The sequence below is a fragment of the Balaenoptera musculus genome, chromosome 1 (assembly GCF_009873245.2).
Source record: "Balaenoptera musculus isolate JJ_BM4_2016_0621 chromosome 1, mBalMus1.pri.v3, whole genome shotgun sequence".
Lineage (NCBI taxonomy): Eukaryota > Metazoa > Chordata > Mammalia > Artiodactyla > Balaenopteridae > Balaenoptera > Balaenoptera musculus.
In genome coordinates this window covers 167914883-168038719 of record NC_045785.1, presented here as the reverse complement: position 1 = coordinate 168038719, position 123837 = coordinate 167914883, and the positions used below count along the sequence as shown (strand labels likewise).

General features: G+C 42.8%; 1 protein-coding gene and 1 non-coding gene across 3 annotated transcripts; one reads left to right on the top strand and one right to left on the bottom strand.

Annotated features, from left to right (window-relative positions):
* Positions 1-3528: 3528 nt before the first annotated feature.
* TGFB2 (transforming growth factor beta 2) lies at positions 3529-85129 on the top strand. 2 transcript variants are annotated; one of them, XM_036874321.1, is made up of 8 exons: positions 3529-5334; positions 19793-19876; positions 55461-55624; positions 77682-77814; positions 77938-78048; positions 79572-79749; positions 81126-81279; positions 84362-84899. In XM_036874321.1, exons 1-8 carry the CDS (start codon positions 4989-4991, stop codon positions 84518-84520), a joined length of 1329 nt encoding a protein of 442 aa, XP_036730216.1. In that variant the 5' UTR covers positions 3529-4988; the 3' UTR covers positions 84521-84899. The 2 variants fall into 2 exon arrangements, with proteins under 2 accessions (XP_036730216.1, XP_036730225.1); XM_036874330.1 differs by lacking the exon at positions 19793-19876 and having other exon boundaries at positions 3533-5334; positions 84362-85129.
* On the bottom strand, positions 35672-35780 carry LOC118887004. The gene has a single exon (XR_005017851.1). It is a non-coding gene; the product is annotated as a U6 spliceosomal RNA (small nuclear RNA).
* Positions 85130-123837: the final 38708 nt, after the last annotated feature.

Here is a 123837-nt window from a genome sequence, read left to right as displayed (position 1 = left end):
TCATTTCATTATTCTGAGAGCAGAAACTTGCATAAAAATGCGTACAGAACATGAGACAAAAAGTGCTATGGACCAAACATTGTTTTTGAATTGTGGTGTCAAAGATAAAATTACAAGTAAGAACTTAAAAGGCTTTTGTTATATTTTCACATTAAAGGGTTACTTTGCGTTTATCAAGTGTAACTATTGAGAGTAAAATGTAATCAATTACAGTAGCTCTGTATATTTCTTTTCCCCACCTCCTGGTTTTTGAGGCTTGAAACCATTGTGGAAAGCTTTCAAAATTGTTACAAATGAAGTTTTTCTTTCACCAGACTTAGGAAGGACCTATTACATTATAAACTCTTGTCTGTGATCCTTAGGGGTAAAACTCTGGGACAGGGATGAGTAGTTGTTTTGGTATCAAGGATTTGTTCAGGCTCTTGTAGGACTTGCACATTAGTTAAGTGAATATACCCATTAATGAGCAGAGAAAGGCTAGCCATGGAAACAGCTGTACCCTCTCCCACTGATCTGGAAAACAAAGAATTCCATTTTAGGGTGTTAAACTGGAATTTGGACTTAACTGGATTCTGATAATCATTTAGAGTTCTATTCACCAAAAGTGTATTTTCTTGTCCTTTCTTCCTACAATTAGTAGGGGAAAAATACCATAATGTTTAAAATAACAATGAGCATGAACTTATAGAAACTTCTAGGAGGCATAACCATGAAACAAATTCTAATTAGCATCTTCCCTGGCTTTTTCATTCTGTTTATATTGGAGAAAGAGCTGACAGAAATGAAGAAGTGAGAGTATACAAGAATGGTCGCTAACATTTAATGGGCATATATTAAGTGCCAGGTTGTGTTAGAAACTCTCTTGGTACCTTGTGTCATTTAATCCTCACAATAATCTTAACTTGTTGGTACTATGCGTTATCCCCATTTCATAGATGAAGAAACTAACACAAGTGTCTGAGTAACTTAGCCAGGATCACAAAACCAGAAAGCGATGGATATTTGAACCCAAGAAAACTTGAGTCTGGAACCTGCTCCTTTTACCACTGTGCTCACCTGCCTCCTCGAGGTAATCAGGATGGTCTGTGTGGGTGAAATCCCCTTTTACCATATGGCTTTGGTAAACCAGGGGGACAGCTCCTGAAGTCTTACCTGTTGCATCTTCAAAGGATTGCTCACCTGAGAGGTAGAAAGGGGCGCCTCCTCTCCTGCTACACTCAAGTCACTCTCCTCAGCCACACCAGAAGAGTTTACCATCCCCTCCCCTGTCCTTGCTTCCTGGGCTTTGGGGAAATTAAAAGTAGCCTCTTCTGAACAGGCCAGGAGTCTGAGGGGTTGTAAAGTAAGCAGTACGTGTTCATCAAACTAAATACCATGGGCAAAAGTGTGTGTGTTTATGTTGGGAAGGGGGTTGTCAGAAGGATTTATGGCTTAGATTGCTTTCCTAGCAGTGATGGAGATGGACTTTTGCTGCTTTATCCACACTCTAATCTGAACCCACTTAACCTCAGGTACGTTTGTGTTTATATCTAGAAGGTAGTCTCCCTAATGTGAGGGGAGGCTGAGCCTGTGTCCTTGGCGGGAGCACGGTACCTAAGGTAACCAGCCACCTTCCAAAGCCGCATCTTCACTCAGTAGCTCCTGCTCTATGTCCTATAATTGCCCCACGTGTAGCAACAGTCACTTCTCCCCTTTGTGTATAGCTAGATTAGTGCAGTTCTCAAACTCAACTCAAAAGGTATGACAACTTGGTGAAACTACTAGCTCCATAGCAGCACCTCTTGAGTATATTTTGCTTTGGCTATTGGAGTTGTAGCTGGTTGTCTTAACTGCTTTCAAGTTGCTTCAATTTGAAATTGACCTCCAGGAAAGGAACGTGCTAATGCTGATTTACACATAATTTTCAGAATTATTCAGAAGTTGGTTGGAACAATTCCTTTATTCCAGAGTTTTCTGATGTGTTTTCATAGGAAAAAATCCCATGTTCAAGGGAGTTCAGGATATGCTGGGTTAAAAGAGTTAAACAGTTTTATTTTCTGTAAGATTCTCAGAGCCTTTAACATGATGGAAACTGTGAATCTGTAAGAAGGCAAGAGAGTACCCGGTATCTCTCAAACTTAACTTCACCACACAATCCCTGTTTGTCAGACATATTCTGGTACCAGTGCTTCTTAGAAATACGTAGTGGATAAGAACATAGACAGTACATTCTGATTTTAAAAACCAGCTCTGCCTCTTACTATGGTCTTGAACAAGGTACTTAACCTCTCTGTACCGCAGTCTCCTCATCTGCAAAATAGAGATGATAATAATAATAATACCTACTTTAGAATGTTGTGAAGATTAAATGACCATATATATATATACATCTGTCGATCTGCCTCACATTACTAAGTGTAATATGTGTTAGCTACTGTTATTGTAACTATCCACCCCTCTATTTACTAATGATATAAGGCCCCATACACATGGAAGGTGTAAATTCCAAAAGTTAGAGAAAGTTCCTTGTGACCTTTCTATAATAAAAGGAACATCTGAACTAGGGAATGATATAGTGGCTTTGAGTTTGGGGGAAAACTCAACAGAGTTTCCAGTTTAAATCATCTGTCCAGTCGGTATGGCTACCGTCATGATGAAATGAAAATGTTGACTTTGAGTAACTAAAGGTAAAAGAAAAGAAAAAGGGAAAAGTGAACAGGGGCAAGAATTATTTCTGTATTTATCTAATTTGGACTAGGTTGAAATAGAAAATGTCAAGTTATGAGTAGTGTGTAACAGCGACATCAAACACTTAAAATCCCAGCTTCCTGGATATATCCTGTGGAAGGAATGAAGTTGATTGCTAAAGTCTAGCTGGGGAAGAAGGTGAAGAGAAAGTCATGTCAAGAAGTGGCTTAGGCAGCAAATTAAGATAGCCATTCATTCAAACAGTAAAATAAATATAATTCATTCTCCAGGTGCAAAAGAGAGAGCTCTGTTTTCAGCCGTTCACAGTCAAATGCAGAACTAGGCTGTAAACAACAAACCATAATAAAATAAGCTTTAGGATAGAGGTACCAGCACGGTGCTCTGGAATCTCAGAAAATGATTCCACTAAAAAGCTAGGAGGTGGAGCTTGGATGACCTATCTCAGGGCTGGCCTGGCCCAGAGTCAACTGTTTGATGCTCATTTGCATAAGAGAGAGAGAGAGAGAGAGAGAGAGAGTGTGTGTGTGTGTGTGTGTGTGTGTGTGTGTACAATACAGGAGGGAAGACTTCCATTCTAGAGCAAGTGATCCCATCTGGGAGGCTGTGAGCGAGCCACACGAAGTAAAAATGGGAGGCTTGATCGCATGTCCTTCACCAGACGGGTCCAAAATGACTATATAAAGTAAATACCATAAATCACTGTTGTCAGGGCGCACACTCCACCTCCTCCCTCCCTTCCCCACAGCCGTCCTCATTTCCACACCCCCTCAACGGTTCAGGGAGAGCTCGTGGTCTAAGTAAACGAGAGGACTTCTGACTGTAATCCTAGCACGTCACTTTGTTGAAGGCAAACACGTGGTTCAGAGAGAACTTATAAATCTCTCCTCCCAGGCAGGATCGTGATGTTATCTGCTGGCAGCAGAAGGTACGCTCCGAGGGGAGCTCCAGAAGCTCCCGACCAGAGAGAGAGAGAGGGAGGGAGAGAAAGGCAGGCAGAGGCAGCCGGAGAGATAGAGAGAGACCGGGAGAGAGGCAGAGAGAGAGACACACAGGGAAGAGCGAGAGCGCAAGGGGAGGAGGCCTGGCGAGAGGGATGGAGAACCTAGGATAACGGTCTAGGGAGCCATTCGGGGGCAAACCGAGGGGCTGCCTGGCCGCAGAAAGGAGAAAGGAGAGGATCTACTGCAGGCTGCCAAGTGCCTACTACCCTCAGCGAGAAAGCCCAAGTGGGAGAGAAACCAGGAGTGGGTGGGCAAGGGTGGGAGTCCAAGGGAACCCCTTCGCAACCCCCTAGGAATAAAACTCCCCTGTCGGCGCGTCCCGGGGCTGCCGCTGCGGTCCGCTGGGGGCGAAAGCCACGGCGGCGGCCGCCGCTCGTCTGTTGCCGGGTTGGCGTTTGGAGCGAGAGGAGAAGGAGGAGCGGAAGGAGGGAGCTGGAGGCCGGACGCGTTCGCCAGCGGCGGCGGCGGCGGCAACGTGGAGTGACCGGGCGGGTCGGCGCGCCGGCCGGGGTGTCGGCCCCCGCGCGCAGCTCCGGGAGCAGGATCCTCGCCGCCTCCCTCCGCGGCCTCCGCGGCCCCCGCCGGACCCGGCCGAGCCCCGGGCGCAGCGCGAAGCGCTCCCGCCTCCCCGCCGCGGGCCGGGCTCGCTCCCAGCGCGCGCACACGGGCGCGCGCGCGCACACTCACACACACACTCACACACGTGTGCGCCCCTCCGCTCCGGAGCTGCTGCTGCTCCTGCTCTCAGCGCCGTAGTGGAAGGCAGGGCCGCGCCGCTCCTTCTTTAAATATATAAATTGGAGCCGGCCGGCCTCGGCCGCCCCCCCTGACAGCGCTGCCCGCGCCCCTCCCGCCGGCGCGCCCTCTGCCAGCCCCGGGACCTTTTCATCTCTTCCCTTTTGGCCGGAGGAGCCGAGTTCGGATCCGCCACTCCGCACCCGAAACTGACACACTGAACTCCGTTTCCTCCTCCTCAATTTATTTCTGCCTAATAGCCACTCGTCTCTTTTTTTTCCCCCCCATCTCGTCGCTCCAAGAAAACTTCTGCTGACTCCCCCAAGTGAAGCTTCCCCCTTGCCCGTCGTGTATTAATATTTCCACTTGGGGAACGACTTGCCTTTTCTTTTTAAAGGAATTCAAGCAAGATAGCTTTTTCTCTCGGACATTGACTCCCGATTGTTTGCAAAAGTTTCGCATTAAAAAAAAAAAAATCTACCTGATCTGTACTTTGAGAGTTGTTGGTTTCTTTTTATTTTTCTTACTTTTTTTAAAAAATTTTTTTCCACCTTAAAAAAAAAAATGCACTACTGTGTGCTGAGCGCTTTTCTGCTTCTGCATCTGGTCACGGTCGCGCTCAGCCTGTCTACCTGCAGCACGCTCGACATGGACCAGTTCATGCGCAAGAGGATCGAGGCGATCCGCGGACAGATCCTGAGCAAGCTGAAACTCACCAGCCCCCCAGAAGACTACCCCGAACCCGAGGAGGTCCCCCCGGAGGTGATTTCCATCTACAACAGCACAAGGGACTTGCTCCAGGAGAAGGCGAGCCGGAGGGCGGCCGCCTGCGAGCGCGAGCGGAGCGACGAGGAGTACTACGCCAAGGAGGTTTACAAAATAGACATGCCGCCCTTCTTCCCCTCGGAAAGTAAGTACCGCTCCCCGCTTCCACTCCCCGGGGCTTAGCGCTGCCCGAGGCTTCCAGAACCGCAGCCACTCCAGGGATCGCCCTGCCCTCTCCGGGTCCCAGCTCGCTCCTTCCCCTGCTCCTGTCCTCCGTCCCACCCACCTCCTTGCCAGTTGTGTGCTTGAGGACGTTAGGCTTTAAAACGTGGACTTGCGACTTTTAATTTTCTCCATTTCTCCCTTCCCCCAACGCCCCCGTCTTTTATAAGGCGTTTTTCTCTTTTTTTCTCTTCCCTGGAATTCTCGACTCGGCCACCGGCTAGGAGTCAGCCCTCCTCTGTCAAACTTGGAGGCGCTCCCTGGGGCCGCGTTAAACCGGGAAACCTTGGTGGGTTTGTTTTCTTTGCTCCGATTGGCCTGAAGCCCGCCGAACTGGTGCGCGAGGGGTTAAAAAAAAAAAAAAAAAGTGGCTCAAAACTAGCCTCTCCGGAAGGCGCCCCTTTCCGTGCCGACCTATCAGCTGATTCCCCAAGCCTTCCCTATTGTCTCTAACTCCCCGAAAAATGTCAGCATCGCCAAGACGAAACCCGATCTGGAGACCCCTCCAAAAACCTACCTCCAACCCCTCAATTCTTGAATCTACTGCCTCGGCGAGGTGTTTACATTCCCCCCAAGGCGAGATCTTGTAACCACGTCCCCTTTTGATTTCACCTGGAATGGTAGAAAGGACAGCTTCGTTGCTGACTACGTTTAAAAGGGTTTTTCCTTCACGTTATTTTTTTCAGAATTCACTCAAACCTGCCTTCTTAAAATCGCCGGTGTAGCAGATCCTTTTTCTTATGCGTTTATCGTTTATCTTTCTCACTCTTGAGCCCGGTGTTCCCTGCCCTTTCATAGGCTTCCTGCAGTCACTTCGTTGCATTCCTAAATCTCAGCGTAGAAGACAGCCGATTTTTTTTTTTTTTTTAAACTGGCTTCTCTGAGGGCAGTGTCCTCAAAACCAGCTGGCATACAGTAGCAACGGGAGTGAATGATTTATTGTTAAGAGTTCTTTGAGGGGAAGGGAAGAGGGCAGTTAGCTTAGAATGATTTCCAAGTTCTTTAAAAAAAAAGAAAAGAAGAAGAAGCATATACTGATGCCTGAGAGGGTTAAATACCAGGAAGAAGAAAAAGAAAAAAAAAGAGCTCCAACATTTGCCTATTCCAAATCCCAAGTCGTACACTTTTCATTGGTTGCCCATCTCTCTCCTCCCCTTTCCATGCCCTATATACTCCCTGGCTGCCTTCACAACGTCTCTGTGTCTTGCCTACAGAGATAATATGGCCATCTTGGTAATTTTATCCTAGAGGTTCTAATTGCAGGGTGGTGCTTTTCTTTTTGAATATTTATATTTAGTTTGACAAGTCGTAGTTCCGGGACTTGCCATGCCTTGTATTTGATGGTCTCAGATTGTCAGCTGAAGTATCCAACCCCAGGCTTCCTGGCGACCTCTGTTCTGCTGCAGCATCATCTCTTCTTGTTGAAGAGCAGAGCTGAAGCAGGAGATCCTGGCAAGCGGGATGATTTTATTATTGTAATTACATCACCATCCACAACAGTGGTGATAAATACACTCCACCCTGGTGATTCCCCCCCGGGGAGTGAAGGAAAGCTTTCTACCTGGGGTGGAGCCAAGGAGATAATTAGGAAAGAAAGTTCATTGTAATTAGTCCAAAATCATTGAGACCCAACAGGGAGTTGAGTCAGTTTGCTTTCTCTAGCACGTGCAACCGTTCTCCTGGAATTTGGGCAGGCGGGGCAGTTATGTTATGTAGAACCAGAACAAGCCAAGCCTTCAATGTTTACCTGCAACAGCTCTCATGAATTGCTGGCACTTTCATAACAGAGAGGAGGAGGTCTGATCCCTTCATGAGATAGATGTGGAGAGAGCAAATTACCCAAGAGGGTGTTCATTCTTTGTCCTTTCAAGCACTCTTCAGTCTAAAGAACTGAGGTGATCCCACGCAAGATTATCATCATCACCAAATCGGAAAAAATTCTCAAATTATTAGGGTTTCAGAGGTTGGCATCTCAGGTGGGTGTGTGGATTCCCTTCTGCTTCCTCTCCCAGCTACCAAAGAAATGAAAGCCTCCGATCAGTGCAGGGTAAAATATAAACTATCAGGCTTCCTACAAAGAGTACAGGCTTCTTAAAGCCTTAAAGGAAGTTTAGGAGCAGAAAGCCTTATTAATAGCAGATTTGATACTACTGTGCTAGGACTGTGGATAATTTTATAGAAAGTAGGTTAACTGATTTTCCAGTACTTTCTAGTTATACTGGAATATAGTGAACCCTTCCAAAAAAAAGGAAGAAAAGAAAAAAAAAAATCACTCCACCATATTTTTAAAGGGCAAACTGAAAGGACAGCATTGGCTTATATACCAGTTTTCCCTCTTTAGGACCTTTCCGCCTAACTTTTAACTCGATCCTCCCTGAAGTGATGGTGGGGAGGAAGTGTGCCTGTCATTTCTTGAAGGGAATCCGCAGCGGGTCATAAGCCCCAGAGATGAAGGCATGGGAAAGATCACTGGTTCATTTTTTACCACCAACTTATTAGCTTTCAGGGAGTGACTTCAGCTCAAATATTACAAATATGTTCTAATCATACTCAACGAGCTATATATCATTACAGATTGTTGGTAGCCCTTTGCAGGACATTTTATTCAGTTCAGACGAAATGTTTTTAGCAATGCGGAGTTTTAAAAGTAAAAATATAAGAGATATTGTATATGCCTTCAGGCATATTTTGTCTTAAATATTATCCTTGGCCCAGCATACTATATAAATACAGTAAATATGAATAGAACTGGCCAGGTGCCAATCTCCTAGGATGAATTTTAGTCAAGAAGGTATTTATGGGATATAAATAATACTGTGTCAACATTTGAAGAAGGGATCTGATTAGTTTTGAATTTATTCGTATTGATCTTTTCACATGCTGTTAGTTTAAGGCTCAAAGTGGAGTTATGCTAAGGTTTACCCATACTTTACCCAGTGGGAATTAGTGGACTTCTCGTCCTTTTGACAATCCACTTGAACTTCAAGCACATCTATTCAAAAGACACTGTACAGGGCTTTAGAAATTTAGAAAGAGTGATTCCACATAACAGAGTAAGAATCCAAATGATTAACAATTAAAATATGTAGACCCTTCGACAGTCAAAAAAAAAAAAAAAAAGGAAGAGACAAAAAGGTTTATTTTCTTTCTTTCTCCTCTCTTTTCCATGTAACAGATCAGGCACGTGTTGTGGTTCTAACTGTGGTGATTTTGTCCCTTCCCCCGCCCACACCCTCAGGGAACATTTGGCAATGTCTGGAGACTTTCTGGGTTGTCATGACTGGGAGTGGAAGGGCCAGGGATGTTGCTCAGCATTCTAGAATGCACAGGAAAGGTCCCTTTTCCACCGCCACCCCCATACATCAAAGAATTATCCAGCTCCAAATGTCGGTAATCCCCACGTGGAGAAAGCCGGTAACCCTGGGATTTATTTGCAATTGCTGAATTCTGCTAGTAGTACCATTTCCAAAGTAATAATCTGAAAGTAAAACATCTTTATCATCAAAAGGACATTAACATGGAATAGAAAGATAATCAGAAAGTTTTCTTAAGCAAGTGGGACTATGAATTTGACTCTTTGGTATGGTGTATACTTTATTATTATGATCTTAAAGGGCCTAAATTAGAGGCATCAAAAGTTCCCATTCATTTAGCCTAAGTAAGGGTGTCGCTCCACCCATCTGTAACTTCAGTCAGCAGCAATGTGATGTTAGTCAGGACAGAGAAAAAAGAAGTGAGGGATTATCGTGGATTTTCCTTGCAAGGAAAATAAGCAGCTCATGTTAAGGAAGAGTGGAATCTCCAAGCTCGGCAATGGAAGAAAGTAAATAATCATGTTGGTTTATTCTATCATATTGAATTAGATAAACTAAAATATACAGCCTGAGACATTACGGTGAGGTTTCCTTTGTAATTGTTTCACATAAATGCTAAACATTTAATACCAAGCAATCTCTTTTTCTATTTCCCCTGTAATTTTCCAAGTGAAATTGAGGAAGATAGAAAGAATATCAATCGCACTATGGTTTGGGGGGCATGCAACTTAACATTCTATTCATGGATATATCTTTCTGTGTACACATTGCTGGACTATCAGCCAAATTGCCCGATGAAGGAAAATATTAGCAGTTGCTGGAACATAGTACTATTTTTGCTTGATGTTCAGGGATTTTTTTTTTTCTGTTTCTTAAATTGAACTATAGTTGATTTACAATATTGTGTTAGTTTCAGGTACACAGCAAAGTGATAGGGATTTTATTTTTCAGATTCTCTGTGGATGTGTGAGAAAGAGAGACACAGAGAGAGAGAGAGAGAGAGAGAGACAGAGAGAGAGAGAGAGAGACAGACAGAGAGGGGTTCTCTGTGGATGTGTGAGAAAAAGGGACAGAGAGAGAGACAGATTTGAACCCCTTCCCTAGACTTCCCCAATGATTGAGTTATTAATACACAGCAGACCCAACTTTAATTCCCCCACTTGTATTGCATCATTGCTTGTACTAACTCTAGTGCCTAATTGTGGTCTCATTTAACTTTAGGCTACGTTCTCTTCCAGGATTTTCTCTCTTTTCTTTCTTTTACTTTTCAAAGTCTAGGAAAACTCCTCAAAGAGATATACTGGTTATAACTGAAGCAGTTGGGCCGTCTTTGTTGCCAAGGGAGGCCGGTCTCCTCTCCTGAGGAGTCCCCACTGGATGGAGGCTGGGCTTTGTGAAGCTGGAGGGGTAGATGGGGACCAGCTGACCTGGCAGAGGCTCCGGGAGCCTTCTGTGTCTCCACAGCGACCCCTGGGGTCTACTCAAGGAGCTGCACTTTTTTGAACGATGCCTTCTCCCTGGTGAAGAGATGCTGATGTAACCCAGTCACAGCATCTTTCATATAAAAAGATATGGAAGAATGACAGATCCTGTTTCCTAGAGGAAACTGAGATGTGAGAAAAGGGCTAATGACTCACTGTTGATCCCATATCAAATCTGGGTTAGAACAAAGGAGGTCACGACTCCTAGGCCTTTGCCCAGAGATTACAACACACTTCAAGCTGCATCTTTAGAAGGGTAGGGAAAATAGAGTGGAAGAGCCTGGCCCTGGGAGAGACATACAAGCTGACCACCGAGGTGGGATTCTGGGGGGACTCCTCCCTCCCCGCCGCCACCCCCAGCCCTTTACAGATTCAGTATTAAGGTGAGCCAGGAGCAAAGAGCCTGCAGGGAAGAGCTCTGGAAACAGCCCTGTCAGCTCTCTTGATGTAGCATTTCCGGTCCTGAGGGATCCTGGAGAGAGGATGTGGATTTGCCAGATGTGCTCGCTCTCCTTAGGCAGCCCGACTGCGACTGCCGAAGGGTGGATCCACTTTGCAGATTCTGAACAGCTTGATGAAATGTGCCTCTGGCCGAGATAAACAAACGTTTCCATTGTCATTTTGAAACCATATGGTGTGCTTTGGGTTTTTAATAGTCTTTAAACAAAGATACTTTTTAACCTAGGAATTCAGTGTTCTCCAGGTAGTTTCAATTTAATCACATGCTAGGGATTCTCTGATGGGTTTGTTTAGACTGAAAAGCTTGTTTCCATCCTGTGTTTGGGAGAAATTCGCCTCATGCTGCAGTCACAAGTGGGTTTTGGTGGTTGTCACTGGCTTTGTCTCTTTTCTAGCCTCCGATAGGTTAGAACTACACTGCACTGTGACCACCACCTTGCTTCCGGATTGGCTTGGTGGCCTTGACTCTGCATCAGCCCTCCCCGTTGACCTCTTCCCCACAGGCTCTAAATTGCCTCCTTGTCCTTCTCTCTTCTGGAATATCTGTGTGTAGGGTGGAGAACTTCATTCAACCATGGCTCCGTTTCTTCACTTGTAAAGATGAGGAAGATGCTGGCTTCCTAGGGTTGCAAAGGACTGACCATGACCTGTGTAAAGAAGTCCTGAGCTCTGCTTCTGGCACTTAGTAGACCTTCTTCTCATGCCAGCTATTAACCATTGATTCTCAGACACCATTGATTTTAAGGTGCACTGTTATTTTATGTGCCACAAAGAAAGAAATATCACTGACCATTGACTATAATGTGCCATTGATTATGAGATATTAAAAGGAGATATTTTAGAGATATTCCAGTATAATTAAAAGGGATGCTCTGGGGACCACTCCCACCAGCCCGGGATGTCTCGGGACCAACATCTCATTCATTTCCTAGTAAGTTCCACTCAGTGGATCTGTTTCCCTGGCTCACTCGGATTGGTCCTTAGGTGACCTTTGCCACCTAAGGGGCTGGGAACAGAGACTGGCAGGGCTGGTAATCCAGCATGCCCAGCACTATCTAATCCTCATATAGGGAGGCCTTGAGAATTTAGGCCTTGTAGGTAAGATCTCAGATGTCTTAGATAATATCCAAGACCTTTCAGGGTCAGGCCCCTCCTCCTTGCTCAGCAGCCCCCCAACTAAATCCCCCCAAGAAAACTACACTCCAGCCAGATCACCCTCTTCGCCTTTACCCAAATGGGCCCTTTATTTTCTGTGCCTCCAGCCCTTTGTTTATGTCATTTCTTCCACTTAGAGATCCATCTTTTAACACCTTTAAATGTCCTTCGAGGTTTAGTTAGTACCATCTCCTTATGAAACCTTCGTTGATGTTCTTTGTCTTATTTAAGTGGCTCTTCCTCTGCACTCTCACAAGACTGACATTCATCTCTATCTCAGCCTCTTTTCTTTTGCTGTAGGTAAAATCGTGCTGTGTCCTGACCTGTCTTCTTCATCGGTTTGTAAACTGCCTCAGAACAGGAACCCACTCTGACTTATCTCTGTTCTTACAGCACATTGTTGTTGCTCAGTCAATGCTTAATAAAGGAATGAGCGTTTCCCTTTAGAGAATAAGATTGAGTTACCAGAAGAAGGATCAAGAGTTCAAAGCATTAGGACCAGGAGATACGGAGAGACAGAAATCTACTCACCTCCGTTACTGGGGACAATGTTCTTGATGGATCTTGTCCCTGTGCTGAAGGCAACACAGGCTTCTCAGAACCATTCATTTCCTGTTTCCAGTTTTGCAGATAAAAATGAAAATGATGGAGATAATGATGATGATGAAAGCAAGCTAACCCTCATTGGGTACATACTACGTGCCAAGCATAGTTTTAAATATTTTACATGCGTGCACTTATTTCACACTCAAAAGTGACCCTATACGGTCCAGACTGGTATTTTCCCTGTGACATATGAGGACATGGCTATAACTATTTCTATCAGCGATGTCTTCCTGGAAGTCAGACTTTTAGGTACCACAAGTGATAGAGGCCCCAAATAGAGACCAGGAAATGGAGAGCATGACTTTTCCTGCCCTCTTGCAAAATGGTACAGTCCCTCCATGAAAGGGTGGTGACTCTCCTCACCTGGCAGGAATTACATTCATAGAAGCTCTGCATTCTTTCCCTCCAGAAGGAAATCTACTTCTGAAGCCTTTCCTACCACCCTGGGTCTCTCTTCTTGCCTCCAACACAGTCTTCCACTTTTATCTCTGCACTTGGTTGATACAAAAATTGTGATTTCTCAAGTCTCCTGGTCTTGATCTTGAACTGCAACCATTTTCTTCACAAAATGTTTATAAATTTGATTGATAGGTGATTCGTCTTGTCTCTCGCAGAAAATTAATTTATTGAGGAAGGCAGGACGGTGTTGTACAGTGAGCACAGACTTGAGAGCCAGACAGCCCCAAGAAGTAAAAGAAAGAGAATAAATAAAAGGGAATGGCACCAGAGGAATCTCAGAGGCTGAAAGGGAGGAGGGAGCATCAAAGACAAGAAGTCCTGCCCCAGGCCAATGGCAGTTGTTAAAATGTGGTCTTGTTTGGATTAGCAACTTGGCTGTCTCAGTGCAAGTTATTAAATCTGCCCCGTTGACATTTAAGTTGCTTCCTGCTGAATTCAGATCTTAGCTCTGCCATCACTGGCTTGGTGACCAGGCGGAAGCCCCTGCACTTAAGCTGATCTCAGTTCGTTCACTTGTAACGATGAAGAAGATGATATCTGCCCCCTAGGGTTGTAGAGGATGGATGGTGACATGCAAAGAAAGGCCAAGCGCAGCTGCTTCTGGCACTTAATAGGCTTGCTTTACGCGGCAGCTATCATTCACTGAATCTCAAACGCTGCTGATTTTACAGTGCACCATTATTTTATATGCCACTTAAAAAGAAATATCACTGCCAATTAATTGTAACGTGCCATTGATCCTAAGAGGGCATCGGGATTTTAGAGGCATGAAAATATGAAAACTATGCAAAATCAGTGAAGTCACATAAATGTTTGTGGATTGGGAGAATAGCGGTCCCCGTGCATGTAGCAGAGTGCTGCCTAGAAGCGCATCGAAAATAAAATTAAGTGGGAGCATGATATCTGCCCTCAGAAAACGTTTCTATTTAGTAAACTTTAAGAGCCTCCGACTGGTAATCGCCACCTCTGGCACCAGAAGCAGGCGGTCCGCATCACGGATTCCTCCCGGCTGGAGTGTCTTGCTGTGTATGTTCAGTGCGTTAATATCCGGTTTTGATTTGTTTTTGTTTTGTTTTGACATCTCAAGATGTTACCAGTTGTTTCAAAGGGACTTTACATTTCTAGGGAAAAAATGTTGAAAATTATTTTAACGGCTCTCTCTGAGTACACGTATGAGTCACATAGCACTCACCTCTTTATCTTTCTGGGCCTTAGAGGCTGAAATCCAACAAAGGACGGGGGGGGGGGGAGGGTATTGCTCAGAAAAGGCGAACATGCAGAAGGGACTTGTGGGCAACGTGCCTCTGGGCTGACGCGGCCCCTCCTCCCAGGCCCCCTGTCTCACCCGCTCCCCTGGGGAGAGGCTCTGTGGAGAAGGAAACCAGGACGTTTGGACCTCCCTGCATCTCCATGACCTGGCACCAGCCACAGCAGTTTCTTCGCTGTCAGGCGACTCATTTAAAAACAGACTTCTAGCAGCAAAGTGCCATTGGGGGGTAGAAGTCTCCCAGAGGAGGATGGGCGGGAGGAAGGGGAGAGGGTGGTGAGAAGTCACCACAAAGGGTTTGAGGAGGAAATGAACACTTAGGAGGTGATGTCAGAGAGGAGAGGCCGTCCTCGGCCCAGGGTAGCTGCTAGCAGAGCAAAATGCTCTCCGCGTGGGGTAGCATTCTGGCTTTCCCGGGGCTACCGAGTAAAACCATTTCGTTGGTATGAGAAGACGTTGCCGTCCAAGAGGAATCTAGTTTACTGGATTTAGCGTCTTGTTAGAAGGAGGGAAAGCCTGCTGGTGCCCAGAAAGCTCTTCCGTGTGGACCAGCCCCCATCCCTTCATTCTCAAAAATGAGCCCTTGGATTTGGTTGTGCCTGATAAGTCAAAAATGTGGGGCTTAGATGTTCCTTTAATCACAACAACTTGAGGAACTTAAAGCAAATGGAAAATGCTTTCTGGATGTTACAAAGCCCAGACCTTCTGAAAATAGTTCAAATGCATTTCCAACCTCCCCAGGCAGCTGTTTGCTCTCACACTGGCGTGTTGCACACATCTCTGTCCACAGAGAGACTGCCACTCTCCCTTCGGGCCTTCCTCGCGGCCTCCGTGTCAGCAATTAGGAAGCAGGACGTTCCTGAGGGAGAGACGTGGTGTTTCTGAAAGGAGAGTCATGGGGCAGCTGTTGGAGAGTAAGGCTGCTTTTTTGGAGATGTTTGTTTCAGGAAGTGCTGTAGCATCTTTTCAGTCTCAAGGAAGAAAAAGAAAAATGTTGTGACTTTGACCTTGGCGCTCCGTCCCTTTGGCTTTTGCTATCTAACCCACACCACACTGACAAATACCACATCTGTCTTGACAAGCTAGTTCACAAATAACTGCTCATTCATAACTTTAGGCTGTTGTAAGAATCCTTATTTTTTACTTCAGCTTGTGAACGAGAATGCACAGTTCGGTTTTGAGAAAGACATTGAAACGATCAGAAGTCCACTGGTCTTTGCAGATCTCAGGGGAAGCACTATCTAAAAGAGAAGACCATATTTTTTAACGCATTTTAAGAGCGCTACAATATATTACTGCCCATAAATGGGAATTTTCTGGGAAAGGTAATTTTTAAGTTTTGGAGTCACTTCAGTATTGGGAATTCAGCACTTCTTAGATCAGATTCATCAGGGATTATTCTCTCTAGACCACACGTAGCAGTCACTTTGTCATTCCTTCCACTGGGGGGTTTTATTCTTATAGGGTCATTTATTTCCCTATCCATTGACTTAATCTCATTTTCACTCTGCTTTGACAACTTAATGACCATGCCATTGAAGTTGTTTCTTCTTGCTTTATAATAAACTCCTATAACTCAGCTGCTGGTTGAGACAGGCCAAAAAGGGGGCTGGCAAAGGGGGGCAGGGAAGGTGGATGACTTATTCTGATTCGACTTTAGAAGGAGAAAGAAAGAGGAAAATCACAGACTGAGGACATTTCTTTGTAGAAGATGGGTGATTTGGTAAAGGAACTGCCTACTTGGAGGTCTGTCAGGGTTTTCTGTTGGGGAAGTGTTTCTACATCCAAGTTCACACCTTAGCATCTGGGGCTCTGGAAGTTAAGGAGAGAGAAACAGAGGTAAGAGCTTTTACCCGGAAGTAGCCGGGCAGAACCAAAGGAGAATTAATTATGGCTGTCACCTCAGGTCCTAAGGCAGCAGTTCTCACCCTTACACAGTCATTTTGATCTGAATAGTAACTTAGTCATTCATTTTTACCTCCCTGGAGTATCAAGCCTTAGGTTGTTAAGTGTGTTAGTAGAGTTCACTGGTCACATCTGTGAACCCACTCCTAAGCGGCCGTTGTTTCACCTACTCAACTTTTGCTTTTCTCCTCCATGGAATTAGGTGGCAGGTGCTGGTTTGTCTTGTAGAGAGAAATATTTCAGAAGAATTCCACTGTCAGAAAACATCACCATCAATAATGAAACTCTGTGTATAAGGTCATGTCTAATTTCATTCATTCTTTGGCAATTGTACCAGGATTCTAGAAAGAGGGTCTTGAGCCAAGCTGACCCCGAGTCATTAAACACTGGGGCTCAGCGGTTTGCACTTTCTCAGTAACATTTACTGGGGATTCTCTAAGTGGAGTAGAAACTCACTGTCGTCTACTGCTGGGAGGAAATGACAGTACCCACTTCCAGAATTGCTGTTATCGGAGAGATGTTTGCTTGGAGGATGTTTGGGTGGAGGGCTGGGGAGGGATTGAGGGGGAGGGCTAATTTGATGTGGAGTTTACTGCAGCATTTTTAACGACATTTAATTCTGCTTAAGATATCATTGCGTTAAGAATGGCTTTCTCTCTGACTGAGAGACGCTTTCACGCTACATAAAACCGTTACTCAGAACAGACAGCTCTTAGGAGAGAAAGGTTTCTCTGTGATCCATCTGGTTGGGTTGTGTTGAGGTCAAACGAGCTTTTTGTAAAAGGCCTTTCTAACCTCTAAGTCACAAAAGCCTACACCAGTGCTTCTTGAATTTTACCAAGCAAAAGAATTACCTGGAGTGCTATGTGCAGATTCCCAAACCTTTGCCTGCTACCCTCCATCCAGATTATTATTCAGTAGTTTTTGTTTGTTTGTTTTGTTTTGCTTGGCCGCGCTGCGCTGCTTGCGGGACCTTAGTTCCCCGACCAGGGATTGAACCCGGGCCCTCGGCGGTGAGAGCGCGGAGTCCTAACCACTGGACCGCCAGGGAATTCCCAAGATTATTATCCCGTAGTTTTGAGGGGAGCTCCAGATAACTGCCTCTTGACAAGAAGGCCAGGTGATTCCCAAGCAGGTAGTTCAGAAACTCACTCTGGAAACACTGTGTATTTGGGTTTTGTTGCTTTATTTCTTAGCTGTGTCATCACAGGCAAAAATGAGTCCCAACACTTTTATAATTAGCTTCATTGTTTCTTAGTTATTTTGTAAATGCCCCATGCAAAATTTTAATTCCAGGACTGTTTTTCTCTTTTGACTTACGTGAGCCATACGAGTACCCCATTATTCATGACTGAGTGCCCAGGTAATTCTCAACATTTTAATTTCTCTAGGACTATTCATGTCTCAGATTTTTCATAGGGTTTCATCTTTTAAAAAGCATTTCACATGGACGCCAAACCTTACTGATCTGAAAAAGTTTATGCATACCACAGTGCCACTTCAAACACATAGATGTTGAAAGTTGATTTTTACGAAAACTAACAGTTACTTTCTTTGGCCGAAATCATCCCTATTCGCATCATTTATCTCTCCACACAGTTCACGGGCTTAACTTCAGAGGCACTGGATCAGCACCAGAGCAGCCTGTGCTTTGGCCCTGCTTAAAAACCAACCAACCAAACAAACAAACAAACAGAAAAAGGAAGGGGAGGAAAGAAAGCATTTTAATGCTGTAGCTTGATGGCGGAGAGAGAGTAAACCAAAGGTGCATACTTGAGGACTTCAAGTTGGAAACGACAAATGATGACAGTTAGCTTGCCTTGTTTCCCCACAGACTTCGTTTGACCCCAGTGACCTGGGGCGATTTCAGGGCTCTGGATTCCGGTAATAGAAGCATCCCTCTTTGGCACCACAACACCCACTGGCCTGAAGAAGGTGCTGTTTCCCAGGAAAAGGAGTGAAATCCCCCCAAGAAATGCACAGGGCCCTAGTCTGAAGAGAAAGCATTGCTAACCAAGCGATGCTTTTTGCGTACCTTGCCTGTCTCTGGTTCCGTTCCTTGAGATTTTTATTGAAGATAACTTTCAGCATCTCTTTTTAGAGGTCAGATCTGAATGAGAAGACGTTGTGTGCCTTGCTGATCTTGTGACAAACAGTTTATACCCAGTCTGTAGCTTCCTGTCTTTGCTGACGGGTGATGGGAGGGAACTTTCTCTCTGTGAGGCTGTGGAGAGGGCTCTAAAAATAAACAACATGGTTGCTTATTGGTGAGAACATGTGTGAGCAGATGTCAGCTGGTAACAGCATATGGTGGCAACATGATAGCAGCGTGTTACCAAGACCTGGGTGTTGGGCCTTCGTCTTCCAGGCCATTCAGGCCATGCAGGTCCCACATCTCAATTAAAGAGGGTTTTGACTGGAAGGTGGAATCCACACAAGTGTGAATATAGGTCCCTGGGATCTTGTTAGTGGGCTGAATGTTGGAGATGGTAAGCTACAGGGCATGGAAAAAGTCTTCCTTATCTGTTTTAAAATTGAGAGATAAAAGTACAAATCTGGCAAAAAAAAAAAAGGGAGTGAGGTGCGTATGGGGTGGGAGGGAATCCGCAAGACCTTTTTGTCTTTTGTCCAAAGAAGTTTTCAAGTCAGGTATAAATAGTGGCCGTGCTACTTCTAGAAGACGTGCCCTAGGTGAATGGAAGGTGCATGGATTTTAAGTATATTCATGCAGACCTAGAAGGCCGTCAGGAGTTTATCAAATGAGTTAGATAACTAATATTATTACATCCCTTGAGCACCTTTTATTTCTCAGTTTCTTTTAAATATCTCACTTCAGTCTTTCAAAAACCCTCAGGGATAGCATGATGTCAGTTTCATTTTATAGCAGCAGAGGCTTGGGTACATCAAGGCGCTTGTCCAGAGAGTCCCAGGAAACTAATGACAGAGCAGGGTGTCCGTCTACATCTTCTCATGCAAAAATCTGATATTTATTATTGCCTCTATCACAGATAGGATAGCCTTTGAACACTCAGCAGTGTTTTTAGTTGGAGGTATTTTTTGGTGTATTTTCGTTTGCAAGAATATGGTGGGCAATATACAAGATCTAGTTGCTACCTTTACTTTAAAAAAAGCAAAGTTCAGAATTTCAGGATGTCAAAACTATCACGGAAGATATTTTAATACATTCCAAGGAGCCGTAGATTTTTAAACTGCAGCTAAGCAGCCCCAAAGCAATATACACTTGAATTTTTGATCACTGGAGAAGGAGTTTTCATGTGCAGGTTAGAAATGATGACAGGTGGTTTTAAGAAAACTGAAATCGAGGCCAACCAAACAAAAATCAGAGTTTTACTCTTAATAGGGAGTCTGTCTTTTGTCAAAGAGGTCAAGGCCTTTCTTATTCATCTTTAATATAAGTCAAGGTATATATTTTTACCATTTCAGTATATAAATTGTACATTGCTATTCTAACACTAGAATGTGTTAAAGGGAACGCTGGATTCAGGAGCCTGACTGCTGGTTAAGGGATGCCAAAAGATCTGGGGCGAGAATCCACAATCCCCCAGAGATCCCTCCTGCCTAGTCCCCTGGCCCTGAGTAGGGGGGACCTTCTATTTCTGGGGGAATGATAAGTACGTTCATTGAGTCCCTCTTCTGCGTTGAATCTTTGTATAGCTCTGTACAAGGCTTCTCCTCAGTAAAATAGCTAATGACTGTACTTTTTAAAACTCCTAGCTGTCTGCCCAGTTGTTACAACACCCTCTGGCTCAGTGGGCAGCTTGTGCTCCAGACAGCCCCAGGTGCTCTGTGGGTACCTTGGTGAGTACACTCGTCTGCTTTATATACCTCATTTGCCGTAGTGATAGCTGGCCCATCTGTAGTGTTTGCCTCCTGGGGGGAGCTTGTCAGAGGCAAAATAGAATTCCGAAGTGCAGCCTTGTAGCTGGACAGTCACACAGGTGCCCCCCAGTTTTATAGTCAGAGTTTCTATGAGAAAGACTCATGAATGCTTTGAAGTGATATGATGACTTGATTGCAGTATGGGGAAGAATGGATTGTGGGTCTATGAGATGTGTGTGATCCAGGGATTACCGAGTGATTGGACAGATTGATCTCTTGACCCCCTGGGTGGATACTCTCTGGAGGGTTGAATGGTATGGCCAGAATGTCAAGGGTCCTTTTTTGGTGTCTTATTTGAATCTATGTTCTTGTTTCTGGCACATAGCAGTGGCTCAATGAATGTTTCTGGTACTGAACTGAAAGGGAAGAAGGAGATTTTCTCTCCTTTGAAGTTCTAGAGGGAGGCCTGTGGGAAACATATGCTGATCATTGTGACCTTTATGTTGCCATTAATGGGTTGCATGAGAGAATGCGGTGGTCATGGTCAAGGCTTCAGTTGACTGAACCTGGGAGCTTGCCACTTCGCCCTGACTCTCAGAACAAGTGCAGACTCCCCGGAGCTAGGGCCACGTGTTAGATTGGGGGCCACCGAAGCCGGAGGTCTCACCCCTTTCTGATTTGGAACATTAATAAATTCAGCCAGCTTTGATTGAGTGCCATCTTTTATTATATGCTGGGCCATGAGACCACAGCAAAGAATAGGTCTTAGATGATCCTGACACTCAAGAACTCTGGCCCAGGTTGTACCCTGATCCATTCAGGAAGGGAGGAAATGGACTCGCCACCCTGGCATTGGTTCCCGCTGCACTTTTGAGGCCCTGACGAAGCGTGGATTATGTTGATTCTAAATGCAGGTGGAGGTCCCAAATAAGGACAAGAGAAATGTTTTTATTACCCCAGTAGATGTCTGACTCACTGGGTTATCCTACTGTGGACTTTACCATTGCCTAACCTTGCTTCTTAGGAATCAAGGAATCAAGAAATGAAATCGTTTATTTACAGTGGCCTAAGCTGGGCTTTCCTAAGAAAAAAAAAAGAAAGAAAAACAAAACTGATTCTATTGAGAATATACATTTATTTTAGTACAGAAGGCCTCAGAGTGGCTAGAAGCTAGCATGTGAATAAAGAGTGAATGGCTTGATCCATGCTTTTAAAGTTCCCTTTTTTGAGGCAGATTATATTTGGTTTTCCGTCCCTAAATGTGTATTTTTTTATTTCACTGTCTAAACCAAGGAGTTAATTGTCTGATTTTTTTTTTTTTTTTTTTTTGGTCTCACCAACATTTTGGAAAAGACAAGGGAAAGGGATGAGAGAAGGAAAACATTTGTTGACTACCCACTACGTCCCTGGTATTTAAGGCACGTCATCCTGGGTGGGCAGGAGGTGGGGAGGGCGAGTGTGACATCCCCATTTTTCCCCACAGGAAACTGTGGCTTGGAGAGGTGAATACCTTGTCCTTGGTCATTGAGCTAGCAAAAGGGGCAGAGCCAAAATCTGAATTCAGGTCCGGCCCTGGTGCCCTCCACCACACAGACCCCAAACTTTTTTTATTTTATTTTTAATTTTTTTGCCCTTCCTTTTGCTTTCCCTTTGGAATCCCATCCCATTCATTTCATAATTCTCTTACCTACCACTTTGGATTCATTTCCTTTTCATGTTTTCTTCCCATAGGACACAAGTGGAGAGGCCTACCCTAGCTTTTGGCCTTAGACACGCCTTCTCCCTCGGGGTTATTTTCGGTCATTTAATCGCTGCAAGCTTCCCTCTTTCTTTGGTGAAAAAACACTGGAAACCCACCCTGCCCCTCCTGAGTCTGGGAAAATCAGGAGTGTCTCGGAGGGTGTGGCCAGGATGGGGGAGAGAGACGCACAGATTCCCTACGGTGGGAGCCTCTCCCTCCCCACCCAGCTTCCCTCCTGGGAGGAAACCCTGTGGACCCTTCCAGACCTTCCATTCAAGACTGCTGAGCGGTGGGGCTCTGCATTTTTTTTTTTTTTTGTCTCTGTTCTTAGAAATAGTAATTGAGTAAAAATGTAAGTGAGCGGATGCCAAGGGGCAGGCGTCCAGGGTCAGGGTGAATTTCTCCATGCTGACTGTGATTCTGAACACTCGTTAAGTGGAGCCTGGCTCGTGCCAAGGGCTCGAGGGCCGTCCCTGTCACCTTGTGTGAACCGCCTCTCCATTCCAAGGAGATGTTGGGAGTGGCCGCAGGGAGTGCCGGGCCCGTGGCGCCTCTGGCTTTCCTCCCTCCGTCTCTAACCTGGGTGTAGTTATCGCTATGTGTCCTGACACCCATGCTTGGACTGGCCGCGCTGCTGCTTCATCAGCTTTACATCAAATCCCCTGGAGGAAGAAACAGTCCCTGCTCCTCACAGCCCATGTGGCCGCTGCGTAAGTTTTCTCCCTTTAAGTTCACTCTCCCCAAAAAGGTAGGTTAGGATGAGGTGAGCCTGCCTGAAGGTTTTTCTCCTGCGATAGAAGAATCCAGAAGATAAGCAGTCGAGACGGTCTCTCTGTGAAGAAATGGGTTAGAAGTCATGAAGGGAAATTCAGCTTCGTTCTTCAAGTATTTACTGAGCGCAATGCTTTTTGTCAGCTTGGTTCAGATTTAAAGATGGGCTTCTCAAAGTGTGGCCTGCGTGTGTATGTCCCGAAGGGCCATCAAAAGCAGATTCCCTGACCTATCTCAGGCCTGCGGAGTCAGAATCACTGGGGTGGGTGGAGCTGAAGAGTCTGTACCTTTAAGAGGCAGCACAGGTGAGCCCGGCCTCACTGAGGTGAGGATGCTCTCATTCTGCTGGTCTGTTTACTCGAAGTCCTTCAGCTTGAAGGATGCAGATCCAGTGGGGCCTCTGTTTGATCAGCTGGTCCTGCAAGTGTGAGACCCTGAATCCACAGCGTGGCTGAGTTTTCACCCTGTCCTCTCCATGTCCCCAAATGCATGCAGATATCAAGGGGGATCTGTGGCTAATTACACTTCTCACACACAACCCCTGCTCACCATTCACCACAGAGGAGGCCCTGAATGTGCAAGCAAGTGATCACACGGCGGGTGGACGCCTAGTTGGGATGTTATGTACGGGCGTGAACGCCTCCATTCAAGTGTGGATTGGGAAGGGGAGTTTCAAAACTAATGTATAATGTGTAAGTGATGCATAATTTATAATGTCTTAGTCAATGTATAATGTTTAATTCGCTGAGGTAGTGTTTGGTCAAAGCACTGCTGACCTCTTCGTGGCCTGAATCCTGTTCTGAGACATTCCATGGGGTAAGGATCTCACCAACAATGGAATGTAAACTCTACTCTCTCAGCCAAACTCAGCCACAAGTAACTGCAGTTTTCTCTTTCCAAATAGTGGTTTGTTTTTTTTTTTTCAACCAGAGGTATTCGAGCAGGTGAAAATCTGACCCATATATTAAAAAGAAAAAGTTAATGATAAATTACTTGGTATTTTCTTTGTGCAACCCTAGACCTCCTGTTATTTTGATGTTGTTTTGGAACCATCCAGTATTTTGATTCCAGCCATACAGTGTGGATATTATGTAGTGTTTTTGACCATCCAACTAAAGAAGCAGCCAGTTCTTCTACATGGTCTGTATCACTAAACCAAAAAAAAAATTATTATTCTTTTTTTTATAAACATGCCCAGAAAGTGTCCTTGTGCCCCAAGTGATTTCTCTGTTATTTCTACCAGTTTGAGAAGTAGGTTGTTTGCTGTGTGGTGAAGGGTAAATGTAACAGTCAGCTAACACCAGAGGAAGAGGCACTAACTACAGTGGTTACTTTATAGCCACCCTAGGATTATACTGGTCACGCTTAATAACCACTAGAAAACATGAAGTTTAAAATATTAATATTATAAGAACTCTTATCACTTTGCAGACTTAAACAATGGGAAAAAAGCATTTTTCTATTGAAGTAGGAAAAGAATGACTGGTCATATTCATTCTACTTCCCAGCAAGCCTTCCATTAAAAGGTCTCTACATGCACTACAAATATAGATCGAGTTTTAAGATAAACGGCAAATGCATGCAGAGATCGTGGGAAGACAGAGGTAAAGATAAGGCATTCTTACGATACTGCCTTTCACTCCACAGTGTTCATTGTCCGCTATGTAATAGGCCTCCATCTAGGCACTATTGATGTCATCAGTGAATAAAACAGCAGAAAACTTTGCCCTGGGAGAGCTTCACATTTTGGAGAAAGAAGATAGACAATTAGTTCAAAAGACAAGATAAGAATGGTAGAATTTGATCAATGCGATAGGGGAGAAAAGCAGCGTTGGAGGAATGGGGAGGTGAGTTACGATTTGAAGTAGGCTGGGCGTGGAAGGGCTCATTGAGAGGGTGACATGGAAGCAGAGACTGGAAGGAGGGCGTAGGACAGCCTGAGACAATGTGGAGAAGAGCATTTCTGGCAGAGGGAGCAGTGGGTACCGTTCCTTCCACACTCAAGGATGATCAAAAGTATCCTAGGAGATGAGATTAGAGAGTTAATGATGGGTCAGGTAGGGCCTTGGAGGCCACTGTAAAGCCTGGGGCTTTTCCTCTGCATAAAATGGGGAGAAGGGTGGTTCTAGCCCAGGGGTTCCTGTGGTTAAATTGAGAATAGTGCAATTGAGAATAGGTGACCAAGGAGGAGTACGAAGCCCAGTGAGGTGGACTTGGCAATGCATGGGAAAGGCACTTCACAGCTGCATTTCTGTTGGGGAAAGACAAAGATTTCACCCATGTTAAAAACTGTCTATGTTGTGGTGAAGCTGCACCAAGAACTTCAACCAGATCTCCCTTGTGCTGAGTTCTTTCTTTAGCAGATAATGTGATAGGCAGGCTACAAGTGGTTTCTGTATGTAGAATATGGTTTTTGGTTGTTTTTTTTTTTAATTTTTTATTGTTTTAAATGAATACTCTTGAGTTATTGGCAACCCACCCCCTTCCTTTCGGGAAAGAAGCTATCTTTACCCCCTTCTGTGTATGAAAATAGCCTCTTGGGTCTCCCATCTTGTGCTGACAAGTGTAGAATGGCAGCTGTTGGAGGCTGTACTTGCTGTACTGCCTAGTCACGGCCACCCTTGATTCAGTGACCGGGGACACAAGGCACTAAACTCATAGGTGACCGTGGTTGGCCTCGGAGAATGACAAACTATCTCTCCCTGTGGGAAGTGAAAAGTTGGGCTTGGAAGGGTCTTTGGACCTGTCCAGCTGTGCCTGATGCCTTTGCCTAAACTTTGAAATGAGGTCATAAGCCAGGGAATTTGTAAGACTATGTCCCTTATCAGTCAAAAAGCATTTCTCTTGGATGAGACTTTGAATTCTAATTTTTAAGTCTTCAACAGCAAGACTTTACACTGGGATGTCAGTTTGACTCCTTCATCCATCTGTATAAGACATGTCTACCGAGTCTATAGTGCATGCAGGTGCTGGGTGAAGTCGCCGTTGGATGGAGGAATAGAGCATAGCCCCCGACTTCAGGAGAACTACAACTTACTGAGGAGCTCAGGCAGGCCAACCAACCAAACCAAACCGAGAAGCTAACACCATGTGATTGATTATTAGTGAGGGTCTGAGAGGGCAGAAGAATTGCTGAACTTGCTTGAGAGAGGTCAAGGAAGCCTTCTTGGGGAAGGTGGTATTTGCTGCTTGAAAAGTTGGCCTTTGGGATGATCGTTTGGCAGTCATCCAGTAGCCCTAGGAAGCTGCTTCAGTTTTCTGGAAGGAGAAGATTTGCCCTTTCATGTCGTTTTATTCCTCTGTGAGCTCGCATGACTACCATCTTGATGAATCATGAGACAGCAGAAGAACTTAGTGTAGTCTTTGAGAAATTGGATGTATTCCTACAGGAGACCCGCTGTGAAATACTGAGGCTGGAGAATAGGGCAAGATCATTATATCAAGTATTTGTTATTCAAAATTGTTACATTCAGGAGACACAATGGACCCATGGTGTATAAAATCCATTACACCACGATGTGCTGTTGTGTAATGGGACTCTGGAATATAACATTATTTTACAAGCTGAAAGTCACTAGAGCTTTTCTTCTTCATCTCAAATGCATATCACAACGATTGATCCCTCACTCATATGCTGGGGATTTGTGGGTTGGCTGTAGGTCTGCTCTATGACATCTTCATTGCAGGCCACAGGCTGAGGGAGCAGCATCTAACCCGGGCATGCTGACCTCCTGGCTGGACCTCAGGAGATGTGACAGTTATCCCCACCCCATTCAATTGGCCAAGCCTGATTTCAGTAGGACAGGAAGAGACACAAGAAAGGGTCCATGTGGCCGTGGGCCCAGGGGAGAGGGACAGACCACATTTGGACCAAAATGGTACGGTCTACCACAGTGTAGGTGGAGGAGTTGGGGAAAGACAAAGATTTCACCCATGTTAAAAACTGTCTATGTTGTGGGTATAGCTTGGCTGGAGCCACACTATTGCTTTATCTGTTGAATTATGAGGAGCTTTATAATGGGTATTTACTGAATAATTAGTAGGTTGGCTTTATAAGACAGACATCAATGTCCTTCTCCTCCATTTTTATGTATGACTTGTTCCTCCAACCGAGACAAGTTTATTTGGTGTCAGAGGCACAGTTGGTAGTACTAGGTTTAGGAAGCAAGTCCTGATGTGTTATGTGAAATTTATGTATGTCAGGGAAGCTCAGGCTTACCTCCAAAGCATGTACTCCGATCCCTTAGCCTTAGGGTCTCAGGTTGCCACTGTGGTCCTCACATGCCCAGCAATATCTGGTAAATGTTCTTCACAGTAAGGATCCAGGCTAAGTTTCCATGAGACTATAAGTTTGAAGATGCTTAACTGTTTACTAGAGGAACCGTGACTTTCCCGTTTCTTATCTCTCTTGTGTGAGTTCCACGCCAATTGATTTAAACATCGTGTACCATGTGGTTGTCTAGAATTCTGTCTAACCTGAACCTTGGTCTCCTGACAGTGACCTATCGGGTCGATGCCTTAGATTCAGGCTCCTTCTTGCTGTGTCCAGTGAGAAAACCAGAGAATGACCCCGCCTGGCTTGAGGCATCTTCTGTACCACTCTCAACCCAGGGGCAGGCATCGATACCCTCTGAGCGCCCCCTGAGCATGCTGGGTAACTCCGTGCTTTCAAGTTCATCGTCATCTCCGCAGCCTATTCTTAGTAGCAGCAGATGCTGAGCTTTTCCATCCTGCTCTTGGGGTCAGCGGTGGGAAAGAGCAGAAAAAAAGGAAAGCATTGTTTTGCCCCTGGCTGGACATCTGTATTTCTGAATTGCCCTGTTGTGTGGATGATGCAACCACTGGAGCTGTTTTGCTGAATGTGAACTTTGTCCACCGACTGGACTTTAAAATTGGTTTTGGATCCTTGTGAAATCCAAACGGTCAGACCACATTTTTCTAATCTTCAGTTGGATTGTATCTTTGCTCTGAAGCGGAGCTGATTCGTCTGTGTTCACAGGCACGGCAGGGGTTGCTTCTCTGTTTTCCTGGTCTGCGTTGCTTGTTTTCTCAAGGCTGCTACTTACCTCGTCCATTGTGTGTAGGCAGGAGAGCGGGAGGGCAGCTCCCTGCGGGAACTGCGGCCACTGTGGCTTCAGGGATGGTTTACTCAAGTGTTATTGTTAGGGAGAGAGCAGACTGGTTTTCAGAAACTAAACAGGGGAAGCACCAAGACCAGCTCACCCACAGGTATGCTGGGACCATGGCAAAGACTTGAACTTGGGCTTCAGAAATCAAAGCACTCAGATCCTTTATTGGAAGCGTTGACCTTCAGGGCTGTGGTCTCTACTTGGGTGTTCTAGTGCTGGGATTCTCAACCTCACTGGGCATGAGAATCACCTGGGAGATATTTAACATACATTCAGGCTGAGGTCCACCTCCAGAAATTTGGAGTCAGTTGGTCTGGGGTGGGATCTGGCATCTTTAGTTTTAAAAAGCTTCCCAGGGCATTCTAATGTGCAGCCAGGTCTGAGAACCTCTGTTTTGGGGGTTTACATAACTTTCACTACTATGATTTTCTGTCTAGCTATCCATGTTCTAATATGAGCGAACTTCTGCATGAAGGAAAGGCATATACCTGCTTGGGGGTATTGATAGATAAAAAGGGTGGATTCTGGCTTTAGTAATAATAAGATGAATAATAATGATACCGATAGCCATTAGTTATTGAATACTTATGTTCGGCAATGCACTAATCTTTCTCTATTAGCCCTATAGGATAAACACTACTGTTATTCTCAGTTTTACAGATAAGGAAACTGAGACTTACAGACATCATGTAATTTCCCCACAGTCACACAGCTAATAAGTGGCAGAGCCAGAACTTGAACTTGGTCTGTCTGGTTCCAAAGCTCCAACTAATCGCTCCCCTAAGACGATAAACTTAAGTATATACACAAGAATATTTGGGGCGAGGGGATGAGGTGTCAGAAAAGGAGAATTCACTGAGTGAGAATAATATGTATCTGTATTTTAAAGAGATCATTCTTTTCTGAAAAAGGAAAAAAGATATGTTTGGATGCTTTTTTTTTTTTCTTTTAAATCCAGTATTTCTCTCCTAAAAACCTATGGAAATTCAAAGCAGGCAGCAGAACCCAAGGGCTTGAACACAGGTGTTGGAATTAGGCAGTGGCTTCCGAGTTTAGCTCATCTTTATTCTCTGGGTTCCCTGTTTCAAGAACGGAAATGGTTGCTTCTTATATGAACGTGTATGAAATATGGTGCATCCTTATGTGATTCTCTGGTCCACACTGGATAATCACTGGACAGTGCAGTGTAAAATCCTGGTGTTTTTCTTTTTTTTTCTCCCTAGATAGGAACAACTGTTTTCTGGGGGTTTTTTTGGTTTTTTTTTTTGGCTAGTAAATCTGAGTTCTTGCTCAGACTACTGCATTAATCCTTTAATGCCTATTAAAAGATCAGAATGGTTCCAGGCCAAGGCCCTAGAAATTCCATCTCCAGTTCCAGGCCTTCGTATGTATCCGCATACATATGAAGGAATGTTGCAGATCAAGGCAGCCAATAAATATTTGTTAAATGTGGGAGTGAGTGAATTTTGCAAATATGGACCATAAGAGAAATAGCACCTTGCATATTGCTAAGGACTTCTTGGGAAATGAGCGATGCCTTAGTCCACTGGTCTGCTCCCAGTTTCTCCATGGGGCCACTTGGTCTGTTAGCCAGCTCCTAATTCCTACCTGGGGGAAGTTTTTGTACTCTAAGCAAAGCAATATCAATAGGATTAGAAACATCTTATTATCACCAACCTCTGTTTATATCTCTCAGCCTGCATGAAGGGATACTGACTTCTTTACTGTCAGTAGCATTTTTCATGTTATAAGTTAGGAAAAATTCAGAGTCCTCGGGGGCACAGAAAGAACAGGAGTGAAGCTACTTGCCAGCCCATATGAAAGCCAAGACTATATTTGATGCATTCTTGTTGTGGATGGTCCCGCGGGGATACCTGGATCAACCCTTGCTCCCTCTGTGAGTTCGAACTGCTGTCCCTGGAGTTATAGTGGGACAGTTGGGCCTGTGTTCTTGGGTCCTCAGCCGGACAGCACAAGTATTTTTAGGGTTCTTCTTGTTTCAATCCAATTTCTGCTTGAAACTTTAACACATGCAGGCTGCACTGAAACAACTTTTAAACTACTCTCTGGGTAGTGTAGGAGGGCTTGGATTAGTACTACAGCCTTTAAGCACTTTTTTTTTTTTTTTTTGCTAAATATCCAACAGGCTGAACAGAGGAAATTTAAGTCTAACCCTGGGGGGACCCCTGTTTAGTCATCTGTCTAGACAGACGAGTTCATATAATGGGCCTCTCTGTTTCTTTTGCTTTGTTATAACAGACGGTGGTCCCTTCCTTTCAACTTTGTGAGGATGTCAACCTTTGGTTTTTTGATCCCAGCCTACCACTGATAAGCCAAGAAAGTGACTCATACATGAGCCAAAGATGACTCTTGAGGGTGACACTTAGTCTGTGATATAATAGAAAGAAAATACAGGTTTTGCATAAAGGAGAATCCTGGGTAAAATGCTGACTGTGAAATATTGGGCAAGCCAGTTACCCTCTCTGAACCTCATTTTTCTTTTCTCTAAAATGAGAATTGATTTTTAAAAATACGCTTGTTAATGGTACTTTAAAAAAAAAAAGAAATTAACACATAAAAATGCCTTGCATGTGGTAGGGAATGAATATATTTTTTATTCATTCATTCATTCATTCACTTATTTCAAGGTGATCAGTGAAGACTCCTTCTTGCTTTTGTATTCTGAGAACTATAGGAAAACCAGAAATTCCAACCCATGTTTTTAATATTGAGTTATACATTGAGAAGAGCAAGTGATATATTTTTTTAAAGCCTAAGAAAAAATTTAAAGTGGTACCAATTTCTGTCAGAGGAAAATAATACTGAAGATATCAGTTAAACATTGGTAAAAGGAAATAAGGCAGAATGATATTCTTTGTCTTATCAGGAGGGCTCAAAACTTTCAGAACCTGCCTAAAAGAACTCTGTGTGTTAGTAACTATTTCTACAACTAAGTGGTACATCTCTCTCCATTGTTATTTCACTTTAATCCCTTCCTGGATTGTCCCTGAAAACAATGATGTGGAAAATACTGTTTTATTCAATTTAATTCAGTAAATATTCACTGAGCATGTACTGCCTCAAGGGCTTGCTGCCTGAATCACACGGGTGGATAAAAATGAGGAGAGTAGGGGTGGATCCCCCCAGAAGAGGCAGCACAGACAGCCGAGAGGAAGGCCCTGGGATCACGTAACGTAGGTGTAAGTGGAGGCGCCCTATTTCTAGTTATGTAACATTGGACAGGGCACACGCCCTCTTTAAGCCTCGGTTTTTTAGCTTCCACCAAAATGGGACAATCATGGTGCCTATGTGACAGATGGCATGCCCCTCAAAACTTGTAGTGTTACTTTTGTCATTCTTCTTTTTATTGTTATCCTTATATTATCCCTGCCCTCAAACAGCTTATAGCCTATTTGTGAAGACAAATTGATATACCCACTGCCCTACACAAAGCAGAACCATTAAAAAGTTGCTGAATGATATTTACAAGCCAAGGCCAATGGAAACACAAAGACAAGGTGACTGGGTAACGAAGCCAACTTTTTAAAACATCGATCCCTATCGTACATAGAATGATATGTGTACCTGAGCAGTGAATAGCCAGAGCCTCGGTATGAAAAGGGAAATAGGACAGTCAGCATCTCCTTCAGCTGTTAAAGGACAGAAGCAAGGGATGTCTGTGTTGACAGCAAAGCTTTTCACATTTCAGAGTACAGTTCTTGACGTTTTCATACATTGAAATTCCATTAGAGCCCAGTGCTTTACGTGGCTTCGGATACGGTATGTCTGAGTCATGTCTCTTTCAATACAACTGCAATCAATAAAAAAGCCCAGTAAAATGTGGTTAACCACAAGGACATCCCTGCCGACCAACCCCACCCCCAATCAGCACTGTGATTCTTTCAGTCTACTGCTCACTCCCCCGCCCCCCATAGACTCTGTATTGAGAGAGGCTTACGCCTGTTCAAGTACAAAGAACAGAAAGGCCCACTCTTGTGCCGCTTGCCTGCCCCTCGTGTTGTCTAGCTTGCCCCACTCCTGACCCCCGGGGAGCCCCGTCCTGTCCTGTGCCTTGGGTGACTGTGGCCAGAGAGGAACTCTGCCCAGGGTCATGGGTACACAGAATAGATGTCTCCAGAGGATGTGGCCTGAGGTCCCAGAAGGCCTTACTGAGTAAGAAATCTTGTCCTTTCTCTTACTGATACAACTGGCCTCCTCCTGTATCCTCTGTAAAGTGAATCTTGAGGCCCACCCTGGCCATCACCTCCTTCGTTTTAATTCCTTCTGTATCTTGTAGTGTTTTTTCCTTCTTGCTGTTACACACAAGGGGCCTGAGGCAGCAGCAGGGGTTGTGAATGCAGAGGGGAGGGGAGGAAAGGAGGGTGGGAGCCAGACAGGTGCGCAAAGGACAGAGACAGCTGTCGCCGGCTTGCTGTTTGGACTTGGCCGTTCGTTACCTGCTGGAGCAGTGCATTCCCAGGCCGGCGAAGCAAGAAGGGTGTCTGCCAGCAGACTTGAGCTGTCATCCCGGAAGTCCTTGACCTTCCATCACCCACAGGGGAAATCGGGCCTCCCGATCACCTTTAATTGTCAAAGCAAACCAAGAGAATGTGCTCCGTTTTCTTTACTCTTAGGAAAATGGTGCCCCTTTCTTTGTTCCCGCTCAAAGTCTGCTTTGATATTTTTTCTCGAAGTTGCCATTTGGGTGGAGGTTTTATTTAAAAGTTCTGAGGTTAGATATTTGGAGAGTGAGATGAAGCCAGTTGAAAACGGTGTCCTTTCTGTGTGCTTAACCGAGGGAAGTTCAGTCCTGACCTCTGAATCAGTGAAGGCCAAAGTTTAAGTCACTGGCTGTGATATAATCTAATTTTACCACTTTCCACTACTTGCTTCTAGTTAATAGAGAGAAAGGTGGACCTAAATATGTCTAACTACACTTATTTTACTTACTGGGGGAACCAGTTACCCTTTGCTAAGGACCTGTATCTAGTTTCTTTTATTCACACTTGGTGTTTGGTCCATAACAACAATGACAACAGCGACAAGAATAATATTTATAATAAAAACATTTATTACTTACACTGATGTAGTGCTTCCTCTACCCCAGGTACCCTCCTAAGCATTTAGGGATATTGACTCATTTGATCCTGGCAATAATGGATAGGCATTATTATTTTTTTCCATTTCCCATAGGAGGAAACCAAGGCACAGAGATAGATTAAATCACTCCCAAGATCAATAGCTAATAGGTGGAAGAGCCAAGGCACCCCACCTCCCATATTTGCCACTGTCATCATGACTCGCTCCCATGAATTGAAGTTTGAGCGATCACGTGACACAGAAGCAGCAACGTGGTGTAATGGTTAAGGGCATAACTCCAGAATGAAAACTGCTTAGGCCTGTTTGTTTGGGGAAAGGCAGTGCACTCTGAAAGTAGAGTCCACCTGGCGTAAAATATAGAAACCATTTACGTATGAGAAACCTATGCAGTACGTATACACACAGTGTTCCTTAGGGTCTAAACTGAAAAGAGCAGTCAACACGCCAGGTTCCCTTCAGGTGACTTTCTTAAACGAACCCCTTTGATGAGCAAACAGTACACACGTTTAGAGAGTTGGAGGATTTTTAATATCTTTATTTGAATTGCACAAAGCAGCCAAATGTAGCTTGGCCCTGGGCTGCAGCCTATATGTGTCTGGCTGCCAAAAAGCAACTGTGCTCCGCCTGGGATGCCGAGCATTCCAGACCTGTTACCTTGTACGTGTAATATTTACCAGATTTTCGCTTCATCTGGAGATGGAGAGCAGAGCTGCCCTGAGTAGGGGAGTCTGCGGCTGCTGGGAAGGGAGGTCCGTGTGCAGAGGCATCCCTGAATGACCAGGGAGCTGGGCAGATGAACAGAGGTCTGCCTTTTGCTGGCAACTGGGACTCTAGGAAAAAATAACAGAAGCTACGCCGTTGGGGTACCCATCAAACTCACAGCACTGAGTGCTTTTGCTTTCACAGTCCTAGTTTATCCTCACATCTCTAGGCGATAGATGCTGTCTCGTCCCCCATTTTAGAGACGGGCAAAGTGCGGTTTCGAGAATTAACTGGATTGCCACATAGCTAGCTCTGTTCCAAGGTCTATCTTTACTTTTACTTTAGTAAAGCTGGTTTAGAGCAAAGGATGATGGTGGCCACGTGGGGCTGAATCGTTCCCTGTAGCCTCTCTTGATTCTCATTTCCTCTGACCTTCCCAACCTCCCTGCCAGGAAGGTGTTCCTCACATTTTACAGATGAGGAAACTGAGGCCTAGAAAGGTTAAGAGATGTGCCCAGGGCCAGCTTTTACGTGGCAAAGCCAAATCAGAATCTGGGTCTGCTGAGTCCCAAACCTTAAATCTCCTCGTGTTACAGCACGATGTCTTCTTCATCAGGCGCCAGTGCCAAGATTACAAACAAAACCCCATCCTGAAACTCTGGACAAGGACAGCTCTCTGTGGGGTTCCTAAATTTTGAGAAGGGCCTGGAGGCCAAGTTCCAGACAGTCTGAACTGAACCCTGCGTGTCAATAAGCAGAGCTAGTAAATAACATATTGTTATTGTGTGTGTGTGTCCATGCACACACAGTGGGGCAGTCGTAGGCTGGAGCAGGTGAGAATTATTTTCAAGTCGAAGAGATCAGTGGTTGCCAGATCAGCACGTGTGTAATGAACCATGCTTCACTTTCATCATCACTTCATCCGACGAGTAAATAGTGACAGGATCCCCAAGGTCAGGAAAAGGAGATGGTGAAAACTGCCTCTAGTTCTTTCTGCCCTTCCCGGATGGGGGCTGCCACCGGGACCCTCGACACAGCTGTAATTTTGTTCTTTTTCTTTTTTTGGTGGAGCATTCGTGTGAAAATGAAGCCAGAGCATTGGAAGCAGCCCCCTGGCCGCACCCGAAGGGCTCAGGGCTGTCTTCCAAATGAGGCTGGAGATAGAAACGGAAGAGCCAGCTTGCCGGGGGCACCTTGCAAGAGCCCTTATTCGCTACTACTCCCTTTGCTTTGGGGGATGATGCTTTGGTTGAATCTCACCCCAAAAGCAGTATTTTTAGCCGAAGGTGGAAAATTATAAAAGCAAAGGTGTGAAATGAAGCTCTTTGGTGAGTGTTCTCAGTGGAAGAACAGTCAGCCCAGCATAGAGAAAGTTGCTCCAAGATCCGCGTCCAGACTCGGGGCCGGGCCCCTGATTCACCGAGGCGCTGGCTCTCCTGAAACCGATGAAGGGACTAGTTTTAAGGCCTTGGTTTCACTTCTACATTGAAGTAGGTAGGCAGGTTCTTTTCTCTGCGGAAGTTCAGAGTTTTTCTCTGCTGGCTTCACAGTTCCACTGTGTCCTGTGTTGGACATTTGGTCACAGGAACTGAATCCAAAGGATGATTTTCCATCATTTCAATTTCTTATTTGGGGGGGAGTATGAATACAACAGACCTTGGTTATGCTACTATTTTGTTGAGTGGGTTTTGTTCCATGAGTGGATTTGGTCTATACATTCCCTTTTCTGATTTGGTTTTGGTATCAAGGTTATACTGCCTGTGTAAGTGAGTTGGGGTATCTCCCCATTTCCTTCTCTGGGATAGTTTGCATAGATTGGAATGATATGTTTCCTAAAAGTCTAGTGAGATTCCTTTGTACAACTGCCTGGGACTAGTATTTTTTTTTTTTTAAACATCTTTATTGGAGTATAATTGCTTTACAATGGTGTGTTAGTTTCTGCTTTATAACAAAGTGAATCAGTTATACATATGTTCGCATATCTCTTCCCTCTTGCCTCTAGTATTTCTTTGTAGGACCTTACATAATGATATTATTTTTTAAATATTTATATGCATTTTCATCCTTCTAATTTCTTTTTTTCCCCCCCATTCCTTTTTTTTTTTAATTGAAGTATAGTTGATATACAACGTTGTGTTAGTCTCTGGTGTACAGCAAAGTGATTCAGTTATACATATATATTCGTTTTCATATTCTTTTCCATTATGGTTTATTATAGGATACTGAATTTAGTTCCCTGTGCTATACAGTAGGACCTTGTTGTTTATCCATATCATGTATAATAGTTTGCGTCTACTAATCCCAAACTCCTAATCCAACCCTCTCCCACCCAAAAATACGGACCGCTTCACGAATTTGTGTGTCATCCTTGCACAGGGACCATGCTAGTCTTCTCTGTATCATATTCCAATTTTAGTATATGTGCTGCCGAAGCAAGCACTCCCCATTCTTTTTTTTTTTTTTTTAATTTTATTTATTTATTTATTTATTTATTTATTTATGGCTGTGTTGGGTCTTCATTTCTGTGCGAGGGCTTTCTCTAGTTGCGGCAAGTGGGGGCCACTCTTCATCGCGGTGCGTGGGCCTCTCACTATCGTGGCCTCTCTTGTTGCGGAGCACAGGCTCCAGACGCGCAGGCTCAGTAATCGTGGCTCACAGGCCCAGTTGCTCCGCGGCATGTGGGATCTTCCCAGACCAGGGCTCGAACCCGTGTCCCCTGCATTGGCAGGCAGATTCTCAACCACTGCGCCACCAGGGAAGCCCCCCATTCTTAATGGAAGTACTGTTTATATACAGCAAAATGCACAGATCTTAAGTGTGCAACTTGATGAGTTTTGACAAAAATACACCTTCGACACAATCTTGAAGCAGAAGAGAGTGGAGTAACTTGCCTGCAGTGAAACAGCCAGTGTTTAGGCAAAGGAGTCAGGATTAAGAAAAGGAGGATGAAAGTTCCCAACTCCTGCTCCCAATATAATGCTAAGATCATCTTCAAATACCATCTCTAGTTTCCTCAGGAGCACAGGTCTTTAACGGGCTTTCCTTTCCAAGCTCTGGTGGTATATGGAGCTATGATGTGCTCTTTCTCTCTTGATCCCTCATCTCAGTTTTTGCAAATAAATATTTATGGGGGCGAGGAGGTTGTCATATGACACAAGCCTACTGTAAATTGTTTTTAGAGTCTTCTTGGAAATAACTGGGGTTTTTTTTTGTTTTTTTTTTAACATCTTTATTGGAATATAATTGCTTTACAGTGGTGTGTTAGTTTCTGCTTTATAACAAAGTGAATCAGTTATACATACACATGTGTTCCCATATCTCTTCCCTCTTGCATCTCCCTCCCTCCCACCATCCCTATCCCACCCCTCTAGGTCATCACAAGGCACCGAGCTGATCTCTTTGTGCTATGCGGCTGCTTCCCACTAGCTAGCTATTTTATGTTTGGTAGTGTATATATGTCCATGCCACTCTGTCACTTCATCCCAGCTTACCCTTTCCCCTCCCCTAACTGGGTTTTTTAATCAAACACTACATGGTTAGGAAAAGTTTCAAGGAGAAATAAAATGCAAAAGGAAAGGCAATTCCCAGTCAGGAGGAAAGAAAACTATGTGATAGAGCCTTAAACTTGGGGATTCTGCCCTGGGATATTACAGGAGAGCTGTGGAGCTGGATTTATGATCTAAACAGAGGGTTTAACGGGAAGCCTAGCAGCACAAATGCACCCACATTTAGACAGGATATCGAACTGCTGTTTTGTGGCTGTATAATCCTCCTAGGATTTGTAAGTGATCTTTTAGGAAAGTTGAAACTGCAAGGCGGGAAAGCATGTGCCTTTTTAAAAAAGCGTATCATCTATTGTAAATATGAATCTACATTAAGAAAAACACAAGAACATTTTGAAATGTAGTAACAGGATTGCTCTTTTGCCCTTCAGAGGTCCCTTTTCTGTTTGATGGGAAAGCAAGTGACATGGGGGTGGGGAGGGAGTCACAGGCTTTCAGTGTCACACATGCTCCTATTGGCTTTAGAGGAGGTAGGAATTCTTACTAAGAAGTGGCAGCCCTTGCATAAACGGTTTATCCCTTTAACCATGATGTGGGGTAGTTTTTTACCAAAGAATTTTAACACAGCTACCTGTCAGAGGATTCGCCAGATTTGGTGATATGTCCTATGAGTCAGGTTTCAAGGTTTCAAGGAGTTAGAAGTTGCAACAAGATTAACCACAAACTTCTGAAGAACTTTCCATGAAACACATTTTCAAGTAAGAAATGTTGCCTTTGGATTTCCCAACCTAAAAAGGTAGAGCGTAAACACACACTGACCAAAAAGTACCACATTCTGGAGCCTCCCAAAAATTGTGAAATGACACAAGAATGTCTTTCCTCCACCCTTTCCTTCATTTTGGCCTCACAGTTTGTCATGCATGGCGATTTTGTGGTCGGGTGACCGTTCTGTAGAGATGAGATATAGGGAAAGTTTATTTAAGGTTTATTTAAATAATAGAAAGTAATTCACAGGGTTTTTTCCCCCCCTCCTCCTCTAGAACATCTTGATTCATTTTTAAAAAATGAAAAAAAACAAAAAGGAATTACGTAGCATACGTGTTTTGAATGCATTGGGTATGTGTCTTATTTTTAGTGACAGTGTATTGTCATTTATTATTTTATAGGGTTAGAAGTTATCATCTTTTTCACGTAGATAATTTAAATTGCTATGTATGTTGGACTAGAGTCAGGACAACTTGACATGGAAAAGGCATTAGCAGGTGTGTGGTCTATTTGCCAAGCTGAGAACAGCAAGTATGTTAAATACTCTACTCTGTGTTATAAACATGATTGTGTATAAATGGGTTTATCTTACGTTATGAAGTGAAGTACTAAAAGTAGTCCATTGTATTGATAAGTCACTTTCACTCTGGCGCCACCACTTACTGGCTATGTGACCTTAGATAAATTATGTAATCCTCCTAAGCCTCAGTCTCCTCGTCTGCAGAATGGGAATGAAAAGAGTGTCTACCTTGTCGAGTCTTTGTGAGGCTTAAATGAGATAATGCAGGTAGGACTCTGAGTTGCTGCTGTTATTATTGGCATATCACATATTGAGAGGCATACTTCCCAGGCAGTGGATTTACCATGCATTTGCTTCACCTCATTCTTCCTTAAGCTCGGGGCTGTGGACAGTCCTTCACGTGCCTAGGGTCTGGCCACAAAGGGACAGAAGGCAAAATTCAGATCTGTTGGTTGAAACTCAGCTTGGAGGATGACCTGCAGGGGGTTCAGGGAAGCCAGGGAAACAGATGAGGGTTGGCTACAGGTGCTTCGGAGGCTGCCCATGTGCATGTCGAGGTCCCGGGCAGGTGTGGCTCGTAGGACTGATGACACCGTGATCTCACAGCCCCCCGAGAGTGGCTCAGATTCTGTGCACTGTAACCTGAGTGGACCCTTCCCAAGTCTGAGGCGATGTGATGAGTGGGAAGAACACCTGTTGGGAGTCAGGGTTTGGGTTTGATCATCCACTTACCAGTGTTTTCTTATTTTTTTAATTTTATTTATTTATTTTTTTATTTATGGCTGTGCTGGGTTTTCGTTTCTGTGCGAGGGCTTTCTCTAGTTGCGGCAAGTGGGGGCCACTCTTCATCGCGGTGCACGGGCTTCTCATTATCGCGGCCTCTCCCATTGCGGAGCACAGGCTCCAGACGCGCAGGCTCAGTAATTGTGGCTCACGGGCCCAGTTGCTCCGCGGCATGTGGGATCTTCCCAGACCAGGGCTCGAACCCCCATCCCCTGCATTGGCAGGCAGATTCTCAACCACTGCGCCACCAGGGAAGCCCTTACCAGTGTTTTCTGATCACTAACTCTGAGCCTCAGTGTCCTTATCTGCAAAGTCGGAGATCAACCTCAAAAGTTGTCTCCGGGGGATTAGATGCGCTTGTGTCAGCAAATGCCTGTTGTCTTTGAGGGATCTCTGGGGAAGCGTGGCTAGTACATTCTTCTTCAGTGACAGTGTCAGAATGGCTGTCATCAAAAAGACAGCAAATGACAAGTGTCGACGAGGATGTGGAGAAAAGGGAACCCTTGTGCACTGGTGGTGGGAATGTAAATTGGTGCAGTCAGTATAGAAAACAGTATGGAGATTCCTCAAAAAATTAAAAATAAAACTACTGTATAATCCAGCAACTTCACTTCTGGGTATTTAGCTGAAGAAAACAAAGACATTAATTTGAAAAAATATATGCACCCCTATGTTTATTGCAGCATTATTCACCATAGCCAAGAGAAGGAGGCAACCTAGTTGTTTATTGACAGACGAACAGAAAAAGATGATGTGGTATATATGCAATGGAATGTTACTCAGCCACCAAAAGAATGAAATCCTGCCATTTGTGACGACATGGATGGACCTAGAGCGTATTATGCTCAGTGAAATAAGTCAGACAGACAAAGACAAATACCATATGATTTCACTAAAAAACAAAACAAATGAGCAAACAACAAAACAGAAGCTGACTCATAGATTCAGAGAACAAACAGGTGGTTGCCAGGGGGGAGAAGGGTGGGGAGATGAGTGAAATAGGTGAGGAAGACCAAGAGGTACAGACTACCAGTTATAAAATAAATAAGTCATGGGATATAATTTACAGCATAGGGAATATTGTCAATTATATTACAACTTTGTGTGGTGACAGGTGGTAATGAGACTTACCATGGTGATTATTTTGCAATGTATAAAAATGTTGAATCACTATGTTGTACACCTGCAACTAATATAAAATTGTAGGTCAATTATACTTCAATTTTAAAAGATATTAAAAAAGAATAAATGTAAATACAGTCATGCCACCTTGCACTTATGAATCACTTTGCATTTAACAAAGCCCGTTCACATACATCATCATATTTGAGCCTGACCAGAGCCCTGTAAAGTGGTCACCAGCTCCCAAGGCACAGAGAGGTTCAAGACAACACAGCTTCAGAGGTAAACGGGAATTCTTACCAAGAAGTGATAGTCCTGTGTGTAAACCCTTCATCCCTTTAACCGTGAGATTTGGGAGTTTTTTACAGAAGGGTTCTAGCACAACCACATGTCAAGACGAAGACCAGTCTCCTCGCTTAGCTGCAACAGACAATGTTGGATCAAGAGCTAGAAAATCACACACAAAACGCATGCTTGACTTACAACGAGCCGAGGAGAAGGAGCAGACACATAGACCTCATATCTCGCCTTCAAAACCTCAATGAGGCTTTTCGGAAGCTCAGCCTCTGAACCCTCAGTGCTATCTGGTTCCTTCCCCATCTTTCCTCTCTGAGGAAAGTTGAAGATTCAAAGGGCTAGAACCAGACTTGTCTAATAAGCCTCAGCACAGTGTCACACGTTGTCAGGGTGTTCACATTTCAAAGGTCATCTGGTTCTGTTATCTCTCCTTGAATCTTGTCCTAAGATTCTGGCTGTTGCCAGGGAAGTTCCTGACTCCTTTTGTGTATGGTTCTGACACTTAGAAGGCTCATCATTTACTGAGCTTTGGCTGTTCTTCTGGAACTTTCCACCCGCTGGATGGAAAGTTCCCTGTGCTCTACAGTAGGTCCTTGTTGATTATCTATTTTATATACAGTTAGTGTGCATATGTTAATCCCGAACTCCTAATTTACCCCTCTCTGACCACCTTTCCCCTTTGATAACCATAAGTTTGTGTTCGAAGTCTGTGAGTCTGTTTCTGTTTTGTAAATAATTTCATTTGTATCATTTTTTTTAGATTCCACATATAAGGGATATCATACGATGTTTGTCTCTGTCTGGTTTACTTCACTTAGTATGATAATCTCTAGGTCTATTCATGTTGCTGCAAATAGCATTCTCTTAAAGGCAGAGAAAATTTCTGCCACCCACAGGGTTTCAGCTACCGCTGCTGTTTGGACATATGTGACCTTTTCTTTGTTCCTGGTTAGGAGAGTCTTCCTGGCATGGGGCTCTGAGAGTAGGGTGCAGCCTTTTGTCTTTTACGCTCCGTGGTCTGTTAATAATATAAGCTTACATTTCTTGAGCACTCACTGTGTTCATATTCATTGCCTTAGTTAACCCTTGTAGCGATTCTTAGAGGCAAGAGGTGGTATTATCACACATTAAAGGTAAATGAATCTGAGTCCTTGCTCTCATGCTGTCATCTGTCAGGTAAACATCTAAAGAGAGAGCTATCATACACAATAGGCTAAGTGTTGTCCGGCCCAAAGAAGGGAGAGATGGCTTCTGCCCTGGAAGAGCTGGAAATTCTTCTGATAAGAGGGGAAACTGGGCTGGACCTTCAAGAATGAGTAGAATTTGCCAAATGTAAAGAAGCAGTTTCTAGGTGAAGGATTCACGTGGCATGGGCGTGGTGGTATGTCAGCACTTGGCATGTTTGGAGATTGGAAGTCATATGGTGCATTTAGGGCTTCGGGGAGAGTCCACTGTGGCGGGTGTCGGGGGGAGGGGACACGGCAGCAGAGATGGTGACGGGCCCATGAAGCTAGAAATGTAGGTTGGGGTCACAGGGGGCAAAGCAAGATACGTCTTGATGTTGTCTCTTTATTTGAAAATTGTCAAGACTTTTCACAGGTTAGAGTTTACGAGAGAGAGAAAAGGATGGCTGAGAATAAAAGTGAGCTTGCTTTGTACCACGGTGTCTGTGTTGCTAGAAAGGGCAGGCCAAGCTTTTTAATCTTGAATCCCCGTAACCTCAAGAGTAGCCAGTGACTCTCCCAGCCTTAGAGTCTAGTCCAAGCCCAACATCCTCCTAGACACGAGGAAACTGAGTCCTGGAGAGGTTGCTGCTGCCCCATAGTGAGATGTACCAAGAGATCATACCGCCCTGCCCTCTTCAGGCTCACATCTGAAAAGCCCCTCCCATATTGCACATTTTATTTTATTTTTTATTTTTTGCCTTTTAATCTTCTACATTTTTTTGATTAGAGTATAGTTGCTTTACAATGCTGTATTACTTTGTGCTGTATAGCAAAGTGAATCAGTTATACAGATACAAATACCTACTCCTTTTGCAAATCAAAACTACAGTGAGGTATCGCCTCACGCTGGTCAGAATGGCCATCATCAAAAAATCTACAAACAATAAATGCTGGAGAGCGTGTGGAGAAAAGGGAACCCTCCTACACTGTTGGTGGGAATGTAAGTTGGTGCAGCCACTGTGGAGAACATTATGGAGGTTCCTTAAAAAACTAAAAATAGAATTACCATATGACCCAGCAATCCCACTCCTGGGCGTATATCCGGAGATAACCATAATTCAAAAGGATGCATGCACCCCGATGTTCATTGCAGCACTATTTACAATAGCCAGGTCATGGAAGCAACCTAAATGCCCCTCAACAGAGGAATGGATAAAGAAGATGTGGTACATATATACAATGGAATATTACTCAGCCATAAAAAGGAACGAAATTGAGTCATTTGCAGAGATGTAGATGGACCTAAAGCTTGTCATACAGAGTGAAGTAAGTCAGAAAGAGAAAGACCAACATTGTATAGTATCACTTATACGTGGAATCTAGAAAAGTGGTACAGATGAACTTATTTGCAAAGCAGAAATAGATCCATATGGTACATTTTAAATCCCTCCACAGTCCAAATGGCCACCATCCAAGACCTGTTGCCACTTGCACTTTTCACTTCCCTTCATTCACACTAGACTTGTGAGAAAAGCTGGTTTGATTGAAGGCTGGGGAAAAAGGACTGACTCTGTGCTGTGTCTCTATATATTAGACTCGTAAAATGCTTTTAGGATTCTGGGATCCTTCTCTGGGATATTTTATGTTGCTGAACGTGCTGCGAAGTTCGTGTGTCTGTACGTGCACCACCAACCCCCGTCATTCTCCCCATCGGTGTTACCCTTCATGGAAACAAAGCAGCCCCGGAGGCCCACCAAGAGCAAGGCCATGTGTCTGTCCTCTGCAAGATTAGAAGCTGTAGTGGAGGATCCCAGGCACCCACAGAGCCATGGACATGAGCTTAGACTTGTGTATGATTATAGTAGAGCTATGGAGGACACATATTTGCCTCTGAGAGCCCCTCAGCTTCCTTCTTACGATGAACAAGGAGTAATTAATGTATAATCAGTTGGTTTCAAAAAAAAGGAAGCAAAGTGGTCATCTGGCATTTGTAAAAGTCCATCTGTGTTTGGGCTGCACTGATTGCCTGTTCAAGGCAGAATGACTTCTGTGAAGCCATCTTGAGGGAGGAGAGGTCACAGCTGATCCCCTACATCCAGAGGGAAAATTTTAAAAGTGCAGTAAACTTCTGGGCAATTGTGGACTCGCTTTATACACCAAAAAGTGATTTTGTCATTGAGGCTGATGGTCAAAAAACATCTCTGAGTCTTTCTTCTTCTTCTTCTTTTTTTTTTTAATTGCTTTTGTAATTTTTATTTTTGGCTGAGCCACGCGGCTTAGGGGATCTTAGTTCCCCAACCAGGGATCGAACCCATGCCCCCTGCAGTGGAAACCTGGAGTCCTAACCCCTTGACTGCCAGGGAAGTCCCTCTGAGTCTTTCTTATGCCCACTGCTGTGGCTGCCTGTGGTCCAGTCTCCCCCTTACCCACCGTGGAAGAAAGAGATGGCCTGAAGACATCTTAATCTCCCGCTGAAACATGGGGGAATCTGCTCCCTCCTTCTCTCTTGAATCTCTCTTGGCGTCATTCCCAAAGTACCAGTTCCAGGGAAGGTCACTGAATGTCGTGATCCCCAAGGTAGCTGCCTGAACATAAATCACTTCTCCATCTTGGTTCCTTCTAAGCGCCGCCCTTCTGAGGCTGCTGGGCATTTAGAGGAAGATGCTTCTGCCCTTGGCACTAGAATAGCTATTCACAATAACAATGAAAAGCGCTCTCACCAGAGCATCAGAGCCAGTGGAAAAGACAGAGTGTTTATTTTAGCGTTGCTGTATCTCTTCAAGTCAGAATACTACAAAGGTCTCAGAATTGGTCTTCCCAGGCTTCACTTGAGAATGCACAGTCTAAGAGATTGTGCTGCTTGCCCTGTCAGCTGCTTTATATCTTACAGGAAGGGCAGGTCCCGAGCCTGGTGTCAGAGGTTAGCACTAAGAAGTCCCCAGACTCATTTAAATAAAACCATTTGGCTTCTGAACTATGGTTTCCTCAACAGTAGAATGGAGATAACACTACCTACGAGTTACCAGGCTCAGATGAAGTAATGTATGTGAAAGTACATTGTGAGGCATTAAAATCCTAGGAAGATGTCAGGGCTTGTGATTTACACTGGTCCTCATCATATGATTTAGCTGTTTGAGAAAAGAATTAATCTTCTTTTCCTTTGTGATAGTTATCGAGCACTTACTATGTACTAGGAGGCCTTGGAGAGAGAGAAGATGAATGATTCAGCTCCTGTACTTGTGAAACTTACAAAGGCTTCTCTCTCCAGTATAGAGCCAGTGTTCCCAGGGTCGCTCCTACAAGTGTCGGTCCAATGGGTGGCCTGGTCAGGAGGGTCTAAAAAGGAGCTCTCTGATGGGTGAAATAGACGTGCGCAGATCTCTTCCTGGCTCTCAGGGATCTCCAGTCCGGTGCTATAGCCAGGCAGCCACAGGGCTTGCTCCCTGCTAAGGAGAATTCTTGGGGTGTCTAAGAGCCCTTGAAAGGAATTGAGAGGAGTTACCGAGTTTCCCTTGTCAAACCTCCTCTGGCAGCAGCTGTCCTCAGGACCGTGTCTCATGGGTGCTCTGTTGTACAGTGTTCTTCATTGGTAACCTTCCTTCCCTTGCACACACAAAAGCTCAATTAATTTATTCAGATGAGATTATGGAACTGACTATTTTCCCACTTTTCTGACATGGGGAAATCTTTCTGATGTGTTGTCTAGGCTTTAAAAATAGTCTAATGAAACAAATGTAATATGACAAGAAATGGAATATGGTGTGTCAAGGACATAACAGATGCACCCCAACCTGGTGAAAGTTATTCCCCTGATTTTAGGGCATACCTGCAGTATTCCCCGAGTACATGCAGGTAAACCCCACACTGGTGTTGTAGAAAGGTTCCATCTCTCTACCTTAGTTTGCTGCTTTTTTTATTCTGGTTATGCATGTGTGTATATATCACTATGGTGCCCTGGGAGTTCTATTTGCTTTCACCCTAACATATTTAAGAAGTACTGGCTTATTCAAAGAGCTCTTCTTTAAAGGGGACTTAGTAAATGCTTTTTAAGAAGCGTAGGAGAGCCATTGGCTTGTAACTAAATAAAGGCATTTGTCCTGTGCCATCTACACAACCGCCAGTGAGAAAAGAGAGTGGGGAAAGCTTCAGAAAGCACCTGAGTTTTGACCCCTGCCACTAAGGCTCCTGAAGCCTTCAAAAGATAGTAGAGAGAGAGAGAGCTGTAAGACAGAGCTGAAGCTTCCCCAAAGAGGAGAAACTCTTTTTTTTTTTTTCCTTAAGAATACTCCTTCCATTTTCAAAAATGACAGTGCCTTCTTCCTTTGCTGGGGTGTAAAGTAACTTGGGACCAGTTGGACTCACTCTTTGGATGTCCTGGCTGCTACTATTTAGTCAGTTTTCTCTCCCAGTGGCCCTAAGAGCAGAGGAAAATTTGTACATGTTATACACCAAAGTCATGAGATTGAAACTAAAGGGTAGGGCTTGCTCTCAGATAATTAAATAAAAATAAGATACACTCAAACATTTCAAAGTACTTAGCCCGTGGTCTAGTTTTGCTGTGGAGATTGTTACTTTAAAGACTGTTTTTTCTCCTCTCGCAAGTGGTGTCCCGACCTTGAACAGAAAGCAGCTTAGCACCCAAATGAACATGAATTCTTAAAACAAGCATAACACCTGTGGCTCCATTCCAGAACTCGGTCATGCCACAGTTCATCTAGATTCCTATAATTCCTGTATGTTCCCATATCTTAATTGCCCATAGCTGTGTTGCCAGTACAAACAGGATGGAGGAAGAGACCACACCCTTAATGAACACATCTACTAACCCTAAGAAAGCACCATCTTTTGAAACTCTAGTATTCTTTTTAAGGTACTGAGTGACCATCTACTGAAATGCTAATAAAGATATCTGATAACTAAACATTCCTTTCAAGCAATTCTTACTCCCTACCATCTTTCTAGCTGAGGTTCAGGACTGGCATTCAACATAAAGAACATTTCTGATTTTAAGACTCTGTCCTCTGCAATGTTATTTAACAAATGAATGCTCAGGTTCACCAAATCAGACATCAAATCCATCTCAGCATATTTGAAATGAGGAGTCAAATCAAATAAGTACATATTGGATAGGGGTATATTGTAAAATTTGCACACAAAAAAGCCTCAGGGTATAAAACATAAGATAATGACATCTGTAAAACAGGTTGTGTGGAAAAGACCGAAGACTTCTCATTTATTATGCATTCAAAACATAGAAAATATGATACGAGTACAAAGGTAAAAAGAGAGAGAGAATGTGTGTGGTGGGGGCAGTCAGGAGGGAGAGAGAGAATGAGAATGAATGAGAATCATTCACAGTTGGAATGTATTAATAAAAGTATAAGTTCCACAATGAGGAAGGTGATAGTTCTACTCTATTCTGCCTTGAGAATTATGTTCAGATTTAAGGGTCTGATTTTAAAATTGGAGCAAAGAGGATACCATCCATGAAGGTAAAAGGCTCTCACGAAAAATAAGAAAAGGAAATAGGAATGTTTGTTTGCTTAGAAAAGAAAAGAGATGGGGGCAGGGAGACGTGAGATTTGGCTTCACAATTTCTGAGTAGGGTCAAGTGGAAAGGGGGTAAATCATCTTGTGTGGCAGAACCAGACCCAGTGGGCAGACCTTGTAGGTAAGCAGATCTCAGCCCAAGATGGGGAAGAACTCTGTACAGTCGGAGCTGTCAGAGACTGCAGTAGGTCATCTGCCTAAGTTTGAGTTCTCCGTCACTCAAGGAGTTCTGGGAGAGACTGTCTTGTCTTGTCTTGTAGAGAAAACTGCAGTAAGAGGAATTCGATACCAGTAACACTGAGAGAGCACATAATAGGTGCCAGGCAAACCCTTTATGTGTTCTCATTTCTAAGTGCAATGAAGAGTTTCAGAGAGAATGAAGATTAGCTGTATTTGCTTTCCTTTTCAAACTAGATAATCCAGACCATCTCTTCCTCTTCACATTTACTCACTCCCAAGTCATAAATTTAATACATTAGCAATAATAGCCTGTCCCACTTGGTGAAGTTGGTAAATAGCTTGCAATCCTAGCAGGGTGTGCCCTGTTGCTTATTAGTTTAGCTTCAGGGCAGAGCAGGAAAGCAGCACAGTGCCTCAAAGTAATTAGGTGATTGCCTGACAAAGAAGTTAGGCCACAAGCAAGAAGCTTACAGACAACACAGAGACAAGCTCCCGGTACAAGACACGCAATCACCATTATGTGCATCACTGCTGTAAGTTTAGAAAGCTTTTCAGGCTAACAAGGAGCCACTACACCCATTAAGCATGTCAAACAGTCCACACCAATCATCATGGAGCTGCAGGGAACATGCAGTAGTTTCTGGAAAGGGGAATGTTGAAATTTGTCTGTTCTGGGCTAAGAAGGCTCTCTGCAGCAGTGAGCAAGAATTTCCGAGAGGGTACATTTTCATCTTTATTTTGGCAATGTTTGGTGTAAGTCTGGCAAGATTTTACTCGTTTCTCAATCTGTAGAAAGAGATTAAAAATAAAGGGTGCTTCTCATCCATTAAGAGATTAAGGGCGAGATCCTACATTTCCAAGTTTAACTTGTTGTTAGCGGAATCAATGCATATTGCCTTCTTTCTGTTGACCTTGTTGGGAGCCTTTGCTGGGTTCTAGAATAGCTGTGTGGATAACTATGTCATGAGGTCATTGGCCTCTTTAAAGGCCATTAGTGGACCAAAATCATGGCGATTTTGCCCCTGCCCCCTTTTTTTTAACATGTAAAAAAAATTTATTTATTTAATTTATTTATTTTTGGCTGTGTTGGATCTTTGTTGCTGCGTGCGGGCTTTCTCTAGTTGTGGCGAGCAGGGGCTACTCTTCCTTGTGGTGCACGGGCTTCTCATTGTTGTGGCTTCTCTTGTTGTGGAGCACGGGCTCTACGTGCACAGCTTCAGTAGTTGTGGCTCATGGGCTCAGTAGCTGTGGCTCGAAGGCTCAGTAGTTGTGGCTCGTGGGCTGTAGAGCGTAGGCTCAGCAGTTGTGGTGCACGGGCTTAGTTGCTCTGCGGGATGTGGGATCTTCCCAGGCCAGGGCTCAAACCCGTGTCCCCTGCATTGGCAGGAGGATTCTTAACCACTGTGCCACCAGGGAAGTTCCCCCCCAACACCCCCCCCCCAGCTTTTTTTTAGAGAAAAAGAAGCACAGATTGAAGAGAAGTAAGAAAAGAGAGAAAGAAAATGGAACAAAGGAAGGAGAGAAAATAAGGAGAGAGAGAGGAAAAAAATAAATAAACCAAGAGAGTTGTATGTGCTTTAAAGAATGAGACAATGGCAGAGAAGCGTGGCTTCAATCACCTACTCCAACCAAGAGGACAGCCTCCCACTGCGATGTCATTCCAAAGGAATATGTCCCATTCGTGGTCCACCTGCCCGCAAAAGTGGGTCCGGGTGCCCTCTCCATACACAGTCCTGAGCACGATGAGAAACGTAGGAGAATCAAAACAAAATAGGTGTCTCCACATAAGTGGGGTTTTTATGAAGGTGATGGCAACTTTGGAGTAGACACTAGAAACACCGTGTCTGTCATAGTTGAAGAAAACCAACCACTGTGGGCCAGCATCACTGTGAATTTACTTTTTCTTTTTTGGTTTTGTGTAAGAAGGGGCCAAAACGGTCCTGCTGACAGTGTGCACAGTCTCAAATAGCAGCTAGATGAAGGCCAAGTCGCATAAGCTGATGCTGACACAGTGACTCCCAACCGCCAGCAGCATATTAGGTCTGTCCCCTGCTCGGAGACACCCACTTTCCATCACAGATGCTCCAGTGCTGGGTTACATTTAATAGGAGGGATGGCCGAGGAAGAACATCAGAAACCACTGGTGATGGGCTCGCTGTTTATTCCTCAGTCACTTTGTGTTAAATTGCTGTGACTTGAATGTCAGCAGTGTTTGGGATGGGGTAGTGAAATCCAATCTATCTCCCGTGTGCCAAGACAAATTTGAGGAAACCCCCAAACACAATTGTCTTGGTTTCTTGTTGGCTGTGTCCGCGCACATACAAATAGCAGCTCATTTCTTGCCCTCCAATCATGTGGCGGGTTGCCTGTCTTGCTGCTCTCTGGGGAATGTCTAATGAACCCCAAACTACTTCCCTCAAAGCTGGGGATGTCAGGAATGAGGGGCCACTACACCCGTTAAGCACTGTCAAAAGTCCACGCCAATTACTGCAGAGCTGTAGGGAAAGTGCAGTCATTTCTGGAAAGGGGAATGAAGAGTTTGTTCTGTTTGTTTGAGGAGCTTGGGGATGAGAGCCAGTGAATGCTACTGAGGATAGAGGCACCAGGCACATCTTGGGCGGGCGTCCAAAAGGTCCTGGGCAGTCCTAGTATTAGCAAAGTGCCTCTTGGGGGGAACTTCCGCCTGAACAAGCCCCGGATCTCCAAACCAGAGCCATTCTTTTAAGGAGTATCAGTGAAAATACTGGGCCTTGCATTAAAGTTTCTGGAGCTTTACTGCAAGGTCAAACAGATCTCTAGTTATGCAGGAGCTACTTCTTTGTGCCCGTTTTTGCAACAGTGCTCCAGTGAGGGTGTTGGTCTTTCTGCCTGGGGTGGGATTCATGTCTTCGACTCAGGGGACTCTTTTGCACGGAAGGCAGGATATTGTGGTGAAAAGCCAGAGCTTTTGATTGACAGGCCAGCTTCACCTTGCCCTTAGCCAGGAGTTATTTCACTCTCCTTGCTCTTGATTTCTGAATCTGTGAAATGGGGATTAAAAACACCTTCTTAGCAGACATGAAGCATATAAAACTATTAGAAAATGGAAGGGGATTGTGAAGTAAATTCTGAGGCTGCAGTGAGACCAGGCCATTCTTTTTAGGGTGGGGATGGTGGGATAGACATATTTTATTCATCCCTAACCAGTTCATAACACTGAAGGGAAGGGAAGCCTGGGCCAAGTTCATTATGGCTAGACATTGTCTAGGGCAGATGTTATCAAATCTGGATGTAAAACAGAATCACCTGGGATTCACACAGTAGGTCTGGGATAGAGGCAGGTAATAAGCATATTCATAAGCCCCCATGTGACTCTAAAGCAGGTGGTGAGGGACAGTCATCTAGTGTAAAATTTAGGGGAGAAAAAATACTTTTTGGAGGCTCCATCCATGGAGAATATCAAAATGAGAATGATGAAATGGCAGAGCTGCAAGTGAGCTGGGTGGTCATCTAGCTCAACCTGCTACCAGATTCAGGACAGATGGTCGAAGCCTTGCCTCCCTGAAGGCTGAGCTCTGGACATCCTTGGGGTATTTCTTTCAGGCTCCAAATCTACACTTTCTGTCAGAGCTCCTCACGTATTGGTGATGCTGTAAGACCTTTCTTTGGTTTTTGTTCAGAGTCATTTATAAACTGTCCCAGGACACTTAGCTGCTTCTGCCCCTTCTCTTCTAATTAAGTTAGGTGGTAAGAGAGTGTTCTCTCTCGGTGGGACATTCAAGGAAGGCCCAAGAACCATTTAGCATCTTTGTTGCAGGACGGAAAGGGGGATAGGAAGGGAAGTTCTTGAGGGGAAATTTGTGCGAGACCCAGTGCTTGAATGTTCTGTCTGCTCGCTTGTGTGAACTGACAACCTGAGTCAATACATATGAGCTAGGAAATTATTTACTTCCTTATATAGATGAAGAAACAGGCTCAGAAAAGCCCACTGATGTCCCTGTTGCCCCATAGCTAGGACTTTTTGATTTGGGGTTAAAATTCAAATGGCCTTAAAGGTCCCACTGCATTCGGATCCTATAACTGTATGTGACTGTGGAAGGACTAGCTACTTTCTCCCACTGGGCTGCCTCTGAATATGCTGCCAGCCTCAGCTGAAACAGCCACCCCCATGCCCTGCCCGGAGATGTTCAGGTGTGGGTGCCTGATGCCGGCTCTCCTGGGGTCGAGGGGCTGGGGGCTGACCGCCAATCCTGGGGAGGCCTGGAGGTGACGGGAGCATGGCCCAGCACATGAGTGAGGCCCCACGCCCCAGCACGTGCTCTGTTGTCCCATCAGACTTCATGTACGAAGCCTAAATTCAAAGGTGAAATGATTAAGGGTCTCGAGATGGTGACCACAGAGCATCAAACTCCAGTGTGAGGCTTTTCTGAGCTTGGGACCCAGTGCCACCACCCTGGTCACATGTCCATGAAGCCATCCCTGGGCCATGGGGAACCAAAGAACTCTAAGTGAAGATTCCTGACCGCAGGGTGCTAACACAAGGAGAAGATGATTTACAAATGAGCTAATCAATAATTTGGAACAGACGACAAGTCATCCTAGAATGCTTATAAAAGTAGCTTGTGATCCTATGCCATCACAGGTTTAAGCATCCTGTACATGATTACTCTGTAAATCAGTAGCTAGATTTCCTCCTTTTCTTTTTTTCCTCTGTCTGTCCCCCCAAGTGGGATTTAACAGGGATGTGTGGCCAGGGTTGAGGGGAGGGGAATACCACTCACTGGATGGCATTCTGGAATCTCCCATGTGCAAGCTTTTCCACGAGAGGAAGGCACAGGGGACAGAGGGCGGCAGGGGAGGGGAGGAGCAGGGCAAGCCTGGTGGTCTGAAATCCACAGGGCTAGAGGAAGGTGCATCTGATCGGACCGAAAAAAGTGGGTCAGACATCGAGGGGAGAGCGCCAACTAGCGTGAGCCTGGGCAAGTTGGCAAAGGTCAAACACAAGTCCCCGACTACCTGGCAGTGGGGTAGGAAGTGGATCGCAATTCCAGAGGCCTTTAGAGAGATGTCCCATTCCAAAGGGGGAAATGAGTTCTTGGAGAAGGTGGAGAAAAAAAGCTACATCCCTCCAAGGCTAGATGGGTGCATTAGGGCTGCCCAAGCCGTTAACTACCTACCCAGCCACCCCGAGCCCAGGAAACGAGCCTCAGCATCCAGGCTGGGTGTAGAGGGGCCACGTTGAGCTCTTTGCACCAGGCGTCCAGAAACCTTTATGAGGTAAGGGCAGGGTCACAGGCTAGGCCCCAGCACTTTGCTGTGATTTTTTATTTTTTTCCCCCAAATGTAAGGATATTTGGCAAGTCGCTCAAGTTCCTCAGCCAGGCAGGGGACTGGTGACCCGTAGCAGAGGGCAGCCAGGGACAGCTGGGGCTGACCCTTAGAAGTGGTAGTCAGTTCTTTAGTTACCAGTCTTTATCCAATGAGCTCCCACTCTCGGGTGCTGGAGCAGGGGTGTGGGAAAAGCTGCTGTGTCCTGCTGGCCTGGTCCCTTCACTGTGGTCACAAGACCAAAGCGGACGCGCTGGTGGGGAATGTTCAGCTGCCATTTCACCTCCTGTGTTAACTGCTTCGACTTATAAAGCAAGAATCAAAACTGTGGATTTGTATTATCAGGCAGTTGAAACAGCCAAAATGGTTATAATGGCCAGAGGGGAGGAGGGCTGTTTGCCAGGGTATAGGGAGCAGAGCAGAACAACGTACTTAACTATCAAGCGATTCCTGTAAATATTTGCAAACACCCCTTCAAAGCTCGAAAGCCTAGGACAGGATCATTGGATGATTTGCTTAGAAGAAGGAGAAACAAAATTGACCTCCTGGTCCAAAGCGGCCATAAAAAGAAAGTGTGTTTATGGGCAGAGGACCAGAACGGGGAAAAAATTGTTCAAAGTTTAATAAACACAAAAGAGAATAAAAATAAATCTCAAGAGCACTTATTTACAAACTTGATGGAAGGATAAGGTTGGGGTTGGCGGGTGTGAATGATGGGTGTCTGTGGAAGTAACACAGGCCTGAAGGGGGTTCCAATAAGAGGGAGAAAACCAATGAGATGTTTACTCTTGCTAATGACAGGAAATGCACTGAAGCAGCTTTGCACTTTCAGGATGCTCTTTCAAAGCATGTTTGAAGCTTCTGCTGTCTAATGGGGGGGCCATGCGAACTTGAATGCAGCCACTAGGCCTGTGGAAGGTTCTGGCCAAACTAGAGAGTGTGTGAAGCCAGGAGGCCTGGCCCCAGCCCTCCCCAGGCCTCTCTACCTGGGCCCCCAGACTGTTTTCAACTGAGCTGATCAGGATGGGACAAGCCTGTCCAATCACCTGGGCTGGGCACATTCCAGCGGAGAGAAAGGTCAGTTTGTTCCTGCAGCTACCTTTGCAAATTGCTAAGCTAGGGGGCTCCCCAAACCCTTCTGGCTGGGTGAATGTTTGTCTGCCTGAAACTGTCCACCAAGTATTTCACGGTAGTGATGCAGCGGGCCATCCCCGTGTCCGCATGAATACCTTCTTTTCTCTGAAACGTGGGTGCTTTAGATTTGGGGGGTTTTGTTTGCTTGCTTGTTTGTTTTTGTTTCTGAGGCTTCTGAGCTACAAAGCCTCAATTCACACAGTCCTTTGTGAAGCAGTCGTGGAGCAGATCATGGTTTGAAATTCACCACTTCCCCATGAGCTGCTTTCCAGCAGGCACAGGACATGGGAAAGGGATGGGGAAAAGCCTCTACGAGGGAAAAAAGTTCAGAGCTCTTAAGATGAGGAAATGTTGGTGTGTTCCTAGCATTTTTTTTTTTTTTCCAGTGTAATTGTCAGGGCATGGATTTCCCAGGAAATCACAAAAGGTATTTATTTCTATTTTAAGATCACCAGGATGGTTCATTTATTTAATAAGAAGCTAGTATTGCCAATAGCCAGATGCCTGAGTCTTTCAAGACTCCTGTTGATGACCAACTTCGTAAACAGTGGATATTTGGTGAACTCCATGTGTGCAGAACCCTGTCCTAGGTAGATGGGGAAAAAGAAAGACCTGGAAAATATGGTTAGTCCTCAAGATTCTTAAAATTTCATGGGGAAAACAAAATAAGCAAACATAATAATGAAGTAATAAAAACATTTGTAAGAAGCCATAAAAAAATGAATGGTTATGTTGCAATGAAGTGACACAATTGAGGAGGGGGTAGAAAATCATGGAGCCACCAGAGTTGGATGGAACATTCCAGAATAATGAAAGTAAGTTTGCAGGAGATTTTGGAAGAGTATTGTAGAAATATACCTATTCTACCTATACTGTAGGAACGTACCTGTAACAGGTGGCCTGCCCAGTGTAGGTGCTTAATAAATCGGTGTTGTATATGAAGTATGGGGATAGAATTTGGACTTGCTTTGGTTTGGGGGTAACCTCAAGTTGCATATTCAAAGGCAATGACAGGTTACTACAACATAACAGCAAAATTCTAGCAGCCCATGAACTTGAAATTGCTGTGGGCTTTCTGCATCTCTGTATTTTTCATGGCTCAGAACAGAAGGCATTTGGGTTGATTTTTTTTTCTCTTCATTAGCTAGGATTCCCTCCCACCAATGGACATTTATGCCGAATAAAGAATTTTAAGACTGGACTGGTATAGCCAGTATCTGTGTATTTTTATTCAAATGTCCTCACCCTAACTTGTCTAGAGGGTGTATTTGGTCCTATGTGTGTGAAAGACCAAATTATCAAAGCCAAAAAAGATGCAGTCCATGAAGCTGGAGAGAACAGAGTGTTTGAGTGCCAAAATTTCAAGGAAAAAAAATACATGGGCAAACTGCTTGCCATTAGGAGCTCTTTTCCTGGCACAACTGATGAAAGTGTACGCAAGCCCGACGGCTCTCTCCAGGCATCCACTGTCATGAACTTGTTCCAATTTATAACCATCTAGGGTTTTCCACCACTCTGTCAGCTTTCAAAGGAGAGGGTTAACTTTATAGCCTCAAATGGAGTTGGAAGTGGTTTGTTAATCCCTATTAATCGGTTGCTCCTGTAACCAAATGCAGATGTTTATATTTTTTTTTTCTGGTTCAATTGTTAATGATATTAAATTGGCCATTGGAAACAAAATCATTCTGTAGATATTTCCCGTATGGTTTCTTAGACTATCTCATGCTGCATGGTCTTTTGTGAGAGAACAATGGATTTTTATCATTTTGAATGATTGCCCTAACTTTTTACAGATGCCATCCCGCCCACTTTCTACAGACCCTACTTCAGAATTGTCCGATTTGACGTCTCCGCCATGGAGAAGAATGCTTCCAATTTGGTGAAGGCAGAGTTCAGAGTCTTTCGTTTACAGAACCCGAAAGCCAGAGTGCCTGAACAACGGATCGAACTGTATCAGGTAACTTTTGTTTGGGTTGTTTGAATGGACAATCAGTTTGAAGTCTTAGGATAAAGGACTTCCTACAGACTGAGATTTTCTGAACTGAGACACGCCGTTTTCTACACTCATCATCATGACATAGACCCTCATTTATTATTTCTCTCACAGTGACAGTTCATTCCTCACTTGCTCAGGAAGGCAGAACATTTAGAGTGAAGGGGGGAAGCTCTGGGCATGAATGGCTAGAGTGCCCACCCTTGGGAGGTCTCAAGTCCAGAAGTCCACCCCCTACTCTGTAAAGTCAGATGATGTAGGACCAGTCCCATCCCAAGGAGGGAAGTCAGCTACCTTTCTTTTCTCATTCGGTGGCCATCCCTTTCTCCTTTTCTTCCCTCGTCACTTCCTTCCTGTTGTCTCTCTCTCCATCTTTTTCACTCTCTTTTCTTCCTCTCTTTGCTACCTCCTGTCTCTTCACTAACCTCATCCTGCCTCCTTTTCCTCTCTGATTCTACCCGCACTTTCTAGTCCATCCCACACCAGATGCACATCCTCTGTTCACCACTGTCCACCATGATTTCAGGCAGCCCTGACATCTCATCTCCCTAAGTATAGTTGCTAGGCAGCTGCATCAAAAGATGATGATGATGGTGATGATTATGATGATGATGATGATGGTGATGGTGATGATATGATGATGATGATAATGATGATGATGATGATGATATGATGATGATGATGATGGTGGTGATGATGATGATGATGATGATGATGGTGATGATATGATGATGATGATGGTGATGATATGATGATGATGATGATGGTGGTGGTGATGATGATGATGATGATGGTGGTGGTGGTGATGATGATGATGATGTGATGATGATGGTGATGATATGATGATGATGATATGGTGATGATGATGATATGGTGATGATGATGATGATGTGGTGATGGTGATGATGATGATGGTGATGGTGATGATGATGATATGATGATATGATGATGTTGATGATGTGATGATATGATGATGATGATGGTGATTATGATGATGATGATGATGGTGATGATGATGATGATGTTGCTGGTGATGATGATGATGATGATGCTGGTGATGATGATGATATGATGATGATGATGGTGATGGTGATAATGATGATGATGATGATGATGATGGTGATGATACCAAGTTACTGAGATGTGAGAGATGTTCTTAACAGCTTATTACTCGCGTGGGTTATTGGGCAGTAGCATCAGCATTACCTAGGAGCTGGGAGAAATGCAGAATCTCAGGCCCCAGCCCAGACTTACCAAATCAGAATGCACAGAATGTAGATCAGAATCTAGATTTTTATCAAGATCTTTAGGGGATCTGATACCCATGAAAGCACTGCTCTGAAAGCCCTGAGTTGGGCAAGGGAGGTAGATCAGGTCATAGTGAATATGTCATAGTGTCATATGAACAGTGTCTGTAGAGGGCAGAGTTGGAAAGATTTCACCAGGGACTTGACATTTGGGTGGGGCCTCAAGAAGCATCTGTTAAAACAGGACGAGGGATGGTCATTCTTGACAGAAGGAGCCACTTGTACCAAAACAGGGTCTCCTTTGAAGGGGCCTGTTGAGGGTACCAAAGAGATGGTACTCAGTGCCAGGAGGTGAGGAGAGACTAGGGCGGAGTGTTGCCCTCCCGGGAAGATATGTAGAGGGAGACTGAATAAGAACAGACCCAAGAACCCCAATGTTAAGGAGGAGGCATGTGAGACAATATGACTAAAAAGCGTGCTTACTTGAGGGAATGAAAGGAATTGACATCTGCATGTGGAGACCTCTAATTGTCCTGGATTGTAAACATTTGGAAATTTTGGTAATCTGGATAAGACTTTTCTTTGCATTTATTGGGAAAATGGAAAAATTCCCACACAAATAAGCATTGTACATGGAATCTCAGAGAATGAGTTTGAAGTTGTTAAAACAGTTTTCAAGTACCAGTTTACATGTGTGTTCATGAAAAGTAGTTCTTGCTTAGATCCTCAGGGACCTCTCCGTGGAGACCTTAAAATCTTAATGCGCATTCTAAGAGTATCAGACAGGGTCAGCTTTCTGTGTACCAGCCCCTCTGCTAAGCCCTTTATAAGTATTGCCTCCATTTGTATACACAGCTCTCCTGTGAAGTTTGCATGATGAGGTATCTTTTTTTTCCATTTATTGACATATAACAGATGTATAACACTGTATTAGTTCAAGGTGTACAACCTTGAATAAGGTTTTGATATATGTATATATTGCAAAATGATCACCACAACAAGTTTAGTTAACATGTACCACTTCACATAGTCACATTTTTTTCCCTTTGTGTAAGAACTTTTAAGATTTACTCTCTTATTTCAAATATTTAATACACTATTACAAACTATCGTCACCATATTGTACATTACATCCCCAGAACTTATTCATCTTACAAGTGGAAGTTCGTACCTTTAGACCACCTTCACTCATTTCAAATATTCTTTCTACTACTGGATTCTTTCTCCTTTTTACAGAGAAAGATGCTGAGTCACAGAGAAATTAAGTCACTTGGCCAGGGTCACACAGCTAGGAGGAGGCGGGGCTGGGATACAGGTCCAGCTCTGATTCTCAAGCACTCACTCCTCACCACATTTGCTGTTTGTAGCAAATCCTTCCCTACCTCTTTGCCTCAATATCAGCCAGAATAGAAGAAAAATAAGAGAAACTAGGCTGGCCAGAGGGTGGAGTGGTATTAGGAGGGAAAGCAAAGACTGAGTTCTCTGAAAAAGCAGCTTGATCAAAGGTAGCCAGAGATATTGCAAGGTGATTTGAAAAACAAAAACAAAAACATGATTCCCTGTCCTCTTTTTTCTTCTTTTTCAATTAAGTCTCTCGTACATGCCTCTCTGTGCAGATAGATTGTTCTCTCTGGCCCTGTTTCAATTACACGACTTCAGTTAATTGAAGGCAAGGTCTGTTAGGTTTTGTTGCCTGTAACGTAAGCTGCTAAATCACCGTTATTCTTTGGCTCCTGACCTTGCTCCGAGGAGTGGCCTCTGATAGCGGGTTACTGATGGTTTGTCTTCCTCCTAGAGGCCATCTCATCTCTGGGAGGGGATCTGTCCCTGGAGGCTGGTAATTTAGAGGACCTCAGTGAGTCCTCAGTGGATGTGTACCTTCCCAGAGGTTATTGCAGCACTGGCCACCCCATGACACAAGCAGCAGGCTCTGCTCCAATTAAAGCCCCCCAGTTGGAAAAGATACAGCCCCAAACAGAAGCTCATCGTCTGGAGAACGTGACCTCAGGCTTTTTCAGTGACACTGAACACGGGATCCAGGAAGGAGGTAGTTTTAGAGGAAAATAAGGAAGAATAACATCTCCTTATCTATCTGGAGCTCAGCTATGCGGCAATCTAACCTCCTGAAACACAGCCAAAGTCCAGGTAGTAAGTCAGAGAGGTCCCTGAGCACCCTCACAGAAGACACAGCACACACACACACAGCTGACTCACCGGAAAGGCAGCCTTTGGTCCTCTCTGGGACCACAAGAAATTCGAAGCACTGGATTAGAAGGAGTGCTGGGGGAAGACACTCTGACAGGAGGAGATGACCCTTTAGACTTGAGATGTTTGCCTGTGCACCCCAGTGATGCCAGCCCAGAAGATCAAGTCATAGAATGCAGTGCCTGTATGGACAATTTTCCTAAATCTTATCCTGTTTGTAGTTAACCCAATCTTTATCTCTGTGGCACCCTATCTGGATTCTGACATCTGCTTGTGGCCTTTTTATTTGGAGTCCCATTTTTGGCTTGTTCTTCTCCAACTTGCCACTTGCCTTCCATGCATTTGGAAGTCTTTGTGGCCTTCAGTGATAAACTCCCTCTTCAAGTCCCAGGACAGAAATTGATGCTTATAATAATGGCTTTCAATTATGCAGGTGAGGCTAAATTATATTCAGGTAACTGAACACGTGCCATAAAGTACTAGAGAGTTTTCTATGCAAAATTGCTGAAATGTTATTTTGAAAAATAAAATACTCAGTGCTTAAATGGGCAGCTCTGTAGCTATGTGGAGAGCTCAACTATTCAGAAGAACAAAGCCTCTGAAGTTTCTAGATTCCCTTTGACTACTGTATTACTGGACACATGGTTGACAATCTACTTCCTAGAGGAAGAGAGATAGGATGACTAGGCATAGGTTTTCAGGGTGTTTAGATGATTGTATGGATGATTTATTAGGATTCCTCAGGACATCGATTTTAAGCAGGGGGAGTGTGTGTGTGTGTGTGTGTGCGTGCGCACACGCGCGAGCTCACATGTGGGTGCAGGAGGTGCTTCCGTACCTCTAAATGCCCTGGGGGAGCTTCTACAAGGCCTGTCCACAGTCCCTTTCCTGGAGATTCTGATTCTCCCTGGAGAGGAAAAGATTTGCCTCTGGACAGACGTGGTTTCGAAAAGCTCTCCTCATGATTCAGATATGATCATTCTCCATTCTCCATTGGGAATCACAGATTTAAGGCATATCCCAAGTTTTGGGGGTCATTCTGTCCCATAAAATGTATATGGGTCCTCTTTCTAGAGTCCGAATCCCAGGCTAGAAAGACCTAAGATAGCATTTCCGGGAGTGAGTTCAGAGTTAGTTTTGTCCGGGGCTGTGCATCTGTTGATTTCTCCCTGCCTGGGAGAGTCAGGATACCCGAGCTTCTGTGGAAATCATGTTTAGTTTGGCAAGGCGACTCTCACTCTTCTCCCCTCTACAGAATAGTCTGTCAGAGCTGTGATGAATGGTGGTAATATAAAACCACACTGTCCTCCTGCTACCTCTGACTTCTGTTATGTTAACAGGCTCTAAAGAGCGTATACTGGTGTGATCCTAGTATGACTTCAGATGTACACCAGTATCGGAGGGAATACAAAAGGGATAAAGCCTTCTGATATGAAGGGAAAGAGGGCAAAAAAGAGGAAAACTGAACATTTTTCCAAATAGGAGTGACCCTTACCATATTTTTAAAGATTTACGACAAAGGCAGCCTTTATTGAAATATGCTCCGATAAAGCTCCAGTGCTCTGGGAATGCTTTTGAACCTACTAATATTTAGTAGAGCTCTCAGCCCATTTGGAGAATGGAATACATCTTTCTCTGATTAAGTTGTGCTTGTATTTATGATTAAAATCATGCCCAGAGTTATGAGAGGGAAAAAAAATAGGAGAGGGGAATCTTCTTCAATTGAATATCACCAACAAGGGCAAGGGTATCTGCCATCTTGGAGGGGGCTAAGTCCCCAATTTCACAAGCAAAGAAATGAAGCACCAAGAAATTAATAACTTATGTAAGGGTGCCCATGACCTCGTGGCCACATGAGACCACCAAAAAATACTTATGTTTAGGGGTGCTGACCTCAGAGGGCCTTGGAAATCCCAGCTGTGTCTAGCTTCCTCTCACCAACTTACGCCCTTTTCACACTTATTTCCCATTTCTTTTTTTTTTTAATTGAAGTATAGTTGATTTACAATGTTGTGTTAGTTTCTGGTGTACAGCAAAGTGATTCAGTTTTATATATATATGTACTTTTTATATATATATATACTTTATATATATATATATATATATATATATATATATATACTTTTTCAGACTCTTTTCCCTTATAGCTTATTACAAAATATCAAGTATAGTTCCCTGTGCTATACAGTAGGTCCTTGTTGGTTATCTATTTTATATATAGTAGTGTGTATGTGTTAATCCCAAACTCCTGATTTATTCCTCCCCCCCTCCCTTTCCCCTTTGGTAACCAAAAATTTGTTTTCTCTGTCTGTGGATCTCTTTACTGTTCATTTAAAACTTTACCACCTCTAGGATAATAAGATTTGTACCTTTGTAATGTTTCGATGATCTAGTCACTGTATAACAAACTGCCCCCAAATTTCATCGTCTCAAATATCAATTATTTTACCGATTTTTGAGGGTCAGAAGCTTGGGCAAGACTTGGCTGGGCTGTTCTGCTCCATGTGACTTTGACTGGGGTCACTTGATGGTATTCAGGTAGCAGCTGGTCTGGTCTGGAGGATCTGTGATGAGTTTGCTCGTAAGCTTGGAGCTTGGATGGGATGACTGAGCGCCTCCTCCTCTCTAAATGGTTTCAGGATGTATCCACGCAGTCTTCCCAGAAGAGTAGTCAGGCTTTTTACATGAGGCTCAAGGGGCCAAGTGTCCAAGGCGGAAGCTGCCAGTCTGCTTAAAAACAAGGCCCAGAACTAGCAGAGCATCGTTTTCACCTTATTCTATTGATCAAATGACCTACAGCCCAGCCCAGATTCAAAGGGAAAGGAAATAGACCCCAACTCTTGATGGGAGGAGTGTCAAAGAAGTTGCAGCCATCTTTAATCTGCCACACTAACCCACTGTATGGAGTCGTAGTGAGAAACTCCAAGTGAGCTCCTCCTCGCGTTGGCACCAGAACTGGTGCCAGCCATCTACAGATAAATCAGACTCAGACTCTGCCTGCCAGTTGCTCAGGGTCTGGTGGAGGAACAGACGTGTAAATGGTGTCTCAACAGTACCGTCTTTCCACTAATAGCGGTATACCCGAGGGACTCCTAGAACAAAATTTGGAGAATCCAGAGGAATGCCTCAGAACTCATTCCTTCCAGAAAGGGAGCTGTGAGAATTTGGGGGCAGCCTGCCATCTGGTTTGGACTCCTTGGGTGGACAGGCAGATAATTCCAATACACCACGTGCCTGACTCAAGAGATTTCTTTGAGCCCAACAATATTTATAGCAGGAATATCTGAATGCATCAGATTGAGATAGGAGCAGGTTTGGTTAATTACTATGCACAGCATTTTCTTTTATTCACTCGTTCACTAGTCACCCTTAATGAGACAGCATGGTGTAGTGTTCACTGCTATGGGAGTTGTGATCCAAGTTTTTTTTTTTTAATAATTCCAATTCACTTGCTGTTTATTGTAAGGGTGAAATAAAACAGTGTATATAACTGTCGAATGGAGAGTTGGCAGTCAACCTAGGTTAGTTCCCTTCCTTCCTCATCATCTCTTAGATTTTGACTTCTAAGTCTTTGATTCCTCCAAGAGGAAGAGCTCTCTACAGAATTACCTGCCAAAGGCAGTTGCCAGTTTATCATTAGATTAATTTATTAGCTTGAGACCACTGAAAAAACCATGCAAAAGAACTCCCTGGGAGGCCATGCAATATACTGGGTTCATACATCATACATCATACATCATACATCAGGAGAAAAATGTCACCTTCTCACATGGGGCTGGTGTGAGGCCACAAATGTTGGTGTCAGATCTTGGTAGAATACAGTCTGCTGGTAGTTCCCTATTAATCAGTAGAGGATAAAGGTGCTGGGATGAAACAAGCTCGGTGGATTTCCAAGGCACCTTAGATTTCCCGACCATGGCCTTAAGAGGGGCAATGGTGGTGTTAATTTTTGTAGAGGTAGGATGTGTCCAGCTTCAGTTGAAGTCACCTTTGCCTTAACAAAGGAACTCCCCCCTCTACAGAATACTCTGTCAGACCTGTGATGAACAAAAGTAAAATAAAATTTGTCCTCCTGCTTTTTCTGACCTCTTTCTTTAATCCTTGGGATTGATTGATTGATTGATTGATGTATTTATTTATTTTGGCTGTGCTGTGCATCATGCGGGATCTTAGTTCCCCGACCAGGGATCAAACCCGTGCCCCTGCCGTGCAAGTGCGGAGTCCTAACCACTGGACCACCAGGGAATTCCCAATCCTTGGATTTTAATGCCTAGTTGGATTTGCATTTGTACAGTAATGGGTTTGTCAAATGTGATGAAATCTCATCTTTAGAGATCCCTTGCAAGGCTATACAAAACAGCGGCTAAATCCTAAGTCATTTGTATCCATTTATCTTTGGCTTCAAGCTGTATAGTCCATATGAAATGACTTTTCAGATTTGAGGGTGAAAGAGTGAATTGATGTTTACGGAGCAAAATAAGTAAACAAAGATTTTAGTGGGGCGGAGCAAATCCCCAGCTACTTTTAATGGACATTGCATCTCATCTCCGCGAAAGATTTTAAACGATGCACATCCCTAAGGCTTTACAGTGATAATTCAAGGTAGATGGCCTTGGCCTGCTTTTTATTTATTATTTATTTATTTATTTATTTATTTATTTTTGGCTGCACTGGGTCTCTGTTGCTGTGCGCGGCTTTCTCTAGTTGCGGCGAGCGGGGGCTACTCTTTGTTGAGGTACGTGGGCTTCTCATTGCGGTGGCTTCTCTTGTTGCGGAGCACGGGCTCTAGGCGCATGGGATTCAGTAGTTGTGGCACGCGGGCTCAGTAGTTGTTGCTCACGGGCTCTAGAGCGCAGGCTCAGTAGTTGCGGCGCACGGGCTTAATTGCTCCGCGGCATGTGGGATCTTCCCGGACCAGGGCTCGAACCTGTGTCCTCTGCATTGGCAGGCGGATTCTTAAACACTACACCACCAGGGAAGCCCTGGCCTGCTTTTTAAGGGACTCTAAAGCTGCAAAATGAAGGGTGAGGTTCCTGTCATTGCAAGGACCACAGCACTAGTGGGGTTAATGAAAATTAACCTTTTCCTAATCCCAAACAGATGCGCATACACGTGCGTATATGTGCCATTGTACACGTGCATGCGTGCACACACACACAGAGTTCAGCTTTCATTTCTCATATTGCCCAAGGGTGTGTAAAATATAAAGAGGTCAGCCAAGAAACCTGACTGTCTGTTAAATTTGACTTGCAAGAAGTGCTACTGAAAAAAAAAATTTATACTGTGCTCCTGTTGTCCAGAATTTTACAACGTACAATCCCCTTAATACTGATCCTAACTCTGGCGCCACGTTGGAGACACACGAGGTATAGTAACCCACTTTAAAAAAAGCCGTGAGGTATAATAAACACTTTGTTTGTACAAGGCTATTAATATCTCAGGTTTTTGCAAACTGATCGAATGACATGCTCGCCTTGTAAGGAAATTGGATGGTTATCATTTGCATTAGGTTATGACGTTACCCGAAGCCTACGAACCCTGTGAGCAGACAGGACCCCAGCAATGGTGTGAACAGTAGTCCTTCCCCACTGTATTCAAAGAAATAGTAATAATCGTGCAACGGTAACTAATAATTCTCTGTTCTTTTGCGTAGTGTGGCTCAGTAGCCGTGTTGAGAATTATCGCTAACCCATGCTGTACTTACTGTCTGCTGGGCACTATTTTAAGTGCGTTATAAAGATTGATTCATTTAATCCTTATAATAACCTTATGAGGTGATTACTATTATTATCTTCATTTTACAAATGAGGAAACTGAGGCACGGAGAGTTTGAGAAACTTGCCCAGGCCACACAACTTGGAAGAGGCAGAGCCAGGATTCTAACGCAGGCAGTCTGGCCCCAAAGGCCATGCTGTTGACTGCTTTGCCCTACTGGTGAGAGGAGCCCAGGCTTTGGAGTTGGGCTAGTGTGAGTTCCAGGTGTGGCTTTCCCCCTTGGGGAGTCTGAGGAAGTCACATCACCGAGATGATTTCTGTATCAGTAAAATGTGGATAAAAGCACCTACTTGGCAAGCATTTTGTAAGGCATGGAGAGAATGCATGGAAACTCCTAGCACAAAATTAGTCGACTCAATGGTTACTATTATTATTATTATTGTTTCCAAAGCATTGACTTTGAACTCTTATCAGAAACAATCTCTTAAATTTACGATCTGCTCCAAATCTCTTAGTAATGAAAACTCACCTTAGCCCCTAGTGCTGTGGGTCCTGGGTTTGCAGTGGCTGCCCCAGAAGTTAGCTTCAGGACTTCCTTAGATAATATTTTCAACTCACTCTGTGTGTGGTGGTCTCATTCAATTGCTGGTGAGTAGCTCTGGGGAGGAAACAAGAGGAACATTGCAGCCAGTCAGCCCTGGGTTCACCTTTCACCTTTTTTATTTAGTAGCTTTCTGGTCTTACAAGTCACTCATCTCTCTGAGCCTCAGATTTTCTTCATCCACTGGAGGTTGACAGTTCTTGTCTAATGAGTTGCTGTGAGGAGAACACAGCTGTAAAGTGTCTGGCACGTTGGCTGCGTCAGGAGTGGATTATTTTCACCAGGGTTTTGCTGGTCATCTAGAACATGGTTTATACTTCCCCTAGAGTGGGTTTGTGGTTGTAAAACTACTCCGTGATGATGTCAGTCGCCTCTGGTTGGATGATGCCATTCATCTCTGATTGGATGAGGTGTCATCTGAGAGCAGGATTATGGAAAGAGCTATGGTGTTAGCATTCTGGGTGTTTGCTTTATAAAAACTCCAAGGGCAGCTGTGATGAGTTGGGGGCTGTGATGTGCCTTGCTTTTCTTTTTGAAGAAACCATTACAGAGTGACTGACCCCAGTGGGGATGTCTTTTTACCTCATCCCCGGCCACATAACTACCTCTCCCTGCCTCACCACCACACGATTAGGCTTGATACCTGCTTCCTGGATTGATTTCAATAGTTTTATTTCCATCTCGTAAATGTCTGTCGACTTTTCTATAACTCCACCAGGGCAAAAGTTGTTCCAAGGGAGGATATGTGTTTATTTCCTGATAGCAACAGTAATCAGAATATTTTGGGGGAACTTTGGGTTCTAGAACTGTGTTCACAGCCTACAAATACATAATTGAGAATTCCTCCAACGGGGACAAATCTGGATTTTTTTGAAAGGTACTATTGGTTTTTTAAAACTGCCAAAGTTCTAAATAAGAGGAACATAAAAAGTAATTAAGTTGATTTTCCTATTTAATGGCAGTTTTTAAAAGATGGAGCCGAAATCCAACCACTTCTCACATCTCTGCTGCTACTACCCTGGTCCCAGGGGTTCTTGTCTCGTGCTTGGGCTTTTGCAGTGGCCTCTTCTCGCTTTTTGCACCCTGGCCACCTTCGAGGCTGTTTGCAACACAGCAGTGAGGGCGATCTCTGCCGAGAGGTTGGTCCAATCCAAATCCCCTGGTCAGAGCCCCGTCGTGGCTTCTTACCTCACTCCGCGTAGGAGCTGAAGGCCTTCTTGTGCCTTCTGAGGCTTTCCCTGGCCTATTGCTCACTCGCCTCCCCAGCCGTGACTTCCCCCGCTCAGGGGGCTCCCCCATCCTGGCCTCTTTGCTGTTCCTCACCCTGGGCTCACGCCTCCTAAAGCCTGCGGCTGCTATTCCCTCTGCCTGCGGTGCTCTTCGCCATTCTCCAGAAGCCTCCCTCTCTTCATCCCTTCAGATCTTTCCTCGAATGTCACCTGCTCAGAGACCTTCCTAGCCAACCTGACATCCGACATCTCAGGGTCCCTCTTCCCAACGGTTCCCGTCCCTGTTCTCCACGTTTCTCCTCCATACTCTTGTCACATGCTATACTTGATCTTCTCCATCTTCATCTTGTTTATGGTCTTGTCTCCACCTCTAGAGATAATCTCCCAGAACAGCACCTGGTGCATAGATGATGTTCAATAAATGTCTTTGAATACATTGAAGAAACATTTCAAAATAAGATTTAAGTACAAGGATTATATATATGTATAACTGCATCACTTTGTTGTACACCTGCAACTAACACAACATTATAAATCAACTATACTCCAATAAAAATGTTTTAAAAAAGAGTTAAGTACAAGGAACATTGTGGAAAGAAGCGTGTACCATCATCAGGGGACTCTTGAGAAACATCAATTATTTGGATTTGGAAATTCTGCTAGATTTGTTTTAAAGATACCTCTGTAGCTATTAATGAAGAAAGAAATGTTGATAGCTACCCATTTTCTGTTACTTATTCAGAGCTACTTCTGGTTAAGTGAATAATAACCATGTAGGAAAAATACATATATATATAATACAGTAATGAAACTGATACTCTTGGATAACCCGTAAACACGGTAGAAAAACCATGCTCTTTATTTTTTTAGATTCATTACTTTAGAATCACACCCTCTAAATTAAAGGGCTCAGCTGAAGGTAAGCAGGGACTTGAATTACAGTACAGGTCATATGGGTTGTTGGGAGCCAGGAAGAAGGAAAAGGGGGGTGGAAGTGTGTTCCCGAAGTATGTGTGTGTCTGTGTTTAGTCAGAGCAGAATTGGAAGGGGATATCAAATGAGAAAATCAGAAGATATGGCAGCTCGAAGTTTTGTTGGGGACACTCATTCCCCCCGTGGTAGGAAACAACTGGGTAATTATTAACATCCTTAGGACTGAGCTGTGTGGTTTGGTCCCAAGGACTGACTTGACCTGTGGTCATGACTTCATTTCTCATCAGATTCCATCATTGACTGTTGTATGGCACATGCCTCTTTCCTTGCCTGTGCGGATGTGACTTGTGTCTGACTGAATCGTCTTCTCTGCTGTGTGATTTATATCTCATGCTCTTGTGAATGAGGTCGAGCTGCAGCATCACAGAGACTTCCGTTTACACAAAGGACTCCTTCATCCCTCAGACCCGTAGAGATGCATTTGCTTGTTTATGCACATGTGCAGTCAGCACAGAGGCCCGTGTGTGGAGAATGAAAAAGGTGAAGGAAAAAATAGGGAATTATGAGGTGTTTTCATCACAGAGGAGAGGCTTTCCTGTGTGTATGTGTGTATGTATGTGTGTGTATATGTGTTTGTGTGTGTGTATGTGTGTAAGTGTGTGCATGTAGCTTGGTGGTGTCATTTCCATAAAGGTCATTAAAGACCTCTGTATGCCATACTTTTACTGCACGTGGATCTGTGTAATACAGAAACATACCAATGTGCCTTACGTTGTACTGTAATGAGAAAGAGTTAATATCGGGACATAATAATGTAGATATCTCAGCTCCAAAGAGACTGTATTTTTAACGTGAGTCTTTCTTTTGAAGCTGATGTGTATTCCATAGGTGTGTGCTCTGCAGGCTCTTGTGAAGCTCTTGTGAAGTATGCATTCCTTACGACCTCTTAGAGGGATGCAGTCACAAAGGAGCCACGGTAATTACAGGACGTGGTGATGGGAGAAGTAGGATAAGAGCTGGGTCTGTTAGGCCACTTTCCGAAGGATAATCATGCAGTGTGTCAGTTTGTTAGACATGCCCAAGGTGACCCAGCGCTGTTCAAGGAGGCTGCAATTAAACAGGGACAAAGGGCTATGTTTATGCCTCAGTGGAAGAGAAGCTGTTTACCCAGTTCTGATTCTAAGACCCCACTTTCTAGTACTTGGAAATTCTACTTTCTTGCTTTTTCTCGTCATTTTCATTGCCAAAACAAAATATGTTAAGTAGAAAGGGTAAAATATGTCTAAAATTGTTTACGTTGTCAGGTGATTCTTTGTCATCATAGATAGATAGATAGATACAGATATGGATATACAGATATAGATGTCTGTCTGTCTGTTTATCTATGAAGTCTCTGTGAGGTGTATGCCCATGTGTATGTGTAAAATTCTGAGAAGTAGTTTCTATCACTATAAATGACTGATTGTTCAGGGGCTTGTATGTCACTTGATCATATATGTCTTTCTAATGAAGTCTGTTAGTCAATAAGAATTTACCAAGGATGGACTGTGTAAACTACGGTGGAAAAAACTCTGTGGAAGAACAAGAAAGGAGTGTTTTTTGCTTTGAAGAACTTCCCCGTCAGATCAAGCATCAGAACATACACAACCCACAGAAATGCGTGAACACCTACTGTTATAGGTTGAATTGTGTCCCTTCAAAAAAGATATGTGGATGTCCTGACCTTCAGCATCCCATAACGTGACCTTATTTGGAAACAGGCTCGTTGCAGATGTAATTAGTTAAATTAACATGAGGTTACACCATGGAGTAAGGTAGGCCTCTAATCCTATATGGTCAGTGTCCTAAGAAGACAGGCATGTGCACATGCAAAGATGCTCAACACCCCTAATTATTAGAGAAATGCAAATCAGAACTACAGTGAGGTATCACCTCACAGCAGTCAGAATGGCCATCATTAAGAAGTCTACAAATAACAAATGCTGGAGAGGGTGTAGAGAAAAGGGAACCCTCCTACACTGTTGGTGGGAATGTAAATTGGTACAGCCACTATGGAGAATAGTATGGAGGTTCCTTAAAAAACTAAAAATAGAGCTACCATATGATCCTGCAATCCCACTCCTGGGCATATATATGGAGAAAACTCTAATTGGAAAAGATACATGCACCTCAGTGTTCATAGCGGCACTATTTACAATAGCCAAGACACGGAAGCAACCTAAGTTAACACTGACAGATGAATGGATAAAGAAGATGTGGTACATATACACAATGGAATACTACTCAGCCATAAAAAAGAATGAAATAATGCCATTTGCAGCAACATGGATGGACCTAGAGATTATCATACTAAGGAAGTGATGGTTTATGTTTGCCTGACTTCAAAGCCTATGAGCCTTTTCCCTACACTAATGATTTCCAAAGGCACTTGGCAAGCGCCATGGGTTCTTCAAAGAAACCTGAGGAACCACAGAGGGTATGGAATGAATCGGCAAAGATGGGCAGGATTCTGGCTTAAACTGGGCCTCACACCTTACATACACTAGTGAAGTTCTACTTTGTTCTGCTGTATACAACACAAGACAGGGTGTTGATTAAAGAAAACAAGGCCAACCAGAAAAGAAGTAACTAGGATACAGCACCAGGTTATGGCTTTGGCTCTATACAGTTTAATACTGTTATCGTCAAGCTGATGAAGACATTGCATGCACAGTGGCTGGTACTATGACGAGGATAGTTTAGATGTTGAAGAGCAAACAAGGTTCAGAGAGATTCTAAAATGCTAAAAACCCAGCTCAGATAAGAAGTTCAAAGTTAATGGAGATATATGTGGAATTTCCATTTAGGTTCAAAAATGAATTGCGTCAATATAGACTAGAACAGTAGTTCTCCGAGTGGCCCTTGGACCAGCAGCTTGTGCATCACCTAGGAACATGTTAGAAATGCAAATTCTTGGGCCCCAGCCTCACCCTTATTAAATCAGAAACTCTATAGATGTTTCAGTAAGCCCTCCAGATGTGTCTAATGCAGGCTAAAGTTGGAGAACCACTGGTTAGAAAAACCAACCTTCTTTCTCTCTTTGCCTTCCTTCATTTCTTTGTCTTTATTCCATGTCCTTCCCAAGAAAGGACTTGGGGTGGAAAATCTGATTTAATGATTTGTGTAAGAACAAAGGTTTTATTTTACAAAAAGTTTGGAATCAATGGTGTGATGTGGCTCCTGCCAAAAATAAATAGTTTGCATTAAAAATAGTGACCAGGGGCTTCCCTGGTGGCGCAGTGGTTGAGAATCTGCCTGCCAATGCAGGGGACACGGGTTCGAGCCCTGGTCTGGGAAGATCCCACATGCCGCGGAGCAACTAGGCCCGTGAGCCACAACTACTGAGCCTGCGCGTCTGGAGCCTGTGCTCCGCAATAAGAGAGGCCGCGACAGTGAGAGGCCCGCGCACCGCGATGAAGAGTGGTCCCCGCTTGCCGCAACTAGAGAAAGCCCTCGCACAGAAACGAAGACCCAACACAGCCAAAAATAAATTAATTAATTAATTAAAAAAAAAAAAAAAAAAAAAAAAAAAGTGACCAGAACAAGGGAAGCATGAGGCTCCCCACTCCCCATTTGGCATATTCTGTGTATTTGCCATATTCCGCTAGACTGTACCTGGAATTTGTTGAGGAACTGATTTTAAGAGGGACATTGAAAAGGGGCTTGACAAGGGTGGAAAGCACCACAAACCTTGTCTTGAAGGAAGAAGTTGGGGGAAGCCATCTCCTGTGATGGGGGGCTGACATAGAGAAGAAAGAGAATTTTTCATCTTGTTCCAGAGAGCAAAATACGTACAATGTTCAAAAGCCCCCTCAACTGGTATGAACAGGGCAAGATGTTTCCAGGCTTTTCCTACAGGGCTTTGGTAACCCAGGTAAGTCCTTCAGGCTTCTTCTCCTCCTGTTGTAGTATTCAGATAATAAGGGCTAGGATGTCTACCTCACAAGGTTTTGTGAAGACTGAAAAATGTGAAAATGTTTCACATTTTTGAAAAGCTAACATCATTGTATGAAGATGAGGCAATGGTACTATTATTAACTAAGACGAGTTGATGGAAAGTTTAAATCCAAGATAAAGAAAAATTTCAACCTACCAGTTGGCCCAAAGTGGGATGATCTTTCTCAACAAGTAGCAAGTTCACTGTCGTGAGAGGTCTTCAGATAAAGCCAGAGATGTTAGAGGATGAATTGTTTTGGGTTGGAGAGACGGCCCCTAAGGGCCTCTCTGACACCAGTGTTTCATGACACGGACATTAGTGCGTGAGATGAGGCAGATCTAAGAGAATGGTGCTCAGAGCCAGCGGAGTGAACGTTTAATTCAGCATTTCCTCATCACTCCGTGCACACCACTGCAAACATTTTAAACACTGAAATATATTTAAACATTAAGTACATTAAAAACATTTAAAAGGAACAAGATGGGCCCACACTTGTTAACCTGGTGTCAGTTTTTCTCTCCAGCCCTATTGTTAAATTTCTCTTTCCATTAGAAGTCTGGTTGAATGGGCCCCTGGGTCCTTCTGTAGATCTGTTGATGTCTGAACATGGAAAGTAAAATCGAATCCCCAATGCTTTCTTATACCTTTTTGCGATGTCTCATAGGAATGGAAGAGGTGTCTTTCACGAGGTCTGAGCCAAATCCTGAGTTGATTTATAGCATTATTCCTTTAAGACTAAGCTCTCCTCTGGCTATAATTTTGCATCTAGAGTTCTGTTTCTTTTTTTTTTTTCTTCCTTTTGGCCCTAAGCTATTGGGTGACATCAGTGACTTTTGCCTCTCTCCACTCCTTGACTGGCTGGTTTCCAGTGGCAGAGAGATGAATGGATCCTTTTGTGTAGGGAGTTTTGTAATTCAGGGAAGAACTGAGAGCTTTGCCAAAGGCGATATGTGGGTATTTTACACATATTACAGATAATGTGTATATATCAATAACGTAATGAAGGTACCATTCAAGCATGGCTGTGGGTGGTAGCTAAGCAAGAGACAGCTAAATCTCATTTTTAATATATTAGAAGCTCTCTTCTGATTCAATCAGGAACAGTTGTTGTTCTGTTATTTAAAGACAAAAAAGTCAGTTAAAGCAGGGAATTATAAAAACATGAGTTGGGGGGGCAAACTTTATATTTTAATTTAAAACATATGTATGTGTATATATGTGTACAACACACACACACAAACACAATTTAAATGCTGAGTTTTTTATAAAATACCGAGGACTTTTCATTGACTGTGGCTCTGCCTATTGCCAATCCATGTCTTATTTTTTGCCTAAACCACATCCATAGTACATCATCAATACTTTCTAGTTTTTAGTTTCTTTGAAGAAGAGAGAGACGTTTCAGGACAATTGCTAAGCAAGCCGAGTGCAGGATCCTTCTAGATTTTTAACATATTATTTCCTTCTTTGATAGTTGTCTCTCCCACATCTAAAATTAGAAAAGAAAATATATTGTGGTAAAATATACATAACATAAAATTTACCTTAACCATTTTTTAAAGTATACTATTCAGAGGCATCAAGTAAATTTACAGTGTTGTACAACCATCACTGCTATCCATTTCCAGAAATTTTTCATTATCCTAAACGGAAACTCTGTGCCCATAAAAAAAATAACTCCCCATTCCCACTACCCCCAGCCCCTGGGAACCTCTAATTCTACTTTATACCTTCATGAATTTGCCTATTCTAGTTATCTCATATAAGTGAAATCGTACAATATTTGTCCTTTTGTGTCTGGCTTATTTTACCTGGCATAAAGTTTTCAAGATTCATCCATGCTGTAATATGTCAGCATTTCATTACTTTTCATGGCTGCATAATATTCTATTGTATGTATATACTCCATTTCGTTTATCCATATATCTGTTGATGGATACTTGGATTGTTTTCATCATTCAGCTATTGTGATTAATGCTGCTATGAACATTGGTGTACAAGTATCTGTTTGAGTCCGTATTTTCAGTTCTTTTGGGTATATACCTAGCAGTAGAATTGCTAGATCATATGGTAATTTCATGTTTACCTTTTTTGAGGACCCACCAAACAGTTTTTCAAAAAAAAATTTTTTTTAAGCAATTTGTCTTTATGAAGACTTTCTAAGGCATTCAGCTTGGTTCTCACAGAAGCAACAGCTCTCTTCACATTTGGTCCTATATTTCATCAGTTTCTAGACCATCTAATTAACTTGTATAATTACAATATCATGGATTCCCTGGTGGTCCAGTGGTTAAGACTCCGCACTTCCAATGCAGGGGGCGCGGGTCCGATCCCTGGTAGGGGAACTAAGGTCCCGCATGCTGCGTGGTCAAAAAATACAATATCAAGTCCAACTATCATAAACAGGTTTAGAAACATATACAATTGATACTTGCTAAGCATGCAACTCAACTGCTAAGACCAGAAGTCCTTGGAACATACTAGAGAGTAGCTTTCTGGCAATAAACCCCAGGGTGCTATGGGCATCAGCCAATACCTATTACAGAACAAATGGAGAATATTGGTTAATCTGTCCAGTCAAATGGAGGCCAGTTAAGAGAGCTTTTACCATTCAATTAAATAACCTTTGTCATGATAAGATGTATAAAGGAATTTAGAAATGACTGTGGCTCTAGAAAAAAACAAAACAAAACAGCTGCACATCCAGGACTGTTAACATTCAATACACTTGTTGTTGGGAGACTGGAGAAGGGCACACAGCAAAGGCTAAAATAGAATGGGAAGTTGACGAAGGTGGTCATTTTTGTATCAACTCTTGGATTTAAGAAAGTTCTAATCGATAAGAGCCGTAGGTTAATTTCCTTCCCTTACAGCTTCACTTGGCGTGGGTGATAAATGGAAGATAAACAAAGAATAGGGAGATCGTGCCTATTCTTAGAAAGAAAATACCTTTCAGGTTAAGATTCAAGACTTTGGGATGTGATTAGAAGGTTTTCTAGCCAGTTCCGAAATGAAATCACCAAGCTGTAGGAGGAGAACTTTTATACAGCAGCGTCCATCCTTGTTGGCGACCCAAATGATTAAAGGTTTGGGAAATTGCCCCTCTAAATATGGGCTAAAGGAACTGGGTTTATTTAGCTTAGAGAGGGAGACTGAGCATGCTGAGGGGGACTTAATAACAGTCTCCAAGAATATGAGGGATATTCTATGAGTGATGGAAAGCAGCTGTTTCCTGTTTCCACTGAGGGCTGGATAAGAAAGAATGGAGTTAAATTGCAACAAGTGGGTTTAAGAACTACTTGGCCATAAAGTTCAAGACAACAAACCCACAAGACCAAAGTCACTTCTCTGTTTCAGAATTATGTAGCTCACCCAGCTATCTTTCTTGGGTGGTTTCAACTGGCCTGTTCTTGAGCTAGTAAAAAGATATGGAGGACCTTTCACCGGTGTGAGACTATGAAGTTGTCCAGTGTCAGAACCTACCAGTGTTCTGTGGCTGAGGAAGCACTTAACTTCTAAGGAGATTTAAAAAGAAAAAAAATTCAGAATCTCTTTGCTCCCCCTTCATCTGCTTTTAAAGCCAGATAATCTAGATTTACTTCTTCTGTATGAGATGAAAAATTTCCATAGATTTGCCAGTGTGTGTTTTTTTCTGCCCACTTGGTAAATGTGGTCACGACTTTAAAAATAAAGTTCTTTGTTTTTAGTGAGATGGTGTATACACATACATGTGTATACATACATGTATATAGGCATGTGTGTATATATGGTGTCTTAAGATATGAGATATATACACATGTATCTCATAGATATTGTAGATATTTGATATATGATATAGATATATATTTATCATATGTAATTAATTCAACAATGAAAGCAATGTTTCATTCTAGACAGTGTGTCTGTATGTTAGGGATATGAAGATGAATAAGATATACACCATGCTAATTGGGAGCAAAGCAAATAAATACACAAAGCATTATGAAATAATGCATCATTATAGAAAGTCATCTAGGGGAAGAAATTTAAAGACAGAAAAGTGAGTTTGGGGAATGTTACTAGTCTTTAGCCAACGAGGCAGATGGAAATGCCTGAAACTTCTTCTCAACTATTGTTTCACCATTGTTATCCTGTGTTAGGTGAATTTTACTGTTTATTCTGAATTGGATAAAGGGGTGTCTTAGTTGCCCAACTAGGAGTGTTTTCAAGGCAAGGTTTCATTTCCAGAGGATTGACCACTGTTAGGTTATATCTGGAAAATTATAGGTTTTTATCAACATTAACTGTGTATATGTTCCACGTGGGATATTTTCATCTTGTACCAACATTTACTATAAGCTTATTAGAAATGTTTGCCTCTATCGTTGAGTGTTCTCTGGCATCTGGGCAGGGGTGGGGTGGACCATAATCCAGCCCTGACTCCCACAACTCTTTTGGTCTTCAAAAATCCAGCATTGAAGGAGGAAAAATGACCTGGGGTTGCTTTAAATCACTCATTCACTGTGAAGCTTTGGACAAGTTACTTAACCTCTCTGAGTCTCACTTTCCTTCATCTACCTGACAAGAATGTTTTCAGGACTAAATTAAATGCAATAGTATGCTCCAAGCTCAGAGCTCATGTGCCCAGCCCTTAAGGCATTGATTCACAAAGGGCATCTCTTGCCTATGGTAGCATCATGATTGCCTCTAGACTGTCTTCCCTCGTGGGCTTTGCTGGACCTTAGGGGCAGGTTTGTAGGGTAGGGTTGGTCTAAAATTCATGAGGGCACCTGAAGTCCAATTGTATGATTTTTTTTTCCCCTTTTCTATACTTACTCAATCCAGAAGAAAAAAAAAAAAAGAGTCCACTATAATGCCAGATGTTCCAGTAAGGATTTGTTGTCAAACTACTTGAAACAAATGATGTGCACACATGGAAGGAAAGTGCGTTGTAAAATCAGCAGGAAGATTATGCTTTTTTTTTTTTACAAGGTTTAAAGGAGAATAAATCAGTCTTCTAGATACGCAGGTAGTCATTTAATAGACATTGATTAAATCGAGTGCTGTGCTTTGAAATGATATCAAATTGAAGACATGATCCCTGCCTTGGGAGAGTTTATGAACTTGTTGGAGAGACCAAACATGTATATATGAAATGACCACAGAACGGTTAGACTCAATCTCAGGAAAGGAAGTATAAAACAACAGGGCTTGGGCCCGTAAGTACTGAGGAAAGGCAGGATACAGGTTTGGGTAGGGATTTAATATAGTTCTTGGAGACTTAGGGTCGTGGTTTGACGGGTTCATAAAACAGTATCATTTAAAGACAGACAGAATTAAAAAAAAAAAAACCAACCTAAAATGTTCACTTCCTATAGAAACCTAAGAACATACTGCAGTTACTCTTAACTTATTTGAAATAAATGCATCCGTCTAAATTCTCAGCGTTCAGGCTGATTTCCTTTCAAACTCTCCCTCCACACTGTGCCAGACTGCTCCTGCCCAAATTTGTTCTTCGTCTGTGGGATATGGAATATCTTTATAAATCGAAACAAGTCACAGGGAGGGTAAAAATCCCAGCTAGAGACCTACCTCAAAAGCTGAGGCGTGCCGCATATTTTAATGGCGGTGGATCTAGGAACCAAGGTTAGGACCTTTCTCTCTCTATTAGAAGAAGATTTATAATTCAGAGCCTTCTGAGGGTGAGCCTGGATCCTCTGACCTGGACCCATCCTCCAGCCCCTCCCCACATCCCAGCTCCCCAAATGAAGTAAGCAGGGAAGCAGGACAACAAAACCGTTAACTTAATAGCGTAGAATTTATGGCTGAAATCTTGCAAAGCTTATGTCAGCAGAGGAAAATAATTACTGTCACTTTCTTCGAGACACTTGGCTTTATGGTTGCTGTCACCTTTATCATAACACACAGCTGATTTAGTAGCTCTGTTTTTCATGGCAAATGGCCTGGTGTTATGTTTTTACGCATGTGGACATGCTAGTGAGATGACAGTACATGGAGGGACTGGAGTGGGACTAAATTTAGATAATGAACTGGAGTACTGTTAATGGTTTGGGTTTAGTCATGCTGTCAGTATGCCAGCTGAGCTTTTTTCACTTGCCCTTTTTTCCTCCTCTAGATTCTCAAATCCAAAGATTTAACATCTCCAACCCAGCGCTACATCGACAGCAAAGTCGTGAAAACCAGAGCGGAAGGCGAATGGCTCTCCTTCGATGTCACTGATGCTGTTCACGAATGGCTCCACCATAAAGGTGACCACCGCCCTCTGTTCTCCTCCTTCGATGTTCAGTGATCCTAAGTTATTGCAAGTCGATTGCAGATTGAGGGGTAGTAGATGCATAGACAAATGACCTCCTTGACTTAATGTTTTCCAGACAGGAATCTGGGATTTAAAATAAGTTTACACTGTCCCTGCTGCACCTTTGTACCATCGAATAATTACATCATCCCCAACAAAAGTGAAGAACTAGAAGCGCGATTTGCAGGTAACTGAAACTTGGGCGTATGAGGTGGGGGGAGGGAAGGGTCTCTGTTGATAATCTCCTGGGGGGATGAGGTCAGTCTGCATGTGAAAATGAGATTGCTGGGTGAGGCCTGGGGAGTTTCATTTGTTTGGGCAAAGATATGGTTGGGGAAAGATATATGAAGGCCGAAAGGATTGGAAGAAAGGGATTCCTTCCCAGTTTACACTGCTCGATGCCCCGTGATGACTTGGCAGTACTAACTGACAGACTTACCAACCTTCCAGACTCTTAAATAGCCTGTTAAGCCCTTTATTCTTCACTTGAACAAACCAGCATTCCATCTATGCTAATATTATAGAAGAAGAAGATCACATGCATTCAAGGACATCCCCCCCAAACCCAGCATCGTCAGGAAGCCACTACTGTATCTCACAGAGGACGTCCTCTCCCACCACAGCCTCTGTAACTAACCTGACCTGTACCAGAACACACCCCCTCTTTTAGCTGGTGCCCAATATTCCAAGTGGCTTCCTTATCAGACTTTCACAATAGTTTATAAACACATAACAAGGTTTTAGTTGCCCCCCTAGTCTTGCTCACCTTTTAGTGAATTCGCCAAAAGTCAAAGAGGATGAGGAGATGCCAAGGGTTCAAGTCATGTCTTACGTTAGATAACAAGTCATTGGAGGACGAGAGGTGAGGGGGGAGTCTGGACCAATTGCGGGTGCAGCACTGGCTCCACGCCACCAGGTTAGGGAGCTAATGGCCCTTTCCTAACTCACCCCACCTGGGACCTCCATCCATTGGCAGAAGGCTCCAGTGGGCCTTGCTCATGGAAAAATCCTCCCAGCGGTCTAGAGGTTTATTTCAGTCTCTAACCTAGTCATGATTCTCGAGAGTATGGAGATTAAATGCTTAAGCTGGCAGTCTCCTGAGTGCGCTTTGGGGAGCTCGAGTCTCTCCATCTCAGATGGAATCAGGAAGGCGTGGAGGATGTCATAAAATCAATGAAAAAACCCTTTCTTCACAGCTTCCCAAAATAGCATTAGGTAAGGGTGGGTGACTTCTGTTTCACTTGAACCTCGTTCACTGCAGTTTAGTGTAAGTGTCAGTTTAGGTTCATCAGGGAAGTCTTTGACTTGAGCAGTCCTAGGAAGAGAGGGGACCAGCGGGTGACACGTCCTATGGCCATGTCATCAGTCGTTGAGGGGTTGAGCACAGCCTACACTGAGGACTGACTAAAACAAATAGTCGAGATTGCCCTTGGACCAGAGGTCAAAGACTTCTTCTGTAGTGACTTTCATAACCAACAGGCCCTGCCTTGGACACGGAACTGCCTTCTGACAAGAGCCCCGTTTAGCCGTGTTCCTTGTCACCTGCACTAGTCCTATCCATTGCCGCGGGGAGTGAGCCAGCTGCTGCTGCTATGTGGTCATCACTGCTATTTGTGACAATAGACAAAGGAAAAAAAAAAAAAAGATATGGCTGATTCTATTTGATGAAGGTGAAGCTAAATGTTTATTACCCGAATGCATTTTTTCAAGGTATTGATGGCACCTCCACATATACCAGTGGTGATCAGAAAACAATAAAGTCCACTAGGAAAAAAAACAGTGGGAAGACCCCACATCTCCTGCTAATGTTGTTACCCTCCTACAGACTTGAGTCACAACAGTCCAACCGGCGGAAGAAGCGTGCTTTGGATGCAGCCTATTGCTTTAGGTAAAGGAAATAAAAAGGAAACAGAAAGTAACTGTGTTTGTTTAACTTTTGTACTGCCTATGCCCCACCCCCCTTTTTTTTTTTTTTTTTTTTTTTTACTAAAAATGGACTTGAACTGCAACTCATTGCGTAAAACCAGGACTAGAAAAGTAGAGCCATAGTATTTCGTAACATCATCCTTTCCGGAGGTTTAAACAGTTATTTCTATGCTGTATTCACCAGTTCTTTAGCAATGAATCTACTGTGAAGGGAGAAAACTAGCCCCCTGAACTTTTTCCCCAGATCCCTCCGAAGCACTTTGAGGCTGAAGAAGAAAAGGAGCTGTCTGCTCCCCAGAGCAAAGTTAGGTTTCTTTGAGGTGCAGGATGGGGGTTCCTAACTGGGGAGACTCACCACCTGTAGAAGCCTTCACTGTCCCTGCAAGGTACCCATGCTCAAACCTTCTTCACAGTAATAGTGGTGAGAGAGACAGAAGAAGGATGCTATTTGTCGTGTCTTTTACTAGAGAATATGAGAAGGGAGGGTAACATAAATGTATCTCCCATTTCCTCATGAATTCATGGAGGGAAAGTGTGAATGTTCTTCTGTATTTTTTTTCTTTTTCTTTTTTCTTTTGGCCGTGCCACAGGTGCAGCTTGCGGGGGCCTTAGTGGCTTGCGGGGATCTTAGTTCCCTGACTAGGGATTGAACCCGTGCCCCCTGCATTGGGAGCGTGGAGTCCTAACCACTGGACCACCGGGGAGTTCCCCTTTTCTGTGGTTTCTTAGCAAGCATGGTAGGAGCTGTGGGGTGGTGAGGGGTCCTCACCGATAAAGTGCTCAAAGTGTCTGAGTTCACAAGAAAAAGGGTGTGTTTTGGTTGCCAGATCCAATGGTTGCTCTAAGCAAGACTCCGTGTTTCTTGATCCCTGGTTCATTCCTAGATCCAGGAACAGGAAATGAAAGAAAGGATTTCTTCTCAAAGGAAAATGCCTTAGATTGTTCTCTGTAAATAGCTATTGTACTTCATCCATTTTGCATTTGAAAAGGCAATAGAGGCTGGATGGCAAAACTGTGCACTGTAGGTTGGAAGGGGCTTGGTCTCCATCTGCCATATCTCTGCTTATATCTCATCATTCAAGGGAAGGGTTTGATTTTTGAGGTCCCAGATAAACGAGTTGGGGCATAGAACTTGCAAGGGAGTCCAGCGAATCACCATCACACCTCATCATGACAGTGTCTTGAGATTGCAGTTCAACCATTAAAACCTGGCCCGTGGTATTTGCTCATACATATTTGTTGAATAAATGAACGAGTCATTTTCCTGGTTTGGGATGAGGGGCGGGGGGATTGGGGTGAAATCAGCTTTAAAATCTCCATTGCTTTTTCTTTTATCAGAAATGTGCAGGATAATTGTTGCCTACGCCCACTTTACATTGATTTCAAGAGGGATCTTGGGTGGAAATGGATACATGAGCCTAAAGGGTACAATGCCAACTTCTGTGCTGGAGCGTGCCCGTATCTGTGGAGCTCAGACACTCAGCACAGTAGGGTAAGTACGGGCCTCACTTGTCTCTTCTATTCTTGTGCTGCTAATATGTACCTGCTGATAGTATTTCCACATGAATTCTAAATAGGCTGGTGCCCTTTGGTCATCACACGTAAATGGGTGCTGGAGACACCCTTTGGAATGATGAGAAAAAAATGTAAGCTGTAGGTGAACTCAGAAAGTAACACTGATGAGTTTGGACAGTAGGTCTGGCCTTCCCAATTAGATTACAAGCAACTTGAGGACAGTTTAATTTTTTCTTTGTTTTATATTCTTAACAGCTGTAAGCATAAATAGGTAGGATCAATATATCACTCAGTGTCATGTGCTGTTAAGATGTGCAGGGACCCAGGTCTCCAGCTAAAAAAAGGATCCGTTATCACCTCCATCAGGGACTGTCATATTTGAAAGAACATAGAGGACTTCAGTAGTTGCTTTGGCAGAGTGATTCACTAGTGTATGGCAGTCATAAAATCATTTAACTTCTCCGAACCTCAGTTTTCTTATCAGTAAAAAGGAATGTCTGTATTAAAAATTATTTTTGAAATAATAATGTCCAACTCGAGAGTGGACGTGAAGAACATAAAGATGATATATGGAACAGTGATTTGAAAATCAGTATCTCCCAGTCTTTTTGAATATAACCCAAAGTAAATGAGAATCTGAATATTTTGTTAAGTTACTTCAATGAGGAATGAAGGCTAATTCAGAAGGCAGGTCCTAGATTGGATGCCATGGGTTCCCAGCCCAGATTAGCAAAGACTTTTTCTATGTAATAATGATATTTGTCCAAATGCTTCTTCCTGGTGCCTAGTCATGTAGGATTTTTAGAGATGGAAAGGACTTCATAAGTTATCTTGTCCCATCCTGTAGTACTATGTATAAAATAAATAAACAACAAGGACCTACTGTATAGCACAGAGAACTATACTCAATATTTTGTAACAACGTACAAGGGAAAAGAATCTGAAAAAGAATATATATATATATATATATATATATATACACACACACACACATAACTGAATCACTTTGCTGTACACCTGAAACTAACACAACATTGTAAATCAACTATACTTCAATAAAAATATAGAATAAAATGAAATAATAATAAAATAAAATACAAAAAAATAATAGGCTCTCTTCTTCAAACCCTTCATTTTTTTAAAGAAATTGAAGTCTAGATCAAGTAGATGACTTGCCCAAGAGCAAACAGCTGGTGACAAACCAGAGCTTGGAACGCAGGCCTCCTTGTTTTATAGCCAGGCCTTCGTTCACTTCGTCGTAGAGTTTAATTCCTGAAATGTGACTACACATCGCGGTTATGCCTCTGTAAATCTCCTTATTAAAGAAACATTAGAAAAATTGCCTTCACTGCAGGATAGGAAAATGAATCTCCTGCCAAAAAGGTCACATAATGCGTTCAGCTGAACTCAAGAGTTTGGGGGATATCAATTATTTTAGATAATCTGTATTCTAAAATTCCTCTTGAATTCAGCTGAAAAAATCTCGTGTTGGTGGAGCGTGAAGTCTGTTTATTGATAAACACTTACATATGCTACACTTTCAATTGACAAATACGCCTCCCCTTCCTTCAGCTGTTTTCCTGACACCCCTGGAGATTTGGGCTCTCTGGGCTGACCACGTGCTTGGCCACGTGAGGGAAGCTTGCTCATGCCTGTCCCTTGGTCTGAGCTCTCTGGCCAGGCTGCTTCAGCTGGGCTGTGGCAACAGTAGCTGTAATGTGGGCAAGACCCAGTTGCCAAGTAGAAACATAATTCTCCTCCCTGATACACAGAGGGAGTGTGTGAAGGCTGAGACCATGCTTGTTTTTCAAGGAGAGAGGAAGAATCACTGTCATGATCACAAATATGTGGTTTGGACAGTTACCCAAAAAGCCAGAGGTAGCTTAATAAAGTAGTCAGTGTTGCTGTGCTGAACAGATCTTCTGTCTTAGGCTGAAAACATTGCAGTGAATCTCGAGGAAAAGGTCACTCGCTGTTTGATTAACACATTAATGGCATCCTTGGAAATGTCTCTTTATCATCACTGGGGAAGCTCCATACTTCCGTTGGTAGAAGTCACATACCCCTTTGATATAGGATGGGGTTAAAGGTATAGCACTAACCATAGAACTTTCTTTTCATTCTAAGACTGCCTATTCACTCCTCCAACTTAGCCACTAACATTTACCACCTGGAAAGCTAAATGGAGGGTTGATTATTATTATTATTTTAAGAAAAATGTAACAAAGTGAATAATTAAGAATATAGATTACTTCCGAGGTCGTTCTTAGCATGATCATATTTACGAAGCAATGAAAAATGAAAAGACTTTGATCTTTTTTTATTTTAAATGAAAATTTAGGTGACATTAAATTGGCCTGAGAAGACACTTAGCCTAGGAAGATTTCACACTGCAGACAGGTGTCTTTTGCTCTACCTAAGGGTAGATTAAAGCTCTGATGAGAGTTTTAATAAAAAATGTTATTCTCCTGTTTATCCATGTATTCATTTCTTCACCTAGCATGTGAGTCTTGTTTTGGTTTTGTCCAGAGAAGACTCACTAGGGCTATAAGGCTAAAAAAAAGAGGTGTGTAGAGTCCCTGACCTCAAGGGAACTCTTCATCTAGGTGGGGATTGAAACTACTCACGAAACAACTTCAGTTACAAAGAAGTGTAGACACAACGCGAAATACCAAGTTTGGTATTTGGACCAAGTTTTCTGAGGGCCTGGGAAGTATGGGCAGCAAAGCAGTGATCAAAGTAAAGACTCCTTGGAAAAACTGGAAAATCTGTTGAATGAGCAATTTTGCCTAATCTGACTTTTACAGAATTATTTGTTTACAATGTATGAGAAAAGGATTCTGTAGGAAAATGGTGAATTCAGGGATTCCTCAGGACGCCTACCCATTTGACTATAATTGGAGAATAAGTAAAGGAAAGTGTAAGCCCCAAATAATCTAAATTGCCTACTCAGTGCTGTGACTGATAAGATAACCATGTGCGACGGTTCTATTAAAAAATAATTGCCTGGTGTTTTTGGTCTTTTCCTATGTTTTCTTTCTTCTCCTGTGTCCTTTCAGGTTCTCAGCTTATATAATACCATAAATCCAGAAGCATCTGCTTCCCCTTGCTGCGTGTCCCAGGATTTAGAACCACTCACCATTCTCTACTACATCGGCAAAACACCCAAGATTGAACAGCTTTCTAATATGATCGTAAAGTCTTGCAAATGCAGCTAAGATTCTTGGAAAAGTGACAAGACGATAATCACACAGTGATGATGATGATGATGATGATGATGATGATGGTGACAAAGGCAATGTTTGTAACAGGAAAACACGAGAGAGCCTTGCTTCATCAGTGTTTAAAAAAAATTTGAAAAAGCGGTACTAGTTCAAACACTTCGGAAGTTTGTGTTCTGTTTGTTAAAACTGGCATCTGAAACAAACAAAAAAAAAGTTGAAGGCTTTATTCTATATTTTACCTACTCTGTAAGTGAGAGAGACAAGAAGCAAAACCTTTTTTTCTTGAGAAAAAAAAATAAACACTGGAAGAATTTGTTAGTGTTAATTATGTGAAAGAAAAAAAAAAAACAGGAAAATCCCGTTAAGTGGAGTTGCTGTACATACGTTTTTATCCCACGCCTCACTTGATTTTTCTGTATTGCTATGCAATAGGCATCCTTCCCATTCTTACTCTTAGAGTTAACAGTGAGTTATTTATTGTGTGTTACTATATAATGAACATTTCATTGCCCTTGGAAAATAAAACAGGTGTATAAAGTGGAGACCAAATACTTTGCCAGAAACTCATGGATGGCTTAAGGAACTTGAACTCAAACGAGCCAGCAAAAAAGAGAGGTCATATTAACGGGATGAAAAATGCAAGTGACATATTATATGACCGAGCAAGTCTGCATGAAGAAAAGACCCTGAAAACACATGCTCTCTACCAACTGCCGGAGGAAGCTTCTTGTAAGGTTCAAAACTGAAAAGCCTGTTAATAAAGGAAACTTTCGGTCAGAATAAGTCTGTAAGATTTTTTTTTTTTCCTTTTTAATTGTAAATGGTTCTTTGTCAGTTTAGTCAACCAGTGAAATGTTGAAATGTTTTGATATGTACTGGTCAAACTTCAGACCTTAAAGTATTGCTGTATAGCTATGCTCTAGATTTTTCCTTCATTTCGGTGTAACCATACCTATATTACTACAATAGATGGGTATAGAAGCCAGTATAATTGGAAACACATCTGCAGATCTCTTTTGCAAACGATGAAATCAAAACATTAACTACTTTATGTGTAATGTATGAATTTTTACCATATTTTTAATGTTCTGTAATCATGTCAACTCTGATTTAGATTGGACTTAAATTTGGGCGCTTTTTAATGATCGTTCGGAATTGTGTGTTTCCTTTATCTGGCCAGTACTTTTGAGTAAAGCCCCTGTATTTTGACTTGCACTACAAATACATGTTTGATAGTATTTGTTCCACCTGTGCTTTTGCATTGTCCATTATTATGACATAAGCTACCTGAGTCCACTTGTCCTTTTTTTTTCTTTTATAAAAAGACGTAGTTTTCCTTCCTTTTCTAAGCATCATTACTAATCAATTCAGACATTAACAATCTTCTATTTTAGGGAAATTGGGGATTATAGATACATAGATAATTGAGGTGAAATGTTTTAGTTTTAGCAAGGGCTTAAGGATCTGACTGGAACTCAGAATCTTGGTGACTGGGTTAAGAAAGGTTTCTCTAACTTGGTTTAATCAGTATTTTCACGGAATTCTACTGTTATAAAAGAGCAGACAGTTCATAGGAAACAGCTTTTTCTTTAATCGACCTTTTAGTGTTCAGGGAGAAATGGAAAGATTTACATTTTAGTTGATTTTTTTTTTTTTTTAAGGAAGAAAAAAAGCCCAGGTCAACCTAAGTCATTTAGTTTATTTCACTGAAGTTAAGGTTTTTATAGATGTTCTTTGAAGGTTGAAAAGGCGCTAGGCAAATTCTCCCATGATCAAAAAATCCTTTCTTTCCTCTGAATGAGAGTTATCAAATCAGAGGTTAGAATTTACCTTGCTGAAATACATGATTTGCCACATTTTTGCAGAGGAGGTAACCTTATGTCAGGGGTTGTAGGATATGTCAGTCTGTCAGTTGTCTCTTATTTAGCTTTAGGATAACAATTAATAGTAAGTCAATGGAATATTTGCAGTTTTACCTGAAGAGCAGCACAATGACGTGTGAATCCAGAGTGAAGTTGTTTGTTTGATATAGTGTTCTTCTTTTTTGGAATTTCCTGACCATTATTAAAATGACAAATTGGATTTGTTTGAAAACTGGAAAAGCAAGAGATAGGATGCCACAATACCAAACAACCCTTGGGTTGGATGTAACCCAATCCCAGATTGGAGTGTGTTGATTTTTTTTTTTTTTTCTCTTCCACTTTTCTATCCATTCTATGTAAATCACTTTTATTTCTGCAGGTATTTTCCTCTCAGATAGAATGACATTTTGTTTTGTATTATTTTGTCTTTCCTCATGAATGCACTGATAATATTTTAAATGCTCTATTTTAAGATCTCTTGAATCTTTTTTTTTTTTTTTTTTTTTTTAGTTTGGGGGTTCTATAAGGCCTTTATTTCCCATAAGTAAATATTGCTATGAGAGGGGAGGGAGATGGGAGGGAGTGGGGAAAATGTTAGTATGTGGGGGGTGGGGTTGGCCTGCAGTTTCTCTGTGATAAACAGCAATACGATTTTATGGTTGGCATGATTTTTTTTTTTTTGAAAATGGAACATAAGAATAGCTGTTTTGTATTTTGATGACTGATTACGCTGTATTTTAACACAATGTATGTCTGTTTTTGTGGTGCTCTAGTGGTAAATAAATTATTTCAATTATATGTCAATGTGTTTTTCCTGTCCTGGTATCATCCTGGAGACCAGAGAACACTTCTGATTCAGGGAGCATGATCTCAAGCTAGAAAAGTCATACCAGCTTTAAGATTGTGCTTTTTTTTTTTTTTTTTCCTTAGAGAGATTCAGTCCAGAGATGTCATGCTTTAGAGTTCAAGAGCCAGGATGTATCTATCAAGGCCTGAAGAAAGCCCTGTGCAGTCTTTTTATTCTCTTGTTTATTGCTATTTGGTAATTGTTGGAGATTTAGTTTCCATCCAGCTTGACTGTCTACCAGAAAAGAAATGCAGAGAGATGTTTGGACCATGCTTTGGCTTTCTGATCCTATGTTCTGCCAACCCCAGGGCCAAAAGGACTGGTCTAGACAGTATCCCCTGTAGCCCCATAACTTGGATAGTTGCTGAGCCAGCCAGATATAACAAGAGCCACGTGCTTTTTGGGATTGGTCTTTGAGAGCAGCTACTTCTCTATTTCTCCCCTACCGCTGCACCAAAAAACCCCTATTCCCGCAAACTTCCTTGGCTGTTCCCTGCAAAACCAGACTTTGCAAGTGAGTTGCCAGTCTCTCAATAAATCAAAGTAATAAAAAAAGTCGTTGTGGCTCCATCTGGCTGTCCTGCTTTATCTAATGAAAGAACGAGTTTGTGCCTGTTGTCTAAACATCACCTAGAAACAAACCATCCATTCAAACGTCTAGGTAGAACAGAAAACGGTTCCCTTTTCTACACTCTGTGTTTCATCTTTTATACTCATCTTTTATAGACAGAGGAAGTGTTTCACTTGAAAACAATTCGTTCGTGCTTCTCTGCAGAGGGCCAGTACCAGGCCTATCACCCCAGCCCCCATCACCTTTATTTGAAGTGTGAGAATAAGAGGATATCATAGGGTCATGAAAAGAGTCACCTAAGAGCTGTATCAACTTGGTAAATTTGTCAGCCACTCTGAGCCTCCGTTTCCTTATCTTTAAAATAAGGATGAGATTTACCCACTTTATGGGGCTTTGTGTGTTTGTTTTTGTGCCCTTGCTATTGTTAAGTAAATGGACCTAGGAAAAATACTTTGGTGTTTGGCCTGTAGATGATGGTCAGTAAATCGTAGTCTTAACAGCTCTTTAATGTCTATTCAGGCTGTAACCAGGGGCCACACCCCTTCCTCTTGATACTGAATGTGTAACCTCCAGACCCTAATCTCATCAATGAATCAGGCCATCAGTTATTCCTGAGAATATTCTGTCACTCTTGTTTCTTAACTTTCTGGTTACATGACTGACCAGAAACTGTTTAAAATCATGGGGAAATGTTCAGGTGAAGCTTTGCTTCCAGCCCACCGATGAAATTCAATGTAACGGAGACAAGGCGGTTAGTTGACGGTCCCATTTTCTAAGATGATGATACTGAGACCACCCCCCCCCCGTTTGTTGAGCAACCACCAGCTACTGTTCTCTGTTATCCTACTTAACCTCACATGTCACCCTACGATGTAGGCTTTCTTGATAGAACTCCATTTTACAGGGAAATGAGCAGACTCGGAATGGTTAAATTACATGTCCAAGATCACCCAGTTTGTAAGAGGAAGGTCGAGAACTTCATTGTTCAGTACACTAGCTACTTGCGTGGCCTTCAAGCCACTGAAATATGGCGAATCTGAACTGAGACATTCCAAGGTGTAATATCCAAACCATATTTTGAAGATTTAGTACAAAAGAGAAAGAATATCTAATGTCTCATTACTTTTTTATATTGATTACATGTCTAAATAATACTATTTTGAATATATGGGATTAAATAAAGTATATTACTGAAATTATTTCACCTGTTTCTTTTTTACTCTTTTAATACAATTACTAGAAAATTTAAAAGTACATATGGGGGGCTTCCCTGGTGGCGCAGTGGTTGAGAATCTGCCTGCCAATGCAGGAGACACGGGTTTGAGCCCTGGTCCGGGAAAATCCCACATGCCGCGGAGCAACTGGGCCTGTGAGCCACGATTACTGAGCCTGCGCGTCTGGAGCCTGTGCTCCGCAACAAGAGAGGCCACGATAGTGAGAGGCCCACGCACCGCGATGAAGAGTGGCCCCCACTTGCTGCAACTAGAGAAAGCCCTCGCACAGAAACGAAGACCCAACACAGCCAAAAATAAATAAATAAATTAATTAATGAATTAATTTTTTAAAAAGTACATATGGGGCTCGTATTCCTACCCTATTCTATTTCTCTAGAATTGTTTTTTCAGTTCTTTCTTAGAATTTCCCCATCTCTCTGATTACATTGCCCATCTATTCTTGTGTGCTGTCTCCTTTGTCTATTAGAACCCTTAGCATATTAATCACAGTTGTTTTCAATTCCAGGTCTGGTAATTCCAACATCCCTGCCATGTGTGGTTCTGGTGCTTGCTCTGTCCTTTCAAATTGTGTTTTTTGCCTATTGGTATGCCTTGTAAGTTTTTCTTATAGCTGGACATGATGTTCTGGGTAAAAGGAACTGCTGCGAATAGGCCTTAGAAACATGGTGGTGAAGTGGGAGGGGAAGCAGTCTATAGGTCTATGATAAGGTCTCAGTCTTCCAGTGAACCTGGGCCTCTGGATTGTGACATTCACAGGCGGTGCTCAGATTTCTTCTCCCTCCTTAGCTGGGGCAGGATGGCTAGTATGTTGCAGAGTTGGATATTTCCCTTCCTCAAGGTCAGCAGTTCGTTAGTCTCTGATAATACTGCAGCAGGTTGGCCTCTGCTTAACTGGTTTCCCCAGAGGGCTTGATAAGAACAGAATGCTCTGGTGTATTGCAGAGTGATTCCTTTGCCCCACCCCCTGCAGGAAGTCCTAGATTTTTCTCTGGTATTTACTGTGGGAATCTGGTGGATCTCCTGGAGGTGAATCTCACAATATTGTGTGTGTATGTAGGGGTTGGGAGGAGGCTATGGGTGGGTCCCCCAGAGTTTTTAACTCTCAGAGGTGTTCACACTGAGCCTCCAGCAATTCGTAAATTACCATTCAGCTTTTCCTATCCCGGCACTAGTTCCCGCAGTGGTTTCTTTCTTTTTTTTGTCTATCAATAATGTGATGGATAAAGCATAGTCCATTCATACAATGAAATGTTGTCTAGTAATTAAAAGAAAATGAATTAGATTTAAATGTATCAACATATATACATCTCAAAAATATGATGTTGAGTGAAAAAAGCAAGTTACAAAAATACATGTGCAGATGACCATCTTGAAGTTGGATTTTATCTATATCTATTGCTTATATTTTAATATGTATGTATTCACAAATAATATATTAATTTGTTCTTGAATTTTATGTAAATCATATCACACACAGCAGTTTCTGCTTATAAGTCCCTGCTCTGATAAGTGGTGATGACCTCTATTTATCCATCCGTCTCTTCAACCTTGGGGACAGTGGTTTGCCCTGTGTCCTCCCCTCTCTGTGGATCCAGGAAGATTTGTTGATATTTTTTCAGTCTTTTCAGCTTGTTACTAGTTGTTAGGACAGAGTGGTGACTCCTAAGCTCCTTACATGTGGAGCCAGAAGTTCCTTCTACTTCTGTTAGACAGCTCTGGTGTAGAATTCGAAAGCAGTTCTGTTTAAGGGCTAAACTATTCCCTTAGCCCGCCCCCTGCAGGAAGTCCTAGATTCCAGCTTTTGTTTTGTTTTGTTTGTATTACCAGCTTTTGTTTTTGTAATTAACCTATGATTGAACAATATTGAGTCAAACTCTACGAAATTGTTCTTGTAGGTCGTGATTTGTTGAAAGTTGCCAATTCTTTAGGGTTCATCCTAACAGTTGGAGCTGATTGACAGATGTGGTAATGAAAATACATACATTCTACAAGCTCCACTGGCAAAGCTCTTGATAAAATTTATGGTTACTTATCAGCAAAGCACTACTGAGACAGTACAACCTATTTCTAGGGTAGCTGGACTATCGTACAAATCTTTTCAGTCCATAGAAATCTTCATTTATGCACCTGTGACAACATTTTCTACTGTGTTGAAGGGGGGAAAAAAGCCAGAATACTCACTGTGCTCTTTCAAGTCACTGGTCCTGAGAAGATACTGCTTTTCTATCTGTAAATAAGCTGTGCTCTCTTTACTAACAGGTCTTAGAAGGGTGGATCCAGGCTTTGTGTTCCGGAAGCTTATATAAGGGAGGTTTTGTTTTTTGTTTTAAAGAATCAAAATTACAAATACAAAATTAGATTCAGAGCCTTAGAGAGGGCCCAAAAAAGTGAGAAGGTGGGATATTTTGAGCTTTAAGAGCTTTACTGCAGGGCTTCCCTGGTGGCGCAGTGGTTGAGAATCTGCCTGCCTAATGCAGAGGACACTGGTTCGAGCCCTGGTCTGGGAAGATCCCACATGCCGCGGAGCAGCTAGGCCCGTGAGCCACAACTACTGAGCCTGCGCGTCTGGAGCCTGTGCTCCACAACAAAAGAGGCCGCGATAGTGAGAGGCCCGCGCACCGCGATGAAGAGTGGCCCCCGCTTGCCGCAACTAGAGAAAGCCCTCGCACAGAAACGAAGACCCAACACAGCCAAAAATAAATAAATAAATAAATAAAATAAAGCCCCACTTTCTCCCAACCGGGAAACCTAGAGCCTTTCTGAATTTCTATGTAATGTGGATTGGAGTTGAATAGCATAGGACCCCAGTAATATTAGTGCCACTTGAAATCAATCAATTAAAAAAAAAAAAAAGAGCTTCACTGCAAACTGGCCTCTGGGCTTAAGCTAACACATACCTTTGTTACTATCAAATGGTCAGCTTGTAATTCTAGCAAAAACTATAGCCCATCTCTTTATTGATAATCTTCTAAATCACATCTTATGTGCTGAACAAAGGAAAAAATGACCTTGGTTTTTCTAACATTCTGAGTCAGAAGCAGTAGAGGCGATGTTATTTTTATACCTCTTTTGAAACACCCTATGAGACTGGAGACATTGTTAATATAAATATTAGGCAATTGTGTCAGTAAATATGAATAACTTCACCTGAAGTTGCAGAAAGAATGCTTTTCAATTACTTTTTTTAAAGGAAAGTATTTCTCTGGTCCCCTGCCCCTCCTCCCCAGTTGTGATGATTGTGATTTTGTCTTTATTTCCCTGAAACACTTTGTAGTTGGTTTCTTTATTTCAGCAAGTAAAGGCTATTTGGAGAAGAGATGAGTGTATTCCTGTAATTGGGCAGAGACCTAGTAAAAAGAACAGAATGTACTGAGGGAGACAGTGCTCTGTGATCAAAACTAGGAAAATCATTCAGCCTAAGAGAACAGACATAATTAAACAGCAAAGCAAGAAATTAGTGGTCCCCAAAAAGACCCAGTACAATCTCTCAGGCTTTTCCCCCAAAGTGGGATTTTATCTCCCGTAGATGCCAACCCAACTGAAAGAACACAGATGTATGACTCAGGTGACATCATAAAGGTCTAGCCAACTCTAGAGATGGAAACACTCTCCTCAGGCCCAAATCTCCATTCTGATTCATATAGAAAATCCCCAATCTCAGGATGTTGGGAGCAAACAAGTAAAGAACTTATGCAATCCCATCCAGCTCTGAAGGCAATGTGAAGTCATGTAGCTTGGCTTGTCCTCAAACATGGGTGTAACATTAATTTCTTCCTTTGAAACAAAATTAAGTTAAACAGTACAGAAAACTGAGGAGAACTTTCAATCAAGTGGTCGTTTTTCATTTCATGAAATATCAGATTTCACATCACCATACGTGTACATCTTCCCCTTGCTCACATCCTGGTGTCCCCAAAAGCCACTGGCTACATTCAGATTCCTACAAAGGTGAAACACAGAGAGAAGGTGGCATGGCGACCTAGAGGAGGTCCAGGGACGTCTGGCAAACCCCTGAATACAGTCAACCATAAGGAATTATTCCTGTAGAATTTTACCCGAAGAGATGAGATAGATAGGTAGATAGATAGATTTTTAAAATTTTTATTTTAATATCCTCAGGGGTGTAGTGCAGGAAACAATTCCAACCAAGGGTGCTAGGATCAATTTTTATTTATTTCCTCTTGTTCCAGGATTTGGAACAGTGAGACCAATGAACACTCAGGACACAATGGAAGGGGAAGTGGGGAGGGGACACAAGGAGGGGGACAGGAAAGGGAGTGGGTTATTCTGAGCACCAACTTTATGTGCATCGCCCACTGAGTCAAGAGCAGGATGTTTGCATAAAACACCAAAGCAACTAAACAAATATAGTGAGAAATATAAAACAACTGGTCAACCGGCTTAAGCTCAAGCAAAAGATTCAAAGGAAGAGTCCCACTGTGCCATTGTCTTTCAACAGGCGTCTTGGAAAGCCAAGGAGCTGGTTGCATAAATGATGTGACTGGAAGAAGTGGTTCTTTGTGCTCTGTCCCTGCCCCACCGTGATGGGTGTTTAGGATGGTCACATCGACCCCCAGGGGTCTCCCTCAGAACCGTGAGCCATCCCAATCCTATGTTTCCTATTCTGTACCCATCCTCGTTTATCTTGTATTCTCAGCCCCTACTATACAGCTCAGCTCATGGCAAAAATCAAAGAAAGGCATGAGATGGGATTATAGTCCCAACTCTGCCACTGACACTATCTGGGACTCAGAGAAATCATTTTCAGTGTCTCCTTCAATAAAAACAAAAGGGTAGATTTAAGTGATCTACAAAGTCCTTTGTAAATTCCTTTTTTCTGATTGATCGGATGCCCTCGTGTGTTTTTCTATGATTGCACCTGTGAGCATAAAACATCTCTCCACTATAATTCATTCAACAAATGATTACTGAACATATCCTACGTAACAGATTTTGTTTCAGGTTTTAGGTTCTAGGTTCACAAAAGTGAACAAAACAGCCTCAGTCTCTGCCTTCGGGAAGTGATGCTCTGGGTGGGTGTGGGGGGGGTTTCACCCCAGTGAAACCCTAAAGAAGATGCTGTAACCCATTCTCTCGCTGCACCTTCCTTGCTGCGGGTGCTGAGACTTGGTTGACCATCACTGGTGGAGGCAGAATCAGCAGGCACTTCTTTGGCTGATTTTAGAGGTAATGGAAAAGGAAGAAACCCTGCTTCCCCCAATACTTTCTCCACTAGAGCAAAGCCTTTCGTTTGCCAATCCGAGAGGTGGCTGGTCTATAACCCCCTTGCGAGAGAGAGACCAACTCTGAAGTTCACACAAAGGAATTGTTGAACTGCTCTTCATGATGGAGAAAGACCGGAACCATGTTGCTTCTGCAGGTGGAGGCTCAGCAAAGAGGGCTTCAGGTGCATATTCCACCACCTATAATCCTTCTTACCAGTGAACAGTAACTAGTTCTGCACCCCAGGAGCTCACAGTTTAGAGTGAAAGAAACAGTGGACCCAATTATACTTATCCTTCGTTTTGTTGCCAGCAATATCATCATCAACAAAATCATCACTATGGTTTCTTGGTTTATCTCCCATGGCTAATTTGTTCCATCTAAACCAACGATTCTGAACCAGGAGCTATTTTGCCTCATCCCTCTTCCCCTGTGGGACATATTTGACAAAGTCTGGAGACGTTTCTGGTTGTCACAGCTCAGGAAGTGCTGTTGGCATCTAGGAGGTAGAGGCCGGGGATGCAGCTAAACATCCCACAATGCACAGGACAGTCTCCTTCTGTAAAGAATTATCTAGCCAAAAAATGTCAGTGCTGCGGAGATTAAAAAACTCTGATCTAGATCAAAACTTCTGCAGCATTTGGTAGTTATCAAGTATTTCACAAGACAGTAAACCATGATGAACACATTTGCAGAAACGTAGTGTGAGTAACTGTAATGGGTTTCTGAAATAACACAGTAGCAGAAGTGAGGATATCTCCAAAAGCACTCATCACCTCAACCTGAGAGTCTCTTAAAGCAAGTTCTGCGTTAATTTGTGTCTATTCTAAGGCTCCAATCACGACTGCATATATTGGAAGGTCATTTCACCCTCAGTGTGCTTAGGAGTCTTAGGTCTCTGGAGCGAGTAGGCTTCTAGTGAAACGGAGCAGGACCCTGTGGCGCTCTCCCGGGTACAAATCTTTTCTGTGTCCCCCGTTTCTTGTTTGCAGGAAATGGGCTTCGTTTGGCCTCCTTGACCTTACCTGGGTTCCAAAGGGCAGATTCAAACAGCTGCTAATCAGGGAAGGGAGGGGATGCAGAAACAAAGGTGGAGCAGTCAAGAAATCATAGTGCAGCCTTGGGGCAGGGTCCTGGTTCCTCCTCAAGGGATATGCATAACAATATCTTTGAGTTCTTCTGCAGGAACTAAGGCCCTCCTCCACCCCGGGGGTGAGGAATAGGGGGAGGATGGTAACTTCAGGCTGAACACATGATTCCTGGAACACCACCCTCTTACCTCACTACCGGCCAATCAAGAGAAAATCTGTACACAGTGGAAGATAACAGACCCCATCCCCAAATGATTCTCCCTTCAAAAACTTCCATGGTCAAGCAGAATCTTCGGAGTCGGCTTTTGGACACGAGTCTGGCTTCTCCCCAGGTTGCCAGCCTCCTGAATAAGGCATCCTTTCCTTTCCAATCAACACTGTCTCTCAAGTATTGGTTTTCAAGTGAGGAGAAGCTGAACTTGAGTTCGGTGACAATAGGAAACTCTATTGGAGGGTATATAAAGTTGTCCTCCTCAACTTTAACCAGCAATATCAACCAGATATTGCTCAAACATTTAAGGAAGGCCACTTCTGGACTCCTAAATTTAGGCTGTTCTGAAAAGACTAACAGATCTCTCTCCCTCTTACCTTGTTCCCTCCAATAACATCTCCGCAGTTTAGCAAGAGAACCTTTCTCCAGCAATGATAAATATGTCAGTCCCTGTGTGAATCCCTTCAGAGCATTCCCATTGCATAGAAGACAAATTTAAAACCCTTCACATGGTGGATAGGCATTTTAAGACTGGGTATTTCGATATGCAGAAAGGACTTTTATGTTTCTATGACTGAATCCACTTAACTTCTGAACCTCTAGTTTCATTTGGGTAGCAGAACAATTAAGCCTGCCAAGCCAAGATAACTGTGTCACTTCAGTTTAAAAGCTGTCTCTTTTGGCTAACCGCTCAGTCAGTTTTGGATTTGTTCTGCCCACTCCTTTTCCTTTTCTCTGTTGCTTGGGTAGCATGTGGGCCCTAAGAGAGTCTTCCTTACCCTATGGGGACTACAAGGAGGTATATATATATTTACATGTGTATATATATATATATATATATATATATTAATTTTTATTTGAGTATAGTTGATTTAAAATGTTGTGTTAGCTTCTGCTGTACAGCAAAGTGAATCAGTTGTATGTATACATATATCCACACTTTTAAAAATTCTTTTCCCATATAGGTCATTACAGAGTATTGAGAAGAGTTCCCTGTGCAATACAGTAGGTCCTTATTAGTTATCTATTTTACATACAGTAGTCAAGGAGGTATATATTTGGCCTGTGGTACTTTTCTCTCTTCACTGGCCTTGGGGGTATATCATAACCCATCAAATCTTGGGCTTTGCTTCATATCAGATGGGGTCTAAACAGGAAAATAAAAACCACTAGTGTTTGAAACAGGAATTTTATGTACAGCACTGGTTACCCAGGTGATGGAAGGGCTGAGAAACCAAATAGAGGACTTCAAGGCAACCCTAAGATTAGTAACAACAAGGAGCTGGTAACCACACCCAAGCCAGAGGGAGGAGAGAAGAAGCAGTTGTTTCCAGAGCCCAGGGGCTGGTGTCAGAGGGGCCCTGTCTGTAGGGAGCTGGCGCCTTGAAGGACACATGACCTTTGCTGGAAATGTTGCCTGAGGCGAAGAAAGAGAGAAGTTCCCAAGTTTCTTTCTTCCTGTTGTCCTCAGTGTTCAGCCCAGGTCTTCACTGGGTAAACCCAGTGGGAAGCCAGGTGAGATGGGAGCCTAGGAGTCGTGACATGCAAGAGTTAGCCTTCCTATGTTGCAGGACAGGGCCGGGGGACGGTGAGGATTGATGTCATGGCCAACACACCATGTGTGCTTGCTTCATGTGCTACTAATGTCGGAGGACTTGCTGTAGCTGCCCTCTTGTCAGGAAGATGTGCTCTACGTTCTCCTCATCCTAATGCCCATGTCTCCTCTGGTTGATTGAACCTCTCACTTCTGAGCCTTTCTCAGCGAGGTTGGGTACTCTTGCCTGTTTTTCTTGATTTTAGCTGAGTTCATAAAGCTCTCTGATGCTGCCTTAGGTTCATCCTTTCAAACACCTCCTTCACTCATTGTTTTCCACAGCTCAGGTCCCATGTTCGACTGCCCTATGAGGCTTGCTGTCTAGGGAACTGGGACACGGATGTTCCTCAAACATGATCAAGGTTACGGGACTTTGGTCCCCTTCTCATCATCTAAACCCTAATCAAGTTGCCTCCAATCTCCTCTTTCTTATTTACTTGTGAAACTCTTATTTCCTTTGAGGAAATAAAACATATTCTTTCTGTTCCATATTGGGCATATGGAAGGGGCAAACACTTAGTTCATTTGTCTCCAGATCAAGGGAAGCAGTACTTGGGGTGGTGCACCTGAGGAATTTCACCTAAGCCTCACGATATCTAGATCTTATTTAGATAACAAGATCCTGGACTTCGAGTTTATGGCATGGGACATTGAGGTTTGGAAGGAGGAGTTAAGTGTATGTGGCATGTGGGAAGGATATGATCTATTGTAGTCAGAGGGCGGACTCTGGCAAATTATATAATATTTTTCAAAAGTGACTGCCACAGTGTATCCCATCCCACACGCCCATCTTACAGCATGAAACTTATACTCCTTCCATTACTTGTGGGGTCTATGTCTTGTCCCCTTGGATCTGCCTGGGTTTGGGACTACAGTGGGAGTGCTGTTATTTGATATCCAAGGATAGGTCACAAAAGGCAGAGCTTTTGCCTTGTTCTCTTGGGATACTTGTTCTTGGAAACCAGCTGCCATGCTGTGAGGAAACCCAAGCAACATGGAGAGACCACATTAAAAGTTTCTGGCCAACAGCCTCAGCCAAGATCCCAGCTGACAGTCAATATATCCACTGTCCAACTTGTGGATTAAGAAGGCATCAAAGGGCTCTAGTTGCAGCCACTGACATTCTTCACAAAGAACCTCAAGCAAGAATTGCTTAGGTAAGGGACTTCCCTGGTGGTCCAGTGGGTAAGGGATCGACCGGGTTCGATCCCTGGTCAGGGAACTAGATCCCACATCCTGGCACAGCCAAAATAAATAAATAAATAAATAAACTTAAAAAAAGGAGAATTTCTTAGCTAAGTCCAATTAATGCCCAGAACCGTAATAGTAAGAATAATTATTGCTATTTTAAGCCACTGATTTGGGGTGATTGGTTATACAGCAATGATAACTGAAACCATGGTTATTTTTGACTTTGTAATTAAGAAGTTAGCTGCATGACTTTTACTAATTAAACTAAGAGCCCCTGTGAAATAAGAAAATTTAATTAGATGGTCTGCATGGACTCCTTTCTCTCAAAAAATAACTTTGTGTGTTCAGTCACTCCAGCAACTTTAATATTACAAGGATCTGCATAAATTTCTGGAGATGCAGAGATAAGAAATCCACCAGTCTCTGGCCACAAAGTTTCACAGTCTTCTGAAAGAGCCAGATATATAATATGTAAAATACAATCTGGAAGTCAAAAGCAATTAATTTATCAATATTTATTGAGCACCCATGATGTGATAGGCACTTACAGGTATTGGGAACATAGTGGTTTTGAGAAGACAAAAACATGGAAATGATACTAATGGGTTTATAATTAATACATGTGTGAAGCACATTGGAAATGTACCAAGGTTCTTAGTAACAAACAACAGAAAATAAGTCTAGTAAAATTATTAGGTCAGACCATATGAAATTGGTTTATTGTAGGTCAAAAAAGATTGTCTAAGACTTCCCTGGTGGCACAGTGGTTAAGAATCCGCCTGCCAATGCAGGAGGCACAGGTTCGAGCCCTGGTCTGGGAACACCCCACATGCCGCGGAGCAACTCAGCCTGTGCACCCAACTACTGAGCCTGCGCTCTAGAGACCATGAGCCACAACTACTGAGCCCGCGTGTCATAACTACTGAAGCCTGCATGCCTAGAGCCTGGGCTCCACAACAAGAGAAGCCATGACAGTGAGAAGCCCACGCACCACAACAAAGAGTAGCCCCTGCTCACCTCAGCTGGAGAAAGCCCGTGCGCAGCAACGAGGACCCAACACGGCCAAAACCAACTAAATAAATAATAAAATTTTTTAAAAAATTAAAAAAAAAAGATTGTCTATTGATACATTTATATGACGCTCACAGAATCAATAGGATTCAGGGAGACCAGACTTGAGGATTAGCAGGGATCAAGGAAACCCTGGAGGGACCAGAGACAGGGAGGAGGAACAAACCTCCTATTGCAGGAATTGCCATTGGGGCACTGCTGAGCCAGCCACCACCGCTGCTGTGGAGGCTGTGAGAATGGCCTGATGCTTCCTCCATCTGTGCCTCCCTCACTCAAGATGGAAAGTTCCAGAAGAAAGCATCCAGTTGTCTGAGCTTAGGTCATGTGCCAATTCCTATGCTTAGAACATGGGTTTATAGAGGCGGAATCTGGTTCCCTTGGCTTCCATGGTGGGTGTAGCAACAGGAAGTTATCCTTCTAGCAAGTCTGCTTACACTGGGGAAACATCATTACACAGGGGAAAAGGCAGGTTTATTAGGAAGGTAGATGGAGGCTGGGCCACTAAATACTGACTAATGTTTATGTATCAGTTTAGTAGGGCTGCTGAAGCAAAGCATCACAAACTGGGTGGCGTCACAACGTAAATTTATTGTCTCACAGTTCTGGAGGCTAGAAGTTCAAAGTCAAGGTGTCCGCAGGGTTGGTTCTTTCTGAAGATTGCGATGGAAGAATCTATTCCAGGCCTCTCTCTTTGGTTTATGGATGGCTGTCTTCTCCCTGTGTTTCCTCACATCATCCTTCCTCAGAGATATGTCTATCTCTGCATCCAAACTTCCCCTTTTAACAAGGATACCAGTCATATTGGATTAGGGCCCACCCTAATTACTTCATTTTACCTTAATTACTGCTGTAAAAACCCTGTCTCCAAATAAGGTCACATTCTGAGGTTCTGGGAGTTAAGATTCCAATATTTCTTTTGGGAGGAACACAATTTAGCCCTTAACAGTTTAAATCAGAAGTGCAAAGGAGAATGAATAATTATCCCTGGGGAAGTTAAAGGAAATAATAAATTGTATAAAAAGTGGGCTTCACCCATCAGCTAATGGCTAGATATTTCTGCCAATAATAGAGAAAGATTTGGGCCAATTTAGACCAAACTCTGTTACCCAGTCTCCTTTGTGAAACATTTCTAAAAGTCTACAGTTGCGAGGTGGAGAAAAGTTCACATTCTCTTATGGATGGGCTCTCTGTCTACCCTCAGTTGTCCCAAACCGGGGTACACAGCAGAGTCATCTGGAGGGATTTAAAAATTAGAGATTCCTGTCTCCATCCCAGGCCTACTAAATCGGGTCATTTTTGAGATGACAAGGGGATTTTGTAGTAAAAAAAGGAAATCTGATGCAGTCCCAAGCTAGCATTTGTCAATTACAGTTGACCCTTGAACAACAGGGGCTTATACGTGGATTTTTTTTCACTAGTAAATACTACAGTACCATTCGATTTGCTGTCGGCTGAATCCATGGATAGCGGAGGGCCAAATGTAAAGTTTTTTGTTTGTTTTATCGAAGTACAGTTAATTTACAATGTTTTGTTAGTTTCAGGTGTACAGTAAAGTGATTCAGTTATACACACATATATATCTATTCTTTTTCAGATTCTTTTCCCTTACAGGTTATTACAAAACAGTGACTATAGTTCCCTGTGCTATACAGTCCTGGTTGGTTGTTTATTTTATATATCGACCATATATATTATACGGGGATTTTCAGTTGTGGGGCGGGTTGACGCCCCTAACTCCTGCATTGTTCAATCGTCAACAGTACTGCCTAAACAAATGGGTATAAACTTATGAGAAAATGTTCATAAAAATGGGACCAGTTCAATGAGAGAGTTTCCAGACACTATAACTATTTGAAAAGCTATCAGTCAGAAGATGAGTATTGATAATGTCATGTGGTAATTGATTCCCACTCACATCTCCAGGGATCTGATTGTCTCGGCTCCGTTCTCTGTTAGGAGATGCTTGTGGTTCTGTCTAGCTCTCCAAAAGCAGTGTTGCCTGTCTCTAAAAAAAAGAAGCATCTTTATCTCCAGTCCATTGCGTGGTGAGGATAGGGTTGGGTTTCTTGGGAAAATGTCAAATATCAAACATGAAATGTTTAGAAGACCACAGTTTGTCATTTCCCAGGACAAAAAGGAGAATTGTTTCTTCACATGATGGTGCTGCAGGAGGTTGAAATGGAAGTTTGGCAAGTGGGGCGGTCTGTGATCCATCACCTCAACTAGACATTTCCTGTGGGCCTGAGTTTTTCTATGGGAACTTTCTTGAGAGTGTCTCTGGTAGAGAGTCCTTCCTTGATGACAGCTCTTGATTGGGTCTCCCCAACTGATACAGAGCTCCGGCTTTGCTATTGGTCTCCAATCAACTCAATCTCTCATGATAAAAAGTGCAACTCAATTTTGCTAATTTTTCCAAAAATTAAATCAGTCAACTAGTTGATTCATCATAGGTAGCTAATATAACTAGTTTTTGGTTTGTGTTTTGTTTTGTTTTCCAACAATGCTTTGGTGTCTGCCTATGTGCCTTTAATGAGGATTGTTTCTGAGGCAAGAGGAACATTATCTGGACTTCTGGCATATAATGAATGCTTTCCCAACTATATTATAGTATTTGGTTCAAGCCTCTGTTTTCCTCTGCTAGCACCTGTCTGCCAGGTGCAGAGGGAAATGGAGTGGAGAAGCAAAGAACTGATTTGTCTGTGTGACCCAATATTTACTACTTAATTGGTTCACGGGAACCAGGTTGACACAATTTATTTCTAAAGAAAGCAGACCCTGCAGGAGAATGTGAGTGCTTGACCTTAAGAGTCCTGAGATAAAATGGATAAATATGCCAACTCACGGGGCCTGGCACATAATAGGTGCTCAAGATTTTGGTGTCCTTTCTTTGTCTCCCTAATCGCATTATGTCCTTACCTCATGGCATCTTTCTTCATGGCAAAACTCCCCCGAAGACCGCTTCCTTGCTTTCTTCAAACCTGTTCCAACGAGGCTCGCTTGACAGCTATTAGCTGCCCGTCAGGCAACACTCGTGTAAAGAGACCATCAATTAGGAGGCTCACCCCCAAAGCGAGCCCAGGTCTGTAGATCCCCTGTCTGTCTTCACAACTCTCCAATTACCCACTTCTTTTGGAAAGCTGCCCTGACTCCAGTGCCAGGGTACGCCCCCCGGTGCAACTGGTCGTCGTCCCTGTCCTTGGAGGGAGGAGGAAATCTGTTCTGTAGGGGCCGGGTGAGGTAGCACTGCCCTGACATGTGTTGAGCCCCTTCAGCATCCTGGGAATTGGCTCAGCGGTTCTGTGAAGGTTGTCTGCTCCTCACCATAGCAGAATGCAATTGCTTTTAATGAATGTTTGGGTGAAACATTTTCCAGGCCACATTTATCCCTTTGGAGGACTATATGTGACAACATTCCAATTTTGAAGCATGACTTGTGCCAATCCACACAGGCAATTAGAGCTGACACATTCCATGGGCTATTGGTCAAGCCCTCAGTAGACCAGAAGGAAAACCCACAAAGAAAAACTTTACCAATAAAGGAAACCAGTTGGAGTCAGCCATGGAACCTTAGAGCAGAAATCTCTTCCTCAGTTTGTATGCTGGGCTTTTCTGCTATTTCACCCTTTCTCCTGCCTAAATATCCCCAAGGCTAGGTGTGTTGGGGATAGTTAGGGGGATATTGCTAAAGTGATAGGCAATGCTTGGACATGTCCCACCTGAGACATGCAAAGCTCCGTGACCCTTTCAGATGAGTAGAGTAGTTTTACACTTTGTCACCTCCGATGCCATCACAGTCAGCCTGAAAGTGGCCCTCACCCCATGGAGGTACACTGCAGGTGGTATGAAAAGAATCTCCTTCCCCCCCCTCCACCCACCCCGCCCCAGGACCACCGATCACCATCAGAAAAGCTGGGAAGTGCACAAATGATGAAGTAAACCGACGTCACTCTTGGTAAAGTTGTGACGTCAATTCCTAAATACGAATCTTGTCAACTCTTACTCAAATCTTTCTTTCACACAAAGAAAATGCTATCTTGAGGTTTCTGTGATCTTTTGCAAAATAAACTAGCTGTTCAAAAAGGACGCCTGTTGGTTTTGGAAATGTCTACAGCTCTAGGGGACTGGTTCTGATCACTGACCTATTTTTACGGTTAATCCATGCCGCTTTAAATTGTAGGAATGTATTAATTGAGCCATCTGAGTTCATAGAAAATCGAAATATGAGAAATCACTTAAAAATGCAATTAGGGCTTCCCTGGTGGCGCAGTGGTTGAGAATCTGCCTGCCAAGGCAGGGGACACGGGTTCGAGCCCTGGTCTGGGAAGATCCCACATGCTGCGGAGCAACTGGGCCCGTGAGCCACAACTACTGAGCCTGCGTGTCTGGAGCCTGTGCTCCGCAACAAGAGAGGCCGCGATAGTGAGAGGCCCGCGCACTGCGATGAAGAGTGGCCCCCGCTTGCCACAACTAGAGAAAGCCCTCACACAGAAACGAAGACCCAACACAGCCATACATAAATAAATAAATAAATGCAATATTAATGTTTTCAAGAGGTCAAAGAGCACTGACTCTAGGATAAAGTGCTATGTAACAGAGACTTTGGGAGACTTAAGGATGAATAGATAAGACACAGAAGAGCTCTTTTTAGCCGTTGTCAGTTTGAGGTATGTAAACAGCTTATGAGGAACTTTCAATGATTCTCAAGTATGTTTAATAAACTCGGTGCCATCTTGTCTTTCTCATTCATTTTCTCAAGCTTTGTAAAAACATATTGTTTTTTGATACCATAATCAACATACTATGCTGGCACTTACTTTTAATTCATGTTCTCTTCTCAAGGAGAATGAATTCATGTACTATCTCTGCTGGGCTCAAGATGAAATCTCTCATGCTAAGCTCCACGTCAACAAACTAAAACTTAGCTAAGTTTCTATACTCAGCTCTCCCAGTAAATTAAGGTGTAGGTCAACCCATCAGTGTTTGCTTGCTCAGCACAAGTTACCTGACAGAGCGCCAAGATTTCCCTTCACTCCATATGAGGAAAGTAACCTTTCAGTAACCAGTCTGCTTTTGCCCAAAATAACTTCCTTGTTCCTGCTCACTTTGGTTTATAAAACCCTCTCAAATTGTACAACTCTTCGGAGCTCCTTTCTATCTGCTGCCCAATTGGATGCTGTATGATTTATGAATCACTGAATAAGGCCAATTAAGATCTTTAACATTTACTCGGTTGAATTTTGTTCTTTCACATCTCTATCAAGAAAGAGTGTAAGTAGGAATTATCTATAGCTGTAAAGTGAAATACGACATTAAGCCACATGGAGTTAAGATAGAGCAAGTAGAAGCTATCATATTAAGGGCAATCTGTTGTATGTGGGGTGATTTATGTTTGTTTTTACAAGTATTATCCAGTTTTAAAAGCAAATGATCATGCAGTTGGAGAGCCTCAAGAGAAGGTGAGAGGTGGTTGCCTGAGAAATATCTGTGTTTTTAGAAAATATTTAAAATATAGCCCCTAATATGTTCTTTATAGTCCTGTATAGAAAAGACCATACGATAATTCCTCTTAGAGTCAACTGCTAATAGAATATGTCTTTCCTGATGTAATAGGAAGCTTTCTTTCATGAGATTGCGAGAGAATACAATGTATCAATGACCTATTTTTATTCTGGCTGCCAGTGAACTCAGAGCTAAATTTTATAATCAATCATAGGAGCTTCCTTAGCTTAAGTTGCCAGGTATAATTTCCCCCTCCTTCTCCTCTCCTGCTCTCTGCTGCTGAGCTCCCTCTGTTATCTCTCTTTTTGCTGTGACACATCCTTTCTGCAGATTTGTTTTTACAATGACCTCATGAGATTGGTTCTTTGTCCCCTGACCAATCATGAGATTGGTTTCGTTATAGTCCCCATCTTCCAGATAAGGCACGTGGGTTGATGTGAGGTTAAATAGATTGGCCAAAGTCACATAGGTCACTGTGTGACCCAGCAATTCCACTCCTGGGTATATATTAAAAAAAAAAACAAAAACACTAATTCGAAGATACACGCATCCCAAGGTTCATAGCAGCATTATTCACAATAGCCAAATATGGAAGCAACCTAAGTGTCCGTCCACAGATGAACGGATAAAGAAGATGCAGTATGTGTATAAAATGGAATACTACTCAGCCATAAAAAAGAATGAAATTTTGCCATTTGCAGCAATGTGGATGGACTTGGAGGGCATTATGCTAAGTGAAATAAGTCAGACAGAGAAAGACAAATACTGTTTGATATCACTTATATGTGGGATTTTAAAAATACAAAAACTAGTGAATATAACAAAAAAAGATCAGACTCACAGATCTAGAGAACAAACTAGTGGTTACCCGTGGGGAGAGGGAAGGGGGGAGGGGCAATACAGGGGTAGGGGGTTAAGAGGTACAAACTATTAGGTATAAAATAAACTACAAGGACATATTGTACAACATGGGGAATATAGCCAATATTTTATGATAACTATAAATAGAGTATAGCCTTTAAAAATTGTGAATCACTATATTGTACACCTGTAATTTATATAATATTACACAGCAACTATCCTTCAATAAAAAGAAAGTCATATAGGTCTCAAATGGAGGAACTAATATAAAAGCAGACAACTCTCTCCAAGTCTCTTCCTTTAAGCTCCATGTAATTCAGCAGAGAAATGTATCCAAATGCTAGCAGTTCTTATGTCCAAGGGGTGGATCATAGTTCTTATTTCTCTGAGTTATTTTTTATTTTTGCCTTATAATCATCATGTAGTAAACATGTATTACTATGGTACAAATAATTTTTATTCAAAAGGCAAAATCATTAAATAATATTAACAACAACGCTAGTAAACGTTGCCTACTTTACAGAGTTCGGTGAGGATGAAATACAAACTCAGGCCCTCACCTGATAAGGTAATGCAACGATTTTGCTAGGTTTGTTGTCTGATGTGGGCCTTGGTTTTGGCTGCTGACTTTCTGAAGAGCCATGAGACGGAGGGGACCGGGCCTAAAGGGACATCTGTGGGGTGTCCTTAGGCAGGTGGCCAAAATGGCGGCTCGGCCAGCCCGGCAGCACTGACCCCAGAGGAAAGGGGATCCAAGAGATTTGGTCCAGTCGCCCTGAGTCCCTTGCTTTGAGCCTTCAGTCTATTTCCCTTTTGTCTATTTCCTGTCATCTGCAAAGGGTCTTGTTCTGAAAACATTTTATTCATTAAAATTAGCCCCACCTTCTCCTTTAAAAGCACATCCCTGCCATCCAGCTTTCTGATGAGCTCCCCTTCTCCTGGAAGTCCCCCGGGCAAGATGGGAATAAATGTAGTTGCTGAGACCTTGGCAGCCAAGGTGACCTTGTCTGTACGTAGCTCAGCTCCTTCCTCGCCACAGAAATGGGATTCCAAACCAGACCCAGTAATAGCCAGTTGAGAAGCTTCACAGAATCCCAGCAGGGTGTTCAGCCTCATGCATAGTTTTGAGATGACTCACTACCCAACGCTTCCTAAAAGAGACTCATTAAGTTACGGTAACATTTTAGAATGGTATTTATAGTGCCAATAGAAAATAGGAGGGGGCAAGTTATTTGGACATTGCCTCTTTCTGTGCACCACCACCCCAGCTATTTCTCTCTTTTTCAGTTTTCAAGTCTTCTTTGTCCCCTGACCAAAGGCAAAGCCTGCGTGTGAGACTGCCTTCTGATGGCCTTGGGGCTCCGCCACTGACCCCTCACAACCTCTCAAATACTCGTGTTCCCATTATATCTCCCACTATCAAACCCTCGTCCCAGCCCCACAAGCTGGACCCTCCAATCTGCTCTATTCCTTCCAGCAGTTCGGTTCTCTGTTTATTAACAATTCAGATGGACTGTCCTGAAATGAGTGGAAATGCCAGAGGTTATTTGTTCTGGTTTCCTTCCACTGTGTATGCTCCGTTTCCGTGGCTGTCGGTTGGTTACCTAGGATATCACCAGGAGAGGCAATGGATTGGCTGGGAGCTTGGATGGATTCCCTGGGAGGCCGGGGAACAGGGCTTAGTGGTCAGTAGCATGCCCTATTTGAGTGCTTGATTAACCACTCCATGACCCCTTCTGGACTGAGTTCTTAGTGTCCTGTCCAGGGTTCCAAGAGTTCTGCATAGATACCCCTGTTGTGGCTTTTCCCCAACTGGTGATAGAAATTTATACCTTTGCCTACCACTAGGCTACAGAATCCTCTAAAGCAATGATCATGTATTAATTCTGTGCTGTGCCCAGCACAGTTCAAATCACACAAAAGTTGCTTGGTATATGTAGGTCGAATACATGCCTAAAGGAATACTTGGTCTATTTCTTTGGAGTTTGAAATAAACTCAGCATTTGATATTCCATCAGTGGTTTTGTTGAAAAATAAAACTAACATGTATTAATCACCTGTAGTGTCAGGACCCTTTTGGATATATTAACTTTGTTGAACTTCACAACAATTCTGATAAAGTAGGTATTATTGCCCTCAATTTTAAAAGTAAAATTACGGAGTTCAGGGACGTTAAGACATTTTCCCTGAAGTCTCTCTGTTAGTAAGTAGTGAAATCAGGATTTGGGGCCCTCACTGTCTTATTGTTTACATTGTTTTATAATGCCCCCCCCCAACTAGGTCACCGACTGTATGCTTTAGCTGTGTGAATTAAACTGGGAAACTGTGCTTTTTTTTAAAGAGTCACTCAAAGAGTTGAGATGGAAAATAAATGAATGACTGCATAAAACTTTAAAAAGCTTTTTATTATAGAAAATGTCAAACACGCACAAAACTAGCAAGAATAGTAGAATAAAACCCCTCCTGTACCCTTTATTCAGCTCTGTTTTATCTACATCTCTTCTCATTTCCCTCTTCCTGTCACTGGATTATTTTGAAACAAATCTCAGACATTGTATCTGTTGACTAAGAGTTTACAAATCATTAGCGTAATGATACTCCTCTGGAACATAGACAGACTCAGACAATTTGGGTAAAACCAGCTAGAGAAATTGATTCTCTCCAGGTGCGAGAACCATAGGGTTGCTGCTCTTTCCAAAAGGATAAGAACAAACAATTCCATTACCCTCAGATCCCACTCGTCCTTTAGGGGATGCCACGTGTTCTAGATTAGTGGAAAACCAAAGATCCGTTCAAGGGTACTCCATATTTCAGATAGAGTCACAGCTCGGGAATAAGCGTGCAATTCTGCATGCCCTGTGCGGAACCCCAAAAGACTGCTCTAGATCAGCCCAAGTGTGGTACACTTTCAAGTGTTATTACTTTCTTTTCCATTGCAGATTCGATATGCTGTATCATGTGAGGAGGCTTTTTTTCATCCTTTTCCATTTTTCAGAGACTGGTGGTTGGTAGTAACTGCAAGAAGGGTAACATTCACAGCATTTTCCCATGACAGCCACAGAGTTCAAGAGTGGTTTGGAGAAATCACTAATATTCAAATGCTTATAGACACACTTACCACAACCCAGGCATTTTTTTAATTACAGTTTTGAGGGGGAAGCCTCAGCAAGAATGGTCTTTTATCTGCAGCAAACAGTTAAATATTTCTACTCCTCATCATGGTTTGGGTATGATCAAAATTAAGGATTGTGCAGTAGGATTTTATGAAGGGGTCTGAGGTGTGTGTGTGTGCTCGTGTGTGTTGTGGTGTGTGCACACAAATGCAACAGAGCAAGGGGACAGCGGTCTGTGGAGGTGATGGGAGGGGCACGTCCACTAGGATGAGAACCATTTTGGTATCTGTAGCTTATATACTCGGAATCTCAGGTCTAAAATAATCCCCTTTGGAACCCTTGCTGTTTATCTGTATCCTGGGTTTTCCCATTCTTAAAATACCCTGACATGCATATGGAGACTGTGTTCCAAAGGTTAATGCTCCTTAATCCTGAAGGGAGTGGTGAGTAAATTCCCTTATATATCAATCTAAGAATAGGACTTGGAGCTATTCTAGTGTATGTCATAACGTGAGTGATTTCTTCTTTTTTGAAAGGAACTCATAGCAATGGCTGGGCAAGGAGAGGATTCAAAGGGAAGAGACGAATGAATGCATTTTGACAAAATAAAAATTATCCTTAACATTTGCATATAGCTTAAGAGAATCATTGCCTCGAAACGGTTTTATCTGAGAGTGGAGGGGAAAGAGGAATTGTGTGAGAACAGTTCCCCTGCCCTCCTCCCCATCACCCCACTGTGGCATTTCCAGTTGAAGCCTAACCAGAAAACTCTGGATATCAGAGGAAAGTCAGCCTCTTTTTTTTTTTTTTTTAAGGCTGCTTTCCACTCTGATCTTTTTGATTCAAGAGATTCTGATGATTTCCCCTGCGTGCAGGGATAACAGGCCTTGCCATGTCCAGGTTGCCCTCTCCACACTGCATCTTTTCCGTCTTTCTGTTTCTGGCAAACAGCCTTTCTGAATCAGCATTGTTTCTGCACCGCTGCTCCTGACGCGCTGGAGTCCAGGCGAAGAGTGAAATAAAAAGAATTGAAACGAACTCACGAGGCTGGGTAAAGGTCTCTGGTAGATCCCAGGTTCCTCTCTGAAGGGACTGCTCTCTCCCATGTCCCTTATTCTCCTGTTCACCACCTTCTAGGCTAATGGATCCCTTCTGCCAACACCCAACCGTATTTCCCACAGTACCTGCTTTTGGTGAATTCACAAGCAAGCACAATTTTAAAACGGTGTACATCTGAACAAGTTGGATATTTTTTTTTTTTAAGGATGTATTTCTGCATGACTCACTGGGCCTTCTTACTTCCTGCTAGAATGATTACGAAATGAATCCGGGAGACAATGAGCCTGCTGAAAGCGACATGGAATATTGGCAGGTCTACTAGAGTATCACGTGCCCCTTTGCCAGTGGGTCTTTCCTTGATTCCCCTCCAGGGTCCCCAGCAAAGTCACAAATTGGGCCGAGATAACAATTTCTTACTCCAAGTTGGCTTGTGACATTAGGCATTTTGGGAAAGCTAGTGGCTATTCATGATGCTGAAGACTTCTGCTCATGTGCAGCCCTGGAAAAAAGTGCCCTGGAAAGAGATTATAGGGTGGATTGTGATGACATTGTTTATGCTGAGTGTCATTTGAAATGTGTTCTGTCCTAATTTATATTTGGCACTCAGTTTAGGTGCCAAGTTCTCAAGCAAAGTCGTATATAGTAAAAAGGGAGCTCTCTGCCCTGAAAAACATCTTGTTCTGGTGTCAGGCCTATAATCATATTTGTTCCTATAGGGTATTTAGATGTCTTCTGAGATAATTAGCTGTACGTAGCCAACCTCTCCCTTTATATGGGGTCTTTTCTTTTTTTTTTTAAATAAATTTATTTATTTTAATATTTGTTTTTGGCTGTGTTGGGTCTGCGTTGCTGCGTGCAGGCTTTCTCTAGTTGCGGTCTACTCTGCTGCGGTGCCTGGGCTTCTCATTGCGGTGGCTTCTCTTGTTGTGGAGCACGGGCTCTAGGTGCGCAGGCTTCAGTAGCTGTGGCACGCAGGCTCAGTAGTTGTGACTCGTGGGGCTCTAGAGCACAGGCTCAGTAGTTGTGGCGCACGGGCTTTGTTGCTCCGCGGCATGTGGGATCTTCCTGGACCAGGGCTCGAACCTGTGTCCCCTGCATTGGCAGGCGGATTCTTAACCACTGCGCCACCAGGGAAGTCCTGGAGTCTTTTCGAAGGAGAAACGCATATCAAAAAAAAAAACAACTCACCAATTCAGAATAATGGCAGGAAAGTTTTAAGCGTTTTCAAAACATCAGTTTAAGTGCAAAAAGTAAATTTCCTAACTCCTGTTGTGTTTTATGCTCGATCCAGTCTCAGGCCCACCTCTTCTCTTAGATTCTCCCCACTCTTCCTGCCTCCCCGATATTACAGATTCACACCTTTGTGATGCTAGCTCTCCGCTCTGAATCTTTAGCCCTAACTTCTCTCCTGGGCACTGGTCCCCCATCTCTAAGGGTCAGTTGAATAATTCACTTAGATGACTGGCTACCTTCACCCCAGGGGTTCCAACAGGGGTGATTTTGCCCCGCCTCCCCGCAGGGGATATATGACAATGTCTGGAGATTTCTTTGGTTGTCACACTTAGAGGGGGACATTACTGGTGTGTTGGATAGAGGCCAGGGATGCTGCTGGGCGCCCTACAATGCGTGGAAAAGGCCTCCACAACAATGTCATTAGTGCCTAGACTGAGAAAGCCCGTCTTAACCTAGGATGGAATTTATGGATTTTCCTCCGCAATTCCACTTCTTCCATTAAACTTTCTCTGGACCATCCTATTTTCTCCCTTCTTTGAACTCCGCTGTGTGTTTGGTACTAAGCTGTGTTCTGCATGGCGTTGCTCTTCTGAATTTATCTATAGCTTATCTCCCTAATTGGATTTGAGGTTTCCCCGATGGCAGGGTTTATCTCCTCTTCTTTTTGTGCCTTTAACTGTACCCAACTTAACACTCTGGACTTAGCTTTTATTCAGTACGCTCCTGATAAATAAATATATCTTCCGTGAACGATTGAATCCTGAAGTTTGAAGATGATACATTGGAGTGAAAGCAAGGGTTCCCCAAGAAACTTAGCGGTGGGGTAAAAAAGGATGCTCTTAGAGATTCAAAGAAATTAAGTAAGCATATAATGGAAGTGGACAGCGTATCTTCTGGCGTCCACAGAAACAGCCGTTCAATAATTGGTTAACAATCTTAACACCTTTAAAGACATGCAGCACAGAAGAAAAGGGGCAAGAGAATTAATGATTTATGTTAAGTCTTATTGAGTGGACTGAAGTGACTGCATTTGGGACACATAGATCTCTGTAGAGTGTTGTTCCCTGTGAGATGATGGGAATTTCATTGAACCTTATCTTTCCTTAGATGACATGATCCTCAAGGCATTCCCCACCCATGGGTTTCAGTTCCACGCCAACCAAGCAACTTCAGATGAATAACCCATCTTCCTGGCTACTCAGTACATGGAAAGGGATGTCTTAGATGGGAGGGGCAATCATTCAGCACCCTGACATAGATATCCCCCAAAGAAATTGGTAAAATTGACCTTTGCGTTTACACATTAGACCTCCTGTGAACTTAGTGTGTGAATCTCTCCTCAAGATTCTGACTACATCTGAGATTCTCGATTAATTCCAGTTATAGGACTGACAAGGCAAAGGGCCAGACTCTGGTCTGTGACTCATTTACCAAAGCAATGCCATGTTGGAAACTGCTTGACTGATCATCTAACCCCATTTTCCCCTGTGACACCCTATTCTGCCTCAAGCCTTTCTGTTCAGCTTGAACATATCTTACCATTGTCAGGTTTTCACAGCCCATCTCAGATCCTGGAATTATCCTTTTTTCACTTCCAAGTCCCTTGAAAATTCCATTCTACTTTATTTAGAAATATCTTATTGGAAAACAAACAAACAAACGGACAAACCCACATGCAGCTTCTTTTTAATGAAGGAAACGAGATGGGAAAGTAAAATTGCTCTTAGAACTTTTATAGGCCTGGCAGTTACTGGAAATATTTCATCATTAAAAGAACGTTGTGACAAGTCACTGGGACAATTTACTGAGGGTTTTCTCAGGGACAGACAAAGAATAGCAAAAGGGAGGCTTTCTAAAAGACTCCGTGATTTGTCTTGATTTTCTGCACTGAAACAGCTAGGACTAATTAGACCACAACTTACAGCTTGTATTAGTTACATCTGAGTAATTGTTAACAAGCTCTTGTAATGCAAACAAAGATGGATTCAAACTTGATTCATCACTTGAGTTTCTCTTTCCATGTTTTGCTCCCATCTTTTCATTAAATGCAAGAGTTTCTGGTTTAATGTCATTAATTAACAGAGGAAGTTGGGATGAAAATATCTTGAACGCTCCACCTAATTACAGACCCGGTCATGATGCTGGAGAAAAATGTGGCTCCTTAATAAAAGAAAACAGTCTAGAACAATATTATGCAGTTTATAAATTCCATCACAAACCACTGTACAAATAACAATGCTACTGAATCACACAACATATCATCTCACAATTAGGCTACACAAGACCAGCTGCCTCACAAAGGAGCCTGTGAGCCAAAGAGGAAAACTTTGAAGATAAATATTGCCATATGTGAAAAGAAAAAAAAGAAGTTCCCAACAAACCTTAATTGCACGGAGCATCATTTTCAAATGCTATTTGCCGTGGGAATAAAGGAGCTTGTGTTGTGACCCATGACTGTTGTAAGCATCTTCTTCAGTACGGGGGATAGAATTACAGATCTGATTGGAGGCCACCGTGCACCTTGCCTATATGTGCTTTAGTCTCCTTCTTGCCCCATCTCTTTTTCCCTTTCCTTACCCCACTGGCATTCCTCATCACCCAGCGTTTAAATCAATTCTCCATTAATCTGTGTGGATTGTCCACTTGGATCTCAACTGAAGAAAAATGTTAAGTGCAGGGCCGGCCTCCCAGAAACTAGGAGTTGGTGGATATCCCCAGGGCATAGACTCATTTAGTATTTGTTAGAGTTCAACAAGAAGGCTTCCTAATTTCCACGATCAGTTCCAAGCCAAGCATTAATGCTCTTTGGCTTAACTGCAATTCTTAGATTATCCTTGCATTTGACAGTAACTGTAGTTCTTTGGATTATCCTTGTCACCACTTCCCCTTATTTTTTAAAGCCTTGACAATGACTGCATTTGCAACTTCATTGCTCGTTTATGTCAAAGAGTAACCAGGGTGGGACAATCACCCAGGAAAAACTAGGAGAATTCCCAGGGTGCCAAAAGCAGGTAGTCGTGCTAAGAGTTGCTAGCCTCAGCCACCATTGTGAAGCCTGGAGAGTCAAGTCACCCAGAGACTAGAAGGAAAAATCCTTGCTCAAATTTCTAAGGGTGTCTCATTCTACTTTTAATATTGTAATCTCTGTAATGCAATACATGGAGAGCTCTTTGGAAGAAAATCACTCCATCTTTGTGAAATGTCCGACATACCCTAACATCCCTTTATTCATAGGTGCACCATGTTTTAGCTTATATGGAATCTTCCTTTGGTCCATGATGGGTGCAGTAGTAACGTTACACATCAAAACTGTGCTTTTACAATGTCCTGTTTGCACTCTGTTTCCTCAGGTAAAGTTCTTCTTTTCCCTCATGCTTTACAAAGGAAATTGCTTCTCTTTGCTTTTACTTTCTCCTCTTCAGAGATTCAGGAATCAGATCGGTCTCTGAATCAAATAGAACCTCTTAAAAGGGCAATCAAGCATATCAGATAGGTATGGTTGATTACATTTGTCAAAATATGATGCAGAATATTTTAAGGTTGATGGTGGAAAAATGTTATATTTTTGAGTAATTACCCTAGTTTGTATAATGTTGTATTTTAGAAAGCCTGAGAAGAAAACTAAAGAGTTAAGAAGAGGTTGGATTCTTTGTTCCTTTGCAATGGGAATGCATCATTAACAGAAAAAGTTTGAGAAGCACCTATTTACTTAAAAAGATATTTAGGATTTAAATTATATATAATTTTGGAGATCTTTTCTCCTGTATAGTTACCGGTCACAGATCATTATCTCCAGGAGTGTAAATCAGGCATCCTCCATTATCATTTTCTCAGGGTTGCTTGGGTTTAGCTCTACCATTATATCTGCTTTATATCGGAAATCATCAGTGTTAACATAATAAATGTCTGCGGTGATGTTGTAAATAACGATCGTTACCTGACGTTTCTTTCTGTACCAAATATAATGGTTCTTGTTTGTTATGAACTCCAACAGCAGTACATACAGTAGTTAAGGTCATGGGTTATGGAGACACACATATTTGGGTCATAATGTTGATTGTGCATGGAAGCATTCCATTGTTAGATGGAAGCAGATATAAATGAGATTAGGTTAAAGCAGGTCCTGAAGGCAAATGTAAGTTGCATGTGCAAATGTACTGATGCTCATGGGACATCTTTCTGCTATATGCCTTTTTCCTTCTCGAACAAACATATGGCCCCATGGGGGTTCCCTATTATCAGTTGACTGAGGAAGGAATCATTTAGGTCTGGTTTATGGATAGTTTTTGGCAATATGCTGGTGCTACCCCTATAGCCCTACTCTGGGGTGGCCCTAAAGGCAGTGGTAAGGGAAAGAACTTCTAGCAGTGTACTTGGTTGTTCAAGTACACTTGCTTAGAAAGAGAGAAGGTAAGAGATATGGTTATACAACAATTCATGGGCTGTGGCTATTGGTTTGCCTAGATGGTCAGGAACTTGGAAGGAGCTCAATTGGAAAATTAGTGACAAAGAGGTCTTGGGAAGTTACTGGTCACAGGTCATTATCTCCAAGAGTGTCAATCAGGCATCCTCTGATTGTGAGTGGACCTCTGTGAATATGCATCAAAGGGCAACCTAAACAGAAAAGGCTCAATTATCAGGTGTACAAATAGCCTGTCTTATGGATACCAGTGGATACCCTATCCTTGCCCAATTGGCTCTATGAACAAAGTGGGCAGAGAAGTATGGATGGAGGTTACGAATGGACTCAACAACACAAACTCCTCTTCACTAAGGCTGATTTGGCTTCAGCCACTGCTGAAGATATGTCCTACCAACAGCAGAGAATGACAATGAGCTCCCAATATGGCACCACTCCCTGATGGGCTTAACCAGGCACCTGGTGGCAGGTTGATTCCATTGGGCCAGTTCTATCACGTAAGGGACAGCACCAGCACTTTGTTCTCATTGGAATAGATGTTTACTCTAGAAGTAGATTTACCTTAACTTCCTTCAGTGCTTCTGCCAATACTACCTTCTACAGACTTACAGATGCCATGATCACCATATGACATTGCTTTTGACAGAAGACCTCATTTCACAAGAAATTAAGTGCAGCAGTGGACTCACACTCATGTAACTCACTGGTCTTACTAGGTTCCCTACCACTCTGAAGAAGGTGGCCTGATAGTAAAAGAGTAGAATGACCTTTTGAGACTGGTTTCAGTGCCAACCGGATGTACACAGCATGGAAGACTGAAGGAATAGCCTCCAAGATGCATTATCTTCTCTAAATCAGTGAGTAATATATGGTACTCTCTCTCCCATAGGTAGGATTTACATTCTAGGAATCAAGAGGTGGAAATGCAAATGGTTTCTCTTATTATCATCCTTAGTGATAAACTAGTGGAATTTTTGCTACCCGTCCCTGCTCTGCTGGTCTAGAGGTCTTAGTCCCCAAGAGAGTGGATATAGCAATGGTTTCATTAAGCTGGAAGTGAGAACCTGACAGGTTTGCATGCAGTTTTGTGGCAAAATGCACCAGCTCTTGTGCAGGTTATATGCATCATTGGAGTTGGAGTCTTGGAGGCAGTGAGAGGCTAGCATTGGCTCCAGTTCATCCGAATAGATTCCAGCTTATTCTCATGGATGTAGTTTGTCCTTGCTCTCCCTTACTCCATGTCCATCTTTTCTTTCCTGAAAGCCTGCCCTTCTGACTTCAGGCCCAACTGTATGTAAACGGTTCAGTCAGTTCCTATAATCATGTAAGGTCAAGTATATATGGCTCCTGGTGATTTTGCTTCTCTGATTGAGCCCCAACTAACTGATTACGTTAGAATCCAATATCTTTCTCTAGCTATAAATACAATAGTAGGCAAATCTCTCTAAGCAAATTTCTTCATCTATAAAATGGGGATAATACTAACTACGATATAGGAGTGTTGTGAAGATTATATGAGCCAAGAGCTCAGTACTCTGCAAGGCATACAGGAAGTATTCAATTAATGGTTACTACTACCTACAAAACTTGACTTTGACTCAATGTAATTTTCCATAGTATTATGGGGTTTGAGGACTGGCAGAGATTTTGAGAAGTTATCTGAACCAGTAACTTGCCCTAAAAAGGCCAAAACTCCAAGTCATTTTAGGGTAGATATCTTATTCTTGCTAGTTTAATGTCACTAAACTGTAATATCTAGTTTTATTTATAAGATGTATACTGGAGAGAAATTCATTCAACTGTCATTACTTCTGAGAGAGGGGTTTTAAAACCAAATATTAGATTTTACAATTCAAATAAATGCTATTCTTCAAATAAATCTTTCTGAGTCTGTTTCCTTCTTCATCTTCTGTAAATAAGAAAAATTAGAAAAAATTATCACAAAAGTCTCTTCTAATTCTAAAATTGTATGAAGATTGGTCAACTGGGAGGCTATTCATTTACCCAATGAAGATTCCTTTGCTTTTTTCAGGCAGAGGTAGGTGTTTCTGCTTGGACATTATCTTCAGAATTGGCTTTATGAGGTCAATCCAGAGAAAAAGTCTCATTACATTATATCCAAACTTTGTGTCTCGAATGGAGCTTATGTTATGAGACTTGACATCAAATGATTTGGGGCTCTTCGCAAAAGCCAAATCTATTGTCTAAGGAAAGAGATGGACCACCATTGAAGATATTCTGATAGACACCTCAAAAATGGGATTACAAAAATCTTTTGGGTAATATCAATGTTATCTTGGAATATTATTAGAGTTTAATTTGACTATTTTCCTTGGTAAATCAGAGGAAGCAAAGACTTAGCATATGCCTTAAACTGGAATGTGTAAGAGGTTAGGAGGTACAAGCTTAAGTCCTGGTTCCAGCATTTACCAGCTGTATTCCCTCAGGAAGCCACTTTACTTGTGGAAGTTTTGGGAACTTCATCCATAATATGGGGATAATGTACCAAACTAGATTTCTCATAGAATTATTGTGAAGCACAAATGCGATAGTAGATGTGAGAGCACTTTGCTTGAAAAGCACCCAAGAATACAAGCTGAGGTTGGCACGCTATAGGTCGGATTCAGTCTGTTGCCTGTTTCTGCAGAGCCAGTGAGCAAAGAATGGTGCCAATGAATGTGTGTATCAATTTGTTAATAGGGACCGCTAACTGTGAACCCCAGCTATGAAAAATGTTACCACTCTCCACACCCAAGAATTCCTTTTTTCTTGTTAGTAGGTCTGTATTACAATAGAATTGCACCCAACTGTTATTATTACATTTTGAATTTCATCAATAAAGATTTTATGGAAATTTGTCTTCTCTTTGGTTATATAAATACCAGCATAATATCCTCTCTTTTGCCTCTTGGCCTACAAAGGCTTAAAATATTTACTATCTGATTTGCATGGAAAAAGCTTGTTGATTTCTGCTATAAAGTATTGTGCAAAGGGATTTCTATTATTGATAACAAGCATAGTCTTTGCTCTCAAGCAAAAGTTGCTGTAAACTATTTGTTTGCTTTTCCTCACGGTTATATTAAATCTCTGTTTATACTTTTAATTTGTATAACACAGTGCCTCTTACAGATGGCAAAAAGCGAGGGAGAGAATTCTGTTACCGAGATGAATTATAATCTGAATTTTATAATCTGAATTGCAAAGTTCCAAATTTGTGAAAATTTGAAGAAAAAAAAAAAGAAAATTAAATAATAAAAGAGAATCTGAAGAATCAAACCAGGAGTAGAGATGCTGGCTTATCCCAAGCTCTAAAAGTCCCTCTGAGGGCTTCTGTGATTGGTAGACCCTGGGGGTGGTTCTCAGAAAAAGAGATGGGTATTATAATAATGCACCAGGAGGCATCATGTGTGTAGGTGTGAAAGTAGGAGCTTCTTCACTTGCCTCTGATAGAAAACAACGCAGTTCTAGCTATAGCAGTAATAACATCTTTACGGGTAGGAAAATCTTTAAAATGAATCAAAATTTGTTTCGTCTGAGCACAATTTCAGATGTGGATGTCTTTATTGGAAATACAAAATACCAAAGTCATCTTCGGGGGCTACAGCTTCCCTTGCATAGGTCCATGATACACGTTAATATCTTCATTCAAGAAAAAAGAAAAAAAAAAAGAAAAAAGAATAGGAAAAGAAAGGAAGGGAAAAAGATTTTTCAAATATGCACTGCCCGTTTTTAACATTTCAAATATTTGTCTCAAGGTATGTCTGGAGTGCCTTTGTTAGAGATTAATTAGGTAAATTTGATTTTCTAAATGATAGGAGCCAGAAGAGCAAAGGTGGCGTCTCTCTTCTCCTGGGAAGGGGAAGTTGGGGGCAGATGAAAGAGAGAATAACCTTTACCTCATAATTTCCCTTCCCCTCCTCTCTGTGTAAGCCACATTAGTCTCTCAGTAAAGGTACTTGGAGAAACTTGCTAAAATTTTCCCTCATGCTTGAAATTTACTTACCCTGGGTAACAGGAAATGTGGAGTCTTGTGATGTAGATTGTTATACCAGATGGTAATCTTAGCACATGCTATTTATGTAGATCAGCCATGTGTGTGAGTCACCCATTTGAGGCTGACCTCAGCCACTGTGAAATTGGGTTCCATACCGCTGTTATTAATAAATAATAATGGTACTGATTATGCATCATTTTGATGCACACTTAATGAGGCCATTCCCTTTACACAGTATTAAATATGTTGTTTTCTTTTTCCAAGTTGTACTTTTTTTTTTACCAACTGGCTTCATTGGTCGATTGCTCTTCCTTAATGACGAGGGCAAACACAACATTTAACTCAGTTGAATTAGATAATTAATATCTGTCACTTGCATTGTACTTGTCATTGACTGCCCTGCTTTTCAAGCAAGTTTCTATTCTTATCCAAATTGTCCTCTTCTAGACCCTGTGATTTGCGTTAATATATTACTGCTGAAGATGTATTTGAGTGGACTAACACACACTCTCACCTTCTCTCTTTTCAACCAATGGCTGATTTAGCCATGGGAGACAACTTCGCATTTCTTACAACTCCAATTATCCGCTGGTTGCCCATAAGCCAGGTCATGAAGGCTGGGCAAAGGTAAACTCTTCAAAGTCAGGGTGTATGTTTTCTTTGCTTCCTGCCATCCGGTCATTCAGCCTTTCTGCCATTTATCCTCCTGGACTTTCCTTCCCTTCTGCTTCTTTTCCTGGCACTTTTCCCATCGTGGTGCCTACAACTGGGTTCCACACAAAATAGTCAACATCCTTTTGGCTTTGTAACTGTCTACAGATGTTTTCTAACGTGACACTTGTCTGTCCTCTTGCTTGAAGGGCTTCCCACTGACGTGCTGTCCTCTCGTTGACATCAGATGCCACTTTCCTGCGTATCCGACTTGCCCTCACACTTCATAGCACCTGAATAATGTGTCTCTTCTTTTTTTTCTTTCCCTTCTTTCCCAGCTGTTGTTTACTTCTACATGTGGTCAGATATTGAAGCGAGGGGAAGTGCACAGCTGAGATTCTCTGCTCCTGACCTTTCCTTAGCCCAGCTCCTGTTGTTCTTTGGTCCCTTTAGCTATGTCACATTCTTTCTCAAACTTTCTTCTGAGAGGACTCAGTGTTTGCCCTGTCTTCTTCCTCTGTCCTCCTTCATCCTGTTTACACCACGAGGGGTCATCCCACCTTCCTGGAATACTTCCTGCTGGTCTCTGAGAGAAATGCCTCCATCGTGTTTTGCTTGGTTTCTCTTACCCAAAGATAACATTTCTGACCCAACATTGTTACAGGATAAGGACTTGATAGTTTATTGGTAATGAGTTTACAGGCATTTTTGTTTCCCTCTGATTGTGACCAGAGTCCTTTGTTTTATGGCTGAATTTGGATCAGAAAACAAGGGTAGCAAGTCCATAAGGGGTTTTAATCTGTACAAGTTTCCACTGGAGCAATGTAATGATTAAGGGTACAGAAGAGACAAATTTCAATGGGAAAAATGAGATATTGGTTCACCTCTTTCCTTTGGGGTTTAGGGTGTAAACTGTTACTGATATTGTGCTGCTAATATTTCTTAGCCTTAATTTTAGGTGATTGTCTGTTTGTTTTAAGTTGCCTTACTGAGTGAGGGCTAGAGCCATGAGGTCTCTGCGATTCTTCGGAGCAAGATCCTCTATCATTGAGAACTTTCTAGGCATAGCGTTCCCCGAGGGTCCACACTGTGTCTTGACAGCTCCCCTTCCCTCGTTCCTGTGCTCTCAGAGGAAACAACTCTTTACAGTTTACTAAGATCCAAGCAGGGGCTCATCTGAGACAGTCTCAGCTCCTTGGTGGGAGGGGCAGTCTCTAACCCCAGTCAGCACAGACAGCAGGCTTGGGTATCAGGTCAGCTGTAGGATGCGGTTCCAGCCCCCATGACCGACTGTAACATCTGACAAGTAACAAAACCTCTCCTTGCCTTGGATTCCTCACGCATTACATGGAATAACATGGCACCCATCTCATATAGTGGCCGTGAGGAGTCAATGAGAGAATCATGTAAAGTACCTGGCACCAGTAGACAGCAGCTATTTTTATCTATGATCCAGGAGGTAGAAAATTCCTGTGCTCTCTCCAGCCTGAAATGGAGATGCCTTTACATCATCCTTCTTGGTTATTCTTAATGACTCTTGTCATTTGACTTTTAAATGCCCATCGTTAGCTTCCTATAAAGCCAAGTACCTATAAAACAAGATGAATAGCAATTACATAAGCAGTCTCTGCAGAGCTTTGGGATCCTAAAATTTTGTCAGAATTTTTAGATCATCAGTGATTAAGGTCACTGAAGAGCAGAGCATTTCAAGTCTAGGTTTATCACTGAAACTAACCAGCACTACTCTCCTACCTTAAAATGCTAAGGCCTTACAATCATACACGATGCCTAGGTAGTAAGATACAGGTGAACTTTAAGAAGTCAGGACTGGAGTCAGGAGTTGTAGGTTTCAGGGTCAGCTCTTCCAGCTCTAATATCCTGTAATCCATGATGATGAGTTCCTTAGCTAGATTAAAAACTCCTTGAAGGGCTTATTGATTCTGGAAGGAGGAAGTTGGCAGTTAGAATGTATACTGATCTGAAATCAAATCAGTTTCTGTATTGCTTCCTGGGCTTATCGGGAAATTCCACTCCTGTCTGAAAATGAACTAGTCTCTCCAAGATAGTGAGCTTACTGTAATCTCTACATGCAGCAAGCATCTAGCTAGTGCCTCCCAGATCTCTTGTACAAAGCTCATACTTCATAGAAGGGACTTGGATACAGATTTCAAAGTCATAATAGTCTAGTTAAGGAGACAAACAGTTCAAGCTTGAAACACAAAGAGCACCCATTATACAGCAGTTTATGAATATAGATTGTACTCACTGCCCTCAATTTTCTTTAATGCACAGAGTAAAGACTCCAGCCTGAGTTGTTTTGCTCTTTTCTGAAGTTCTTTATTTCATTTATGTACTTAAACTCCTAAACATCCTATCTATAAGATGCTGTAGGAAATAAAAATTAGAAAATTCTTGAATATGATGATTATAAAGGCCCATTTTAAAAGATCATGATTTGTTAGTCTAAGATTCTATGACTACAGTTATCAACATGATGGTTGATCAACGTGATGGCCCCATTAGAAAATGCCAAGAATTCAAAGACACTTGTGTGATGAGTCACTGCCATTTAGCTTCTTCCACAAATGGTCTTAACCTAAGCAGGACTCTTAAGTCAACAAATGGTTGTTGCTAGAAAAAGCGTTTGCAATTTAACAGTGAAGTTTTAACTACTTTTCAGTTTCTATTGGTGGTTCTTTAACCTACAGCATAAAATTCAGAGTCTGAAGGATTTAGAGATGGGCACCAGTCCTTATGCAGTGTGTAAACTCCCTCCACCCTCTACATGGTTGTCCAGCCACTGTTAATACATCAGTGCTGTCTGCTAGCAATAGACTGTGAGCTAAAAATAAAGCCACATATGTAATTTTAAATTTTCTAATGATCACACTAAAAAAGTAAAAAGAAACAGGTGAAATTAATTTTAACATTGTTTTAACTCAATAGGTCCAAAACATTATTCCTTCAGCATGTAATCTTTATAAAGTTATTAATGAGATATTTTACATTCATTTTTTTTTTCATACCAAGTCTTGAAAATTCAGGGTATTTTACAATTAAAGCACATCTTAATTTGGACTAGCCACACTTCAAGTACTCAGTAGTCACATGTAGTTCGTGGCTACTGTATTGAACAGCACAGATGTATGTAGTCACAAAGGAAAATTATCTTCAATACCCTCTGACCCTCCTCTAGAAACCCATTACACTTTTTAGCAGCTCTAGGGATCAGAAAGTTCTTCTCTGTGTTGCACTGACGTCTGCATATTTTCAATTTCTCCCCTTAGTCCTGGTTCTACTGTCTCAATCCTACTTTGAATACTACTGAAATTTCACATTGACTTTCAGTAGTGACAGTATTATCATGATGTAACCCTGGTTATGCTCAAGTTTTCTCTTCTTAAACCACATTTCTCCATTTTTGAAAATGGATTTTTTTAGATCAGGTACAGAATTTTCTATTTAGAGTTATTATGGCCCTTGCTAGTTGACTCATCGTTTCAGATCGACCCAGTTTCTTTTGGAACAGAATTCTCGCAACTAACTAATCAGGTATCCCTCTCAGTTTCATGTTACCTAATTATG

What these genes read in the sequence shown, in the direction of transcription:
- TGFB2 (XM_036874321.1), top strand. Translation starts at nt 4,989, where the DNA reads ATGCACTACTGTGTGCTGAGCGCTTTTCTGCTTCTGCATCTGGTCACG. An exon ending in GGTGCTCTGTGGGTACCTTG is followed by an intron (nt 19,877 to 55,460) that starts GTGAGTACACTC and finishes AACTTTTTACAG; the next exon opens with ATGCCATCCCGCCCACTTTC. An exon ending in CGAATGGCTCCACCATAAAG is followed by an intron (nt 77,815 to 77,937) that starts GTGACCACCGCC and finishes AATGTTTTCCAG; the next exon opens with ACAGGAATCTGGGATTTAAA.